At 38.7% G+C, this 144,179-nt stretch overlaps 1 protein-coding gene across 1 annotated transcript; it reads right to left on the minus strand.

Moving 5' to 3' along the window:
* Nucleotides 1–39,361: 39,361 nt before the first annotated feature.
* Nucleotides 39,362–105,266, minus strand: TMEM26 (transmembrane protein 26). Its single transcript, XM_004021390.5, has 6 exons — nucleotides 105,005–105,266; nucleotides 81,356–81,434; nucleotides 75,537–75,650; nucleotides 64,821–65,041; nucleotides 46,694–46,770; nucleotides 39,362–43,690 (listed from the first exon to the last, which is right to left on the minus strand). Exons 1-6 carry the CDS (start codon nucleotides 105,193–105,195, stop codon nucleotides 43,266–43,268), a joined length of 1,107 nt encoding a protein of 368 aa, XP_004021439.1. The 5' UTR covers nucleotides 105,196–105,266; the 3' UTR covers nucleotides 39,362–43,265.
* Between the last annotated feature and the right edge of the window lie 38,913 nt (nucleotides 105,267–144,179).

Here is a 144,179-nt window from a genome sequence, read left to right on the forward strand (position 1 = left end):
CCTCTAGTGTCCAAAAATGAAGAGCTCACTTATTAAAGTCATAATCTCAGTGAAATTCATATTCTTCAGCATGCTTAATGCTTGTTGAATATTCCACTGGGCAGTTAGACATTACTCCTTGCTAACAAGACCCTACTTCTATTGTTATTTTTATTAGGTTGGCCAGAAATTTCATTCGTGGTTTTCCTGTACATCTTCTGGAAAAATTTGAATGAACTTTTTGGCCAATACAATATCATTATTATTATAAAATATACATATCATAAAATTTATCATTTTATCCATTATAGAATTAAGTATCACTCAGTCTATTTACAAGACTGTGAAGCCACTCTAGTTTCTGAAATTTTTTGTCACTCCCAATGGAATCCATGCAATTAATAACCAGTCACTCCCCATTCTGTCCTACCCCCAGCTCCCGACAACCAGCAATGTACCTTCTGTCACTGAATTTGTTTATTCTGTATATTTTGTATGAATGGAAACATACAACATGTGACCTTTTGTGGTGACTCAGACAGTAAAGCATCTGCCTGCAATGCAGGAGACCCAGGTTCAATCCCTGGGTTGGGGAGATCCCCTGGAGAATGAAATGGCAACCCATGCCAGTACTCTTGCCTGGAAAATTCCATGTACTGAGGAGCCTGGTAGGCTATAGTCCATGGGGTTGCAAAAGTTGGACACAACTGAGCAACTTCACTTTCTTTCTTCCTTTCTATTTAACCTAATGTTTTCAAAGTTCATCCATATCTTTTACATTATCAAAACTTCATTCCTTGTTAAAGGCTAAATAATAGTCCATTTTATGGATATATTGCTTTTTGTTTATCCATTCATCTCTTAATGAAAATTTGGGTTCTTTCTACCTTTGGCTATTGTGAATAGAGCTGCTATGAATAAGCAAGTCTATGTTTCTATCTGAAGACTTGGTTTTCATCCTTTCGGGTTTATACCTAGGAATGGAATTGTTCAGTCACATGTTCATTCTGTATTTACCCACCTCTATCTATGTTTGCATGCAGATCTTCTCATTCTCAGTCACTTCCATTCACTTCATTCCTAATGAATGATGTCCACCCATGGTTACCATGCTGGGGGCACTGAAGTTTTCATTACAGAAAGCTTCCTGGAAGACCTGCAAGTTTTCACCTAAACTTTCTGGATAAGGAGAGACACTCAGAAATCTCTGAATCTCTAATGTACCACTTGTGGGCATACAAAGCCAGAAGAACAGCCTGTAGCCCATCCCTCATCTCCCTCCTTCAATGCCATTTTGCCATCCCTGAGCCTTGTTGGATGTGCTGGGAAAATAAAACTTCTACTTGAATATTCTCATGTTCTCCCTCCATTTCTCTGAAGATTCTAACATATTTTTCTTGTCTTACTGCATTCCTATCCACCCTACAAGCAAATACACACACATAACCTGTCTGGTATTTCTGCTCTTCTCATCTGGTAGGTTGTTTCAACTCTGAAGAAGATGTTTCCCTTAGACTTGTTATCCGTCCTTTCCATCTCTTTCTCCTTCTGTAACCGGAGGGATTTCCATTACATCACTTCTTACTCTTTCATGAGGTATTATTTGCCCTTCTTTTTTGGAGCAGAAGGGCTTTGGGGCAATCTGATTTAGGAGAAAATGGAAATATATATGTTTAATAGTTTTAGTATTAGATTATCCTGTTTGCATGTCTAATGGGCTTCCCTTGTAGCTCAGCTGGTAAAGAATCCACCTGCAATATGGGAGACCTGGGTTCAATCCCTGGCTTGGGAATATCTCTGGAGAAGACAAAGGCTACCCGCTCCAGTATTCCGGCCTAGAGAATTCCATGAACTGTATAGTACATGGGGGTCACAAAGAGTTGGGCATTGCAGAGCGGCTTTCACTTTACTTCACTTTATATCTAATAGCAGTCTGTGTAATGCGACTTATATTCCTTAATTAATTGGCTGTTTACATTCACTTGGGGAATTCTTGTACTATAAGAAAATTTGTGTGCATTTTTAGGCATTTCTAGAAAAATGAAGCTCTTTGGGAACATTTCCGCTGTGTCTACCTGGCCTACACTCATGTGCTCCAAGTTGTTTATGCTTCCCATGGCTTCATTCTTAATGACTCCTTCAGTCGCTGTCAGTAACTTTTACTACCAACCATTTGGCTCCATTGAAGCCTGAGCCCCCAGAGTTGTGTTTTAGCTTCTGTGTTATCCAAGGTTTGCAGCCACAAGCCTGTCCTGCGGTAATTCTCTAACTTGGCCTGAGTCCTCAAACGCCTTGTATTACTTTGTTGGTGGATGAAACACCACCAAAAAAAAAAAAAACAAAACACCACCAAAAAGTCCCATCAAGGGAGTAGGGAGCTTAAAGAAGGAAGAAACTGTTAGTAATGTCAAAAACTGAAGAGAGTTCAGGTAAAAAGAGGAAAGAAGTGTGTCTTAATGACTTTCATGAGAGAAATTTCAGCAGAACGGTAGAGCTAGAAGCCCTAAATAAATAGCCAATACTTCTAAAATTTCTGTATTACCCTTCATTTCTTTATAGTATTCATTTCAGCTCTAATTCATTTTGTAAATAATAATTTGATGTGACTTTCCTTCCAAAACTATAAGCCCCATGAGTACAAAGACTATATCTTTCTGTATAATACTTTCATATTTTGTGTCATTGGGACTGAATATAGTTCCTGGCACATAGAAAATGCTGAGCACATAAATGTGGGATGAGTGCAGATTAATGAAAATTTCAAAGACAGCACAACCTCTTGGGTATTGAGGGTGCCAGTGAAAGTTCCAGGTGATGTTAGTTCTAGTCCTGGGCCCTTCATTAGCAACATACATAAACCTGGACATGTCACTGAATTCCTCTGATTCCCAGTTTTTTTCTTCTAATAGACTGATTGGATCTGCGAAAGATTTTTCTGTCATTGGTGCCTTTTTAGTAAATTCAGCCTTGCTTTTCAGGTATGAAATGAAAAGTTTTGACTTTATCTTCTTTAGAGTGACACATTTTACTCATAGCTCCAGGCAATGTATTGCGAGTTGAGCTTTCTAGAATGGAATATTGAGTAGCTCATATTTGCCGTAACATCTTGTCTCATTTTCCAGTTTTGGGGATCCTATCTTTCTTTATTTCTCCACAATTTTATGTTCTTTAGCCTTATTTCCTTCTTATTTTGTCTCTGCTTGCTTTCTTTCCCCCTTCCTGGCAAGAGGAAAAACAAGGAAAATAGGCAAGCTAAATACCTTGGGTAGCAATGTGATACTTACATGGCGATCTTTTTCCAATAGTGATGATTTTCATCTGGGAACCACACTAATGTTTTTTATTTCTGAACTGAATGCGTATTTATACCTTATTAAGAGCTTATTTGCACTAAATGGCTCTTTGTTGAACCTATGTTTGGATTTACTTGTGTGCATGTGTGTGTGTGTGTGTGTGTGTGTGTGTGTGTGTACAAATGTGTGTACCTGTGTTTATGCCACAGTTTCTTAAAGCTTAAGCCCACTTTTTATTTTGAACGCTTTAAACAACATCTAAACTAAACACAGCAATTAAATTTTTAAAAAACTCAGGATTATGCTCCAGAAAGACAGTTTTATTTCGGAGAGAAGTGCTTTATAATGGTTAAGGATGGAGACACAAATTCTTCTTGATTTATATCAAAGCATTCTGTACTATCATCTCCATGTTTCTTAGCTACTAAAGAAATCTAATATCCAACAGGAACCAAACTCAAGAAGCTTTGAAATAGAATAGAATAAGCTTAATATGCAATCCAGTTTTCTAGTCTCCCAAAATTATGATGTAGATTAAATTAGGCTCTGAGAGGACTGAAATGGAAGATTTCAGTTCCTATTAGAAAATCAGGTAATTAGGGAAAAGAGTGGTTTAAGAAAAAAGGAACCTTGAGCTACTGTTAAATTAATTATGTGAATTGAATCAAAGAAGTTTGAGCTAAAATTGTTTTTTACAACTTCAGTCTTCTTTAGCAGAAGAATTAGAAGGTTAGGGAGATCTAGGAAAGAAGATATGGGAAGGGATTCTTCAAGAGATGAGGTAGTCAGTTTCTCCTTATAGTCCCATAACTGTTAATTATTTTAAGTTTTCCTGCTGGGGAGCATTTTTTTCCATTTTAAAAATGCTCCAAACTCTTTCCAATAAAAAGCACCTATATATTATAGTCTATTAAATCAAGACTGATATATGGCAAGTAATTTACAGAGAGATGCATTGAGGCCAGGCCCCAAATGAGATGTTATCATTACATGCAAAAGTGACTCAGGAATAAAATGAGCTCTCAGAAATGTTATCATTTCACTGGCCAACTCCTGTCATCCTACAATCAGGACCTAAAGTTGATGGGCTCAGAGGTGGGAGGTTGCTATTGTAGCTGTATTTTCTAAGTCTAGAAAGTTGCTTCTCTTATATTTTAAATAGTAACAGGATGTTACAGCATATAAACTTTTTCTTTGGAGTATTCACCTGTATCATAGAATTGAAGATATAACTTGTACTGAAATAAAACTGCAACCAGAGGGAATTCTTCCCTTTCAAGACTTATATTCATGAAATAGTAAGAATTCCCCTATTTTTCTAAAATACTATGATGGATGCATTTTGACAAAGTGAAAATTGAATATAAAATGTTATGATGAATTATAAATACAGAAATATTTCATTCTCTCATCTCAATACTTTGCATTAAATATGAGTGTTGTATTTCTTTCAAGTGACTGAGTTAATTTTATTGGAGAAAATAATAAAATGATCATTCATTTCAGAAAGGCCTTTTGGAAAAGTTTGCACTCGTCTCATTTCTGTTTTTGTATACATACATAACCCACTCTTGAAGAGCCAAGAAAATGTTTTGCACATCTCATGAACTCCATCAAGTGGAAAAGAACTTAAAGCAAATATTGACATAGAGTAGTGACTTAACCATATTACCTAGTGGGGAGAAATTTAAATTAGCTTCCTGAGAGATGGATCAGCAAAACCCAATGATAAGTTTAGTCTGTATTGATCTTTGAGAAAGATTGAACTCAAGGATAGACTTTGGAAATTTTAATGAGACTGAAATGGAAAACACAATAAGAAGTAGTTTACAGATTATCCATGATTATTTGAAAGATGTGTGTGTGTGTGTGTGTACAGATGAAAGGAATATAGGGGAGACAGGAGAAGTCCACTGATTATAACTTAATTGTAAGAAATCAATAAAATGAAGTAATCTAACAAAGTAAAATAATACAAATGTAATATAATTGTAAATATGATATCAATAAAACACATTTAGAAAAAATCAGAAAACTAATTCTTCTGATTAAAAAAAGTATTTTTTTGCCTTCCATATAAACTATATATAAATATTTAAATTTTCTCCATGTGGAAGGGTTTGTGGGTCCCATGAAAAGTTCAGAAAGATGTTTCTCCTAGGAAAACTAACCATGACCTCACATTTCCCTGCAGAGAACAGAATAATATATTAAGCTACAGAATAGTGTATTATTTGTGGCTGGAAAAGGAGCTCATTGTCGCTTGTTCTTCTCTGATTCTTCTCTCCTGCTAATCTCTTCATGGATACAGACACAGAAGATAAATGATAAAAAGGACATTTGAAAAATTATTGGATCAGATCTAATCATGCATTTAATAATTTGTAAATTTCCACATTCCAAGAGGGCTTTAAGAAGTGATTCAAGATTAAAATTTAAAATTCAAGAGAGTCCATAGGATTCTCCAGGCAAGAAAACTGGAGTGGATTGCCATTCTCTTCCCCAGGGGATCTTCCCAATCCAGTGATCGAACCCAGGTCTCTCACAGTGTAGCAGGTTCTTTACCATCTGAGCCACCAGGGAAGCTTTAAAATGTAGAAAAAGATAGGGCAACCAGTAATTAATGTTTAAAAATATAAAATTAAACAGAATTTAGGTTATTACTAAAAACTCATTCTATAAGAAACGGACCACAAATTTAGTTTTGAGGTTTCCAAATAATAATGCAAAAGTAAAAATAGACCAGTTAGATGTTAATTCAGAATGTCTGTTATTAATATTTCCTTCAAAGGAAGGAAAACGCAAATATTCCCAGTACTCAGGCCAGGGAGAAATTTCTCTCAAGGCTTAAAGAGTGTATTGTGAAACATAATGACCACAGCCTTCAACCACAGTTCATTTGCTACAATTCCAGTCTCTGAGAGCACTTTGGAGATCATGACGATGTGACTCTGCAGGTGTCTCTTGCTTTGACCAACATACTACTTGGGAAAACCTCACTGGATTTTGTTTATGTAGGAAAGATTTTATATTTACAGTAATGAAGACAGATTAGTAATACGACAAACAAATGCTGTGTAACAAACCCTCTGCTTCAGTTCAGTTCAGTTCAGTCGCTCAGTCCTGTCTGACTCTTTGCAACCCCATGAATCGCAGCACTTCAGGCCTCCCTGTCCATCACCATTTCCCAGAGTTAGCCCAAAATCATGTCCATCGAGTCGGTGATGCCATCCAGCCATCTCATCCTCTGTCGTCCCCTTCTCCTCCTGCCCCCAATCCCTCCCAGCATCAGAGTCTTTTCCAATGAGTCAACTCTTCCCATGAGGTGGCCAAAGTATTGGAGTTTCAGCTTCAAAATCAGTCCTTCCAATGAACACCCAGGACTGATCTCCTTTAGGATGAACTGGTTGGATCTCCTTGCAGTCCAAGGGACTCTCAAGAGTCTTCTCCAACACCACAGTTCAGAAGCATCAATTCTTCGGCACTCAGCTTTCTTCACAGTCCAACTCTCACATCCATACGTGACTACTGGAAAAACCATAGCCTTGGCTAGATGGACTTTGTTGGCAAAGTAATGTCGCTGCTTTTGAATATGCTGTCTAGGTTGGTCATAACTTTCCTTCCAAGGAGTAAGTGTCTTTTAATGTCATGGCTGCAGTCACTATCTGCAGTGATTTTGGAGCCCCCCAAATAAATTCGGACACTGTTTCCACTGTTTCGCCACCTATTTGCCATGAAGTGATGGGACTGGATGCCATGATCTCAGTTTTCTGAATGTTGAGCTTTAAGCCAATTTTTTCACTCTCCTCTTTCACTTTCATCAAGAAGCTTTTTAGTTCCTCTTCACTTTCTGCCATAACAGTGGTGTCATCTGCATATCTGAGGTTATTGATATTTCTCCTGGCAATCTTGATTTCAGCTTGTGCTCGCTGCTTAATTTCATCTTAATTCTCTCCTGTATTTGCATTATATATTCTTTTAAAATGATTTAAAACATAGAGTTGAACTCTTCTCACCCCCACCACCAACGCTTGCCAAATCTCAGTTACCACCCTCTTTCATTTGAAATAACCACTGTTATGATTTTGATATTTGTTATTCCTGTGTATTAAACAACATTCACTCATTAGTTGAACTTTAAATAAATGTAGAAAAGTATATAAGTTGTGCAGTTTAATTTTCATAAAGTAAAAAGGCTCATTCAAACACTGTTTGATTTTAGAAACTAGAACATTATTGGGTCCCAAGGAGCCCCTCCTCACCCAAATTTGTACATTGTAGCAATCACTGTTCCCATACTTTTCTCAAAAAGTAATCAATATTTTTTCCTCTACCACCACAGATCAATTTTTCCTGTTTTTGAACTTGACATATTAGGAATCAAATTGTATATCTCTTTTTACTTGGTTTCTTTTGCTCAAAATGGTGTGTGTGAGATTCATCTTGTTGCATGTGACTTTAATTGTTCATTTTCATTGCTGTATAGTATTCAATTGTATTAATATACCAGAATTGATCAAAGTATTCTATTATTAATACCATTTAGATTGTGCTCCAAATATTAATAAATATTGTTATGGGCATTCTTCAACATAGATTTTTATTGACTATATATCAAATAAGGAAATTATAGAATTAAAGAATGAAACCAAATAGTTTCCCAAGTGATTCTAATGATCACACTGCCACCAGCAGTGTTTGAGAGTTGCCATCACTCTGCATGTTTGCAGTACTTGGCATTATTAGACTTTTAATTTTTAGCCGTTTTGATAAGTATTGATATAAAGTGTTATCTTGTTTTTAATTTTCATTTGCCTGATGACAAAGATTGCTGGGAGAAATATCAATAACCTCAGATATGCAGATGACACTACCCTTATGGCAGAATGTGAAGAAGAACTAAAGAGACAAATGTATTATCTTATAGTGCTAGAGGTCAGAAGTCCGAAAATGGGTCAGCAGGGCTGCACTGCTTTTCAAGGCTCTTTGAGAGAATATGTTTCCTTGCCTTTCTCAGGTTCTAGAGGTTCCACACTCCTTTGTTCATTGCCTTGCATCATGCCAGCTTCTGCTGATTTATTTGGCTGCAACACGTCTTTGTTACAGCGTGTGTAATCTCATGATCTTCGGTCTTCATCGAAGCTTATGGGGTCTTTTTGTTGTTGTTTTTGCAGCATGCAGGATCTTGTAGTTGTAGCATGGGGAAGCTTTTTAGTTGTGGCTTGTGGGCTCTTTAGTTGCAGCATATGAATTCTTTAATTGTGACTTGTGGGACCTAGTTCCCTGACCAGGAATTGAACTCAGGTCCTTGGCACTGGGAGCATGGAGTCTTAGCCTCTGGACCACTGGAGAAGTCCCCAACTTCTATTTTTGTTGTCACATCCATTTCTCTGATACTGACCTTCCTGCCCTGTTTTGTAAGAACTCTTGTAATTACATAGCCCAGTCACAATAATCCAGGATGATAATATAACCATATCAAAATCTTTATTAATTGAAAGTCCCTTTTACAATTTAAGGTGTCATATTCATGTTTTCCAGGAATTAAAGATATGTACATTCAGACTGCCACAAATAATATTATTAAATGAATTTTCTGCATCAGTTGAGATGATCATACTATCTTCTCCTTTATGCTATATATGTGGTGCAGCGGCTGCATGGTGCTGGAACTGTGAGCCTCTGAGAGAAGATACCCCAGGTCCAAGGTTAGGAGTGGGGGCAGTGAGGGGATACCTATGTCTAAGGTGAGGAGCAGGGTTCAGGAGGAAATACCCCAAGTCCAACATCAGAGAAACCCAGTAAGATGGTCAGCGCTGAGATGGCATCAAAAGCCTGACAGACAGAAACCACATCACAGAAAACTAACCAATCTAATCAAATGGACCACAGCCTTGTCTAACTCAATGAAACTATGAGCCATGCCGTGTACGGCAACCAAGACAGGTGGTCATGGTGGAGAGTTCTGACCGAATGTGGTCCACTGGAGAAGGGAATGGCAAACCGCTTCAGTATTCATGCCTTGAGAACCCCATGAACAGTATGAAAAGGCAAAAGGAGAAGACACTGAAAGATGAACTCCCCAGGTCGGTAGGTGCCCAACATGCTACTGGAGATCAGTGGAGAAATAACTCCAGAAAGAATGAAGAGATGGAATTAAAGCAAAAACAACACCCAGTTGTGGATGTGATGGGTGATGGAAGCAAGGTCTGATGTTGTAAAGAGCAATATTGCATAGGAACCTGGAATGTTAGGTCCATGAATCAAGGCAAATTGGAAGTGGTCAAACAGGAGATGGCAAGAGAGATCGTCAACATTTTAGGAATCAGCGAACTAAAATGGACTGAAATGTGTGAATTTACTCAGATGACCATCATATCTACTACTGTGGTCAAGAATCCCTTAGAAGAAATGAAGTTTCCATCATAGTCAACAAAAGAGTCTGAAATGCAGTACTTGGATAAAATCTCAAAAGCGAATAATTGTCTCTGTTCGTTTCCAAGACAAAATATTCAATATCATGGTAATGCATCTATGCCTCAATCAGTAATGCTGAAAAAGCTGAAGTTAAATGATTCTATAAAGGCCTACAAGACCTTTTAGAACTAACACCCCCCCCCAAAAAAAAAGATATCCTTTTCATTATAGGGAACTGGAATAAAAAAGTTGGAAGTCAAGAGAGACTTGGAATAACAGGCAAATTTGGCCATGGAGTACAGAATGAAGCAGGGCAAAGGTTCGTAGAGTTTTGACAGAACACACTGATCATTGCAAACACCCTCTCTCCGAGAAAACAACATAAGACACTACACATGGACATCACCAGATGGTCAACACCGAAATCTGATGGATTATATTCTTTGCAGCCAAAATGGAGAAGCTCTATATAGTCAGCAAAACAAGAACGGTAGCTGACTGTGGCTCAGATCATGAACTCCTTATTGCCAAATTTAGACTTGAAGAAAGTGCAGAAAAACGCTAGAGCATTCAGGTATGACCTAAGTCAAATCCCTTCTGATTATACAGAGGGAAGTGGGAAATAAATTTAAGGGACTACTTCTGATAGACAGAGTGCCCAATGAACTAAGGATGGAGGTTTGTGACATTGTAAAGAAGACAGGGAACAAGACCATCCCAAGGAAAAGAAATGCAAAAAAATCAAAATGGCTGTCTGAGGAGGCCTTACAAGTAGCTTTGAAAAGAAGAGAGCGAAAAGCAAAGGAGAAAAGGAAAAACATAACCATTTGAATGCAGAGTTCCAAAGAATAGCAAGGAGAGATAAGAGGTCATTTCTTTGACCTCAATGATCAGTGCAAAGAAACAAAGGAAAACAATAGAATGGGTAAGACTAGAGATCTCTTCAAGAAAATTAGAGATACCAAGGGAACATTTCATACAAAGATGGGAACAATAAAGGACAGAAATGGTATGGACCGAACAGAAGCAGAAGATACTAAGAAGAGGTGGCAAGAATACACAGAACTGTACAAAAAAGATCTTCACGACCCCGATGGTAGAGCCAGACATCCTGGAATGTGAAGTCAAGTGGGCCTTAGGAAGCATCACTACAAACAAAGCTAGTGGAGGTGATGGAATTCCAGTTGAGGTATTTCAAATCCTAAAAGATGATGCTGTGAAAGTGCTGCACTCAATATGTCAGCAAATTTGGAAAACTCATCAGTGGCCACAGGACTGGAAAAGGTCAGTTTTCATTCCAATCCCAAAGAAGGGCAATGCCAAAGAAGGTTCAAACTATTGCACAATTGCACTCTTCTCACACACTAGTAAAGCAATGCTCAAAATTCTCCAAGCCAGGCTTCAGCGATACGTGAACCGTGAACTTCCAAATGTTCAAGCTGGTTTTAGAAAAGGCAGAGGAACCAGAGATCAAACTGCAAACATCAATTGGATCATGGAAAAAGCAAGAGAGTTCCAGAAAAACATATATTTCTGCCTTATTGACTATGCCAAAATCTTTGACTGTGTGGATCACAAAAAACTGTGGAAAATTCTGAAAGAGATGGGAATACTAGACCACCTGACGTGCCTCTTGAGAAATCTGTATTCAAGTCAGGAAGCAACAGTTAGAACTGGACACAGAACAACAGACTGGTTCCAAATAGGAAAAGGAGTACGTCAAGGCTGTATATTGTCACCCTGCTTATTTAACTTATATGCAGAATACATCATGAGAAAGACGCAGCTGGATGAAGTACAAGCTGGAATCAAGGTTGCTGGGAGAAATATCAATAATCTCAGATATGCAGATGACACCACCCTTATGGCAGAAAGTGAAGAAGACTAAAGAGACTCTTCATGAAAGTAAAAGAGGAGAGTGAAAAAGTAGGCTTAAAATCAACATTCAGAAAATGAAGATCATGGCATCTGGTCCCATCACTTCATGGCAAATAGATGGGGAAACAGTGGCTGACTTTATTTTCTTGGGCTCCAAAATCACTGCAGATGGTGATTGCAGCCATGAAATTAAAAGACACTTACTCCTTGGAAGGAAATTTATGACCAACTGAGACAGCATATTAAAAGACAGAGATGTTACTTTGCCAACAAAGGTCCATCTATTCAAAGCCATGGTTTTTCCAGTAGTCACGTATGGATGTGAGCGTTGGACTATAAAGAAAGCTGAGCACCGAAGAATTGATGCTTTTGAACTGTGGTGTTGGAGAAGACTCTTAAGAGTCCCTTGAATTGCAAGGAGATCCAGCCAGTCTATCCTAAAGGAGATCAGTCCTGGGTGTTCAGTGGAAGGACTGATGTTGAAGCTGAAACTCCAATACTTTAGCCACCTGATGTGAAGAGCTGACTCCTTTGAAAAGACCCTGATGCTGGGAAAGATTGAGGGCAGGAGGAGAAGGGGACTTCAGAGGATGAGATGGTTGGATGGCATCACCGAATCAATGGACATGAGTTTGGGTAAACTCCAGGAGTTGGTAATGGACAGGAAGGGCTGGTGTGTTGCGGTTCATGGGGTTGCAAAGAGTCAGACACAACTAAGTGACTGAACTGAACTGAACTGTGGTGATTTAATTTCTAAGTCCTCTCGTTAAACAAATTTCATTCCTAGAATAACTGAGTCTTTGTGATGAGCTACTCCATTTACAAATCTTTAAATTTTATTTGGAGTTTCCCATGTAACTCCATGTTAGAGTTTGCCTGCAATGCAGGAGACACAGGTTTCACCCCTGGGTCAGAGAGATCCCCTGGAGAAGGAAATGGCAACCTGCTCCAGTATTCTTTCCTGGGAAATCCCATGGACAGAGGATTACATGGGCTACCATCTATACGGTTTCAAAGAGTCAGGCACGACTGAGTGACTAAACAGAAGCAGCAGATTTTATTTGCTGATTTTTTACTCAGCATTTTTGCATCTATCATCTTAAATAAAATGGGCTGTAATTTTTCTTTTGGTTTGTCTCAGTTTTTTTTTTTTTAATCAGTTTTCTTGGCCTCAGATAATGATTTGAAAAGTTTTCCTTTTATCTAGTTTCATTGAAGTTTCTACTTTTGTCTTTGTTATTTTCTTTGGCTGTGCTTTCTGTGAATTTATTTTCCTAAATTCTTGAGATGAGTGCTTAGCCCATGGTTGTTTAGTTTTTCTTCTTTTCTAATAAACATACTTAATATTACAAATATCCTTCTCACATAACTTTAGCTGCAGCCAACAAGTTTTGATATGTAGTCTTCTTATTATCAATTCAAAATGCATTAAAAATTCTACTTTTACTTTGATAATTTTCTTTGACCCACAGCTTCTCAACGGTGTCTTCCAGAATACAGGCAAACATGTCTACAGATTTTCCTTATGAGTGTGTTTATCTAAATTGCTATTCTGCAACTATCAACTCAAGCATTCTCTATGACTATTTTTGACTATTCTATGTATGTATGGATCCATAAATAATATATGATTTTTCTGTGGACTTTCAAATATATATTTGTATATACTGTTTATATTTATATAAGATGTCAGTTAAACATTGATCAAAAGATAACAGGCAGGGAATTATTATTAGTATCAGACAAAACAACACTTAAGGCAATATAGACTGAATATGAACAAAAAATAAAAAAGTAATTCACAAGGAATACATAGAAATCATGTTTATGCACTACTAAAAATGTCATGGTATATCAAGCAAAAACTGACAGATTGTTCACAAACCGTCACTAACAATCATGATGAGATATTTCAACTCATGTCTGTAAGACACTCTGGAAGTCAAACAGCTAAAAGGAAGGTAGTTAAGATACAGATGTTTTGAATGAGACACTTACAAATAAGAGGGCAGGGGCTGAGTGGGTCAACAGACAGAAAGAACTTTATACCAAAGAAATAGCAAGCATACCTTCATTTCAAGTACACAGTAAACATTTATTAAAATTGAGCTCATACATTTAACATTCTCTAATAAAAAATTGAACTAATGATTCAACAATAAATTGATAATGAAAATTAGAAAATTAATACATTTAAGAAGGCTCCTCTAAATTTCTAATAGAAGTTTTAAAATATTTTGAGTTAAAATATAAGTATTAAATAATAAAATGTATCATATCTAAGATTATAACTGGAACAAATTTATAGGCATAAGCATAAATGCCTTTGGTAAAAATAATAGAATATTTGAAAAACAAAAATGAGTTTATCTCTTTCAAATCAAGAAGCTAGAAATGTAACAGAAAATAAACTCTTAATTAGGGAGAAGAACATTTCAAAAGTAAAATAAGAAATTAATGTAAAGTGAGTCAGGGAAACTAAAGACCAACGAAACTAAATATGTTTATTTAGTGAACTAGAAAAATAGTCACACTTCGAATGAGTGATCAAGAAAAACAAAAATATTTTAAAATATTATGAACTAAACAAACACAATCACAGATATATCACTTTATAAAATCATAAGAAAATACTATAGGGAAAAGTTTTAAAATTTGAAAACTTGGATTTATTATAAAAATTTATAGAGAAATGGACTCTAGCTGTACATATCAAGGTTAATAAATGCCAAAAACATAAGGTTAAATTTTTAAAAAGGGTAGAATGATACAATATGGTTTATAGTTTATGAGCTATTCATATTCATATTTTAAATTTCTCAGGGTAGTTTTGTCTTAGATGGATTTTGTTTTTTAGACCTAATTTAATGAATCATGATCTTTTGTTAATTGTTAACTTTGTTATATGTAAATCTATTACATATATTTTATTTTTCATCTGTTTAGTCTTATTCCCATCATCTCATTTTGTGTTTTCTGTTCACATTCTTTTCCTTTGTTCCTTTTTCCTCCTATTTTCTTTTGAATCAATAAAAAGTTTTAATCTATTTTGTTTTTCTTTACAGGCCTAGAAGCTCAGTTATATTATTATTTCACTAGGAATTCTGTAATGTTTTAACACATATAAAGTTAATTTTATTTTCTAGCAAATTCTGTAGCTATGCAACATTTTTTCACTCCTCTCATACATAGTACAAAACCTCTCATATTAAAACTATATACTAATTGTTTTAGTCTGCAATCTCATTATTGTTAGAGTTACATTTCACATTCTAAAATATATGTTGTTTTTGCCATCAATGAATAATTAAATTCATTGACACATTTTATTGACTTCTGAGTTCACCCCTCTGCTTGATGACAGTCTTTTTTTAAGTTGAGAGTGGTGTTAACATTTTAAATATCTATATATTTGAACATCTCATTTTCATTCTTTTAGTTTAACTGGGTATAAAATTCTAGGTCACAGGTATTGACCTCAGCATCTTAAATAACACCACTGTCTTCTGGGATTTCTTATTGCTAAAGAGAAATCTCCTGACAGTTTAAATGTCATTTTCTGCAAATAGTGTTTCACCTCCAGCTTTAGGATTATTTTTAATATCTTCAATGCTTTAGTTCTAACTTTATGGTTTATCTTGCACACTTCTCAGAATTCAGTAATTTGTTATGAACATTTTTGTCTTTCTTCACTTTTAGGAAATTTATAGCTATATCTGTTCAGATATTGTTTCTTCACCATTTCTTCTAGTCTCTGATTCTGGAGCCTCTCAGATCAGTCATCGATATTTCTTTGATGTGTTTCCTTATCCCTTAGAAATTTATTTTGCTCTTTATGATGAATTCTTTGTCAATTCCTCAGTATAGTCATATAATTCATTAATTCTCTCTTTTCTATCATGTTGCTTCATCTTTAGAATTGTTTCACCTAATGGGTGTTTTATTTTTTCTTTCATTTCAATGACTGTATTTTTCACTTACAGCCTGTGATTCAGTCTTTTTCATCTTCCCCTGGGCTTATTTAATCTATGTATGTATTAACATACCTATATTTTATTAACATATTGTATTTATGTTTTGTTTACATTTTGTGGATTCTTTTTTTTTTAAATTTATTTATTTGGCTGCACCAGATATAAGTTGTGGCACACAGGCTCTTTGATCCTCTTGCTGCATGTGGTATCTTTATTTGAGACATGTGGGATCTAGTTTCCTGACCAGGGCTCCAACTCGGGCCTCCTGTATGGGGAGCGCGGATGCTTAGCCACTGGACCACCAGGGAAGTCCCATTTTATAGATTCTTGCTCTTGGTAAATAGAAATTATTCTTTCATTTGAGGCTGTCGTTGCCTTCCCCCATCCCTGCAGTGCCCTAGTTCTAGGTAGCAAGACAGCAGTAGGTTTTTGGGTTTTTTTTTTAGTTCTTTATTTTTTACTTTACAATATTGTATTGGTTTTGCCATACATCAACATGAATCCACCAAGGATGTACACGTGTTCCCAATCATGAACCCGCCTCCCGCCCCACTCCCATACCCCCCAGCTTTATTTTTTCATGAGCAGGAGAACACCTTGTCGCCTGTTTTCAGGCAGTGATTCTAGCTTTGGTCCTAATATCATCTAGTACTCTGAATTTCTCATCAGTAGCTGCTACAGCCTGAATCTGGACTCATGGATTCAGTCTGGCTTACTGTTTTCTATTCTACTTCTCATTTGTCCAACAGTTTATCTTGACTAGCCTCATTGACAGATATAATGCCTAGTATTGTATTTTACCTATTACTGCTGTGATGTGGTAAAAATGTGAACTGTGCTCCATTGTGTGTGTGCTTGTAAATTTGTTATTAGATTGAAAATTATAAATATAATCCTACTGGTATGATGTGTTTTATTCCTCCAGATAAATTAGTAGGAAAAAAATTAAGGCAAGTAACCAAGAATTCTTGGTAACAATGAGACGATCTGGGATGAAAATAAGGAAAGCTTAGTTGCCGCTTACAGTTCTGCATGCAGGAGTCAGGCAACCTTGGAATGATATTTGTGTCCCTCTAGTTATCTGTCAAATGGGATCTGTTATAGGTATATAAAATGAATAAATTTTAAACAACCATGGCCTCCAAAATTCTGATCTCATAGGTATCACTTACAACATTGTGGAATTCCATGGAGTAATACCATATTTTATAAGAAAAACAACCTACCTTGATCAGATAAGCTTAATAATTCTGTTTAAATGAAGGAAAACAGATTTATTTACTGCTAGTATCCCAGAACCTTTAATGTACTCATGACGGGGAGCCTTCCTGAATGAGCCATCCATGCAACAATTTACAAGGTCAAGATGAAACAAGCAGGTTTTGTGTTGGAACCTGCATGGACAGGTTGGACTTGGAGCCTCCCTTCATTTGATTTTTAAGGAATAATTTTTTTTTTTGAGAGTTTGTGTTCTACAAAGCAAATGTTTAAAATTCAGTGTTTGATTTTTTAGTTAGAATGTACTTTCTAGAAGATAACATATTGGTATAAAATACAGCTGATTGTCATCTTAATTTTAATGGAACTAACTGGGTCGAGTATAAACTCAAAGAACAATAATAACAACAAAAATCTGCCTAGGTCTTCAGCCCACTGTTTAACCTTATTAGCATCCTACTCCAACCACTTACAGAATTAAAGGTAAAAGGAACTTTGAATGGGACCTACCACAAATTCAGAGTCAGGATCTTATATTTGGAAAGAGAGAAATCAGCCAGTTAAGGAGAACAATTTCATGGGGCTATACTAATGGGCCCTCAAGTGCTAGCTTCTGTTCTTATGGATGACTACTCTAACCACTTAATTAGGTTAGATGAAGCCAGGACTTCTGTTTCTTAAAAGGGAGCAGATGTCATTTGCCTGTTTTTTTCCAACATGATGATAAGTAACCTGGACTACAAAGAGTTTTCAAATAGCACTGGTCAGCAATTTCAGTAATTATAGGATTTGGGGGATGATTTTTAAAATGAAAGTATACTAGATCTAAAATATATGTATTAGTAGATATATTTTCAGTCATTGAGTCAGGCACATGTCATAAAAAGCAATATTTAGATATAGTTTGTATATTTATATCTATATCCTTATATACCTATAGTAAGCTTAATTTGCTCTATTATTTGAATTAATATTTTTATACATTTTGTATCTTTCTTATAAGGTTCTATCTGGCTAATCTCTTGAGTTCTTATATTGTACTTTCTTGAAATTTGAAATCATTTCTGAGAAACCCTTGGTAAATATCCTCATTGTTTGCAATGAAGTGAGATGTGAGAACTGAGAGAGATTGCAACACAAGCTGAGACTGAGTTCTTAATTCCTTTTTTAGAGCTACTTCCCCTCTGGCAACTCCTCAGACAAGAGCAAAAAAAAGTGAGGTCATAATTTTGGAATTTTAGAATCATTTTAAGGGACCCCAGAGGTCATTGGCTTATTGCTCCTTTCTGATGATAATCTGTAATAATCATTTAAAAGATGCTTATAGCCTGCATCATTATTTCTGATGACTTTTAAATATAGCAAGCAATACCCTAGTTAATTAATTTCCATAATATTTATTTTCTTACCTTTGTCTCATTTATCCCCAGGCATCATAAGAACATAAAATAAAAAACTTCTATAGTTGAATAAAGTCATTTATTTCATTCTTAGTTGCTTAATATGCTCTGCCCATCCTCACCTCCCTTGTCTCCAAAAAGAAGGATTTGAGTTGGCTTAGGGAAGAATGGCTCCCTAGCAAAAGCAGAACTAGGTTGAGACATCAAATGCCCTCATGATCTGACTCTAACTTAGCCCTCCAGTTGCAGCTCTTATGATTCTGTCTCGAAGTTTATATTCTATCAGCACTTAATCTCATGCAACTGACTCATGGTTGAGTCTGATTTCTCCATCTGCAGGAATGGTCTCTCTTCCTACCCATGCCCAGCTTGTCTCTTAGCCTGGTGAACTTCCACTTTTTCTCTAAAGCTCCCTAAGCAAGACTAGGGACTTTCCAGATGGTCCAATGGTTACGGCTCCATGCTTCCACTACAGAAGGCATGGGTTTAACCCCAGGTTGGGGAGCTAAGATCCTACATGCCATGTGGCCAAAAAATAAGTGTACAATAAAAATAAAACTGCCTAAGTGAGGCCTTGCTGAAACTCTTGGGTTGATAAGTGCCCTTTTCTGGACTCCCATAATATCTCATACAGAGGCCTACCTTGGCAAATTCTGTAATGTATTATGCTTATGTGTTTTGTTCCTTCTTGCTTGAAAAGAACAGATACATCTGTGTGTATAGCACAGTAGGTGCCCAGGTCATGTTTACTGGGCTCATGAGTGCCATGTGGTGTAATTGCACAATAAAAAATTTTGGAGTTAGGTAGGTAAACTCCAGTAAAATGCAGATTAAAAAACCAAGCTTTTTAAACAATGAAGACGGTTCAAAAGATTGGAGATAGAAATTTCTGAGGACTTTAGTGGAGGATAATTGCTCTCTTGTATCACTGAGGCATTGATGTGTTCAATATAAATGAATTTATTGTATGTGCCCCAGTGCGTAAGTGACATGCTGAGTAGGATTTAGAAGCTGACTATATCCTGGCCCTGAAATTGGCTCTATTCTTACACCAAACTGCATTGCCTTCATAGTTCTCTGCTGTATTCTACAACTCAAAATAGGTTCTTTTTCTTTGGATGTATTTTCAGAGTACATGGCACAGTGCAATCTCTCTGGCTTACAGACTGGCTTGAAAAGTGGATTTGCTATTGCTGTTGTTGAGTCACTCATTCACGTTTGACCGTTTGCGATCCCTGGACTGCAGCATGCCAGGCTTTGCCGTCTTTCACTATCTCCCTGAGTGCACTCAAATTCATGTCCACTGAGTCAATGATGCCATCCAACAATCTCGTGCTCTGTTGCCCCCTTCCCCTCTTGTCCTCAGTATTTTCCAGCATCTGGATCTTTTCCAGTGAGTTGGCTCTTCACATCAGGTGGCTAAATTATTGGAGCTTCAGCTTCAGCATCAGTCCTTCCAATGAATATTTAGGGTTGATTTCCTTTAGAATTGACTGGTTGGATATCCTTGCAGTCCAAGGGACTCTCAAGAGTCTTCTCCAGCACCACAGTTCAAAAGCATCAATTCTTCAGCACTCAGCCTTCTTTATGGTCCAATTCTCACATCCATATGTGACTACTGGAAAAACCATGGCTTTGACTATTTGGACCGCTCTTGTCAAAGTGATGTCTCTGCTTTTTAATATGCCGTCTAGGTTGGTCATAGTTTTTCTTCCAAGGATTTGCTATAGGATAAGTTAAATTCTGAATATGGTGGTAGAAAAGGACCCAAGAGATTTATCAAATTTGTCATTTGCTGTGAGTTGACCTTGGGATTATATGAAATTTTAGGCTCTCTGCTCTCAGTCCCTGAAGACAGTGACTGAGTTTTATTAGCATTAGCTGTTAGGCTCTTTAGAATAGTTTAGGATGTTCTCAGCAGCATAAAGCCCATGCTTAATAAATGTTCAGTGCCTGATATGCACATCCAACAATTTTTGCATCAAAGAATAATTTGTTAATTATTATTACAGTGATCTCTATATTTATTTTCTGACTCAGACTCCCCAGTGTTTCCCATAAATATAGATATGAGATGTTTTGCTGCTGATAGTGTTTTGTTCAAAGATAAAAGATATGTTGACCTAAATTAACTACAGAAAGCCAAGAACATCAATTGGAGCTTTAAAAAATTATCTTGCTTCCCTTACAGACACTTTGATCTTAAAGTATCATGCTGTCTGTAATCTCCTTACTTCTTAATCCCACTGACTGGAAATATCAATATTCTAGCAGGCTCAAGTGGGATGTTTCTGTGGAGGTGAAAGGGGGTCAGGGGAAGGGGAGGAAAAAGGCAGGAATAGAAACCAGATCTGTCAAAACTTTCAGATACGAATTCTTACTTGACTTTTCTCCTTGGATGTCTCATTGTTGTTTGAAATTTACCGTATCTAAAAATGAAATTTTTCGTTTTCCCCACTTCAGTGACTTCTGATCCTGCCATTTTCCACCATCTCATCAGCGCGAGTTTCATCTTCCTCTCTGACCTCCAATCTTTACTCTTTCTTTACTGCTATCTTCTCTCAAATCCATCTCTAAACCATCTGCAACCTGAGTAGCTTTTGCCTTCACTTTAAATGAGAATCTGAATTTCCTTGTCCCTCTACAGCCACCACTCTAATCTAAGCCACCCAGATCCCTCACCTGGACCACACACTAGCTCACCAACAGACTTGCTTGTTTACCTTTCTCCTGGGTCGCCTATTTTTAATGGCATCTCAATCATCCTTTTCAAGTTTAAGTCAAGTTATGTCTTGTCTCTGCTCAGAAGCCTCCAAGAGCTTCCCGTCTCTTCCAGAGTAAAATTCAAAGTCTGTCCCATAGGAGATCAGCCACTGGAGGATCTCATTTTCTGTGCTGTCTCTCTGGTCTTCCTCAAGCACATCACATCCCCTCCTTTCTCAGGGCTTTTGCCTTGGCCTCCCTCTGCTAGAATGCTGTTCTCCAGGTATCCTCCTATCCCACTCTCTGATCTCCATCCTGTCCAGGTGTTATTGCATTATTGAGGCTTTTTTTTTAACCTGTCTATCTAAAATAATAACCCCCTCACATTCATCACTCCGTGACTCCCTCCATTACACTGCTCTTTTTTCCCTTTATTACCTGTCATACAATATATTTGCTTGCTTTGTTTGTTTTACCTTCTGTTTCTCTTCATTAGAGCATAAATTCCATTTGGTAATAATTTCTTTTCCTCTGTGCTTTGTCCTCACATTTTGAGCACTGGACATAGTGAACACCAAGTAAACATTCATTGACAAAATGAATTTGCTTGAAAAAGATTAACAAAGAATGTCCTTGTCCATTGACTCATTTGCCCCTCACAAGGAACCCATGATAATAATGGGTCAGGAATTCTTACTTCTGTGGTGGAAAATTTTCAAAAAAAGACTTCAAGAGTGTCTTTAGAATTCTTGACAAAGACCCACAAAAATCTAGAAAAACAGTAGACAGCACTCCCAAGTCTATGACATAGGGTGTTTCACAAAACTGGAATGCAGCGACATGTCAATAGGGTCTCAATAGAGGCTGGGGATGGGAACACTGTCAAGGTGATTCTGGCTTCTTCCCTAGGAAGGCGTAAGAATACACGAGACTCAGTCTCCCCTTCCGCTATTGCCTCTTCTCTTCTTTCTACATTATTTTCTCCCTGCACATTAGCTTTTTCTGTTACTTTGTCCATATGACAGAATGACACTTTCCATAGCTTACCTTTTATCAACGCTGTTGGGGGAGAAAATCTGATGAATAAGGTCTAATTTGCTGTGGGTAAGGGGTATGCAGATGAGATGGACATTGCTTCTCAGAAAAATGAGAATCATTTCAAATTGGTCATATGCCCCCAAAAATATCTGTTTAGAAGTGGGAAAAGCATCTCCCCAAAGTAACACATTGAAGGAGGGTAGAGGCTGGACTTGAAGTGGGGTCTTCTCTTCCTAATCTCATGCTTTTCAGACGTATCCATATGTACTCTTTAGTGAGTTACCTGTGAAACTTCTATATGCCTTCAATGACCATTAGCAAGATTGGCTAGTTAAAAAGACAAAATAAAAAGGGCCTAATTTAACATTTAAATTTAAATTAAAATTTAAGGAGAAAAAAATAGCATATAGGAAGGGGAACTTTGATATTCTGAGACCCCAACCCCAATTACCGTGCTGCTGGAAAGTTGGCTGCAGCAGTCAGACCATTTGCTTAGGCTGCTCTTCATATCCAGGGTGCTGGAGAGTGTGGGGGGAGAGAAGTACTTGCTTTTGTGTCTCGAGAGAGTGCCCAGTGGAACATCAAGGGCATTGGTCTGGCATAATTCCAGCACTGGTGAGCATAATCCTGCTCTGTAAAATATTTATTTTATCAAATTTATTTCAACTTCATTCCTTTCTGAGAAAGCAATGGAGGCAGCTCAGTGCTACTATTGCTTTATAAAAAATGTAATTTACTTTCCTTTCTGCCCAGAGTTAATTTAGCCCCATTGTGTCCTTGCCCCAAGTTCATGGGAATGTGACTTCACTAGGGAAGAATCCACATAAAGACTGTACATTATACTTTAATGTCAGAAAGGTGGATGAGTTGACATCTTAGAATGGAGAGTGTATCACCCCTTTACTAAGAGATGTAATAGCAGAAACAGTCTTGACTGTGGAAACTGCCATAATAACTGCTCTGCTCATTTTTTATTGATGATGGATAAAAATTCTCATAATACTGAAGCACAGTAACTTGCTGGAATATAGCTTCAGGCTGCCCCTAGGGCAGACTTTATTTATGCATCCCTACTTTCACTATTTGTAATGATAATGATGATAATAATATTAACAACAATAATAATAAATATAAGTATGTTCTGAATTACAATAGGAATTAGAAGTTTCAGCTATTTTCACCTTGACCTACTCTGCTGTATCTTCTTTTTAAAGCTGTAATGCAAGAAACACCATTATAATCCTCACCATTGTTCTGGTTGCTAATAGACCTGTGCTAGCGATTTGGAACAGAAAGTGAAATCTGCCCACTGTGGGTTTTGCTAGCTTTGCAACTCTTATTGTAGCCTTTTTAAAAATTATTAATTTATAAAGTGCCCTGAGCCTTACGGAATATAAGCAACTGAGCAGGCTGAGGGAATAAAGTTACATAAATCACTATTAAGTTAGTAGCATAAACCATAGTGACCCTACGATGGCTCAATACAGTAGTTTTGGAGAACAGGCACAACCAGAAAGTTTCAAAAATCTAAAAAAGAAGTATATTTTAAAATATGTAAATTTGTATCATAATTTATAAAAACAGGTAAAAATGGGGATTCATGGAGAACCCAAAGAATCAACAAAAACCAATAAAGTCAGGATAATGTTTAAAATTCTTATATAATTTGATATTTTGAGGACTTCAGAAGTGTTATGAGTGATCAAATTGTAATCAGGATAACAAGGACAAATCACAAGTGATAATCATGCTTTCCTTGAATTGGGCTTGCAGCCCACCCAGACTTGTGAAACTCATCACTGCATTTATTTGGTTGGTTGTTTTTATTGGAATATAATTGCTTAACAATATTGTGTTCATTTCTGCTGTACAACAGCATGAATCAGCTATACGTATACATATATCCACCTTGGCCCGCCACCTTCCCCAATCCCACCACGCTAGGTCGTGAGAGAGCTCCAAGCTGAGCTTTCTGTGCTTCGCAGCAGCTTCCCACTAGCTATCCATTTGACACGTGGTAGTATATATATGTCAGTTCTGGTCTCCCCGTTCAGCCCCCCGTCTGCTTCCTCCATGGTGTGTCACATGCTTATTCTCTATGTCTGTGTCTCTATTCCAGCCTTGGAAATAGGTTCGTTTGTACCATTTTTCTAGTTTCTACATGTATGCATTAATAGACAATATTTATTTTTCTCTTTCTGACCCACTTCACTCTGTATGACAGACTCTAGCTCCATCTGCATGCCTACAAGTGACCCATTTGTTTTCCTTTTTATGGCCGATTAATATCCCAGTATCTTTTTGTACCGCGTCTTCTTTATCCATTCATCTGTTGATAGACATTTAGGTTGTTTCCAGGTCCTGGCTGCTGCAAATCGTGCTGCAGTGAACACTGGGATACATGTCTCCTTTTGAATTTCAGTTTTCCCAGGAGTGGGCTTGATGGGTCATATGGTAGTTCTATGTGTAGTTTTTAAGGAACTTCCATAGTGCTCTGTGGAGGCTATATCAATTTACATTCCTACCAACAGTGCACGAAGGTTTGCTTTTCTCCACACCCTCTCCACCATTTATTATTTGTAGATTTTTTTTTTTTTTTTGATGATGGCCATTCTGACTGGTGTGAGGTGATACCTCATTGTAGTTTTCCTGTCCAGAACACTGTGTATAGTATAACTTTGTCAGGTGTAATAGGAAGAATTTCTGTCTAATCTTAGCACCAGCAACAGTAGCACTTCTGAGTAATGGGTTCATTTAGTATTTAATGGTCCACACTAATTGACCACACTTCCCTTTACATACTGGTAATAAGAGAGAAAAATTCTCATTTATAGCCTTCCCAAAGCAGTGTATAGATCCATATAGTAAGTGTCTTCTTGTCATTTCTGAATTCGCTTTATATTCCTGGGGGCAGGAGGAGAAGGGGACGGATGAGATGGCTGGATAGCATCACTGACTCAATGGACGTGGGTCTGAGTGAACTCCAGGAGTTGGTGATGGACAGGGAGGCCTGGCGTGCTGTGATTCATGGGGTTGCAAAGAGTCAGACATGACTGAGCGACTGAACTGAGCTGAACTGAACATGTTTTTATTATGTTTAGTTAGCTTTATACATCTGGTTAACTGCCTTACTTAAATCCTTTCTGGAATGAATGTGGGAGTTAGGGAGGAAGAGAAAAGGGGAGAAATTTGAAAATTTTAGACTTTGACATAAATATAATTTTCTATTACAAATTGAAAAATCTATTTTTTCCTGTATTTACAAAGAGGTAACTAAATTCCCCTTAAGGGATTCATATCCTTAATGCTAAATACCTTTGATAGTAAATATCAGTTTTAGCTTGTATCATGTTCAAGGATGTAACTGTATTAATCCACATTGAATATTACTGTGGGGTTTAATACTGTGGGATAGTTTCTTAATAGGTTTCTTGCCTCTGTTCCAATTTATTCCTCTATAAAATGTCAGTAATTGCATGTACCTTGAAGGCTTGTGAAAGTTAAAGATAATCTCTATGAAAAACAAATCTTAACCTTCTTGTCCCTAAATGTTCTAATCTGTGAAATTGGTATGACATAGTACCTACATCACAAGTAGGTTTGCAAAGATTAAAGAAGGCATAGTAACAAACTTAGGAAAATTCCCAGTACAGTATAACTGATATTTTTATTATTGTTATTATTTCTCATATTTTTATTTTACAAAAATTTTATAAATACCAAAATTAATTTCTCCAACTTAAAAGTTGGAAATAGAGGTTTACTGAAATAATCCATAGTAGGCTTCCTAAATGGTCTTAAAATGGCCAGATTTTAAAAGTCATTTAGTTTACCAATGCCTCCTTGGGCTTCTCTGTTTACATTGATCTTAAATAACACAAGCTCAGTTACTGTGGAACTGTAGTTGTCAGCTGGGTGATTTTGACCCCTCCCCACCCTCTCCCTGCATTGGAGAAGAAAATGGCAACCCACTCCAGTATTCTTGCCTAGAGAATCCCAGGGATGGGGGAGCCTGGTTGGCTGCCGTCTATGGGGTCGCACAGAGTCGGACCCGACTGAAGCGACTTAGCAGCAGTAGCAGCACCCTCTCCCTAATGCTATATAACTTTGATTGTAAATATCAACTTTAATTTGTACCTTGCTCAGGGTACTTTTGTCAATGCCTGGAGTCATTTTTGATTGTCATAGCTGGAGAGGGTATGCTCATGGCATCTAGTGAGTAGGGACCAGAGAGGCAGCTGAACATCCCAGAATACACAGGATTGGCTTGACACCAAAAAGCGATCTAGCCCTGACTGTTGACAGTGCCATGGTTGAAAAATCCTGGTGTAAAATTTTTTTTTTCTTGGCCAAAAGGTGAGTAACAGAAGAAACTGTCAGAAAACTGGTGGAAATCAAAATCTTTCTCATTCAGTTACTGCTGTTTCTGCATTTCCGCCCAGATTTTAGTTTTCAGTTTAGTTTAATCACAAGCTTAACAAATACAGTAAGAAAATTAGGAAACATAGCATGGTATAGTTTAAAAAATTCTGGCAACTGTCATTACCCACTTGCCTCTAAATACACAAACAGTTCTATCTTCAAAAAAGTCACTTAGACCCAAATGAAGAATCTCAGAAAGAGCTGTCAGAGGCTACCTCTAGCACACATCCCACAGGAACTCTAATGCATGTGAGTCCAAGGAGCTATGCAGAACAATATTTTGGTAATGGTGAAAAGTTTCTAAAGGCCCATAAAAGGAAATGAATAGAGAAAATAAATTTAAAAATAAGTGAACTAGATATGTTTCAAAGTGGATAGAGGTCAAACATGATCTGAGTGAAAAAAGCAAGTTATCAAACAGCTTGTTAGAGTACCACCATTTCTATCAGAATCTTCTTTGGTGGTGAGTGAGGGGGGCCATGGAACTTTCCCGACCAGGTATAGAATCCACGCCTCCTGCATCAGAAGTGCAGAGTCTTAGCCACTGGACCACCAGGGAAGTCCAGGAGTCTTAAAAGAAAAAACAAAACAAAAGAACAAATATCAGCAGCTAGGATTGTGTTTGGCTATGTTTGCAGAAATTTAGTGGCAGTGGCTTAACCAAATCAAGGTTTACGATTTTATCTTGTAAGAGTTCAACTGAAGGAGATTCAGATGAAGGTAGCTCCAAGAAGCCATCAGTCGGGTCCCACAAAGTGAAGGGATGGGATGCTTGTATAATTAATCAGGTCTGGTGGTCCAGAAAGGGGACAGGGTATATGATGATCACTTGTAAATATGTTTAGTTAGTCCATTTCTGATGGAGAGCTTGACAGTAGTTTTCTGGGGTCCTCAAACCTGCAACCAGAGTTCCTTCCCTAAAGCTCATTCTATCTTTCTTTTATCTTCAAGATGGTGAGAGCTCCCATGCCCCACAGTACATTCATGCATCAGGTCCACAGAGAGAGGGGGTAGAAGGTGACTCTGAATCTGAATATATGCACTCTTACCAAGAAAATGATGGGGTTTTTTTTCCAGAAGTTTCATCTTCTAAAATTCTGCTTCCAACTTCTTGACCAAAACTAGGTCATATCCTCTCCTCTGCTCCCCTCCCCTCCCCTCTTTAGCTGCACAAGAGCCTGGAGGGGATGATGAATGGCCTTCTTGGACACTGCTTCCTGGGCAAGACCAGGGTCCTGATAGAATGGAAGAGGGGAATGACAGTGATTAGGTGGACAAACAGAATCATCTTCCTCGAGTATGACAAAATGTTTAAAGATGGGTAGTGAAGACATAAAAACATGGGCTGGGAGACTATATCCCAAATTTATGAGAGCGTGTACCTCTAGAGAGGGAGACAGAATCCCACTGAGTAGGCACACAAAGCAGATTTTCCCTTCATTCCTATTTTATTTATGTGTTTAATATGAAAGATTTCTGAAGCAGATATGATAGAATATTAAATTTTAAAAATCTGCATCTTCAATATATGAAATGTATACTCTGTTCTATTATGTAAGTTTTCTAAGTTAAGGAAAAATCTCATAACTTTTGTTAACCTGCAAAGTACTTGGGGTGATGGTATGTATTCTTTTGTCTCAAGAGAAAGACAGACGTGAGTGAATCTACCCAGATAACGAGACAAGTGAGGACTGGGATGAAAAGTGGAGGGAGCAGCCTCCTCACTGGCCACAGAGCTGGACAGTCCTTGAAAGCACCAACCCCCAAACCCATATTGCATACGGCTTCCCCCAGGTGGATACTCTGAAACAATTAACTAGGATTTAAGCAGAACCATGGGGAAAATTTTTTAAGTATTCATGATTCATCTCGTTCTCAGTGAAAGTCAGCATAAAAGCTTGCACGTACAATGTTTCCAAATAGCTGACTGTCCTAACATTTTCTTTCATATGAGGTAGGTCACACGGGATACTCATACAAGAGGTGCTTTTATGAAAGGCACTTTATCCACCCCACCACCACCAAAAAAAAATAAAAAAGTATAATGAATTATTTTCCAAAGCTGATGATTTCGGAGCACTCATTTTCATGAAAGTCAAAGTCACCCCCACTCAGTAATGAATTCCTTTTGGATGCAATTCAGACTTTCCAAGGTTACCAATTCATATTTTACAGAAAAAAAAATTATCACCAGTCTTCAAGAGATATGCATGAGAAGTTGAGGAACAAAAAGTTGAGGAAGCCAAAGTCCCAGGGTGAGGTGACTGGGCATTTCCTGAGCACTTGAAGAGCTTATTTTCATGCCAAGGAAGAAGCCAGTTTAGAATAGGTTTTAATTTCTGTAAATGAAGAAGTCAGAGAAAGAATAAAAAGGAAGACTTAGTGATTTTCTTTCACTTTCACCTGCTGCAGACTCATGGCCCTGTGACCTACAGTGCTTCTACAAAAGAGGAAGAGCTTGGGAGAGAGAAGGAGGGAAAGATTCTGTGTCAGGGAAACTCAAAAGGCCCTCTGTAAAACAATCCCACATCTTCCCTGGCACAGTGTCTTTTATTAATTCGTCTAAGGAAATATGGTAGGAGTTTCAGTATGGGAAGGAAGAAAAATGAGTTTTATTTTTTTTCTAACTCCATTAAATACAGAAAAGGAGACAATAAAAATAAAACACTTTGGCATAATTAATCCCAGGACCGCAGAAACAACAGCAGCAATTTTCTTTGAACAAATGTGGACAACACAAAACTGTCTTTGGGAAGAAGCAGGCAAATTATTCGGTTGTCTAAAAAGCTAATCTGGGTTTTTTCCACAGGATCTTGGCTAAACAAACATTTTGGCCAACCCAATACTTTAATATTCCTGAGGATCGGAGTTCTTGAGAGCAAATCAGTTTAGGGCCCAAAGAACCAAAGTGGTAGTTTTGTCCCATTCTGATGACGCTGACAGGTGTTCTTGTCATCTTGTGGAAGAGGCTTGGACCCACTTCCAGGGACAGCAGGACAATTTTGCTGGTGAAAGCTAAGTTTGGAAAGTTTCAGACCAATGGGAAAAGTGAATCTATTTAGATTGTGAAGTAGGTTTGTGTTCACTGCTGCTCACTGATGGACAGAATCATTTTGTGATGTGTCCCTGCCTGTGGAGCTGAACCTTTGGATTTGAGCTGTCATTCAGACCCAAATATATGACCTTTGCTATCCTTTTGGCCACTCTGAGTGCTCATTTCCTCATTTGTTTAAGAAAACAACAACAAAAAAAACCAAGCCTTGCATCCAGAATGGTTGTGAGGATTAAAATAATTTGTGTGAAAGCTTTGGGTAAACTCTGAAATGTTGAGCAAAGAAGATTGTCTTTAGGGTGTTATAGATGCTATGCTATTAGCAGAAAACTAAACATGTTTAATTTTTTGTTCTGTTGTATGTATTTTGCTTTTGTGCAGAGCTCATTTGATCTTGAATGTGCCATTCATGAGAGTAAACCTAGGATGCCCCTTCCCTTCTTCCAGCTTTCATTTCTTCGCCTTCAAAGAGGTAAGGAGATCTAACATCCCTTCAAGCTCAAAGGCTCCAAAGGTATGTGACTCAAAGTACAAACACAGAGCAGAATCTATCTTGAGTAAAATCCTTGTGTGAGCCAGTCGGAAAGGAAATCAACAGCATGACATGAGTAAGAGAGCATCGTTAAGGCAGTTGAAGCTAAAACGTAGAAACTGGTTGATATTTGCTTTGGCTTCTCCGTGAAATTAGAGAAGTGCTGTATCCTTTGGAAGAGTTTGATTGAAAAGAAGATTTTTATTAAGTTTTAGAAAAGTCATGAGGCAAGGGTGAATTCTCTGATAGCTGCTCAGATAGTTCCTGAACATTCTCCCTTTAAGGGACTGGAGCTTTGATGAATGTGGCTGTCACCCCCAGAGGTGTCATGCACAGGATAACAAATGGCTCAGCACTGGGATGTTCAGTCTTCTATGGAAGAACACAGAACACACAGATTCGAGGGGAAGCTGATTTTGCTTGGTGCTGAGTTTACATCTGGGCTGGGAGGTATGCAGTTTTCAAACATGAATTACCAGGATGCTGTAAATCACTGGCACTCAGGCTATGAAGAGGTGTGTGTGTCCCACAGATCCAGGGATGTCTGAGAGCTCAGTCAGGTCTGACTCAACAACCTCTAGAGTAGAAGCAACAGCAGATCCAGAAATATCAGCCACAGCAGCTCAGGCTGCTAACTCTCAAGCCAAAATAAACCGGGCTGAATGAACTTTTTTGTCATATCTGATTCAGCAGCGTGCAGCTTAATGGACTGCTTCCCCAGAGAGAAGTGGTGGACATCTGCCCTTAAATATGACTGACATTTTCCCCAGCTAGCGTTTTCTCTAAAGCTTTTGTGTCCTAGATTGCTGAAGCTTAATCTTAAACTTTTTGCAGAGTTAATGAAAGAGGTTGTAATCTGCAGGTATAGACCCTGTGTGTCTTCCTTTTCTGAGACTCTTTTTGCTGTGATGGAGATTGCCAGAATGTGATGTGCCTACTAAGTCTTCCTCTCAGCCCACTGAATCTGTAAAAATAAATGTCACTGCTCCCTCACATGCGACAAATGAGCATGTTTTGTCCTGGACATGTACTGAGAACGCACTTCAGATGATTCTGAAGGTCCGAATAGTGCTTTCAAGTCTTCTGTGGTGCTTTCGCATGAGCAGTGTCCCACCACTTTGAGTCTGGAAATATGGCTGAGTTCAGACAAAACCTCTCCAGAATAGCAGCATCCTTTGAAAAGAAGAGAAAAGATTATCTCCAAAATCATTCCAGGTCCACAATGAGCTCTTGCCATGTTTGAGGGGTCCTACAGTGACTGTCCCACAGTGATTAAGAGCCATCACCTACAAAACATATTTTCAAAAAATAAACAACTTTCATTTCTTTTAAATCAGCCCTGTCAGATCTCCTTTCTCTTTTTGCATCCCCTCTTATATTTCCAAGTATATGTTGGGAGCTTGGCTGGAAACTTAGGTCCTACACAAAACCCAGAGAGAATTAAAATGAACCCTTCACAGGCATGAAGACAGGTGGTAGGGCATGAAGTTTTGGCAAGGTATAGTACCATTTGTGTGTGTGTGTGTCTGTGTGTGTGTGTGTGTACAAGCCATAGATATAAATTTCCTCAAAAGCAAGGATGATGACTTATTCATTTGTGTGTCCCTTGCATGGCTGGCAGTGGCTTATATGTGATAGACTTTAAAAGAGATTTGTTGAGGCCATTGATCAGTCATAGGGCAAAATATTATTCTACAGATACCGTAAGAGTCAACATGGAGCATAGACAGATGAAGAAAGCAAGGTCCCAATTCCAGAGTTTCCACAGGGTTAGGTTCCAGGCTTCAAATTCCCCAAAACCCTAAAGCAGGTACTCTTCATTTCTCCACATGAGGTTTTGTAGTCCTTCATAGAGGTAATACTGACAAGATTGAGAGCTGAAGTTGTTCATCATGAAAATATAAATTAACCCACAGTTTTAATAACTCTTTGGTATTTTTTTATCTTTAAAGATTTAATTAGTATATTATCCCATTTATATGAACTCATCTAGCTAGCTAGCTAGCTAGTTGTCATCTATGTCTATCCACCTATCATTTTTCTATCTGAAATAAAATATTCATGAAAGAATGATTATTATTTTTAATGATTAATGATGAACATTGCAGTCAAGTGGGATCCCATGCGACTGTTGCCCTCTTACATTTCTATATGTTTGAAATCATTGCATTGAACATGTATGGCTTGTATAATCAGAGAAAAGCAGCAAAATTATATTCATTATGCAAAAAAGAAATAGGATTCAGCAAATATGTGAATGAGGCGAGTCAAAGATGACAACTAAGACTGAGCCAAAATAACTGGAAGGTTGGTAGTTTTGTTAACAAGCATTGTGGGTTCAAGAAAAGGGCTGATTTCCCTGATGGCTCAGTGGGTTAAGAATCTGCCTGCAATGCAGGAGACACAGGTTCTACCCCTGGATTGGGAAGCTACCCTGGAGGAGGAAATGGCAACCCACTCTAGTATTCTTACCTGAAAATGGACAGAGGAGACTGGCAGGCTGCAGCCCAAGGGGTTACAAAGAGTCAGAATCAACTGAGCATGCATACATTGGGAGAGGACACATTTTGAATCCAGCTGTGCACATGGTGGGCTGGGAGCACCAGGAGATCATTGCCATGGAAACATGAAGAAGATGCTTGGGAAGCAACTGGTGCTGTGGACCTAAGGGGTCACTGATGGGAGTGGGATTGCCAAGGGAGAGATCAGCCAGATGGACGAGCTGGAACTTGCACATTTAGAAAGTGAAGGAGCAGACAGACCCATGGAAAGAAGGAACCAGTAATGAAAAGAGATGAGAAATGGGAGGTGAGGATTCTCACATCACCAGGAGACTGGCCACAAAGAAAAAGAATTCCAGGAACCCAAGGCCCAGTGCTGAGGAGGAGGATGGCTGGAAAAGCCTGTGGTGTTTGGTGAGGAGGTCTCCTTTTTAATTAATTTCATTGGTGTATAGTTGATTTACAATGTTGTGTTAGTTTCAGGAGTACAGTTGAGTGAATCAGTTTTACGTATATCCAGCTTTTTAGATTCTATTCCTATCTGTCATTAGAGAATATTGAGTAGAGTTCCCTGTGTGAAACACAAATATCATATGATATTGCTTATATGTGGAATCTTAAAAAAAAATGGTGATTAGGTCTTTTTCTACATTCATGCAGAAGAGTTTCTTGGCATTATATTATCAAAGAATAACTAACATTAGGAAAAGCCCAAAAATGATAAAGGAACAGAGCAGAGTATATACATAAATATGCTTTATGTAAAAACACATTTTAATTTTATAAAAAACTATAGATGTAAATAAGCACAGAGAAGTAATGTACTCACAAGTAGTTTTTAGCAGCTATTATGTGCCACCCACTGGGGACCCAGAGATGAACAAGATAGGTACTCTTGACCTTTAGGTTTTCATTATAGTTAGGATAGACAATAAACAAATAAATTTATAAAGCAGAGATAATTTCCCCTAGTGATAAAATCTAGGAATACAATAAAGATAGAGGTGATGGAGATTATTCAGAAAGGGAAAACGTGATGGTCTCTCTGAGGACCCTGCACTTCAGCTGGAATCCAAATGAGAAGAAGGAGCCAGCTCTGGGGGAATGGGAGAAGGGGTGGGAGTTGTCCCAGGTAAAAGCACCAACAGAACAAAGACTCCCAGGTAGAAAGGAGCTTGGCGAATTCTGTAAACAGGCAAACTTTCAGTGTGTCTGGAGCAGCGAAGCGGTTATAATGGAGTCTAAGACATGGCCCATGGCCTCAGACAGCTCACAGAGACATAAACAAGTCATTGCATGTATCATGATAACCACTGGGAAAGAGACAAGTGCAAAGTGCTGTCAGTACACAGTAAAGGCGAGGGGCTTGGTCCAGGAAGCAGGCAGATGCGGTCTTTGCACTAAGCCTTCTGAAGCTTTTGTGGGGGTTTCTACCAGAGCTGGAGATCATTGCTGGGTGAGATGTATTGCTAGAAGGGGGACAGTTCATAATCAGCAGGGGAAAATATCACTAAGACAGTTTAAAGAGAAGCTGTAAGATTACAGCTATCTGTAATACAGGAGAAACTGCCTCGTTCAGCCAGATCTGAGAAGAGGGGAAGGCTTCTGGGGATCACTGACCTGTCTCTTCTCCTGCAGATTCTTTTCCATGACCATGACTAGTGACAAAGCCCACAGCTCTCCATCCATGTTGTCTTACCTGACATTTTCATCAGCACTGCTGCTTCAAGGGAAACCCTAGAAACCAGGGAACCAAGGACTGGAGGATGTCTCTGCTTCTAGAAGATGCCTGTGCTCACTTTCTTGGGTGCCCTTAGGATGCAGAATAACCTTTGCTGATGGGGTTGTTCTTCCTCCCCTAAAAATCAACTCTGGCTGGGGAAATAGGCCACCCACAAGAGCTGAGGGGTGAGTAGACAAGGAATTAATAATGGAGTGGTGGCAATAGCATTGTTACACTGAAGAAAAGAAAGAGCAAAGCACGCAAACACATAGCAATGTAAAAAAAGCTCGCTCAGTTGTGTCGGACTCTTTGTGACCCCATGGACTGTAGCCCTCCAGGCTCCTCTGTCCATGGAATTCTCCAGGCAAGAATACTGGAGTGGGTTGCCATGTCTTCCTCCAGGGGATCTTCCTGACCCAGGGATTGAAACTGCAGCTCCTGCTTTGGCAGGTCAATTCACCACCTCTGTACCACCTGCGAGGAGAAGGCAATGGCCCCCCACTCCAGCACACTTGCCTGGAAAATCCCATGGATGGAGGAGCCTGGAGACTGCAGTCCATGGGGTTGCTAAGAGTCGGATACGACTGAGCAACTTCCCTTTCACTTTTCACTTTCATGCATTGGAGAAGGAAATGGCAACCCACTCCAGTGTTCTTGCCTGGAGAATCCCAGGGATGGGGGAGCCTGGTGGGCTGCTGTCTATGGGGTCGCACAGAGTCAGACACGACTGAAGCAACTTAGCAGTAGCAGCCGCAGTACCACCTGAGAAGCCCCAGCTAAGTAAAGGATAATAGCAAATTTAGGAGATCATGAGTAGCATGTTATGGTGGCAGCTGCATGTGTAAGTGTGTGTGTTTGTGTGTGTGTGTGTGAGAGAGAGAGAGAGAAAGAGAGAAAAGAAAAAAACAGTGATAGAAAACAAGATTGAAAAGTCAATTTGGGGCCAACTTGTGATAGGTCTTAAATGATTTCCTTCAGACTTTATGCTTGATCTTGTTGAAAGTGAGACATCGTCAAAGTGTTGAATAGAAGAGACGTGATAAATCGTGCCGTTTAGGATGGTTCTGAATGCAGTTTGGAATGTTTTTATGGGGGATTAGAGCAGGAAGTTGATTGACCGTTTGAGAAATGACTGTGGTCAGCGAGGTAAGAAGTGATGAGACACTAAATTAGGGTGGTAGCAACTGAGCTAGAGAGGCAGGCCATACACTGAAAGGGATGATAATCAATAAAGATGAAAGAATTTGGAGATCACTTACGTAGGAAAGATAAGAAAGAAGAGCCAAGGGTCAAGGGTGTCTCCAGTTTTAGCACGGGTACCTGAGGGGTTAGTGGCTACAGGCCATCAAGTGGAACACAGGGAGGGGATATAATGCAATCTGAGTGAGGTACAATAAGTGTTCTATGTATACTGAGTATATGATGCTTGCAGAATATCTGGGGTTGTGGGAGGAGATGCAAATCTAGGCACAGAGTTCAGGAAAGAGGTTGAAGTTAGAGACTGATAACTAGGTATTGATAGGAGTTAGCTGAAACCAAGAGAGCTGATGAAATAATTACAGCTTTTGACCCAGCTGTTAGCTGTCACTCGGGTCATATGGGAACTCTTGAATACTAGAAAGAACACTCTTTGCCAGAAGGTAGAAACAACCCCCAAGATCCCAGAACCACAACCATCCAAATTCTCCAGCCACTTAACTTGGCAGAAACTGAACGACTGCCTCCACAGAGAAAACATATTTTGTCTCATAAATCCAATTTTTCTTGCTTGAAATATCTTAGTTTAGATACAAAGACTATATGATACCTGACATATGGTTGGTTTAGGGATTTTTGTTTTCCACAGTGATTTGATCAGATTTGCATACAATCCATTTGATCACTTCACCACCATCCATTGTAAATTTAGTTAATATTTAACCAAAATCTTAAGAAGTTTATATAAACAAATTAGATGGGCTATGAATATGAACTTGCAAACAGATGCACAGACTCCTTCTGAAGTTTTCATTTTTAGGATTCCTTTAGTTCATTCTCTCTCCTGGGGAAATCAGCTTGACTTTCTAATTCAATGTGAAATTCCTATATGGTTTGTCTTGCTTGTATAAACTTCAGGGAGTGCGAAAGTGTCAGACTGGCCCTTGCAAAGTGGTCTCTGTGGCGTTCATCAAGACCCAATGAGTGATCTTGGTCAGTTGATTTTTCTGGCTGCTTTTAGATATATTCATTTTTTCATTTCCCAAGGTTTAACACTTCATAAAGCAAGCAGAATCTGACATGTCTTAAACCTTCGATTTATCTAATACATCTAAAATAATCCTTTGTTGGGTGAAAAAGATCAGTGTGCTTTCCCTTTAACTGCAAAATAATATTGGCAGCCGGCGCAGTTGGTGATATTCATTTTTCGTGAATAATAGCCATGAGCATTGGACGCTTGCGCCATCATTTCATCCATGTACTAGCTACCGGTAAATTCATGGATAACATTTATAAAGGGTTTACTCATGGTTTTCTCCCTTACATTTATGCAATAAAATATCTAAGTGATTGTTCCTTATTAGCATTTATGGATCTACTCCATTCTCTTTAAAACCTATATAGTAGTATGTAGTGTGAAAGTAAAAGGGTCACTCCCTCAGTCGTGTCCAACTCTTTGAACTCTACAGTTGCTAAGTATTTGGCATTTATATTTATTTCTATATAGGTATTGTTGTGTGTATATGTGTCGTGTTTGACTCTTTGTGACCCCATGGATTGTAGCCCACCAGATTCCTCAGCTCGTAGGATTTTCCAGGCATGAATACTGCAGTGGGTTGCCATTACCTTCTCCAGGTGATCTTCCCTACCCAGAGATGGAACTCATGTCTCCTGCATTGGCAGATGGATTCTGTACCACTAGTGCCACTTGGGAAGCCCGTTATGTAGTATATGTGTTCCCTGATTTAATAATAACCCTATTAATGGGCACTCCGCTGCTGTTATAGAAAATCCTACTCTGAACAGGCTTATGTATATATTTTTGCACACATTTATCTGCAGGATACATTCTTAGAAGTTGACTTTGCTGGTCAAATGATAAATGTATTTTAAATTCTGATTGATACTGCCAAATGTCTTCCAAAGGAGTTGTACCAATTTGCGTCCTCAACAGCAATGAAAAAGATGCTTCTTCCCTTAATACTTTCTGATAGAGCATTCGAAAATTTTTTTTTTTGGAATCTTCACCAGACTGCTCACTGAAAAATGGTATCTTGCAGTTTAGTTTGCATTTGAAAAATGGTATTTCACTGTGGTTTGATTTGCATTTTATTATTATTTTTTAATTATATGCATTTATTTTTTGGCTGTGCTGACTCTCCATTGTTGCTCAGACTTCTCTCTAGCTGCAGGGAGCGGGGCCTGCTCTCTAGGTGCCGTGTGCAGGCGTCTGGTTGCAGTGACCTCTCTTGCTGCAAAGCACAGGCTTTAGTGCGCGGGCTTCACTAGTTGTGGCGTGTGGGCTCAGTAGTTGCAGCTCGCAGGTTCTAGAGCGCAGACGCAACAGTGGTGGTGCATGGGTTTTGTCGCTCCATGGCCTGTGGGGTCTTCTTGGACCAGGAATCCAACTTACATCTCCTGCATTGGCAGGCAGATTCTTTACCACTGAGCCACCAGGGAAGCCTGATTTGCATTTTCTTAATCATATCTTTTGCGGTGAACCATATACTTAACATCTTTTGTTCATGTTTCCAGTGGTGTTCTTTTTCTTTTGCTTATTTGTGAGAGCTGTTTGCTCATTAAGAAAACTCATGCTTTCTTACATTTGTTGCAAAAATATTTACCCAGTTTTTTGTTCAACCTTTAAACTCACTTATGGTATATTTATGATATAAAATGTTTAGTTTTATAAGTTGAAATATATGTATCACCTATGGTTACTTCGTTTTATATCTTGCTTTGAAAACATCCTCACCATTACAATTGTAGAAACATAGTTCTCTGTTTTTTATTTTTAATGTTTAATTCTTTGATCCATCTGGACATGTTTTAGATATAAGGATTGAGGTAGGAATCCAATTTAATATTATTCAAGCCTTAAACCTCTTGTAATAGTCTATCACTATTTATCTTTTATCAAAGTCCTTGTGTATTTCAGTTTATTTCTTGAACTTGTTCTGTTTCATTTTTCTTGACAGAATCCGATTATCTTGCTTATGGTAGCTCTTTAGTAAGTCTAATGAAAGCACACTAATTTTTTTCTCCCTTTTAGTATTTTCCAGCTACTATCTCATGCTTATTTAATCATCATATTTTAGAATCAATTTGTGTAGTCATTAGAATTAAAATCTTGGTTTATTCCAGAGATTATATTAAAATTTACAGATCAATTTAGGAGAAATTGACACTTTCTAAAATATCAAAACTTCTTACCATTCCCCAATAGAATATATCTTTCTATTTGTTAAATTATTTGTTGAAGGTCCTCAAAGTCATTTCAAAATTTTCTTCACATGAATCTGGTACATTTCCTATTCAGTTTATTCCCATGTAGTTCATGGTTCTAGTTCATATTACAATGGAAATCTCTTCAAATTTATATTCTATGTGACGTTTGTATACAAAAAAGCTATTGATTATTGTATAACTTCAGATTATTTATAATAGTTTCTTAGGTTTTTTTGTGCTTTTCCTGGCTATTCAGGACACAATCATCTATAAGTACATGATCAATTTGGCTCTTCCATTCTGATTTCTCTACCTGTCCTTTCTCTTCTCTGAGTGCACTGATACCCTTCTCCATAAAGGAAGGTATTAGTGATGTATTGGTGATACCTATTGCCATTTAGAAGTTTTAAATCTTTACAATCTGTCATTCTTTTCTTTCATAGCTTCAGGGGTTTCTAACTTGCCTTGGAAGGTATTTCCCACTCCCCAAATGCTAAAGATACATTCCATATTTTCTTCTAATATTTTAGAGTTTTTACTTTTACACTGAGATCTTCAGTCCATCTGGAATTCATTTCTATATATTGCATGAGATAAAAAATTAACTTTATTTTTTCCAGATGGTTTGCAGAATTTCCCAACATCATTTATAAAATTGGTCAATCTTTCCTCACTAGTTTGAAATGCCACTTTCATCACATTCTAAATAAGTCAGTTTTCTTTTTAAGCCAGAGCTTAAAAACTAAATGAAATGAATTACAGTAGAGAACAAAGATAGGAAATGGAGGCATAAAAACAAACATTGATAGAGTTCTACACAAACTATTTAATGTATATAATACAATACAAATGTCATTCATAGCAAATACTATAAACATTCAGAGCAAATATTCTTATAAAATATTCTAGTAAGAAAGATTTAGAGGATGGACACCCATGAAATATAAGTGCGCAAGAGTTATTTAAACATTGCTTACAGTTACTCCCATCATGTGGATTGTTATTTAAAGCCTCAAAACTATAAACCTCCTCAAGCTGCCTAGTTTAACTCCAAATCAGATGTTACTGCGAGAGGATCAGAATGTACATTAAGTAAAAAAACAAAGCCTAAAATTAGAGGAAAAAAAGTAATGCTCTCTTCTGTTTTTAGATTTCTAGATGATTTGGCTTTTCATTGACATATCCAAGGCTCTAGATGTATGTCAGCGTGTATGTCATACATATATGTAGAGTGAAGGGGGAACAGTGGTTCTGTGCAATCCTTTTTCTCTTTTAACAGAAGAGTTAGTTAACAGTCATTGAGATCAACTGCCGAAGATAACAAGAGTCAGTGTGAACTCTGAAACCTTGGTGGAAATCCCCAAGTATGTGCACTAAAATGCACGCCTTCCCAAGGCTTTGAAAGATCTGTGAAATAACAAGTTAACAATTACTATTATGATACTGAACCCTACAGTTCTTGGCCACATCCTTTTCATCTTCAAAAACCTGAAGTGCTCCTACCCTTCACTTTGTTAGTGGAGCTACAACGGAGGTAACTGATGCATTTGTGTAACAATCTGCACTTTGGAAGATTAGAAAGAATATTATTGGCCAACAAAAATTTCCATTTCCTCATGTTATCTGTTCCAGCTTAAATAAAAATTAACAGAGTAGTCAAAAGAGAAAGACAGTTCACTAATCTTGCAGTGGCAAGCCATGTCCTCTAGGAAGTAGACAAAGTCCAGAAGATGATTGTGAGGCATGTTTCTACACAGTGCCACTCTGTCGTCTCACAAATGGAATGGCAGGATTTTAGGAAGGACATTCAACGGAGTTCATCCAGCAATTAAATAGCAACAACAGTAATAACAACAACAGCACCAACCACCACAAATAAACCACTTTGTTCACTGGTGAGGATATGGATGTTCTGTGTCTGTGAGGGGTTGGTAGAGAGGTATGGCCTGTATTGCATTATATGAATGATATAAGTCAGTTATGTTGTGCAGATAAAGCAGAAGCCAGTCCCAGAATGTCAGCCTCTGGGAAGTAACTGCTGTCCAGGGCACTTTACAGCAAATACTATAAATGTTTTAATAGTTCAAAAAATATCCATAATACTATAAATGGATGTTTTCAAACATTACAATATTTAGCAAACTACAATAAAAACATGCAATTAACTAAGTCAAGTTTTAAGTTTTCAGCAAGGGTCCTAGGCATACAACCTGAACTTAGGTTTTATTTTTCAATAAACTAAATGAATATAGATTTTCTTGACTATGAAAAAAGGTCCAAGAGAGTGGCTGTTCTGGCAGTCAGGTTAGCAGATGTTTCCCTTAATAGTCTTTCCTGGAAAATCTTGCAGAACATGTGTCTCTTTTGCCTCCACTACTTGTTGAGACAGCTTGCCAGGTGGCGCTAGTGGTAAGAACCTGCCTGCCAATGCAGGAGACGGGAGATATGGATTCAATCTCTGGGTCAGGAAGATCCCCTGGAGAAGGAAGTGGCAACCCACTCCAGTTTCCTTGCCTGGAGAATCCCACGGACAGAGGAGCCTGACGGGCTCCAGTCTGTAGGGTCTCACAGAGTCGGATGTGACTGAAGTGACTTAGCATGCACGAACTTGCTAAGATTGTCTTGGGTGCTCTCTGCCTTCCTCTGCCTTCCTGGCAGTGGGGTAAATCTAGACTCTGGACTTTCTTTTTCCCAGGCCTTTGGAGGACTGCTAATTACAAAATACTTAAATACTAGAAACTCATTCACTGAGCCAAGCCAAGTCTCACAGTCAAAAGCATTTTTAAAATATCTGCACAACAGCCATACTTCTTCATACTTTATCTATTTTTAGAGGCCCAATATTTGTTTTGGGGAAAAGAAAAATTAAAACATAAAAAGCATGCCCATGAGCAAATCTGCAATAATAAGCAGCACATACATGTTGTAGAGGAAAACATTCAACATAAGACAGTCAACATAAAAACAGATTCAGCTGAGTATCTTTATAAATAGAAGTTATTATTTTGTGTTTAATTGCTAAACATTTTAAATAACATGCCCTTAAAAGTTATCAAGTTCTTTATATAAATACAATTTCCTGATGTTAACTTTTCATAAAATTATTATGGAAAATTCTAAATGTACTCTTATTATTTTCATGTGTAATTTTGCAATCATCATATTGTTAAAATTAGAAACATGAGGAAGAAAAGAAACAGAAACATTATCAAGCACCAAAGAAACTATTAACTGAAAAATATTAATTTTTCTGTATAAAAAGTTTGTCTATGCAAGTATTAAATAATTTGAACAGATATCATGTCACACAGATTTATAGATAAAATTTGTCCCAACTGGGTGTCCCTAGGTCATATCCAATTTAAGTTCACACCCTGCCTTATCTTTAATGTCCCTTTCAATTCCTGAGCATAATAACAGGGTGGAATTATGCTTTGAACCATAAAGGAACAGTTTTGGAGTTGTTTGCCTTATATAATTACTGCTATAAAGCCAGGTAAGTTTTCACACTGTATCTTTAAAAGCAAAAATCATTTTAAAAGGTTCTGAATCACCTCCAACGGGAACATACAGAGGCATATGAAAAGAAAATACAGCTATTTCAGTACTGGGGAAATGCAGTCATAATGCAGGGAAGAAAAGCGAATTTCCTGATTTCTACAATGCTGTGGCATTTTCTGACCCCCGTCACTCATCAAGGGCTGTCGGTGGTGAGGAGGGCTAATGCAAGCCTCCATCACCACCATCTTCCCGAGACCAAAGGCCGGCTCCAGCAGTGGCAGTTCAGAGGCGCTCCCAGGATTGCAGGCGGACACCAGCGATTGTGGTACCACTTAAAGGGCCTGAAATACCTTTATTCACTGCTTCAGTGCTTTCTTGCATCAACCCACATAATTCGACTTGGCAATATAGAAAATGGTAAAGTGGAGTTAAGGGAAATCCTGACGAAGACTGCAAATCATGTTCAGAGTGGAAATTGTGACTCTGTCAGCATTACCAGTGTTTCCTGCCCAACAACCAGTAGATCTGTAACCAAAATGGCTTGCTGTGAATTTTGCAGCACCCAAGCCAAAGCAATAACATTTCCAGAAAAGCATATGCACCATGACAGAAGACCACAGCAGCCCAGAAAAATGATTTTCCTGGGAAGGTCCATGCAGTGATGAATAGGGCTCTTGATGCTATGGCAGCTGGGCAGAGATTTTCACTGTTTCCAGCCCACAGTGAGGTAATTTTAAAGGCACTTTTCCCTCCATTTGTTCTACATTCACTGAATGTACATTTTTTGATGTCAGAGGGACACTGCAGAAAAGATCAGATGAGATAGTCTGACAATAGAGCCAAAGTTCAAAGATGCTCCATTTTCAGGTAACAGCCGCGACAGTTTGTCTGCATTAAATCTCTTGAGGGCATGTCACTCTCACCCGGTCCACAGCTTTTCAAACAGTTCAAAACAAACAAATCACTTAGTCGTTGAACAACTCTAACATCTGATACCATCACACAGAAGTTGTAGCGATAGCCACTAATCAAAGTTCTTTTCATTCCGTTCAAAAGAGAAAATTCCTCAGCTTTGGTTTAAGATCACTTTTTATGTTGTTCTTTTGAAAATTATTATATGCCAAAGCTAAAAAAGAGAGAGAAGATTCTGTCTGAAAGACGAACCAGAAAAGTCAAGCTGTCTAGCTGCACGCTGCTGTCAGAGACTAACTATGGTGTGGGGTGGGAGTCGTCGGAGGTGACTGGCGAGGCCTGTAAAGGAATAGCCAAGGCCTCCATGGAACTGCCTGGCCAGGCCTCAGGTGAGACCCCACGCTCAGCAGGTGCATCCGGGCATCTGTGCTCTCCTTTCAGGCGTTCCGGCTGACTTCGCAAGGAAGCGCGTACATCCAAGGCCAACACCACCAGGCGGTAGAACTGTAACACAACCACCAGGAAATTCTTGGCAGCAAAGAACACTAGCATCTGGTTGATCACTTCGAAATAGGTCATGAGTATGAGCCGCACAACAAGGAAGGGACCATCTTGTATGAAGATACTGATTCCAATGTTCCATAGGTCGGCACTGTATTGGCAGAAGAACCGGCTGGAGAACCCCCTCGTTGTCATGGACACAGGGCACACGACATTCTGTACTGAAAACACAAGACAGGCCAATTAACGCGGGTCTCTGAAATGCATAAAAGAATGGAGTGGGTAAAAGCCATCAAACATTGGGGCGAGGCTAGTTCACGATTGGGAGTGAGCCTGTAATTTCATTCCGCGGGGCAGGGGCATAGAAACAGCTGAAACCACCCTGCCGTTGGACAGCCTTCATCATTTTATATTCAAAATGCATCATCTGTTTTCAGTCCAATCAAACACATGAAAGAAAACCAGCCTCTACTTTCTATCCATGTAAAAAAAAAATCCAGCTCACCTTCAAGTCCTCACACTGGGGAAAGCACCATTAACTAGCTAGATAAAGAACAGAAGAAACCGCCCTGTCTGTCTTTGAAGTCTGCAGCATAGGGAGGCATCAGGGCGGCAGGGTACTCTGGGCCTCAAGTCAGGGAGTCTGGCTGCTGCTCCTGGCTTCCTTACTTTCTAACAGCAAGATGCTGGCCACGTTACTTAGGCTGCCTGGGCCTGCAGTTTCCTCCTTTGAAAACTGCAGAACAATGATACCTTTGAGGAGAGGGCCCCCTCTTCCCTGATTCTTTTTGTTTCCATTAGACTAACACCCTGTGGAGAAGGCAATGGCAACCTGCTCCAGTACTCTTGCCTGGAAAATCCCATGGATGGGAGGAGCCTGGTGGGCTGCAGTCCATGGGGTCGCTAGGAGTCAGACTCGACTGAGAGACTTCACTTTCAGTTTTCACTTTCATGCACTGGAGAAGGAAATGGCAACCCACTCCAGTGTTCTTGCCTGGAGAATCCCAGGGACGGGGGAGCCTGGCGGGCTGCCATCTATGGGGTTGCACAGAGCTGGACACAACTGAAGCAACTTAGCAGCAGCAGCAGCAACACCCTGGCAACTCTCCTTTCTCCCTGTCCATCTTTCCCTTAAGATAACGTATGACTTACCTGGCTGCTAAATTTGGAAGATGAACCGGAGTATACATGGCCAAGATCCTTCTGCATCCTTTCTTTGGTACCTACCTATTTACTGTATAGGCTGACTCACTCAGGCCTCTCTGTAAACTGTGTTGTGAAAATTCAAGTGCTTCTTCAAATTCAAACTTAAGTCATGTTAAACATATTTCTCTAATGGTAGTGGGAAAAAAGCCCAAATAACTGCCGTTGTTACTGTATTTTGTCTAATTCCTTACGGTTTTGTTTCACAGTTTACAAGAAAGACTGGATATAATTACTGATTTTCCAGTTGAACAAAAGGAGGTCCAATCAACAATGGAACCTTATTTGTTTTAATTTTTAAAATGTAAATTTAATTCAGGGTCAAGGGCAGAAAATAATCCTTTTATAATAACACAGCCTTCCACGTGGAGTTTTCAAACAAAGAATGCCTTCGTCTGTTGGAGCCTGCAAATACTATGAAGCCGCTTTGATATGGGTGCACATAATGTACTGTTTGTTGGAAAATACAATAGTGATTTAGTCAGAAGTAACATTTGGTCTTTGTTTTTCAAACAGCTGCATAACATTATCGCCCATGAAAGTTTACAAAATTTCTTTCTTATATAAAAATTTTCTAAGTGAGGCTATAAACCACAAGATATGGGAGGGGGAGGACGAGCAGCGGGAATGACAAAAGAAAAACCAAGATAAGATCAATAATAGTCTTTCCTAAGATGTTGGGGTCAGGAAATGTCTCCCAGAGGATTTCCTGAGGGTATCATTCAACATCTAAACTGATGGTGCCTAATATGCTGGCAGAGGACACCAGCTGATCAATGGGTATAGAGCACGTGTGTGTGTGTGTGTGTGTGTGTGTGTACTTATTTGTATACGTTTGTTTGCAATTATTAACTCGTAATTAGGTTCTGAGCATTTCCAAAAAGCCACAGCCATGCTTTCCATCTATTCTATTGACAGTTTTGTTTTGCAAAAGTGGATGATAAGGTCTAAAATGGCCTCTGAAACCTCTGTGCTTATCAAAGTGGGCCGAAAAGGATGCAGAAAAATTAAATATCTTAGTACAAAAATTCATTCTACCCCTGAGGTCATCAGGTAGGGTTCCATAAGAGAGGAATCAGACTTAAGGAAAATATAACTATTCAATCCAAGAACTTATTCAGAGTGAAATGGCATCCAGGAGAATTGCCACATCAAAATTCTAGGGCTCCTACAATTTATAGGCTCACTCCAGGTCAATGCAGTACAATAAAACCATCGGTATTAATAAAAAAAATACATTCTATATCTGTGTTAACAACACAGCCATGTATGACCACTGAGCAGGCTAGTGTGACTGAGGAACTGAACTTTTAATTTGATTTAATTTTAGTAACTTTAAATTGCCACATGTGGCTAGTGGGTACTGTACTGGATAACGTAGCACTGGATCATCAGTATGAAATGCCTGAGGAACAGTTCACTTCTGGCAAAGGCTTAGGGGGTTTATGTCTTTATTAAAATAAGCCCAGGGGAATATAAGACCCACTACTGAGGGAAAAAATCTAGTTTTCCATGTGGCCCTGAAACTGCTCTTATTCCTTTCGACATTCTAATACAAAGGTCTGACAAAAGAATGAAAATGACCCCTTAAAAATATCAAGAGACAGCATTTATATGCCAGTAACTATGCTAATAAGCACAACTGTTGCAAACTACATCTTATTTTTGTCACCAAAAGAACACTCAACCCTCACTACAACAATTATCAACCTTATTTCATGGATGAAAAACTGAGGCTCCTAACTAATTTTCAGAAGTGATGGAACCACTGTATGAAATGGACATAAGGCTGTGCTCTAATCCTCTCAACTACCTCAGGTTCACCAGGTACCTGAAGGGAACCTTCTTGTGGCTCTCCCCAGCTTCAACCCGCTTTTCTTCTAAACTGAGCTGGAACTAACACTGAGATATCAAAGTGATAAAAAAATGATAGTCCTCTCAAATGAGTCCTTAGCTTCATTACAGTTTCATAATCAAGAGCTGTTATTTTCGGTTTCTCTGAACAAACATCAGATACTTACCTGCCAGGTCAAGTGGAAACTGTAGCATGCTCCAGGTCCATATAACAAGGATGGAATAAACCAAGGCAGGGCTATTCCTGGAATGTAGACAATATTTTAAATTAGCGATGAAAAACATGATCACATGCAGAAAAATATTTCCTCTTTTCTCTCCTTTTTGACTATACTCTAATAAATGAGAGTTGTCAAAATATCTTGGCACCAAGATATTTTGACAGCTCTCATTTATTAGGGTATAATATCTAATATTATAAGATATTATCTTGGTGATCACCAAGATATTTGTGAAAAATCCATGCATGATTAAAATGAAATAATGAAAAAGAAGTTTTTAAAAATATGAAACTTCAAACCCAACTTCCACATGTGGCAACATCTATGTGAATCATGGCAAAACCTCTCGGTCCTGTATTGCTGAATTTCGTTTTACAGAATCACAGATGCATTATAGGACAAAAGTTAAGATATTAACCTGAAAATTCAGAGGGGTTATTTCAAGAAATTTCAAGGACAGAAAGTGAAAATTGTCCCAGGTTCCCAAGACTCTGACTTAAAAATCCCTCTCCAAAGGGTTGGATAAAGCTCAACAATTAAGAGCTTAGCCTGTAAAAGAAACTCCATCCTCAGCTGGAGAAAAAAGTGGGAAGATAAATCCAATAATCAAAGATTTACAGTGGACACTAGGAGGTAAATTATTTCATTCACAATTGAATGTGTTTCAGTTGTGAATCAAGGAATATGATTGTTTCATTCACCGCTGGATTCCCAGTGCCTAAAAGAGTGCCTGGGAAATAACAGTCACTTAGCAAATATTTATGGAAGGAATTGTTGCATGCACAAAAGGATCCCTACCTGGAAAATGTACAGATGTCATAGACCGAGGAGAATGGTCTCAAAGACTAAAGTCAGAAAGAATAGAGGTTACAAAAATATAAAGGATATGAAAGAAGAATCAAAGTCACTCTTTTACAGCAAAAACCCAAAGGAAGTTATCAATTTGAGGTTAGTGGTGTAATAACAGATTTTGTTGCCAACTTCTCTGTCAAGAGGGATTTCCAGAATGGAGAGGGATAGAAAAACATCAGGGAAGAGTAATTGAAACCAAATTCAATGAGGTGATTGTAAGGGATGTTTTTAAATGTTCCAAGTATTGAAGTCCTGAAAAATTAGATCTCAAAACTCTGAGAGAATTTGTAAATGAGATTTCTAAGCCATCATTATCTGTCCTGGCAGTTGATGGTGCAGACAAGGTTGACAAAAAATGAGGTCTTAACTTTCAAAATGAAGCAAAAGTATATCTTGAACTATAAAAGTGCATTTACTATTAATCCCCAGTTAGATTATAAAACTGGTTATTTGAAAGATTTCTGAGAGCCTGTATTGAAGAGAACAGTAATTACTAGGAATCATCATAGGTTTCCTGAGAACAAAAGCACTCATCTAAGATCTTCTCTCTCTCTCTTTCCTTTTCTTTAAAAATAGTTAGGATTACTAAGCAGGTAATGATATATAAATTAATAATAGACATTTGGATTTAAACAAGGCTCATGAAAAAGCCTCCCGTGGTGTTCTTATTAGCAAGATGAAGAAATGTTCTGGGTGTGAGTACAGTTAGGTGGATTCCTAACTGCGTAAATGACTCCCCAAAGGAAGCTCTCTACCGGGTGGCTGCAAGCCCTGCTTTTGATTCTGTTGCACTTCACATTTCATCCCTGAGTTGGTTGCTGATGCTGATGGAAGGCTTCTCCTATGCACATATGACACTGGAGGTTGGATCGGAAACCAATACCCCAGAAGACACAACCAGGATCCCCAGAGATCTTGACAGGGTGTAACTGAATGACCTTTAATAGGATAGAAGAGGTGGCACTTCATAGCAGCCATTCAAAAGGCTCAAGGATTTTCCCGTCCTATTATTTAATTATGAGTCCACAGTGTGACATAATTTTTGATTTTCCAAAATCAAATGCAATCATAGATCACTTCCCAAGAAGTAATAGTCAAGAATTTTAAATCCAAATGCCTGGGGAATGTGATCTATAATTTTCCCTTTGCAGTTTCAATGTCTACATTTAGCAGACCTTCAATAAGTGCCTGGATTTTTAAATAATCTTACCTGCAGTTTCTGAGCTCATACTATGTGCCAGGGAGTTTTCTAAGTATTTAGCTCTGCAGTCACACTTAATCCTCATACCGGCTCAACAAATGGGTACACTTATGATCCCTATTTGGCCAGTGATTTTAGCATCCACCCTTTTAACCTTTACGTGATAGTATTTCCATGAAGAAAATGGAAAGTTTTAGCCCTGCTCTGTTCTACAGTGTTCAGAGTATATCTGAAATATTATGTGCTGCCTTCATGTTTTAGGAGGAACGTTTAAAACGTCTTTGGTCCAAAAGAGAGAGTCTTGGATGGTGAGAGACCTCAGAGCTATGTTAGACGTGGCAGAGTTCATGAAACTAAAAACCAGACAATTCCTTAAAAACTGAAAGTGTTATCATCTGAAAATGAATTAAACTTATATCTTGTGACTTCAGAGAACCAATTCAGGTTCAAAGGATTTTAGCTGCACCTATAAGAATCCAAATTTCATCACAATAGAGGAAAGTACTTTCTTATAATATTAACTCAAAATAGAATGAGTTGCCCCTGGGGTTAGTATATTCTCTATTAGTGAAAATGTTCAAAGAAAGTCTGGACAAAAACTTATTGAGAACATTTTGGAGAGGATTTTGCAAGAGATGTAAAATAGATTTCTCCATAGATGGTCACTTTTGAAGTTTCTTCTCATCTCAGACTTCAATAATTCTACCAAAAACCTCAGGTGCAATTTTGTCTGCAAGGCAGCAGAGAGAAATGGTAAGGCATGAACTCTGGTGCTGGGTTGCCAGAATTCAAACATCAGCTCTAACCCTCACCAGAAAAACAGGGCATGGGCCTCCAATTCCAGACTAATCATTTACCAGCTACATGAATATGAACAAATAATATAATACCTATGTGCTTTAGTTTGGTGGGTTAGTTGCTAAGTCAAGTCATGTCTGACTATTTATGACCCCATGGACTGTAACCTGCCAGGGTCCTCTGTCCTTGGGATTCTCCAGGCCAGAATACTGGAGTAGGTTGCCATTTTCTTCTCCAAGGGATCTTCTCCTGCTTTAGTTCATGCACTTTCAATGACAGTAATAATGGCTACTGGATTTTATTTGATAGTTGTATTACATGTTGTTTAAATATGTTAAACATATAAAATCAGCTCTCAGAACAGCACATGATACAGGCTAAGCGTAGTTGAGTGCTACAAGCTATATGTATATATATTACTAGGTAATCTTGAGACTGTCACAGCTTCTCTTGACTGCCACTGTTAAACTTATAAAATCCTGATACTGATGGTCTCTACTTAATGGTGTTATTGTAAGGACTAAATAACTTATCACAACTAAAACCCTTAAAGCAGTGCTTGGAACACAGCAAGAGATAAATATTACCAACCACTACTATTAGTAGTAGTAATAGTATTTTTATTATGGGAACATTCTTCTTAAACACTTTGTGCTTTAACTTCATTATTATACAAAATAGGGATAAATGATAAACTGACCTTGACCCTAAATAAGATTCTAACTCTATGATACTGAATATATATTTTTTGCAAGTGTTCTCTGAGCACATGCAGTATGGGAGAATGTGGGTATTGACAAATGTATTAGTAAAGTTATCAAACATAAATTTTGAAAGGATGATCAGAAAATCTTTGGAACAAATTTGCATTATGAATTCAGGCAGTAAAATTTACTCAGGAAGGTTAAATGCTGGAATATAATTAAATCACTAAGCTTAAATGGCAAACACTCCAAACTTATGAAGGAGTTTTGGAATGAATTTATCCAACATTGTCTCTATTGTGTAATTGTCTCCCCCACTTGTCTTGCCCCATTTTCTCATGTGTAATCTATCTTCATAAATGTCAGCTGACAAGCATGTAAGCAGACAATGGACTCTATTCATAGAGAGACAAAAGATCTTTTGAAGTATAATTATGGATGTGAGTATCACTTCTCTACTTGGAAAACTTAGGAGGATAAAAGACTGGCATTTGGTAGATCAGTACACCAAAACTATTGAGTGAAAAACTAAAGATAAAGTCATGCACTGCTAGTTGTTTTTAATTTTTAAGTTTATTGATTTATAATATTGTGTTAATTTCTGCTGGACAGCAAAATGACTCAGTTATACATATATATATATATATATATATATATGTTCTTTTTTTTATTCCTTTCCATATGGTTTATCCCAGGACATTGAATATAGTTCCCCATGCTATACCACAGGATCAATTGTCTCTCCATTCTATATGTAAGAGTTTGCATCTACTGACCCCAACTCCAACTTCCATCACTTCTCCACCCCACTTCTTGGCAACGATGTTTGTTCTCTATGTTCGTCAGTCTGTTTCTGCTTTGTAGGTAGGTTCATCTGTGTCATACTTTAGATTCCACATGTAAGTGGTGTCATATGATACGTCTTTTTCTGACTTACTTCATTTAGTATGATAATCTCTAGTTGCATCCATGTTGCTGAAAATGGCATTATTTCATTCATCTTTAATGACTGAGTAATATCCATTGTATACAATAGATATTTATGTCAATAGATATTTAGATCATTTGCCTGTCTTGGCTATTGTAAATAATGCTGCTGTGAACGTAGGAGTGCATTGTATCTTTTTGAATTATAATTTTGTCTGGATATATGCCCAGGAGTGAGATTGCTGGATCATTCTGTGCTGTGCTGTGCTTAGTCACTCGGTCATGTCTGATTCTTTGTGATCCCATGGACTGTAGCCCACAAGGCTCCTCTGTCCATGGAGATTGTCCAGGCAGGAATACTGGGATGGGTTGCCATGCCTTCCTCCAGGTTGCTGGGTCATAGGGCAAGCCTATTTTTAATTTTCTGAGGCTCCTCCATACTGTTTTCCAGAGTGGCTGCACCAATTTACATTCCCAGCACAGTGTAGGAAGGTTCCCTTTTCTCCATGTCCTCTCCAGCATTTGTTATTTTAGACTTTGTAATGATGGCTATTCTGACCACTGAGAGATGATACTTCATTGTAGTTTTGATTTGCATTCTCCAATAATTGGTGATGCTGAGCATTTTTCCATGCACCTATTGGCCGGCTGTATGTCTTCTTTGGAGAAATGTTTGTTTAGGTTCTTCTGCTCATTTATTTATTTATTTATGTTGTGTTGTTGAGTTGTGTGAACCGTTTGTATACTTTGGAAATTAAACCTGATGGGTCACATTGTTTGCAGATATTTTCTCCCATTCCATAGGTTATTTCATTTTGTTTATGGCTTCCTTTGCTATAAAAAAGCTTGTACCCTTGATTAGCTCCCATTTGTTTATCTTTGTCTTTATTTCTATTGCCTTGGGAGATTCACCTAAGAAAACATTGGTATGATTTATGTTGCAGAGCATTTTGCCTATGTTCTCTTCTAGTTTTATTGTGTCTTGTCTAATTGTGTGTTTATGGCATTCTGAGTTCATTTTTTATGCATGTGTAAGGGTGTGTTTTCATGCATTGCTGATTTGCTTAACTCTGTCCTTTTGGAAGTGTAAATTCGTCCATAAATAACAGATAATCAGTGGATAGACTTGCTCTAGCTTTCTAAAAAGCATCTGACAAGCTCTTCAGAGGAGGGGAAAAATTAAGGGGAGAGAGAGAGAAGGAACGAAAGGAAATGAAGTATTAATCTAACCTGGAAGAAATGTTTCACCAAGCAAAGAGAGCTAAATTAAAAGAACACACAGTGTGAACATAGAAAAACTCTCCCTTGTTTGGTCAAATATTTACAGTGAAGTTGCAATAAGGCTACAGGAACATTTTACCAAATGTGTTTTTTCTTTTCAACAGATGATCTATGTTCAAAAAAAGACTGCACAGAGTGATCTCCAAAGGTGTAAAGAACCACTTAACTGTTGCTGGCAACTATATGGAAATTTAGACTTGTTAAAATGCTGGAGGGTGGCTTTAGCAGAATGAAATGGTCCGCAAACCCTATCCGCAGCAAACATACATAACAATGGAAAAAATATCGAAAACAACCACTTCATATCTCTGGAAATAAACCAAAGGCAAATAATACATTGAGTAATTTATTCATGAAAACCTGGTAGAACTTTAGTTAAGAAGAGTGAGTATCTAAGACATTCTTGCCCATGGGATATTCCTTTATCCCTCCAGCTTTGTATGTAAAGGAAAAATTGCATCAGACAATTAAATAAATGAAGACTTCATTGAAGGTCATTGCAGTAAGGGAGAGAGACTGAATTCACCCCCATTGAAACAAAAGGCAGAAGAGTTTTTAAACAGGGGGGTAAACCAGTGGAAAAGTACTAGAGGACATTAAAGTGGAAGTTGGTCAATGTGATTAGGCCATCTGTATTTGCTTATTGGCACTGATCTAAGTTATGTTCCTATCATCCCAAAGAGTCTAGGAGACAGAAGTGCTATCTTTCTTGATGATCAAATTTCAAAGGGATAGCTCTTACATCCTTAAGAAAGATATTCCTGGGTCATATTATAAAACTGGAAAGAGGGTGAGAAAAGACTTGCATCTCAAAGGGACGGAGGAAGAATTTACAACCCCAAGTGTTTTTTTTTTAATAAATGCTTTAAGGAAAGGAAAATCAGAGGCCTATATGCAGGAATAAACCTTTTTAAAGTTTAGTCAACATGAGGGAAATGTTAAAATTGTCTTGGTCAATCGGAGTAGTGGTTTTTACAACAGGGAGAGCTTGACAATGAAAACCAGAAGCTCCTTGTAATCAGAGTATACTGACTTGATGTGGAGTAGAGTGTGAAATCCCATGGTTAAAGGTGTGGTCAGTGAAGGTAACAAATTTGGTTGGAAATGAATGGAGAAGTCAAAAACTTTGCTACTTTGAGGTTGCAATCCCAGTCGGGGTGAGTGGTTGACTAATTTGAAATTTAATGGAGAAACTCCGAAAACAAAAGAGCCAGAGAAAGGCTAGGTAACATCTCCATGTATGCCAGACATATGCAGAGATGATCCAAGAAGGGTCAGTAAAGATTTGAAACTGGATAAATATGAAAACTTTGATGTGCTTCCAGTGTATAAAAAGATCCATTTGTTCATGAAAGGTGGAAATCAAATAGGCTCAAGGCATTTGATCATAATTGCTGCTCAAATCATTTGACTGATCATAAGCTGTGCAGTTATAGGTGTGACTCTAATAGCCACACTAAAGACAAAAATAAGGAATAAAAAGAAACAACAAGATCAAGCAGAGACATCAGTGAATGGAATCCAAGGGAAGATAGAATCCTCAGAATAAATTCAGGCAGTTTATTGAGACAACAAAAACAAGAAGATGCCTGAGGCATATGGGGAAGCCTGAGGATAATATATTGCAACACAATATAAAATGTCTAGTTTTTAGCCAAAAGAGTATGAGACATACAAAGAAACAGGAATGTGTGATTCAGCTCAGGAAAAAACAACAACAACAATCAATCAATCAATCAATCACTAGAAACTAACTCTAATGGGGTCCAATTGTTGGGTTTAGCAGATAAAGATATCAGAGCAACTATAACACATATCCTCAAACAATGAAAGAAAACTCTTCCATAAACCAAAGAAAAGTATGATGACAATGATTCAACAACTAAATAATTGAACTATGAAATATAAACTAAAAAGAGACTTAAATAGAAATTCTGGAGTTGAAGATATGGGAACTGAAATGAAAATTTCACTAGATGAATTCTGCAATTTGACTCTACATATATATTGGAGATGGTAGACAAATCAGTGACCTGAAAGATAAATCAGTGAAAACTAACCAGTCTAAAGACTAGATAGTAAAGCAGGAGAAAAAGAAGAGTCTGAGAGACCTACAGAATGCAATTAAGCATATCTATTTGTGATAGAAGTTCGGATTCATGTTAATGTGTGGCAAAACCAATACAATATTGTAAAGTAAAAATAATAATAAATAAATAAAAAGAAAGTCAAAAAAAGAAGTCTCAGAAAGAAGAGACAATGGAGGAGAAAACGTGAAGAAATTAGAGCTGAAAAGTCCTCTGTATGAGGAAAAATATTAATTTACATATCCTAGATCAACAGATCAGAATAAACTGGAAAATTCTGAAACAGATGGGAATACCAGACCACCTGACCTGATTCTTGAGAAACCTGTATGCAGCTCAGGAAGCAACAGTTAGAACTGGACATGGAACAACAGACTGGTTCCAAATAGGAAAAGGAGTGCCTCAAGGCTGTATATTGTCACCCTGCTTATTTAACTTCTATGCAGAGTACATCAGGAGAAACGCTGGACTGGAAGAAACACAAGCTGGAATCAAGATTGCTGGGAGAAATATCAATAACCGCAGATATGCAGGTGATACCACCCTTATGACAGAAAGTGAAGAGGCACTAAAGAGCCTCTTGATGAAAGTGAAAGAGGAGAGCGAAAAGTTGGCTTGAAGCTCAACATTCAGAAAACGAAGATCATGGCATCTGGTCCCATCACTTCATGGGAAATAGATGGGAAACAGTGGAAACAGTGGCTGACTTTATTTTTGGGGGGCTCCAAAATTACTGCAGATGGTGACTTCAGCCATGAAATTAAAAGACGCTTACTCCTTGGAAGGAAAGTTATGACCAACCTAGACAGCATATTCAAAAGCAGAGACATTACTAAGGTCTGTCTTGTCAAGGCTATGGTTTTTCCAGTAATCATGTATGGATGTGAGAGTTGAACTATAAAGAAAGTTGAGCACAGAAGAATTGACGCTTTTGAACTGTAGTGTTGGAGAAGACTCTTGACAGTCCCTTGGACAGCAAGGAGATCCAACCAGTCTATCCTAAAGGAGATCAGACCTGGGTGTTCACTGGAAGGACTGATGTTGAAGCTGAAACTCCAATACTTTGGCCACTTGTTGCGAACAGCGGATTCATTTCAAAAGACCCTGATGCTGGAAAAGATTGAGGGCAGGAGGAGGAGGGGACGATAGAGGATGAGATGGTTGGATGGCATCACTGAATCAATGGACTTGAGTTTGGGTAAACTCTGGGAGTTGGTGATGGACAGGGAGGCCTGGCGTGCTGCAGTTCATGGGGTTGCAAAGAGATAGACACAACTGAGCGACTGAACTGAACTGAACTGAACTGAGATCAACAGAGTCATGGTAAGAATAAAGACAAAGATATCCAAACCTAGACACATCTCAGTGAAACTTTCAAAAGTCAAAGAGAAAAAGTAACTCTTGAAAACAGCAAAATAATTAAATAAATAAAAGATCATTTGTGCTGGGTAACAACAAAACAATGGCTAACATCTCATTAGAAAATACAAATAATGAAGGTCAGCAGAAAGTGGAATGATACATATAAAATGCTAAAGTAAAAACTATTGACCAAGAAGTCTGTATACAATGAAACTATTTGTCAAACATGAAGAAAAAATACATACATTTCTGCCAAAGATGAGAAGAATTTGTTGCTAACAGATTTGCCTTAGATGAGACAATAAAGGAAGTCTTTCAGGTTGAAAGAAAAATGACACTGAAAGTAACTCAACTCCACAAGAACATCTTCAAATATGTGGGTAAATATAAGTGAGCATATAAATATATAATCATATCTTAATTTCTTAAAAATTAATCTATATAATAGTAATGATAAAAACTGTACTGTTTGGTTTATAACATATAAAGATGTGACTCATATATAACAATAATAGTAAAAAAGAAGGGGAGGAAATGGAACTATTAGAATGTGAAGATTTAAATATATATATTGTCTTCCCTACTTACATCAATAGAAAAATCAATAGAGGAACTAAAATTGTTCACTAAATATATTTTTAAAGCAGTAAATAACATAAGAACAAAAAGGAAATGAGACGTAGAGAAAAGTGAATGCAAAATGGCAGATGTAAATTCAACCACATCAGTAATTACATTAAATATTAATGGATTGAACACCTTTTAAAAACTTAGAAAATGTCCACCCAAATTCGTGTGTTCCTAGACTTCAGAATGTGATCTTACTTGGAGGTAGGGATTTTGCAGATGTAATGAAAATAATATGAGGTCATACTAGATTAGCATGGGTCCTAATCCAATGACTGGTTTCCCCAGAAAAAAGAGGGAAAATTGGAGACACAGACACACTGGAAAGAATGCCATGTGAAGACAGAGGCTAGAAGACAAGTTTCTGTTAGATTAAGCCACTGAGTTTGTGGTATTTTGTTATGGCAGCTCTGGGAAATTAATATACACTCCAATTAAAGGACAAAGATTGTCTAACTGAGAGGAAAATACAAGATTTAAGTATGCTGATGCTGCTGCTAAGTCGCTTTAGTCGTGTCCAACTCTCTGCAACCCCACAGACGGCAGCCCACCAGGCTCCCCCGTCCCTGGGATTCTCCAGGCAAGAATACTGGAGTGGGTTGCCATTTCCTTCTCCAGTACATGAAAGTGAAAAGTGAAAGTGAAGTCGCTCAGTCGTGTCTGACTCTTAGCAACCCCATGGACTGCAGTCTACCAGGCTCCTCCGTCCATGGGATTTACCAGGCAAGAGTACTGGAGTGGGGTGCCATTGCCTTCTCTGAGTATATGTGGTATATAAAGAGTTTGAAAAAAAAAAGTCCATGTCAATAGTCATAAAATAGAGTGCCTAGATTCATGAGAGGCAAAATAGACTTTTAGACAAGAAATATTACTAGAGAAAAAGAGTGACATGTCATTATGAAAAACAATTACTACATCAGGAAGAACTTTTAAAAATTGCACATCTTAAAACAGGACCTCAAAATACATGAAGCAAAATTGACAATACTGAAAAAGAAACAGACAATTCAACAATTAGAGTTGAAGATTTCAGTGCCCCACTCAATAATTCATAGAACAACTAGGCAGAAAATCAGTAAGGATATAGAAGACCTGAAGAAATGTATCAGCCAATTTGACATTCTTTAAATTTATAAAACACTCAATCAAGCAACATGTTCTTTTCAAGCACATATGGAATATTCTCCAGTATAGGCTGTATGTTAGGCAACAAGATAAGTCACAATATCTTAAAAGAGTTAATTTTGTATATTCTCAGACTACAGCAGAATTAAGATAAAAAAAATGCAGGAAGAAATTCAGGCAATCCCCATATAGAAATCAAATAGCTTTGCTTCTAAACAATTCAGAGGTCAAAGAAGAACTCACAGGAGAAACTGGAAAATAATTTGAATTGCATTAAACAAAAAAAGATAACATATCAAAGCTTATGAGATGCAGATAAACCAGTGCTTAGAGGGAAATTTATAACTTTGAATACCATACTAGAAAAGGGGAAAGAGTTCAAATCAATAAACTTCTATATTAAGAAACTAGAAAACAGAACTGCAAATTAAATCCAAAGCAAACAGAAGGAAGAAAAAATTAAATATCAGAACACAAACCAATTAAATAGAAAGCAGAATAACAATATAAAAAAGTCAGTGAAGCCAAAAATTAGTTATTTTAAAAGACTGAGGAAACTGAGAAGTCTAAGGAAAAATAGAGAAGACGCAAGTGACCAACTCAGAATGAAAAGGGCAGGACCATAATAAGTGACTCTACAGGAATTGACACAAGTATAAAGGAATAACAGAATGTTCAGCTTCATACGAAAAATAAACTTAGATAAAATGGAAGAAATCCTAAAATGTAAAATATAATAAAACTTGACCCAAGAGGAAACAGAATAACAGAGTAGCCTTATTAGAAATAATGATATTGAATTGGTAATAAATATCTTCCCACAAAGAAAAACATAGGCTTAGACAGCTTAAGTGAATTCTATAAAATATTTAAAGAGGAAATAACACCAGTCTTGTACAGAGCCTTTCAGAAAATAAAGAAGGAGCGATTCTTGAGATATTCATTGAGGGAGTATTACCCTGATAGCAAAGCCAGGAAAAGTGCCATTTGAAAATATTACTAAAAGACAGTGTGTTTTACGAATATAGATGTAAAATGATTAACAAAGTGTTAGCAAACCAATTCAACAGCATACAGAATAGATTATACACCATAACCAAGCGATATTTATCCTAGGAAGCTAAGGTTGATTTACCGTCTGAAAATTAGTTAATGCAATACACTATATTAATAGAATAAAGAACAGCCACCACATAACGATCATAAGAAAAACAGGAACATATTTGACAAAATTAAATGTCCATAGAAAGAAAGGAGAGAGAAAGAAAGAGAGAGAACAGAAGAAATAAAGAACTCTCTAACCTAGATAGGGATTTCCTCTAACTGATCAAGGGCATCTAATAAAAATATCTGTGCAAAACCTACAGCTAGCAACATCCTTAAGTGAAAGACAGAATGCTTATCCTTTGAGATTTAAAAGTTCACTCATATTTATTCATTTATTTATTTATTTTGACCATGCCTCATGGCATGTGGAATCTTAGTTCCCCAACCAGGGATCAAACCTGCACCCCCTGCAGTGGAAGCATGGAGTCTTAAGAACTGGACCACCAGGGAAGTCCCCACTCATACTTGTGTTCAACACTGCATGAGAAATTTTAGCTGGAGCAATAAGGCAAGAAAAAGAAATAAAAGGCATATAGATTAGCAAGAATCAAAACTATCTTTGCTTTCAAGTGATATTCTCCTATATGTAAAAAGCCCTAAGGAGTCTACAAGTCTACTAAGCATGATCAATGGGTACAAGATTACTACACAGAAGTCAACTGTATTTCTATGTAGTGGTAATAAAAACATGAAAATGATATTAAGAAATTAAGAAAATATTTCTATCAAAAAAATACTTAGGAATAAATTTAGGAAGTGGTGTAAGACCTATATGTTGAAAATTATGAAACATTGCTAAGAGAAATCAAGGAAAATCTGAATAAGTGATGACATAGTTAGGATTCATGGGGTGGAAGACAATATTGTAAAGATGCCTCTTCTTCATAAACTGATAGAAATCACGGTGTTAGCTGCTCTGTCACGTCCAAATCTGTGACACCTTAGACTGTAGCTTATCAGTCTCCTCTCTTCATGGAATTCTCCAGGCAAGAATACTGGAGTAGGTAGCCATTCTGTTCTCCAGGGGATCTTTCCAATCCAGGGATTGAACCTTGGGTCTCTTGTATTGCAGGCAGATTCTTTACTGTTGGAGCTACCAGGGAAGCCAGAGGTTTAGATTTAATACAATCCTTATTAAAACTCCAGCAGTATTTTTTTTTTTTTTAGAATTTGACAAGCTAATAATAAAACTTATATGAAATTGCAAAGCATCTAGAAAAATCAGAACAATTTTTTTGAAAGAATAATGCTAGGGAACTGAAGAATATTAGTTTCAAAACTGATCATAAAATGTCAGTAATCACACTAATGTGGTACTGGCATAAGGACAGACACACAGAGCAGACAGACACACCATAGAAAGTTCTGGAAAACTCCTTACATATGTGGTCACTTGATTTTTGACAAGGAGTGCCAAGTCATTTTAATAGGGAAGGGATAATGTTTTCAACAAATGGTGCTGAGACAGTTGGCCCCAGCTGGGACAAAAATTAGAGCTGGAACAATGCCAAAACACAAAATGAAATAACACAAAATATGAACTTAGACTCTTACCTCAAGATACACAAAAATTAAGTCAAAATATTAGAGAAAAATAGTTCTAATTTTTGGTGAGGAAAATATTTCTTAGAATCTATGATTCCCAAAGCCCTACATAGGAGAAAAAAATGATAAATAGGATTTTATCAAAATTTTAAAAAAAACCTGTTCTTCAAATGACAGCATTAAAAAATAAAAAGTTATATACTGGGAAAAATATTTACATTTATGTATCTAATAACAGACTTGTAACCAGAATATATAGACAACTCAATAAAAATTTAATCCAGTGAAACATGGGCAAAAATTTGAACAGATACTTCACCAAGGAAGATATATAAAAAGCTAGTCAGCACATGAAAGATACTCCACTTCATTAATCATTAAGAAAATGCAAATTAAAAACACAATCCAGTAATACTATGAGCCCACTAGAGCGGTTATAATCATAAACACTGAAAAAAATGTGTTGGTGACGATGTTGAGAAAATGGAACTCTCACACCTTGCTGGTGGGGGTGTTTTTACATAGGTATAGCCACTTTGGGGGGCATCCCTGGTGGCTCAGTGGAAAAGAATCCATCTGCCAATGCAGGAGATGTGAGTCCAATCCCTGGGATTGGGAAGATCCCCTGGAGAAGGAAATGGCAACCCATTCCAGTTTTCTTGCCTGGGAAATCCCATGGACAGAGGAGCCTGGTAGGCTAGTTCCAGGAGATCGCAAAGAGTTGGACACGACTTAGCAACTAAACAACAACAGCAATAACAAATAGCCATTTTGCAAAACAGTTGGGCAGTTTCTTAAAAAGTTAAACATGTACTTAACATAAAATTGAGTCATTCTACTCCTACGTATCTATACAAGAGAAATGAAAACAGATGCATACAAAGGCTTGTAACTGAATGTTCCTAGCAATATCATTTTCAATAGCAAGAAAACTGACTACAGAATGGATAAATAAAACGTGGTATATGCATAGGATACTAGTCAGCTATTAAAACAGAGCTTGACAACCCATACAATGAACAATGGGAATGAATCACTGAAATATTATGCTATGTGAAAGAGCCAGACACAAAGACCATATACTTTATGATCCCATTTACATAAAATTTCTAGAAAAGGAATTTCTGAAGCGATATAAAGCATATCAGTGTTTGCCTAGAGCTGACAGTGGGAGGGAGAATTGACCACAAACAGACACAAGGAATATGGATTCTGGTGACAGTTACACAAATCTATAAATTTCAAAATATCACTGAACCATAGAATTACAATAGATGCATTTGTGTTGTATAAATGAAGTTGTTACCAAAAACTTGCAATATCTTATGAGTCCATGCAAATTCATAAGAATCAGAAAGATGAACTTTGTGTAGGTATATGGAAGGAAACTGATTTAGGTTAAAAAAAAAACAAAACTGGGTTTGAGGTATTACCCAGGATGAAGGAAAGAGAGGCAGACATCACTGTGATACAGACATTATTGCAGGTTTTCTCCTAAACCTGTCAGCTCAAATTACAGAATAAAAAAGAAAAGAAAATGTTGTAATAATAAGTGATGCTAAGTAGGTTATAATGAAGTAACCCTCTTTTCTATATTACATGGAAACATCCTTTACATGTACATTAAATTTATGCTTTATGATTGTCTTTTTGAGGCCAAAAGGGAAAGCTATGCTGCAGTGAGAGAGTTTAAGTCTTTCCTTTGAAAACATGGCAATCTTCAGTGTTTATTCTTACAGTATGGAACCTGAGATGAAGTCAAACTTGGGAGGTGGGCCTTAGGTGGGAATAAAAACTCTCAGTTCTTTCTGGGCCTTGATTTTGGAGGCTTTGGGTTGTGATGGAGATATGCAGGAGTGCAGTGGAAACCACAGACGGTCTCTGACACAATGCAATTACAAATAAAATGATTTCATTTGAGATCATGAACCCCAAAAAGAAACTGAAAAACAATAACCTGAGCAGTGTTGATTCCGTTCTATTCTCAGGACTGGTGTAAGTTTAGAATGAATAAAATGATTTATAAAACACTCAGATGAATGTGCATGTGGGGGAAGAAAATGCTGAATTGAAATTACCTGGGTGAGGACAGGATTGTGTATCCTTTGGTTCATCACTTGCTCCCTATTAGCTCCCCAATCTCCAGTAGCACACTTCTGGCCCACACTACATAATCAGTCAAGAGTTGGTGAATGAATGATCTGCCATGACTTTCAGAGTGTTTTTTTAATTGCCTTGGACGATTGACATTTTAGTCATTAATATATTTAATATTCAACATCTATTGGCAAACTGGTCTATAAAATGCCTCTTGCTGTCACTTGTGGATGGGTCTAAAACATTGAGCATTAAGATAGCCATAAAACCATCTTTAGATGTGAGAAAGATCAGACGAGTCCCTCAAAACGTATTCCTCCCTGAACTCCCCCCTCTTCTACCTCATATCCCTTGGATCTCACTAGATACTTGGCATTTATGTGTTTATTTCTATGTAGGTATAGCTCTGTGTGTGTGTGTGTGTGTGTGCGTGTGCATGCGCTCAGTCATGTCTGACCTCATGGACTGTAGCCCGCCAGGTTCCTCTGTCCATGGGATTTTCCAGGCAGGAATACTGGAGTGGGTTGCCCCTTCCTCCTGCAGGGAATTTTCCCAACCCAGAGACTGAACCTGTGTCTCTTTCATCTCCTGCATTGGCAGGTGGATTCTTTAGCACTGTGCCACCTGGGAAGCCCCATAGGTATAGTCAGTTGTGTGGTGCCTATAGTTATTTATTGTTTTTATATGTTTGGTCATGATTTTTAAATGTTTTTCTTGTAACCTCACTGTATTATAAATATTCTAATATGTCTGAAAATATGTTACACCATGTAAAGCACTGGCTACATGTAAGGTATTAAAGCCACAAAGCTAAAATCAACATTTTCGGGACTTCTTTGGTGGTCCATTGGCTATGACGCCTTGCTCACAATGCAAGGAGCCTGGTTCAATCACTAGTCAGGGAACTAGATCCCATAGGCTGCAACTAGGAGTTTGCATGCTGCAACTAACACCCTGCACAGCAAATTAAGTAAATATTCTTTAAAAAATAAAATTGGCATTTTGAGGACAATGGATCAACTTAGACTAGATTCTTTTTAAAATTCTATATCTACTTAAGATATGAGAAAACAGTATAAATGGAACAGGAAATGATCATATAAAGGTAACCTCTGATAATGATACACTTTGTACTATAATTGGGATATTAAGTTCACTCAGTAGGTTAGTGTATTTTGCTCAGCTTTATGTTTCGTTATTTGAGAAACATAGCATAAAGAAAACGGTAGCATTAAAAGCCAGCCTCATTGCAATTTATTTTTATAGCATAGTGCATAACAACCTGAGCTGAAAGTACATTCAGGCACTGAGACTTAAATCCCTAAAGGTAAGAAAGTGTTCCATAAACAGATGTGATCACGGATTCTGGGTTTATTTGCTTGTGGCAAAAATAAAAGTACCAACTCAATAAGTTTTAATTTATAGGCATCTACACCAGATAGCCTTTGGGCACTTTGAACAAAACTGATTAAAAATAAAATTTAGGAAAATAAAACCTAATCTGCGCCATTCTCCATTCACACCAGGGAATATAAATTCCTCAGTCAGCTAGGGGAGAGAGTCCTCCATGCCTCCTTGAGGTGCTTTCCTGGAATAGTAGCTCTGCTCTGCAAGAGACATTTAAGATTGCCTACATTCCTGGACACTTGAAAATGTGAAAGGGGAGCCAGGGATGGTTTTCAAGTAACCATCGCTTCGTGGTCATGCAAATAGGCAGAGCTTCTCTGTTCTTACCCATGCAAAATATTATCGGCCTTTTTTCTGTAGCAGCAACATCCTTTACGTATTCAGTCAGACACAACTGAGTGACTAACACACACATACAACTTTATTTACATATTCATATACAACTTCTACATATGTACATAGCACATGTATGTGATACATACAATTATATATATATATATGTATATGCATGCGTGCATGCTGGATCCCTTCAGTCATGTGCAACTCTTTACAACCCGATGGACTATAGCCTGCCACGCTCCTCTGTCCATGGGATTCTCCAGGTAAGGAAGACTGGAGTGGATTGCTGTGTCCTTAGCCAGGGGATCTTCCCCAGCAAAGGATCGAAAGGGCATCTGTTATGTCTCCTGCATTGGTATGCGGGTTCTTTACCACTAGAGCCATATAGGAAACCCAGATACGTGTATACATGTATATATGTGTGTGTATGTGTGTGTGTGCACATTGGGGTACTGGTTAATATATACCTGAACAGCAACAAATTCTATGATTCTACCACTGAATATATGATATACTGAAAAAGCTTTATTAATGCAAAATATAAATAATAGAACAAAAAAGCAGGTGTGTGGGCCTGACCTTGAAAAGGTCTTTTCATTGCAGGGCCTACTTACCTCACATTTTCTTCTTCCAGGGTCTCACTTGTGAATTCCAATATGTCAGCAGCTGTCCCCACAAACATAAGGAGAAGTTGAGAGAGTTGATCCCGAGTGATCCCACTTCCAATGGGGAGAAGCCATCTTCCAATTATTAGCATTAGAAGGAATGTCTGATGGAGTCCCAAAGTCCAGACTTTCTCACATACTGTAGATAAGTTATTTACAAAAACTTTGGCCTGTTTAACAGAAATGTTATGCAGACAGAGGAGTTATGAACTAGAACTTTAGAAAGGCCTTTTTCACCATGGTTTTCAATGAAGAGTCAGCTTTTGTGGAAGAGCATTTCCAGAAAATAATTCTTCATTTACTAAAGAAAGTAAAACTCTTTTTAGCTGAACAGTCTTTTAAAAAAGAAAAAATGCTAATGTCTCTTTAAAATGGGGCAGCCTTATAACTGAAAGTAATTTAAATGTTTTACTTACTAGTGAGGTTGTACTTATATTTTAAATGCTAATTTTGTAACTTTTCACAGACAATTTCTCATATTATTTCATCAGTCTCTGTAATAAGTATAACATATCACAACATTTTTTAAATTCCATATTAAAATTTTAAAATTCCTATATTTTTATAGATTTCAAATTTGAATTTACTAATCCGGTAATATTTTCAGCATGGTACAGACCTTCTCCTTTGATTTTTTTTTTTTTTTTTTTTTTTTAGCGTTAGAATTTCTTTCTTTTTTTTTTTTTTTAGTTTTTTATTTTTTAAATTTTCAAAGGAGAAAATATATAATGTTTATTACCTAAAAGAAACAGAAGAATTATAAGGTTATTTTTATTCTGAACATTTATTATTAAATATAAGCAAGCAACCAAATTTCTTCTGCCCTTATTCTTGGACTCTGGAGAAAATTTCCATCCCATTCATGTATTCCAAATACTATCTCTTGCCCACTTAACATCTAGTGTTCAATATCTTATTGGCCTTATAGGTTATGATCTTCTAAGGACTACAGGGGTGTAGCTCTCCAAGTGGATGGACAGTGATTCCAACTGACTTATACAAGTGACTTAACTATATTTCTACAAATTAATTTACCCCTCTTGATCACTTGCTGAGGTCATATGTAAAGGTGACGGGAGAGAAAAATACGTCTGTATGCTAATCTGATTGAAGCCATGCAAGAAGATCAATAATCTTTCACTTGCACATTTCATTATATGTCTTCTACGACTCTTCCCATTGCTGATGTTTAGTCCCTAAGTCATGTCTGACGCCCTTGAGACTCCATGGACTGTCGTCCTCCAGCCTCCTTGGTCCATGGGATTTTCCAGGCAAGAATACTGGAGTGGGTTACCATTTTTTCCTCCAGGGCATCTTCCCTACCCAGAGATCAAACCCATGGCTCCTGTGCTGGCAGGAGGACTCTTTACCACTGCGCCACCAGGGAAACACTCATGAGTCTTTCCAAACATCTTATTTGATTCTTACAGGATGCGTGTTGTAGTAGTTGCTGTTTAGTTGCTAAATCATGTCTGACTCTTTCACAACCCCATGGAATGTAGACCACCAGGTTCCTCTGTCCATGGAATTTCCTAAGCAAGAATACTGGAGTGGTTTGCCATTTCCTTCTCCAGGGGATCTTCCTGACACAGGGATTGAACCTGTGTCTCCTGCTTGGCACTCCTCTTTACCACTGAGCCACCTAGGCTATAGGAATGTATGCTAGCAGGGTAAATATTAATGTTTTCAATTACCAGATGATGAACTGAGAGATGGTGAGATTGATTTGTTCAAAGTGACATGAGTAAGCTGTGATTGAAGGTTGAATTAGAACCCAAAACTAGGTTCTGTTAAGTTCAATAGAATCAATAGCCTATCTTACTATTGAAAACATGGTTCATTGAAAGGGGCCTTGGTCTTGAGTCTCTCATAGGCCATAGTTAGTTTGCCAAATATCAAACATGGGGAGAACAAAGAAGAGATTCTATTTTGGCTGAAAACCTTCCCTATTGTCAATATAAGCACCTAAAAATATAAAGGGCAGAGGAGATCAAGAAGGCAGAGGAGTAAGTGGACAGTACATCTCTCTCCATGGCTATATCACAAATACACTTTCAGACACAGAAGTGCACGCAGAGCACCAGCTGAGAGCGGACAGGAGTGCCTGACAAGAGGAAAAGAATATACAGAACCATGCAAAACTCAGTAGGATGAACGAAGTAGGGGCAGAAACAGGAGTGTTAGTAGGATGGGACCTGCCCTCAGGGGATGGGGGAACTGAAGCAGGGGTCACCCAATCCCCACAGGGGCAACTGTCTGAGTCAGAGGAGAAACATTTAAGGCTGAGAGTGAAACAGCTGATCTGTGGTAGCCTAAATGGAAAGAGAATCAGACAGTCCTTGCTGCAGCCATACATACCCCAGACAGGGATGCTGGTCCGCCCGAATGCGCAGCAGCTGGGAGCTGGAGTTTAGGGATTGTGGAGCAACCCCAGGGCAAGGACTGCTGTTGACTGAGAAAGATGGAGTGAGGGTATGTGAGGGAGGAGATCCTGATGGGAAATGCCAGTAGAGGAAAGCCAGGCAGCCATGTAAGCAAGGCGATGCTGCTGAGTCATGCTTAGCGGGTGGAGCCATCACCGTAGCCTCTCTCTCCCCACAAGCCAGCATTCGCAGCTGAACAGTAGAGATGCTGGCCCATTCTAAAGCCTAGTGCACTGAACTACAGAGTAGGACCCCACGGAGGGTGCTCTTTTAAGTGACTGATGTGCCAGTCTAGAGTAGGACTCCAGCCAGGGGGCCCCTCTCTATGTGCCTGATGCACTGAACTACAGAGGAGGACCCCAGGCAAGGGAGCCTTCTAAGTACCTCAATGGTTGGAGCTACAGAGAAAGACTGGCCAAAGAGGCCTTCTGATCGATCGCCAGCTACAAGAGGCTTGGAAACAGACTCTGATAGGGCCATAACTCCTGTGGCGGAGGCAGTCCATGTTCCTGCACACTTGGCACTGCCAGGGTCCCCACAAGACAAGCAGTGGTGCCACCTTCATGCTCAGCTCTCACTGGGGCAGAGGAGCCACAGGCAAAAAAGAGTCTTGTGTCTATGCACACAGGTTCACTTTGGCTGTCTGACTCTTTGCAACGCTGTAGACTGCGGCCTGCCAGGCTTCTCTGACAGACAGGGGTGTTCTCCAGGCAAGAATACTGGAGCGTATTGGCCAATACTGGTTGCCATACGCTTCTAGAGTACTGTATTTCCTGCTGTCCTACCCTCCAACTCCCCTGAGTACCTGGTGCTGCCAGAACCCCTGCAACCCAAGCAGCTGCCACCTCCACACCTGGCCCTCACAGGGGCAAACCCAAGTCCTCCAGGGCAGGCTCAGGAGCAAACCCCAGTGGACAACCCACATGTAGAGGTGGAAATAAAAACCACAATCGAACCCCAGGGGCAGTGTGGCTAAGGAAGAAGACCCAAAAACCTTCCCACCAGCTGTACAAGTTGCAGATTAAATCCACATAATCAACTAGGCAGACTGTGTGCCTGTGGAATATATAAAAGGTCATTGAGAGCTCCCACAAAAGAAAACTCACTAGTTCTGATAGCCGCAGACATTGGAGGCAAGAATACACAAGAGTAGGACCAGAGCAGAATCTGAGCAGCCCCCACAGCAGGTCCAGAGATCAGCAAGCACGGTGTTGGAGGGCATTCTAGGGAGGTAAGGTGGACTGTGTCTCCCAGTGAGGAAAAGGACTCTGACTGCAGTGACTCAAGGAAAACATTTATTATTCTTATTTATTCTTATTTTTTGACTTGTTCTTTCGATTCTTTTAGATTTTTCCCCCATTTTCCCCCCTCTGTTGTAGTTGTCAATTTTATTGGCACTATGAAATCCAATTAGGCTTCCAGCTTTTTTTTTTTTTTTCTCAGTGACATTTTTTATTGTTGTTATAAACCTCTGCCTTTATGTTGGGCTTTTGCAGTTCTGTGGAGTTTTCCTTTTTTATTTTTTGTTTCTCTTTTTTTAATTTTAATTTTTAGTTTTTAAACAGTATTTTTTCTACATTTATTCTTTTGTTGGCTTTTCCTACTGTTCTTTTCCCCTTGCAGTTAATCTTTAACAAATATAAATCTTCCTTATCTACCTCTGTCTAACTTTGCACATCTATTCTTTCATTCTTTTCTTTCTCTCCTTTCCTCTCAACATATTTGTTAGTTTCATTTTCATTGCTTTATTCCCCAGTTGGCACCTTGCTTTAGTTTTGTTTTCCAGTTTTTGCTTTAGTTAGTTTTGTTCTGGTAGATATAATTTTTGGTTTCCTTAGTTTGCCAGGTCAATATATTGTACTTTATTTTTGCTGAACTATTTTTATTTTTCTTATGGGTGTATATGTATACATGTACATTCAGTCACACTTTTTATTGTTGTTATAAACCTCTGCCTCTACATGGGGCTTTTGCAGTTCTGAGGCGTTTCCTTTTATTTTCTCTGTAATCTTTAATGTAGTAAATCTCCTCCATCCATGTCTATTTAAATTTGCATATCTATTCTTTCTTTTTTTTTCCTTTCATTCCTTTCCTCTCAACATATTTGTTAGTTTTGCTCTCACTGCTTTATTCCCCACTTGGCACCTTGCTTTAATTTTGCTTTCCAGTTTGTGCTTTCCTTAGTTTTGTTCTTAAGTAGTAAATATAATTTTTGATTTCCTTTGTTTGCTGGGTCAATCTACTGTACTTTATTTTTGTTGGACTGTTTTGACTTTTCTCATGGGTGTATATGTATATTCCATTATTTTAATTATTATTTGTCTGATTCTGTAACTACCATTTGTCTGGGGTTCATCTCTGGTTTCTCATTTTTGGATATTTGTTTTAATCTTACTTAATGCCATAACAAACCACTTGTGGAATCTTTGCTCCTGACCAGAGATCAAGCTCTGAGCCTTTGGAGTGGGAACACTGACTCCAAGACCCTAGACTACCAGAGAACTAACCCTAGGGAGTATCAAATAGTGAGAACTCACACAAATGAAATCACTTGAATACCAGACCCAGCATCACCCAACCACCAGTAGCACCCTGTGCAGAATGCCTCATCTAAACAATGAAAAAACAAAAAATACAAACCAAATCATCAGCAGACAGGAGTACCACCTCACTCAGCCTTGCCCATCAGAGGAAAAACAAACAAAAACTCAACACAAATCTCACCCTATATGAAGATTACACAAGCCACTGGACCAATGTTAGGAGAGCAGAAACCAAAAGGAAAATAGAATCCAACTTTCTTCAAGGAAGGAATTCAACTTTTCTTGAAGCCTGGGAAAAGGAGACCTTAAACACAATAAGTTAAAAAATAAATAAATAAATAATGAGAAGGCAGAGAAATACTACACAAATAAAGGAAAAAACTAGAAACACAAAATCCAAATAAATGAAGAGGAAACAGGCAAACTACCTGAAAAAGAATTCAGAATAATGAAACTAAAGATGATAAAAAAACCTTAAAATGGAGAAAATGGAAGAATCAATTAACAAAGACCTAGAAGAATTAAAGAAAAAACATAAGAGACAACACAATAACCAAAATTAAAAATACTCTAGAAGGAATCACTAGCAGCATATCTGAAGCAGAAGAACAAATCAGTGAGCTGGAAGATAAAATGGTGGAAATAACTTCTGAAGAGCAGAGCAAAGTAAAGGGAATGAAAAGAACTGAGGATAGTCTCAGACCTCTGAGACAATACCAAACACACAAACATTCAAATTATAGGGTTTTCAGAAGAAGAAGAGAAAAAGAAAGGATATGAGAAAATTTTTGAAGAGATTATGGTTGAAAATTTCCCCAACATGGAAAAGGAAATAGCCAAGAGGTACAAAGAGTCCCATATAGGATAAACCCAAGGAGAAACACGCCAAGACACATACTAATCAAACTAACAAAGACTAAACACAAAGAAAGAATATTAAAAACAGCAAGGGAGAAGCAACCAGTAACATACAAGGGAAACCCCATATGCTTAACAGCTGATCTTTCAGCAGAAACTCTGCAGGCCAGAAGGGAATGGCAGGATATATTAAAAGCACTGAAAGGGAAAAATCTACAACCAAGATTACTGTACCCAGCAAGGATCTCATTCAAAATTGATGGAGAAATAAAAAGCTTTTCAGATAAGCAAAAGTTGAGAATTCAGTACCAGGAAACCAACTTTACAACAAATGTTAAATGGAATTATATAGTCAAGAAACACAAGAGAAGAAAAAAGATCTACAAAACCAACCCCAAAGAATTAAGAAAATGGCAATAGGAACATATATATCAATAATTACTTTAAATATAAATGGATTAAATGCTCCAAGCAAAAGACACAGACTGGCTGAATGGCTACAAAAACAAGACCCATTTATATTCTGTCTACAAGAAAACCACATCTGACCTAAGGACACATATAGACTGAAAGTGAGAGGATGGAAAAAAATATATATTCCATGCAAATGGGAAGCAAAGGAAAGCTGGAGTAGCAATCCTCATATCAGACAAAATAGACCTTAAAGATTACAAGCTACAAGGAAGGACACTACATAGCGATCAAAGGATCAGTCCAAGAGGAAGACAGAACATTGGTAAATATCTATGCACCCAACATAGGAGCACCTTAATACTAACAGACATAAAAGGAGAAATTGACAGTAACACAATAATAGTAGGAGATTTTAACACCCCTCTCACACCAATGGACAGATCATCAAAACAGAAAATTAATAAGAAAACACAAGTCTTTAACAATACATTAGATGAGATGGATCTCATTGATATCTTCAAGACGTTCCATCAAAATGCAGAATACCTTCTCAAGTGCACATGGAACATTCTCCAGGATAGACCACATCTTGAGTCAAATCAAGATCAAACCTCAGTTATTTAAAAAAATTGAAATCGTATCAAGCATCTTCTCCAACCACAGTGCTATGAAGCTAGATGTCAATTACAAGAAAAAAGCTGTAAGAAACACAAACACATGGAGATTAAACAACACATTAAAAAATAATGAACAGATTACAGAAGAAATCAAAAGGGAAATCAAAAAATTTCTAGAAACAAATAACAATAAATCATGACAACTCAAAACCTATGAAATGCAGGAAAATCAGTTCTAAAGAGGAAGTTTATAGCAACATAATCCTACCTCAAGAAACAAGAAAAACACTGAATAGACAACCTAACTTTACACCTAAAACCACTGGAAAAAGAAGAACAACAACAATCAAAAAACAAAAACCCAAAATTAGTAGAAGGAAAGAAATTATAAAGATCAGAGCAGAAATAATGAAAAAGAAAGAATGAAACACTATTAAAGATTAATAAAACTTAAAGATGTTTCTTTGAGAAGATAAACACAATTGACAAATCTTTAGCCAGACTCATCAAGAAGAAAAGAGAGAAGAATCAAATCAACAAAATTAGAAATGAAAAAGGAGAGGTTACAACAGACAATGCAGAAATACAAAGGATTATAAGAGACGGTTATGAATAACTATATGGCAATAAAATGGATAACCTGGAAGAAATGGATAGAGTGTTATAAAAGTTCAATCTTCCAAGACTGAACCAGGAAGAAATAGAAATTATGAACAACCCAACTGCAAGCATTGAAATGGAAGCTTTGATTAAAAATCTGCCAAAGAAACAAAAGTCCAGGACCAGAGGGCTTCACAGGAGAATTCTATCAAATACTTAGAGAAGAGCTAATGCCTATCCTTCTAAAACTCTTTTAAAAAATTGCAGAGGAAAGAACACTTCCAAACTCATTCTACGAGGCCACCATCACCCTGATACCAAAACCAGATAAAGACAACACAAAAAAAGAAAACTCCAGGCCAATATCACTGATAAAGATAGATGCAAAAATCCTTAACAAAATTTTAGCAAACAGAATTCAGCAACACATCAGAAGGCTCATACACTATGATCAAATTGGGTTTATTTCAGGGATGCAAGGATTCTTCAATATACAGAAGTCAATCAATGTGATACACCATATTAACAAATTGAAAGATAAAAACCATATGATCATCTCAATAGATGCAGAAAAAGCCTTTGACAAAATTCAGCACCCATTTATGATTAAAACTCTTCAAAAAATGGGCATAGAAGGAACCTACCTCAACATAGTAAAGGCCATATATGATAGGCCTATAGCAAACATTATTCTCAGTGGTGAAAAACTGAAAGCATTCCCCCTAAGATCAGGAACAAGACAAGGGTGTACACTTTCGCCACTATTATTCAACATAGTTCTGGGAAGTCCTAGCTACAGCAACCAGATTGGAAAAGAAGTAAAGCTTTCACTGTTTGTAAATGACATGATACTGTACATAGAAAACCCTAAAGATAGTATCAGAAAATTACTAGAGCTAATCAGTGCATTTAGCAAAGTTTCAGGATACAAAATCAATACACAGAAATCACTTGCATATCTATATGCTAACAATGAAAAATCAGAAAGAGAAATTAAGGTATCAATCCCATTCACCACTGCAACAAAAAGAATTAAATATCTAGGAATAAGCTTATCTAAGGAGACAAAAGAATTGTACACAGAAAATTATAAAACACTAATGAAAGATATCAAAAATGACATAAACAGATGGAGAGATACTCCATGGTCTTGGGTAGGAAGAATTAATATTGTGAAAATGACTATACTACCAAATGCAATCTACAGATTCAATGTGATCCTTATCAAATTATCAATGGCATTTTTCACAGAACTAGAACAAAAATTTCACAATTTATATGGAAACATAAAAGACCCCAGATAGCCAAAGCAGTCTTGAGAAAGAATAATGGAGCTGGAGGAATCAACCTTCTTGATTTCAGGTTATACTACAAAGCTACAGTCATCAAGACAGTATGGTCCTGGCACAAAAACAGAAATATAGACCAATGGGACAAGAAAGAAAGCCCATAAATAAACCCATGCACCTATGGATACCTTATTTTTGACCAAGGAGGCAAGAATATACAATGGGGCAAAGACAGCCTCTTCAATAAATGGTGCTGGGAAAACTAGACAGCTGCATGTAAAAGAATGATATTAGAACACTTTCTAACACCATACACAAAGATAAACTTAAAAGGGATTAAAGATCTAAACATGAGACCAGAAACTATAAAGACTCTTAGAGGAAAACATATGCAGAACACTCAACTACATAAATCAAAGCAAGATCCTCTATGACCCACCTCCTAGAGTAACGGAAATAAAAACTGAAGTAGACAAGTGGGACCTGATTAAACTTGAAAGTTTTTGCACAGCTGAGGAAACTAAGCAAGGTAAAAAGACAGCCCTCAGAATGGGAGAAAATAATAGCAAATGAAACTGACAAAGGATTACTTTCCAAAATATACAAGAAGCCCATACAACTCAATCCCAGAAAAACAAACAACCCAAGCATAAAATGGGAAAAAGACCTAAACAGACATTTCTCCAAAGAGGACATACAGATAGCTAACAAACACATGAAAAGATGCTCAACATCCCTCATTATTAGAGAAATGCAAATCAAAACTACAAGGAGATATCACCTCACACTGGTCAGAATGGCCATCATCAAAAAGTCTACAAACAATAAATGCTGGAGAGGGTGTGGAGAAAAGGGAATGCTCTTGCACTGTTGGTGGGAATGTAAATTGATACAGCCACTATGGAAGATGATATGGAGATTCCTTAGAAAACTAGAAATAAAGCCACCATATGACCGAGCAATCTCATTCCTAGGCATATACCCTGAGGAAGCCCAAACTGAAAAAGACGCATGTTCACTGCAGCACTGTTTACAGTAGCTAGAACATGGAAGCAACCAAGATGTCCATGGACAGATGAAGAAGTTGTGGTACATATACACAGTGGAATATTGCTCAGCCACAAAAGAAACACATTTGAGTCAGTTATAATGAGGTGGATGAACTTGGAACCTATTATACAGAGTGAAGTAATTCAGAAAGAGAAAGATAAATATCATATTCTAATGCATATATATAGAATCTAGAAAAATTGTACTGAAGAATTTATTTATAGGACAGCAATGGAGAAACAGATATGGAGAATAGAGTTATGGACATAGGGAGATGGGAGGTGAGGGTGAGATGTATGGAAAGAGTAACATCGAAACTTACATTATCACATGTAAAATAGATAGCCAAGGAGAATTTGCTGTATGGCTCAGGAAACTCAGTCAGGGGCTCTATATCAATCTAGAGGGGTGGGATGGGGAGGAAGATGGGAGGGAGTATATGTATTCCTCTGGCTGATTCATGTTGAGGTTTGATAGAAAACAACAAAATTCTGTAAAGCAATTATCCTTCATTAAAAACTAAATTAATTTAAAAAAAATATATTGGGCAGATCCCAATCTTTTCATTATATCATTCCTTCACAATTGTCTGTATCTCTCTTTGTACATAGGTCATCTGATCTAAGTGTTAAAGGTTCCTTAATACTGCAAGTTAAATATATTTATTAATGCATATAAATATATATGCCCATTAGGCTTGTTAAATATGTTCAATAATAGTTCAAAATACAATTATCTTGTGACTTTCTGAGCCAAACAATTGGCGAATTTCCCTAGGGAAGAATGAGCTGAAAGGTATAGAAAGTGGTATTCTCACCAAGTGAAAAGGTGCTTTGTTAGATCCCTTACCATACAAGGAGAAAGCTCTCACCGTCTCAATGAGATCATCTGCTCTGTTGGTACGTTCAGCTGACAAGAGAGTTTGATTGAAGTCTTCTTTTCTGCTGGTATTCTGTGACAATCCTCCAGATTGGCCACTGCAATACTAAGAAGTATTTTTAAAAAGCAATGTGTCAGAAAATATCACAGTAGGCAGCACTTAAGATGGCTTCAGTGTATCTAACAGAGTATGAGCAAAGATGTGAAGTTTCTGTAGTATGCATAAACATTTTCAAAAATCAGAATATAGCCTTGAGGTAGAAAACACTTTTCAGTTAATATGAGAAAAAAATCAACTATACATGTCTCATTTTCCCACAAGTCTATGAGGCTGTAGATGCTCTAAGTTCACTGTGGAGAGCTGTAGAATTTATGAATTGATCTCTGGGGTCCCTTTCTTAAATCATGGAACAATTATAAAACAAACCAACAACCAATGAAAGCATGTATGATCCTGGTCAAAGCATTCATTCAACGATTTTATTACTTGTTCAGAGCCTCTTTATTTAAAATACCATTTTGCTAATGTAGGTAATTCAGTTACTTTCAATCATGTCTGTTAAGCACTGTAACAACCCCCCAAAAATGATAACATATCTACCCATCAACATATACATTTTACATCACTCTAGAAGCCAATTTAGATTTATAGAAAAGTTAACAACAGACCTAAAATAAATGGCATTTCCCCCTCCTTATTCTTTCAATTTGCATGTAAATTTCTTTATGTTACTATGTGTGATTTTTAATCCAACCAGAAGCTGGGAATCTGAGGTAGAGAAAGAAAAGAGAAAAGTACATAAGAGAGGAAAGGTGAGATACTTCAAAATGTAAGTGTAGCCAATGATTATTTCACAAACTCATTAGAAAAACAGTCTGATTTTTTTAAAAATCTGCAGAGCTAACATACATTTGAAGTGCACACACACACACACACACACACACACACACAAACACAACCACCACTGCACATCCATGATCACACATTTGGATTTAGAGAGATTTTTTTTTTTATGCTATCACTGAGAAGTATATTTTTCTTAATTAATTCTGGATACTTCATTGATCATACTATGAGCTACTTGGAAAAGTAGAAAGGAAAGTCTGTCAAGAAGCTATTTTTTTCCCCTTCCATCAAAACAACTAGTGTTATGGATGGAAAAACAACAGCAACAACAACTAGTATTATGGGTGAAATGACAAGAATAATTAAGAAAAATGGCCATGTGCCATATCTCTAAGAGCAAAAATGTAGTTGTTTGCACACTTTTATTTTTTATATATAGCTAAGGCTCCAAGAAAAGATAATGAAGATAACAAATTAAATCTTTGAACCAAGCAACAAATCCTTATTGTAGGAGCTCTGTGACTCTAAGAACCTAATGTTCAATAGGAAACATATTTGAACACTTCTTGGCAGGCATGAAAGCAGATTGTATATTAAAAGTGGTGACCTTGATATGTTTTTCACTAAAAATCCATAGACATCTTGTTTTTTGTTTTTTTTTTAAAGTCATCTGTACTGCAGCATAAGATAACATGATGGCAAATGGCTTTGTAGCTCATATTATGGTATAAAGACCCAAGTCCCTGTTCATTCTTAGAATTCTGTTTGTTATAAATTGATGCAACTTTATTTTAAGTGGCAGTTGTATTGGATTGCACAGAACAAACTCCTAAGACCTAACCTGAATTATATTGGTTTTATGGTAATACTGTTTACAATCAGCATTATATAAGTGAGTTACATGGATGATCTGGGTGCCAAAAAGTCACTTTTTCATGGGCTATGTCTGAAAACCTTTAAAAGCTTCAAAAACATTCCTTTGGTTCAAACCAGACATCTTCAAGACCAGAATATTTCCATTGCTTTAACTGTGCCAATTCATAAATAGACTTGACTAAGAGTTAAGGTCATAATTGTTGTCACAAACATTTTCTTTCCATTCATGTGTACCCAGTCAGATTCAGAAGTGAAGGTACAGAATTGAGCATCTAAGAGAAATGTTATCATGAAATGGGTCAGGATGTTTTTCGAATGCCAAGTCATAGGTTAGAATGTTTAGGGTGCAGAGTAAATGGAAAATGTGAAAGCAAATTAAATTATCCTTTTCAATCATGAAACATTCAGATGATATTGATGCAAATTCCTATAAAACATAAAACACATTATTGAAAAAGGCAGTGTGATTTAATGAACTAGGGGTTAAGACCCAGGTTCTAAACCCTAGAACTGCTGTTGATTAGCTGTGTGGCCTTGGGAAAATTACTTAACCTTGCTGAGTTTCTGGTTCCTATTCTCTAACATAGAAATCTACATACCATGTCTAACGTAAGGAGTTGCTGGGTATATGAATGAAAAAAGTATCTGAAAATAGTTTGAAATAAAGAACTATATGAAAATGTATGATATGATTATTATCGTAACCAAGATTTCCTACATGAATAGACTAAGAATTTCCGTACCTTCCTTTATTCTGCCATTTTTTATTTCTTTAAATGCAATTCTAATACTTTTTTATCTCTCTCTCTCTTTTTTCTACTTCCAACTCTGCCCACCCTGCCCAATTCACAATCTGGGCATTCATTTTAATTCTCAGTGTCAAAATGAGTCAGATCCATTACTACTAAAGGTCGATTTTTTTTTGTAGTGTGAAAATTAGAGAGGTACTGCCCAGGGCTGAAACATCTTTTTTTTTTTTTAATTTTATTAAAAAGAGAGTTTTTGGTTGCATGCTATTTGTTGTAATGGGATTTGACCTGTATATCAATTAACTGTGCAGAGCTTTCTACTATAAAAGCATTTGGGGAAATGAATTGTTATTGTGGATGATAACCTTGTCATAGAATTGGATGTAAAAAAAGTGATTGAAGTCACCAGAGCTTATTCTCGTACCCCTGAAAGTAGTAAGCAGTAAGGAAATTAAAACAGTCCCTTGATATCCTAAAAGCTGTAGTAACTTGAACCAACCAATCTACTGTGACAAAAATTCTTTTGCTACAAACATAGAGATAGCCTTTGACATTAATATTCTTTAGACAGGAGATTTAGGCAGACAGATGTCTTCTTCATGCCTACCTTATTGGTACATGCTTGTGGAATTCCACAAAACTAGTCCACAGAACTAAACTCCCCTCTGTGTGCCTAAAATGTTGAGCAAGCATTTTCCAGATAAGGTTTGAATATCTGAAACATGTATCAGAGGCTTAACTTTGCTATAAAGTGACCTTCTATAGCAAAGAAATCTGTGACAATCTCACAGATTTTACCAGTAAAGATACAACATTATTACATCATAACTACAGTTCATCTATAAAACATAATCCTGTAACCTGAGCCCTGAAGATGTGAAGTCCAGGCTGCAGTCCAATGGACTGCACTAAGTGCCCCCACTCCAGTGTCACATAGGAGCATTGATGACAATCAGTGGCTGAATCCAGCCTAGATCCTGCTACCTGGGGTTGCCCATATAAGAAGTAATTCACTGAAAAATCAGCACCTCTCTCTAGAGCGGGATGGGGAGAGGCATGGGAGGGAGGTTCAGGAGGGAGAGGATATAAGTCTGCTGCTGCTGCTGCTGCTGCTGCTGCTGCTGCTGCTGCTAAGTCGCTTCAGTCGTGTCCGACTCTGTGTGACCCCATAGACGGCAGCGCACCAGGCTCCCCCGTCCCTGGGATTCTCCAGGCAAGAACACTGGAGTGGGTTGCCATTTCCTTCCCCAATGCATGAAAGTAAAAAGTGAAAGTGCAGTCGCTCAGTCGTGTCCGACCCTCAGTGACCCCCTGGACTGCAGCCTTCCAGGCTCCTCTGTCCATGGGATTTTGCAGGCAAGAGTACTGGAGTGGGGCGCCATTGCCTTCTCTGGATATGTCTACTTATAGTTTATTCATCTTGTTGTACAACATAAACTAGCACAACATTGTCAAGCAATTATCCTCCAATTAAAGAAATTTAAAAAATTAAGTCAGTGCCTCTATTTATAGATTAGGGACTCATATTGGAAGCCACTGTTTCTTTTCTAGGTCAGTGTGGTCTTTATATATATAGCCTACCCTTCCTGATCGTGGGTTCCCTGGTTCCTCTCCTTTACACTTATTTTGGGGCACTTGAATGAAATTCATATTTTACTAAGACAGCTCTTAGGACCTCAGAAGTGAATCTCCTATAACCTGCAAAGCCTGTATTTTAAAACAGACTATTTCAAATAGCCCTTCCGAGTTTGACAGTGTTTGTATAGCAGGGCACAGATGATGGAGTTTTGTTTTTGTTGTTCCTCTGCATGTGTGCTAAGTTGCTTCAGTCGTGTTTGACTCTTTGTGACCCTATGAACTATTGCCCACCTGGCTCCTCTGTCCATGGGATTCTCCAGGCAAGAATACTGCGGTGGATTGTCATACCTTCCTCCAGGGGTCTTCCCAACCCAGGGATCAAACCTATGTCTCCTGCAGCTCCTGCATTGCAGATGGATTCTTTACCCCTGGACCAAAGGGGAAAATGTCATTTTATAGGATGCTAGATGACTGAGCCTTGCCCATTCTTTTTTTTTTTTTAATTTTTATTGGAGTATAGTTGCTTTACAATATGGTATTAGTTTCTACTGTACAGCAAAGTGAATCAGCTATATGTATATATATATATACATACAGCTCTTTTGAATTCCTTTCCCATTTAGGTTACCGAAGGCAATGGTACCCCACCTCAGTACTCTTGCCTAGAAAATCCCATGGACTGAGGAGCCTGGTAGGCTGCAGTCCATTGGGTCACCGAGGGTCGGACATGACTAAGCAACTTCACTTTCACTTTTCACTTTCATGCACTGGAGAAGGAAATGGCAACCCACTCCAGTGTTCTTGCCTGGAAAATCCCAGGGACGGGGGAGCCTGGTGGGCTGCCGTCTATGGGGTTGCACAAAGTCGGACACGACTGAAGCGACTTAGCAGCAGCAGCAGCAGAGCACTGAGTAGGGTTCCCTGAATTATACAGTAAGTTCTCATTAGTGATCCATTAGTTATCTATTTTGTACATAGTAACAATAGTGTATATACAACAATCTCAATTTCCCAGTTCATCCCACCCACCCTCCGTTACCTTGGTATCCACATGTTTGTTCTCTCTGTCTGTGTCTCTATTTCTGCTTTGTAAATAAGATCATCTATACTAATGTTTTTTCCAAATTCCACATATATGCATTAATATATGATATTTTTCCTCTCTTTCTGATTCACTTCACTCTAAGATACTGTCATGGGGCTTCCCAGGTGGCTCAGTGGTAAAGAATCCACCTGTCAGTGCAGGAGATGCAAGAGACATGGGTTCAATCCCTGGGTCCAGAAGATTCCCTGGAGTTGGAAATGGCAACTCACTCCAGTATTCTTGCCTGAAAAATTCCATAGACAGAGGAGCCTGGCAGGCTAGGATCCATGGGGTCACAGAGTGCAGCATGACTGAGCGACTAAGAACAGCAGCCTGTCATACAGAGCCCTGCCCATTCTTAGTGCAGTAACTCACTGAAACTGCAAGGGATAAAACCAAAATTGTATACCCCCATGTAAACTGTAGCATGTTGGAGGGGAAGTGTTAGGAACAAGATCTCTAACCCAGATTATTAATGAATACTCTTAAATCTTAAATGAAAGCGACACTTTTATTAGTTTAGACAGATCATGGATTCATTTCCTTTTTGCTGAAGGGTCTTACTTAGTCAATTCTTGATAACTCCAGTTCCTTAGAAAAGTGCATTTCTGACAGAAATTGGATTATAATAGGAATGTAGTTTGTTGCTGAGTATTCAACTCTCCAAAAGTACATACCTGGGTTTCATGGTGCATTTCAAGAAGCCATAATGATGGAACAATGCTAATCAGATATAAAAATATGGCTGGTGAAAACCTGTGAACGAGGTAAAAAGATAGTTCAGCTTTCATAATTTTTTTTAAAAGAAAGAAAACAAGTGCACATACCCTGACCACACTGAGTCAAACCTTTTAATCTCAAGTGTTTATTTCAAAGGGGAAAAATGCATTATGTGATTCGTGCCATATGGATTATAGAGAAACAAAGCAACTGTAAAAGGCACTAGCAGCTGTCATTCTCACTGAATTTCTAATCCAATTAATTGATGTTAATTTTAATACGGTTTAATGGGACACTGCCAATTAGTCTCAGGCACAAAACTGGATATTTTGTGTTTAATATGAAAGCAAATACGGCAACAGTAAATCTTGGTTTCTGAACACTGTAATTTCGGGAAGGTTGCGTACATTTTTCAACATTAACCTGAAATTCTGAGAGCTCAAAAAATAACATTCTGCTAGAAGACAAAAATCAGATGATAAGGAATAAGACTAAACAGAATCAACTGGCTTTGTGTGTTTCTGCTAAACCTAGGAAAAATAAAAATACAGGCACACCTCATTTTATTGTGCTTTGCTTTATTGAGCTTCATAGATACTGTGTTTTTCTTTACAAATTGAAGGTTGGCAGCAACCTTGCGTGAAGCAAGTTTGCTAGTACCATTTCTCCGACAGCATTTGCTCACTTTGTGTCTTTGTGTCACATATTTCAAATTTTCTTATTATTATTGTGCTCTGTGATCAGTAATCTTGGATGTTACTTCTAAGATTCACTGAAGACTCAGATATAGCTAGCAATTTTTAACAATAAAGCATTGTTTAATTAAGCTTTGTTCATTGTTTTTTCAGACACAATGCACACTCAGTAGACTATGGCCTATTGTAAGTATACTTTTAAATGCACTGGGAAACCAGAAAATTCATGTGACTCTCTGTATTTCAGTGGTATGGAAATGAACGTCCAATATCTCCAAGGTACGCGTATACAAACAAACCACAGATGACGGGTTTGGTATCTCTTTGAAGGCTATCTATAGTAATTATTTTCAGACTCAAATTCAGAGGGCAGTCCATAGAGAGGACTCTCATTTGTACCTGGACACATCAAATTTAAATGTTAGTTTTGCCACTGACCTCCCAGTTTGCTTCCTAATCGACAAAATGGGAACAGTCATGTATTCGTCGGCTCAGGCTGCCATAACAAAACCCATAGACTGGGTGGATTAAACAACAGAAATTTATTTTCTCACAGTTCTGGAGGTTGGAAGTTCACAATCAGGCTTCCAGAATGGTTGGGGTTTAGTAAGAGCTCTCTTCCTGGTTTTTAGAGAGCCACCTCCCACTGTGAACTCACATGGCCTTTCCTGAGCGCACACACATCACAAGAAGAGAAACAGATTTCTCTCTTCTCTTCTTATGAAGCCACCAGTCTTAGTGAATTAGGACCCCATCCTTATGACCTCAAATAACTCTACTGACTTCCTAAGAGCTCTGTCTCTAAATATAGTTACTCTGGGACTTAGGGCTTCAACGTATGAATTTTGAGGCAACAGCAGTCACATTTATCTCACAGGAATTTTTATGATATAGTTGACCCTAGAACAACGTGGAGATTAGGACTCTCTGTGTGGTTGAAAATCCACATATAACTCTGAGATCGACCCTCTATATCCACAGTTCCACATCCACAGATTCAACCAACCATGGTACTGTAGTATGTATTTATTGAAAATAAGATGCATATAAGTGGACTTGCACGGTTCCCACCCATGTTGGAACTTTCTATAAAGCATTGTCTGGCAGAGTTATACATTCTATAACAAGTAGCTGTTACATAATTATGGGATGTCATGCAATGAAAACACATCCTTCAAAATTTGAACTAAGATAAAAATTACATACTTTACAAACTTATTTCTTCCAATTGCATTTTATTTTAGATTGGACTCTTGCTTTATAAATCATCTTAAAACTGTAAGTCAGTGTAATTTTATTAAAATACTTTTAGTACATTCATGTGATGGTTTAAGATGACCTGAAAAATAGAAATGTTAATTGCTCAAAAACAGAATTTGAGATGAAATTCCACTAAAATCATATGGTTATAATCCGGGGGAAGAGAAAGGGAGTGAACAAACCTAAATGGAGGAAAATATTTAGAATGGACTGTTTAAAGGCTATTAACCTTGTCACTAATATCTCCTTTCAACTTCTGGGAAGAGAAAGGGCAAGTGAAAGCAACTCTTAAAAAAATCAGTATTTAAATAGACATTACCCTACCATCAATTTCCTACAGAAATTAATTTGAAACAAAGGGTTATGGGTCATGATATTATTAGAATCTGACTTAGACAATGGTTGGGCTGCAGAAAGATATCCAAGGCTGCCATGTCAAACATGCTTTTAGAAAGAAAAGGAACACTTAATTCTTTGACCTCCCATATCAACGGAAACATCAGGAGAGAATATTTCCTTTGTGAAATTAGGGAAGGATATGAATTCTGGTTGGAGGAACAGTTGGACTCTGTAAATCTTTTTTTGTATATGTCAAATTTGGCTGGGCTGCAATTTTGTTGACTCTCTCAGGATTAATTTTAGGATTAACTCGCCTGGCAATACTGTTAAAATAATAATCTAAGGAAACTATATACTGAACATATCATAGTTCTTGGAAGAGTTCAAGAATAAAATAAACAATCAATCACCCTTAACATCTTCTGTGCATGAAATTTATTCTACAATTGGAAAAAAGACTATCCTGTTTCAACATGTTTCCTCTAATTAGAAATCTAGTTATGTATTTTAAAAATCATTCAAAATCTAGGATTTTCTCTGTTGCCTATTACAAAGATTAAAAATTCCCTAATCAGATACATATTCAAAGCCTTTTCCTTTCCTCATCTTATCTCTACTTCCCTTTCCTCTACCATATCCTATCAAGCTGAGCAACTCAGTAGTTTCAACCTGCTGTGTATTTAAAATGAAACAAAACAAAATGTTTCGGAAAGTTTCCCTTGTTCCATCCCTCTTCGTTGTCAGACCTATTTGACGTTTGTGAAAGGGGGTGGGAATCCCATTAAGTGCCTGAGAATTAATCATATTCAAGTCAAGAGCATGTGAGTCCATTGTCTTCCTCCTCCCCCACCCCTGTTCCTGACCCTCTTAACCTTATACCTAGGAGGATTTGCTGGAATTCCCAAAGGCTTCCAGGTAGAATTACCAAGGAAATGCCTAGTTCACAAAGTGATTAATAGCAATTCGGAATTAGGAACTTCCTCCCCTAGCTCCTCTCTCTCTCCCTCTCCAGTAGCAGGCTATGGTAGTTGTTCAACTGATTTTTTTTTTTTTTTTTGATTATAGAGAAAATAAAAGTCTGTTATCTAGAAAAGCATTGAAAGGTATAGATACATTGCATTTTTACACGAAGGGTACATTTCAGCTATATGTTTTATTGGACCATGGGTCCCTGTTAAGAGCAAAGGGCTCTTTCATCCCTTCAGGTTGGTCCATCTGAGAAGAGCGGTTCTGATGTGGATTTTGGAGCAGATGTCCTTCAAATTATGACTACTTGTTTCAGAAAGCCCTGCTCTTATATCTCTATCAGTACCCTTCCTATATTTGGAAATACAGGAATTCACTGCAGTAATTAATTTTAGCTTGTATTTCTCTTGTGACCCAGCACATTCTCCACTGTTTTCTTGTTGTGTACATTTATAATACAATTCGGCAGATCCTGAGTCTCTAATTTATGTCCTTTCCCTCTTCCATCTCCTTCATCTTTTCCTCTCCTCAGTAGTCCCTGCTGTCTTTTTAAATCTCCATTGTTGTTCAGTCGCTAAGTCATGTCTGACTCTTTGCAAATCCAAGGACTGCAGCACGCCATACTTCCCTGTCCCTCACTATCTCCCAGAGTTTGCCCAAGTTCATGTCCATTGAATCCAGTGATGCTTTCCAACCATCTCATCCTCTGTTGCCCTCTTCTCCTTTTGCCATTAATCTTTCCCAGCATCAGAGTCTTTTGTAATGACTCTGCTCTTAACATCAGGTGGCCAAAGTACTGAAGCTTCAGCTTCAGCATCAGTCCTTCCATTGAATAGTCAGGGTTGATTTTCTTTAGGATTGACTGGTTTGACCTCCTTACTATCCAAGGGACTCTCACGAGTCTTCTCCAGCACCACAGTTCGAAAGCATCAATTTTTCACACTCAGACTTCTTTATGGTCTAACTGTCACATCTGTACATGACTACTGGGAAGACAATAGCTTTAACTATATGCACAATTTGTTAGTAAAGTGAGGTCTTTGCTTTTTAATACGCTGTCTAGGCTTGTCACAGCTTTCCTTCCAAGAAACAAGTGTCTTATAATTTCATGGCTGCAGTCACCCTCCACAGTGAGTTTTGAGCCCAAAGAAGAGAAAATAGGTCACTGCTTCAACTTTTCCCCCTTCTATTTGCCATGAAGTGATGGGACCAGATGCCATGACCTTAGTTTTTTCAATGTTGAATTTTAAGCCAGCTTTTTGCACTCTCCTCTTTCACCTTCATCAAGAGGCTCTTTAGTTCCTCTTTGTTTTCTGTCATTAGAGTGGTGTCATCTGCATATCTGAGGTTGTTGATAATTACCTGGCAATCTTGAATCCAGCTTATAACTCATCCAGCTCAGCATTTTGCATGATATACTCTGCATATAAGTTAAATAAGCAGAATGACAATATACAGCTTGTTGTACTCCTTTCCCAATTTTGAACCAGTCATTTTTTTTCCATGTTAAGTTCTAACTGTTGCTTCTTGACTTGCATACAAGTTTCTCAGGAGACAGATATTCCCATCTCTTAAAGAATTAGTGTTTATTTATGAATGCTTAAAGTTAATACTTATTAAGCAAATGCTTAAATGTTTGAATGACTAAATTTATAAATAAAGGAAAGACTGAGAAAGCTAAACAGGTGACGGCTGCTAGCATCTACAAGGACCTTTTGTTCATATTTCAGCAGGCCTGGTAGCAGGTACAGTTTCTAGGTTGTGTCTCTTGAGGAACTGTTACACTGCAGTAGAAATTTCATGAACTTGAGAGACCCAAATTTGAATCTTGCCTCTCCCATTCATTCATCTTTAGAAATTCATTACTTTTTCTGAGACTCAAGATCCTTGTCTATGAAAGAGGTTATATCAACCTCATAGGATGGTTATGAGGAGTAGAGAAGACAGTGTTATGGGCTTGATATTGTACTAAAAAAAGAGAAAGAAGCTAAGTTGATTTCTAACTCAAACCTTCACATATGTATTTCTCCCCCTTGAAATACCTCTCTCCCTCACTTTTCACCTTATCATCTCCTTTTCAAAGTTCATATCAGCTCTATAGGACTGCACAGAAGAACTTTCCTTGTCTTTCCATGCTTCAGTTGGGCCTCTTTGTGCAACTGGGCCTCCTGCTTATCCTAGAGCACTCTTCACTCTTATTCCATGGGTGTTAAAAGAATTTCAACATTTAAATGTGTGCATACGGGTGTGTGTCTGTGTGTGTGTTTGTGGTCACTTGTCTCCCAGCAATTCTAAGTGATATAAGCAAAGAACTGTACCTGACTGTGTCTATCTGCACATCATGTCCTCAGCTCCTTCCACAGTACCTGGCACGTGATGGTCCATCCCAAGTATTAATAGTGATCTCATAAGGTCATAGTTGATTTACAGTTCTGACTTTCTTGACACTCTGTTGCTGGTCTGACTGGAAATCTCCTTTTGAAATATCATAAATTGATTCTTATCAAAAGTTTTCCTGAAGGAAACATTATTCTGTGCCTGGATGAATTTGATATTTTTTCTACCATGCAGGATTTAATATTTCAAGGTGACATTTAGCCATTACATATTATTTTGAAGGTTTACAATATTCCTGATAGTGCATTGTCAGTGCAGTTCATTTCTGGAACCAAGGAGAATGTGAATCTTAAAAATTAAAAACTAAGCCTGATCCCACCTTTTTCTGTATAATGAACCAAACTGCATACCCTTTCATAGGGGCTTCATATCATTTTACTCTAGTTTTCATGTCTTAATTGTATTGAAAATAAGTAGATGCCAACCATAAGCCCTAATATCAGAGAGGGGTCTAGCCATCTCAGAAATAAGTGAAATCAAGTTTCTTGATGATTGTTTATAAAAAATAGGTTACACCAATCATAGACTGACAAAAACTGATAAATATATGAATAAATGATTAAGATACATCCAAGTGGGATACTTTTAAAACATTGCTATTCAGATCAGTTCAGTCACTCAGTCATGTCCGACTCTTTGTGACCCCATGAATCGCAGCACGCCAGGCCTCCTTGTCCATCACCAACTCCGGGAGTTTACTCAAACTCATGTCCATCAAGTTGGTGATGCCATCCAGCCATCTCATCCTCTGTCGTCCCCTTCTCCTCCTGCCCCCAATCCCTCCCAGCATCAGTCTTTTCCAATGAATCAACTCTTTGCATGAGGTGGCCAAAGTACTGGAGTTTCAGCTTCAGCATCATTCCTTCCAAAGAAATCCCAGGACTGATCTCCTTCAGAATGGACTGGTTGGATCTCCTTGCAGTCCAAGGGACACTCAAGAGTCTTCTCCAACACCACAGTTCAAAAGCATCAATTCTTCAGCACTCAGCCTTCTTCACAGTCCAACTCTCACATCCATACATGACCACTGGAAAAACCATAGCCTTGACTAGATGGACCTTAGTCAGCAAAGTAATGTCTGCTTTTGCATATGCTTCTATCACCAGTCATATCCACAACTGGGTATTGTTTTTGCTTTGGCTCCATCACTTCATTCTTTCTGGAGTTCTTTCTCCACTGATCTCCAGTAGCATATTGGGCACCTACCGACCTGGGGAGTTCCTCTTTCAGTATCCTATCATTTTGCCTTTTCATAGTATTCATGAAGTTCTCAAGGCAAGAATACTAAAGTGGTTTGCCATTCCCTTCTCCAGTGCACCACATTCTGTCAGACCTCTCCAACATGACCCGCCCATCTTGGGTGGCCCCACATGGCTGTGGTCCATGTGATTAGATTGACTAGTTTTCTGTGATTATGGTTTCAATGTGTCTACCCTCTGATGCCCTCTCACAACACCTACCTTCTTACTCGGGTTTCTCTTACCTAGGGCATGGGGTATCTCTTCATGGCTGCTCCAGCAAAGCACAGCCGCTGCTCCTTACCTTGGAGGAGGGGTATCTCCTCACCACCACCCCTCCTGACCTTGAACGTGGAATAGCTCCTCTCAGCCCTCCTGCACCCACACAGCCACTGCTCCTTGGACATTTTGCTATTACCCTAGTAGAGACATTACTTTGCCAACAAAGGTCCGTCTAGTCAAGGCTATGGCTTTTCCAGTAGTCATGTATGCATGTGAAAGTTGGACTGTGAAGACAGCTGAACACCAAAGAATTGATGCTTTTGAACTGTGGTGTTGGAGAAGACTCTTGAGAGTCCCTGGGACTACAAGGAGATCCAACCAGTCCATTCTGAAGGAGATCAGTCCTGGGTGTTCTTTGGAAGGAATGATGCTAAAGCTGAAACTCCAGTACTTTGGCCACCTCATGCGAAGAGTTGACTCATTGGAAAAGACTCTGATGCTGGGACGGGGGCAGGAGGAGAAGGGGACAACAGAGGATGAAATGGCTGGATGGCATCACTGACTTCGATGGACGTGAGTTTGAGTAAACTCCGGGAGTTGGTGATGGACAGGGAGGCCTGGCGTGCTGCAATTCATGGGGTTGCAAAGAATCAGACAAGACTGAGTGACTGAACTGATCTGAACTGAACTGAATGAGCTATCTGCCCTTGGAAACTCAGATTTATTACAGTTCTAATTAGTGTTCCCTTATCACAATACGGAATATGCCCAACATTAAGACTTTAATGCCAAATTGCTTCCCTTTTGGTCAGCTATTTTTTCTAAATTTACCTTCCTAAAGATAATTTTTCTCCACAGAAATTTTCGTTTGTTTGTTTATTCACAGCCCTTAGCCAGTAGGCCAGTTCTCCCTAAATATACAGCAGGCGCATCATCCTTATATTCCTTTATTTATTATATACTTACTTGTTGACTAATATGTTTGTAGGTCTTGCTACATGCTAGACACTACTCTGAGCTCTTAAAGAACTATACTCATTGTTTTATTTTCAGTTCACTTCTTCCAAAAATAAAATATTATTTACCCTACAAAGTTGTCATTTCAACATGACATAATGTTTTTCACAAAATGATCGTGTCATGACATTGAGCAATTTAGCTCTGCAGTGGATTATATTTACTTCAACTCACCATTAGTCTAGAAGTAAAATTCCATTTTCCTCTTCCCCAAAATGATATGTATTATTGTTTTCATATTGAAAAAGTAACATTTGTTCATTTTAGAAATGTATAACAATAGAAATAAGTAAATAGAAGAAAATTAACCATAATATCACCCAATACCCTGCATAGCTTTTCTCTCTGCATACAATGAGGATTCTAATCTTCTAATTATATGCATAAATCTGAAGATAGATAATATTTAAATGAAGCCAAAATAAAGTTCCAAAATTACTCTGAGGTGAACCGTCATTTATTTTGTATTTCACTTCTGAGTATTTCCTACTCTACAAAAGCAGAGTGGAATTGTCAGGATATACTAGACCCAAATTTCAAAATCTCATGTTAAACCACCTCAAGGGTCCTCAAAATTTCTGGAGCACTTTATAATAATAGGTTTATTTTCATGGAAATTAAGAAGCTAGGTCAAGATATCCTTTCATACACCCCTGAATCCTATCTAACAACTTAAGGACTGTCCTCCTTGCATGGAGACTGGTTTCTTGAAGTGGGCCAGGGTTTGCATCTGGGCTGCTCAGGAGGCCTCTCTGTTAGCACAGGGAGAGAGGGCAACTGATAGGATGGCCTCCAGCTACCATCTATCTCTGCCACCCCTCAGAATGCACCGTGTGCTCCTGCAGAGCACACAGCCCCCGGATGCCTAGGAAGCCTCTTATCTGCACCTCCCTCCTAGAATCCTTTGCCTGTGTCTGCCCATGAGAGGAAGGACTTGGCAGAAGGAAGACAGGCCACAACCAAATGGCCATAAGCTGGTGAGAATGCCCAACAAATGGACATCTGAATATGAAATGTGTATGTTTCAACAGGTACCAAGATCACATGATGGGTTTGTTTTGTCCATGATCTTTAGCGGGGAGGTGGCTCAAATGGTCAAAAATCTGCTTGGAATGCGGTAGATGCGGGTTCAATCCCCAGGTCAGGAAGATCCCCTTGGAGAAGGGAATGACAACCCGCTCCAGTTTTCTTGCCTGGAGAATCACATGGACAGAACCTGGTGGGCTACAGTCCATAGGGTTGCAAAGAGACACAACTGAGCAAAAAAAACAACAGACTAATAATGAGAACAAAAAAGACAGGATTTCAAGTTGGTCAGGAATACTTATTGTAACAGCATTTTCAAGCGTTTGAAAAATGCCCACATTTAGGTTTTATAAAAAGGGGAATACTTGTGAAGGTGAATACTAGCACTCTTAATTAGAGCTTTCATGATTTGTTATTGCTGACTTTTTAAATTTGTTTTTAAGTTTGTTTGGGTGTGCTGAGTCTTAGTTGTGGCATGTGAGGTCTTCCATCTTCATTGAGGCATGTGAAATCTTTAGTTGTGGCACACGGGATCTTTAGTTGCACCATGGGAACTCTTAGTTGAGTCACCTGGTATCTAGTTCCTTACCCAGGGATCAAACTCAGCCTCCCTGCATTGGAAGTGAGGAGGCTTAGCCACTGGCCCACCAGGGAAGACCATAAATGTTTTCTTTCATAAGGGAATATTCTCAAACTATAATATCAACCTCCAGCAAAATTAATATTATATATTTCACTTAAAAGTTTCCAAGTGGATATCTAAGGCAAGAACAAACTCTATTAAAATTGAAGTTGCTCACATTCAAAGCTCAGGAAAATGCCTCACAATGACTAAATGAGCTATAGGGACAAAATATGCATCGATTTTATGATCTGCATTACTGTTTTTTCTCATAAAAATTCTGATCCAGAGAACATCATGACCTCTTCCTAAATGAACTGGTTCCAGCTGAAACCCTATCGCCACCGTTCCCTCAACCTGAAAAGCCCTTCTCTCTTTTCTTCTCTGCACTTTTGTAAAACCACCAGCCACTTTAAAGGCCAGGACCTAAAGCACATACCTGAGAAAATTTCCCTGTCTAACAAGCCTATTGCACAGACTGTATTTTTATTCTGCAGCCTTTCTGCTCTTTTGGACTTAATTTGTCAAAAATTATTTGGTACTCAGAGTATTGTTTTGTCTTGTCCTCATATAACTGCATATGTTTTATGCTCCCTCAAGAACACCATCATAGTGCCTAGTATAATAAATGAATGTTTAATGAACAAGTAAACTTAAGTGCTAATGACTACAGGAATTTTAATGGTCTCTCGGGGATTCAATGGATTATGGATGTTATTTATGTATAACTTTAATTTATTTCACTCTATAAAAGACAGTGGTATTTATTTCTGTTCTGTGGAAGAGTTTGGTTGTTCCCTTTAGGATCCATGAAAACAGTCTAGAATTTTTCCCCTTTTCTATCTTCTTTTGCATCTGCTTTGATTTTAAAGGGATGTTCTGAGCTGTGGCTGTGTCTAGTCTAAAATTTTCTTCTTTTTTAAAAAAATACTTATGTATTTATTTGGCTATGTGGGTCTTACTTGTGGCATGCAGGATCTTTTTTCTTTCTTTCTTTCTTAAGTTGCAGCATATGGGATCTTTAGTCAGAGCATGCAAACTCTTCTTAGGAATCTAGTTACCTGACCAGTGATTAAACACAGGCCCCCCTACATTGGGAGCACAGAAGAGTCTTAGCCACTGGACCACCAGGAAAGTCCCTTAAATTTTCTACATTCTCTTCGAAGCAAAACCATTCTAGTGTTCATTTAGTAAATCACCTGGGATTTACCTACCCAATTTTGAAGCAGATAAAATACTTTGACCCTTTCTGTACCAAAGAGAATACTTGACCCCAAAAATGTCTGCAGTTGTACTGTCCACAGCAAACCCAGTTTGGTGGCTGAATGTAGAGTACAGCAACTAGGTGATGGAGCTCAGTCGAGGCATGGGAGTACTTCTCTGAGTTTGGCTTCCTCATTTACAAGCAGGAAATAGCACCAGGGCTTTTGTGAGGAGTGAATGAGGGAATCCATTCAATGCAAAAGTCTGGCTCAGGAAAAGTGAGGGTTCACAGATGCTAGGATTGTTTTTATGATTTATTATTGTTAGTTGTGACCTTTGGTAAGTGATCTAGGCTTGCTATGCAGCAGCATCCTCATCTTAAAATGGTAATAAAGATGAAAATGAATTCATCAGGTCATTGTGAGGATTACATGAGATAATGGATAGAAAGCAGGCTTGGAGCATCATCAGTACTCAGTATCTCAGTAACTGTTACCAACTCCATGATCAGCATCACCATCACTTTCATAGTCATCCTCATCCCCGTTATTAACAGACTATCAGAAAATGGCACAGCCAATTTATTAAGAGGCTTTTCCTAATAATAAAATAGGTGTGTGGAACAGGAAACTGAGTCAAGGAGATAATAAGCAAAGGACCCCTACAAGACCCAACGAGGGCTGGCAAGGGCATGCATCATCGAGAAGACTTCTTTTTTTCCCAAGGTTACTCTTTTTTATTCTAATAAGCATACAACATTAAGTCAGTGTTACACCAGCTACCTCTTGGACAGCCCAAAGATAAAATATAATCCCCTTTCCTGAACAACTATGGGTGGTAAGTTTATATTCAGAGAAAATAAAATCAACTCCACCTTGGCATTTTATATTAATAGTTGTGAATTGTTAATAACCATTATTGTGACTTTGAAAGAAAGTTCATTTTTTTAAAAAACTGCATGTCAAAAACCTATATTAAAAAACACTGATTTTCTTTAGCAAAATGATTTATATACCCCAGGTCTGACACAATAACATCAGTATTTTAGAGGAATTTCTGAAATAGGGAGAGACATTGACATGGGGAAAATAAACCTGGAAGTAAAGGTGAGTCTTCCTTTGATGGAAAAGTGAAGGTATTCAGATGTATCCTGATGCTGTATGGATAATAATGCCGCTGCTATGAGAAGCAGAAATACATGAAATTTAAAATTAGATAGATATTAGATATATATGCGTGTGTTATTCCCTCAGTCAGGTCTGACTCTTTGCAAGCCCGTGGACTGTGCCCTGCCAAGCTCCTCTGTTCATGAAATTTTCCCAGTAAAAATACTGGAGTGGGTTGCCATTTCCTTCTCCAGGGATCTTCTTCATCCAGGGATTAAACTGGGGTCTCCTGCATTGCAGGCAGATTCTTTACTGTTTGAGCCACCAGGGAAGCCCTTAGATATATATCTAATTCTAAATTATATATATATATACACACACACACACACTGACTCATGGGAGCTGCCCATACTAATTTGCACTTTGATTTTCTCCCAAATAAGTACAAGTAATTATAAAGTATTATAACCTTAACTTTCAGCTCTGAATATATCAGGTGAACATAGTATGTGGAGAAAAACATGGGTAGCATTCAGTGGTTCAGCTTCCTAGGAGTCCCATTTTAAATGTAGACAAAATCATTGTTTTGATCCCAAGTCCCAAGTCCTCAGTTTCCCCCTCAGTCAGTCTCTCCTATCAGGAAGTTTCCATAAGTCTCTTATCATTCTCCATCAGGGGGCGGACAGACTGAAAACCACAATCACAGAAAACTAACCAATCTGATCACATGGACCACAGCCTTGCTAACTCAATGAAACTGAGCCATGCTGTGTAGGGCCACCCAAGATGGATGGGTCATGGTGGAGAGTTCTGACAAAACATGGTCCACTGGACAAGGGAATGGCAAACCACTTCAGTATTCTTGCTTGAGAACCCTATGAACAGTATGAAAAGGCAAAAAAATAGGACACTGAAAGATGAACTTCCCAGGTCGGTAGGTGCCCAATATGCTACTGGAGATCAGTGGAGAAATAACTCCAGAAAGAATGAAGGGATGGAGCCAAAGAAACAACAACACCCAGTTGTGGATATGACTGGTGATGGAAGTAAAGTCTGATGCTGTAAACAGCAATATAGCATAGAAACCTGGAAATGTTAGGTCCATGAATCAAGGCAAATTGGAAGTGGTCAACAGGAGATGGCAAGAGTGATCATCGACATTTTAAGAATCAACAAACTAAAATGGACTGGAATGGGTGAATTTAACTCAGATGACCATTATATCTACGAGTGTGGGCAAAAATCCCTTTGAAGAAATGAAGTAGCCATCATAGTCAACAAAAGAATCTGAAATGCAGTTCTTGGATGAAATCTCAAAAATGACAGAATGATCTCTGTTTGTTTCCAAGGCAAACCATTCAATATCACAGTAAGCCAAGACTATGCCCCAACCAGTAATGCTGAAGAAGCTGAAGTTGAGCAATTTATGAAAACCTATAAGACCTGGAACTAACACCCCCAAAATATGTCCTTTTCATTATAGGGGACTGGAATGCAAAAGTAGGAAGTCAAGAAATACCTGGAGTAACAGGCAAATTTGGCCTTCGAGAGCACAGTGAAACAAGGCAAAGGCTAATAGAGTTTTGCCAAGAGAACACACTGGTCATAGCAAACACCGTCTTCCAACAACACAAGACTCTACACATGGACATCACCAGATGGTTAACACCCAAATCAGACTGATTATATTCTTTGCAGCCAAAGATTGAGAAGCTATATACAGTTAGCTAAAGCAAGACTGGGAGTTGACTATGGCTCAGATCACAAACTCCTTATTGCCAAATTCAGACTTAGATTGAAGAAAACAGGGAAAACTGCTAGACCATTCAGGTATGACCTAAAACAAAACTCATGATTATACAGTGGAAGCGACAAATAGATTCAAGGGATTAGATATAATAAACAGAGTGCCTGATGAACTATGGATGGAAGTTCATGACATTGTAGAGGAGGCAGTGACCAAGACCATCCCTAAGAAATAGAAATGCAAAAAGGCAAAATGGCTGTCTGAGGAGGCCTTACAAATAGCTGTGAAAAGAAGAGAAGCAAAAGCAAAGGAGAAAAGGAAAGATATACCTATTTGAATGCAGAGTTCCAAAGAATAGCAAGGAGAGATAAGAAAGCCTTCCTCAGTGATCAGTGCAAAGAAATAGAGAAAAACAATAGAATGGGAAAGACTAGTGATCTCTTCAAGAAAATTAGAGCTACCAAGGGAAGATTTCATGCAAAGATGGGCTCAATATAGGACAGAAATGGTATGGACCTAACAGAAGCAGAAGATATTAAGAAGAGGTGGCAAGAATACACAGTAGAACTATACCAAAAAGATCGTCACTACCCAAATAATCATGATGGTATGATCACTCACCTAGTGTCAGACACCCTGGATTACGAAGTCAAGTGGGCCTATGAACAAAGCTAGTGGAGGTGACGGAATTCCAGTTGAGCTATTTCAAAACTTTAAAGATGATGCTGTGAAAGTACTGCACTCAGTATGGCAGCAAATTTGGAATACTCAGCAGTGGCCACAGGACTGGAAAAATTTCCGTTTTTATTCCAATCCCAAAGAAAGGCAATGCCAAAGAATGCTCAAACTACTGCACAATTGCACTCATCTCACATGCTAGAAAAGTAATGCTCAAAATTCTCCAAGCCAGTCTTCAACTGTACATGAACCATGAACTTCCAGATGTTCAAGCTGCTTTTAGAAAAGGCAGAGGAACCAGAGATTAAATTGCCAACTTCCGTTGGATCATCAAAAAAGCAAGAGAGTTCCAGAAAACATCTACTTCTGCTTATTGACTATGCCAAAGCCTTTGACAGTGTGGATCACACAAACTGTGGAAAATTCTGAAATAGGTGGGAATACAAGATCACCTGACCTGCCTCTTGAGAACCTGTATGCAGCTCAGGAAGCAACAGTTAGAACTGGACATGGAACAAAAGATTGGTTCCAAATAGAGAAAGGAGTATGTCAAGGCTGTGTATTGTCACCCTGCCTGTTTAACTCATATGCAGAGTAAATCATGAGAAGTGCTGGGCTGGGTGAAGCACAAGCTGGAATCAAGATTGCCGGGAGAAATATCAATAACCTCAGATATGCAGATGATACCACCTTTCTGGCAGAAAGTGAAGAAGAACTAGAGCCTCTTGATGAAAGTGAAAGAAGAGAGTGAAAATGTTGGCTTAAAGCTCAACATTCAGAAAATGAAGATCATGGCATCTGGTCCCACCATTCATGGCAAATAGATGGGGAAACAGTGGAAACAGTGGCTGACTTCTTTTATTTGGGGGGCTCCAAAATCACTGGAGATGGTGACTGTAGCCATGAAATTAAAAGACGCTTACTCCTTGGAAGAAAAGTTATGACCAACCATGACAGCATATTAAAAAGCAGAGACATTACTTTGCCAACAAAGGTCTATCTAGGTAAAATTCTAGTTTTTCCAGTAATAATGTATGGATATGAGAGTTGGACTATAAAGAAAGCTGAGCACCAAAGAACAGATGCTTTTGAACTGTGGTGCTGGAGAAGACTCTTGAGAGTCCCTTGGGCTGCAAGGAGATCCAACCAGTCCATCCTAAAGGAAATCAGTCCTGAATATTCATTGGAAGGACTGATGCTGAAGCTGAAACTCCAATACTTTGGCCACGTCATGCGAAGAACTGACTCATTTGAGAAGACCCTGATGCTGGGAAAGATTGAAGGTGGAAGGGGAAGGGGAAGACAGAGGATGAGATGGTTGGATGGCATCACCGACTCAATGGACATGAGTTCGAGTAAACTCTGGGAGTTGGTGATGGACAGGGAGGCCTGGCGCGCTGCAGTCCATGGGGTCACAAAGAGTTGGACATGACTCAGCGACTAAATTGAACTGAACAAGTCCCTCATGAAACAAAATAAGAAAATACGACTTTTTCTTGAAAATAAAGCATAATGCTAACTCAAGATAACATAAGAGTCTTCTTCCTAAACCATGACTCAGATCCCTGAAAACAAAATCATTTACTGGTAGCATTCAGTACATGACTACAAAAATGATGCAATTTTAAGTCACTCTTTTGCACTGGAAAAGACCCTGATGCTGGCAAATGTTGAGAGCAGGAGGCGAAGAGGGTGCCAGAGGATGAGTTGGTTGGTTGGCATCACCTACTCAATGGACGTGAGTTTGAGCAAACTCCAGGTGATGGTGAAGGACAGGCAAGCCTGGCGTTCTGCAGACCATGGGGTTGCAAAGAGTCAGACAGGACTGAGTGATGGAACAACAGCAAGGCTCAGGATAGAAAATGCCTACACACAAACACACATAAACATGAAGATAATGAGTACTGTAAACTATATACACGGCAGGCAGTGCTGATAAATCCAGTGCACAGTGGAAACTGCTAGTATTAGTAACTAAAAAAGTTAAGGGGAGCTATCAGGCAGTCCGTATGAATTTGCTATTTGGGCAGCAAATGTAAGGAAAGAAATAGTTTATCTCCTGGGAGAATTTCTAGTGCTCACGTTGGCCACATGGAAATCATAGGGTCTCCTTCTTTACACCTGCATTTCATCCTCTCTGATACCCCGTAAGATGAGGGGAAGAGTACTTGTATTCCCCAACTTTGTGGCATTTTTGTAAGCACTCTTGGTAGAGGGATATACATACTATCAAAAACTACAGAATTATATCCGACAAAGCTCTTCTCTGCTACTCAGAACTTGTTCATGATCAGACTTCATATGATATCTGTCAAATCTAGGTTTTTCATTTCTTCCTTTGAACCCTCTAAATATTGTACAGTTGAGTAATCAAAACATTTCATTGAGTTTTTTTTACAGAATTGAATTGAATTTGCAATGAAATTAGGATAGAATCTCTTTTGATTCCTAATTTATCTTTCCTGTGTTTAGTTGGAGGCCACCCAGGCATTTTCTAACATATGATGTTTCAAATGAGATATGGTAACAGTTACACACTAGTGTATATAAAATAGATAAACTATAAGGACCTATTATATAGCATAGGGAACTATATTCAGTATCTTGTAATAACCTATACTGGGAAAGAATCTGAAAAGACTACATACAGTCACATATATATATACATATATATGATCCATATATATGTATATATATATAGTCTTTCTGTAGTGATTCAGTTATACATATATATAACTGAATCATGTGTTGTACACCTAAAACATTATAAATCAACTATGCTTCCATTTTCTAAAAAAAATGAGATATGGTAAAATATAAAATTTAGAAGGAATTTTTCACCTAGATGAAGGGGACATGGTGAGAAGAGACAATGAAGAGTCGAAGACAAAGACAGTAGTTCTCTGTCTCCTGGGAGGGTGTCAGAAGTGACCCAGGACATGCTTTGCTCTTCCTTCTCTCAGTCTTGTTTTTTGCCTCCCTGGCTCTTCCCATGCCCGACTCCTCTCTCTAACAGGCTCAGCTCCCCGATCGTCTCCCAGCAAGACATCTCACTTTCCACTCAGTAGAACCTTCCCCAAGTCCTCCATCCATCTATAACCCAGCCCATTTAGCCCTTCACTGTTCTGCTCACTCACTTGTTGACTTGCTTATTGCTATTTATCAGCACATCTGGGTTTTTTTTTCTTCCCATTTCACTAGGTATAATTGACACACAGCACTGTATGAGTTTAAGGTATACAGCATAATTATTTGACTTATATACACCATGAAATAATGACCACATAAGTTTAATGAATATCCATCATCTCATACAGATACAAAATAAAAGCAAAAGGAAAATATATTTTTCCTTATGATGAGAACTCTTTAAGATTTACTCTCAGCCACCATCATCTGGGGCTTCCGAGGTAGTGCTAGTGGCTAAGACCCTGCTCCCAATGCAGGGGCCGTAAGAGACACGAGTTGGAGTTCAATCCCTGAGTCAGGAAGATCCCTTGGAGGAGGGGAGGCCATGGCAACCCACTCCAGTGTTCTTACCTGGAGGATCCCATGGACAGGGGAGCCTGGCAGGCTATAATTCATAGGGGCACACAGAGTCAGACACAAGTGAAGCAGTTATCACTCATGCACAGGAGCTCTCATGCGTGTACTTTCATATCTAACATAGAGCAGTATTAATTGTTTCAATCATGTTGTAAACCACATCCCCCATACTTATTTGTCTCATAACTGAAAGTTTGTATCTTTTGACCTTTCCCCTCAGCACACCTGTTTATTATTTATTTATTTGCTGAGTCCTCTAACTAAAACATGAGTTCTTTTAGGGCACCTCCACTATCTTGGCACTAAAAAGAATATCTAACACATTTGAGATTTTTGCTGAATGAAGAATAATAAGGCTCTGTGCTTCCTCCAGAGAAAAGTGCTCTCTTTCCCACCCTCACTTCCCTCAGGATGTCCATTACCTACCCAGCCTCCACTTCTCTCCCACCCGTTTTTCCTGCTCCCGTTCACACGCTGTAAAGTCCCCTCCCCCTCCCCACACACCATAACCCTCACCCCGCCTCCTTCCCCCACGCCAACCCCACCCCGGCTATCACTCCTCCTCACATCCTATCTCTGGGAAATTGTTAGTGTGTTAATATCCTTGCTCTTCCAATCGCCAACTCAGTGATCTCAAGTAAAATGATTTAACGGCTTTGTGTCTCAGCTTCCTCATCTCAAAATGGGAGAAAACAGAAAATAACTATAGCCGCTGTCAAGATCACGTGGGAAATTCTGTAAAACACTTGAAAGAGCCTGAACATCACTAAATGCTAAATATTCATAATAATCCGTATCCCCACATATTTGAACACATCGTTGAACTGCTACCTTTGATTTTAAAACCGCAAATGTGTTTGCTTTCTGTTTCTTCACATAGTATCTAGAGTGTCATGCCCACTTATTAAGCAAGTGAACAAAAGTGGTTGTCTGATTCAACTTAATAAAGGGAAACAGAAATAATGAAGTAACCAAGTCAGTAAGATATTTTGTTCACTCAAAGATATGTACCTTGTATTCTTGAAATTTTGATGAAGAAAGCTCAGTGCTTAAAATTCTGTACTTTCAGCAATAAATTAAACTTATATTTTTACATATTCTCAGATAATGTCTGCTTGAAAGTGAACAGGCTTCAAATTTGTCAAAGTCTTGGTCACTTTTTTTCTCTCCTGAGCAATGTTTTATCAGTATTAGCTGGAAAGGAACTGGAAATCTTGTCTGCTACTGGACTCTACCTAAATGATAATTCATGGGGCTTCCTAGGTCGCACTCACGATAAAGAACCCACCTGCTAATGCAGGAGATATGAGAGATGCAGTTCGACCCCTGGATCAGGAAGATCCCCTGGAGGAGGGCATGGCAAGTCACTCCAGTATTCTTGCCTGGAGAATCCCATGGACAGAGGAGCCTGGCAGGCTACTGTCCATAGGGCTGCAATGAGTCAGACACCACTAAAGCGACCTAGCACACGGACATGCAAATGGTAATTCACAGATCCTTTTGATTGTTGCCCAGACAATAGAAAATAAATCAAGGAAAAAATTAAGCAGTAATCAAACTGACAGAATGAACTTACGGTTGTGGGGGAGCTGGGGGAAGAATGAGGGGGAAGAAATAGTTCAGGAGTTTGGGATGGACATGCACACACTGCTATATTTAAAATGTATAACCAACACAGGGAACTCTGCTCAGTGTTATGTGGCAGCCTGGATGGGAGGGGAGTTTGGGGGAGAATGGATACATGTATATGTAAGGCTGAGTCCCTTTGCTGTCCACCTGAAGCTGTCACAACATTGTTAATTGGTAATACTACAATATAAAATGAAAAGTTTTTTAAAAATAAAGCAGTGATACTAATTTTTATCTTAAAAGAATATAAGTGAATAGCAGATGAAATTAATAAATACTAGGGCAAAAGAACCAAATTCCACCAGCACACATTTCTTGGACTTCATGAGGAATGTGTCATTGGCTTCCCTTCTTTATCCTATATGATCCCCCAAAATTAAGCTTTTCCAACTGGCAAGTTCTTAGTGCTGATGTAATGTTGCCTGTCCCTGGACAGCTGAGCTCAGCAGCTCTAGTTCCATTTTTCCTTTCCAAAGAATAGCTAAAGAAACATTCTTTGGATAAGTGTAATATGTTTGCTACGTTACAAGAAATTTTGTTCACATTTTCCTCTATAGCTCTGTTTATTGCCCCATTATTTCTATAGATTTGATTAATTTGGGGCCAGGTGCAAATTTTAATAAAAAGAAAAAAGTTCAAACCAGCCCAGAGCAGTCTAAAGGAGGCTTATAGATCTAATGTTCCAGAAAAGACACTTTCATTTCATGTATGCACAGAGTTTAGTCCACCGTTCAGACCTCGATTGATGGGCTGATTTTTAATATGAGAGGGTTTTCCCTCTCTCTCCTCCTCCTTTCTCTTCTCCTTTTTTTCTCCTCTCATTCTCTCCCTCCTCCTCCTGCCAGCTAGCCTCCCCTCCACCTCCCACTTCTTGACTAGTACATAGATAATGTATCCAATTGATACAAAGGATAATTCTTTGATAAGTTTGTTTTTAAAGAAACTGAGGCAATAATATATACAATGCTGTAACTTTATCCTGACAATGTATCATGGACATTCCTCAAAGTCAATACTAAAACCTACCACATTATTTTCAATACCAGCAAAATGTTCTATAGTATGGGTAGTGTACAATTTTTCACAATCTCTAGATGAATGGTCAGGTCGCTTTTAGCTCTATTTTCCACTATCAAGATGAAATTTAGTATTTTTGAATGTATGTCTTTATATACAGGTGCTTTCGGTTCTATAGGGTAGAATAAAAGATGTAAGACAAATGGATTAAAAGGTAACATATATATTTATATAGATCTCTATAGTAACATGTTCACAGAGGTATAGATACTGCCATAACTTTGTCTTTTAAAATATCATTTTAACATTCCATTTTCTGATTTTTTTCCTCAAATTCATGAAAGATCATTGTGTGAGCTTTGTCCATCATGCAAATGATCATATTTATAGACTCAGTTGCAGTTGATAGCATCAGTAGAACAAAGTTTTACTAATTACATTTGTATTTAGATCATTTTACAAAGATTCCTTTGTTCCTGAATTTGTATAATAAACCAAGTCTATCAAGGTTTTTTGTTTGTTTGTTTGTTTGTTTGTTTTGGCATATTCTCAAATATGGTCTAGATATTGAGTCAGCTTTTTTTTTTTTTTTTTTTAGTGCTATATACAAGGTAGCTCAGATTGTAAAGAAACCTCCTGTAATGCAGGAGACCAGGGTTCAATCCTTGGGTTAGGAAGATCTCCTGGAGAAGGAAATGGCAACCCACTCCAGTATTCTTGCCTGGAGGATTCCATGCCCAGAGGAGCCTGGTGGGCTCTAGTCCATGGGGTTGCAAAGAGTTGAACATGACTGAGTGACTAACACTTTCACTTTACACACTTTTGCTATAATATAAACTATACATCATGGTCCTATTCTGAAACAAAGGTGAGAATTGTTTTCTACTTTTTGGCCCTGAACCAGTGGTTTATTGGCTAGCCTCTCAAAGTTTTTTAACTTGAAAATAAGAAAAAGTCTAGGATCTCGGAAAGACCATCTCTTTTGTATTCACTGATCATCAACATGTATCATTTCATCTAATTCATAATAACCTATAAGCTATGTATTTATAGATAAGGAAACTGAGACTGGAAAAGGTTAAGCAACTTGTTCAATGCCTCACAGCAAGTAAGTAGGAAAACCCAGATTTTACTCCATTATCTGTCTGATTTTGAGTCCATACTCTCTACACAAACATGCCCCTAGTTTCCTGTTTAACTTGACACATTGGCCATCACCTGTTTTGGTCCCAGCCTTTTTTCTTTTCTTGGTTTTAAGTTACATGTCCATCTTAGCAGCCAGTGGTCAATGGTGAAGGTGCCATCGACTAGAGTATTTCTACACAACTGGCATGCAATATTGACTTAATGTGAACTGAGCCCTCTTGTCCACTCTTGGAGAAGAAAGAGGACGTTTCAGCGCCAGTTAAGCTCGTCCTTCTTCTGAGGCTGACATTTTTTCCAGAGCCCTGATGGTGGCTGCTGGCAGGACTACTTTCCATGGAACAGATATCAGTCTTCACCCTCCCGTTACTGAAGATCTTTTCTACCCCAGCATGTTAAAGCTACTCAGTAAACACTAAATCAGTCTCATGTGAAATGCTTGCTAGATGAACACTTTTCTCCCTTTTGTTTTTTTAACCCTAAGGCTTATCTGGGGAACTAATACCATTTATCTTTGAGACTTCCAAAAGACACGCTGAAAAGTACCTCAGATCTCTCCTATTTAATAAGCTGTTAATGAGGGGAGGGTTAGTGACGTGGTTCCAGTCCTTATTGTATTAAATTAAGGTTCTACTTGAATAATTTCTTCACTGATAATTCTAGAAATTTTTCAACATTCGAAAATTTAAGGAAGAGTCACATCATTTTAAGAGACAACACATTCTCTCCCTTGGATTGTCGTGAAATACACAGCCTGTTATAGTTTAATATGTAAAATCGTCAAAAGGGTTTTTTTCTTTTTTTACTTAATATGCCATCATGTATATAATTCTTGAATTGGTTAATAGTATTTTCCTCTTTTTCATAGCAGTATGATTTTTTTAAATATGGACATACATGAAAACACAGACTCTTTTAAAAAATAATAATAATAATTCAGGAAGAGGACTAACTCAGATAGTTGGGGTGAAAATCTCCTGGGAGTGGAGCGATAGATAGACGGTCTTGTAAATAGCAGGAAATCTTTCTCTCAATTCTTTGATTGCCATCCAAGTCTTTGGGAAGGAAATAAAGCATCAGGCAGAACCTGTAGTGTGGCACGTTGAGTTTAAGGCTGAACCACTGCCTGCCAATCCCTTCCCCAGCATCGCAACCCCTCTTTGACAAGAGGGACTGACCACTAACCAAGGCTGTGAAGCAACCCCGGATGCTTCACAGGGCTTGATGCCAAGCCAGGGCGCCCTGGGCTGGTACAAGCGAAGCGGCTAAAACCACAGACGTGCTGCGAGTGGCTTCTGGCCCCTGGATGCTGCCCGATGCGCACAAGCTCTCACTCAAGTCTGCCCAGAGAAGAGCATTCCCATAACTGCACGCACCCAGGCTAAACTGTGCACACTCACACCTCAAATTCAGAATGCCGAGGGCCTGACACCCCTGATGCACTCTCCGCAGAGCAAGCAAGCGCTTCCCTTCTTTCTCCCGTCTTCCAAGTTGCCAACCCTGGGACTGGGTGGCACGTGGGTGCGACTCGAGCCTTCCCCGTGTTGCCCTGGGACCCTGGGGGCACTTCGGCGTGCCCAAGAGACGCCCAAGCAACCCGCGCTGCTTCGACGCTCCCAGAGAGGACAAAGGGGGTCCACATCCCAGTAAAGAATCGGCAGCCTGCAAGGAGATGGGCCCCAGGGCCGGCCAAGAGTGCCCCAGGGGAGCGTTCCAGGGACTCGGAGCGCCCTCCCTCTCCCGGGGTGCGCTCACCATTTGTAGCCTCTGCCGCGCTTGAATTTGAGGGTCAGCGCCGTTTCCAGGAAGAGCAAGAGATTAAGCAGCGCCAGCAGCCAGTACCACGGCTCCTTCTTCACCACGGTCACTCGCCAGACTCCAACCAGCGAGTGCAGCACGAAGAGGAGCCGGGTGGCCAGAGCGTTGAGCAGGACCAGTCCCTCCATGCCGCCCGGCGCGCGCGCTGCCCGCGCCCCGCAGACCCGGCCCGCAGCCGGGGGCGGAACGTGACAGCTCTGAGACCTGCGGCGGCTGCAGTCCTCTCACCCTCCCCGAACAGGAGAGAGCCGGCGCCCCTCCCCCAAACTTCCTGAGAACTCTCCAAAGAGAGGAGATGCTAGCCCCAGCTTTCCAGGCTTTCCGGGGAGTATGGGGCTGCCCTGCTCCGGCTCCCAGGCGTTGTTCTCCTGCTTTTGTCCATCTCCCCTCCCAATCCCTGGGGGTCCTCTTTCCATCCCTGCCTTGACCCCCCCACCCCTCAGGCTTCCGCGGGGTCACCGAGAACTTCCCCCATTGGAAAGAGGAGGGAGGTGCACAAAAGGGCTTGGGGCTGCACACCAGGAAAGGGGAGGGGGTGCGCACGGGGAGTGTCACTTACTTTTCCACTGAAGTACTTTCATTCACTCACATGTCGTATAGGAAACGGGTCTCCTGACGACTCTAAGATGGGATGCAGGAAAGCCAGAGAATCTGCTATCCAGGCAGGTTTAGACATACAGATCCAGCCCAATTTGAAGAATTAAAACTTCCCTGGACTAGAGGAAATGAGGCGGGCTAGGTTTTTTCCGCAGAGCTCTCAGTTACCTCACTTAGCAAGATAGGTACCTGAGGTTAGCTCTACTTTTGGGACAGGTATTATTAAAACAAAGGGATATTCTTTATTATGTCTCTCCAACCCTCACCCACTACCCTGACTATTTTTTTCCTAAAGGAAATAGAGTGGCAAAACAGGAAGGCAGGGGGACAGTGCAGAGGAGATACAAGATAAAGCCAGGCTTAGATTGGAAGGAGAAATTGATGGAGCGGAGAACTGTACCCTTGACATCAATGGCTAATGAGGTAAACTGCCTTTCCAGCATCCAAGGCAAAGAGGAAACTGGAGTCAGGGTTTCCCAAAACACCTCCATGATTTTTGTTTCCTTGTTTGGTCTCCTACCATCTGTACCACTATTTACTTAACATTTTTCCTTAAACGAACTCAAATTTTTACTGAAATAATGTTTAAAGGAAACTTTCTATCACTTATAAATGGAAAATCAGTGCAGTAGGCTACAAATGGGAGGTAATTGCAAAAATAAATAAAATGAAGCCAACTTACTGAGATCGTACTAGAGATCAACTATTACCTTCCAAGGCTCTATGCCTCAGCTTCCTTCTTTCTGGGAAAATAAAGACATGCTGCTGCTGCTGCTAAGTGCTGGGAAAGATTGAAGGCAGGAGGAGAAGGGGACGACAGAGGATGAGATGGGTGGATGGCATCACTGACTCAATGGACATGAATTTGAGTAAATTCTGGGAGTTGGCAATGGACAGGGAGGCCTGGCGTGCTGCAGTTCATGGGGTCACAAAGAGTCAGACATGACTGAGTGACTGAACTGAACTCAGTCCTGTTACTACCAAGCAGGAATACTCTCTTGCCCACATTAGTAAAATTAAAAAGTATAACTCAAAGAGAATATTTCTTGGTTAGGTTTATTCAACTGAAAGTCACCCCATACCTTTCTTAAAATTAGGTTGAAATTTCTGAAGTATGTGATTACTGTCTTCATTAGGTGAAAAAAAGATCCAACTGCTTAAAAGAAGTTCACTTATTTCTGGTGATGTGATTAGGGAGATTTCTTTTTTTCCTGTGGAAACCCAGTAGTGATATCCTGGAGCTGTTTCTCGTGTGCCCTTCAGTGTCGGCTGATGGCACTGTGACCAGCGACTGTACAGGAGTGATGCATGAGAGCACATAGAGCATGGAGGGGGAGGTAGCCCAGAGTGCACACCGGAGCCCTAGCCCGGAGTCAGCTGGCTGTCTTGGACTCCTGGCTCAGGCGCTTGCACTATAAACTCTGTACCTCCATTTCCTCACCTATAAATGAGGTACGAAGCCTCTTGACTCATGGGGCCATTGTGGGTATAAAAAGAGTTAATACAGGGGTCCCCAGACTCCAGGATCTAATGCCTGTTGATCTGAGGTTGAGCTGATGTAATAATAATAGAAATAAAGTCCACAACAAATGTTGCGCACCTGAATCATCCTGAAACCACCCTCCCTCCTACCTGGTCTGTGGAAAAATTGCCTGGTCCCTGGTGCTAAAAAGTTTGAGGACCACTGAATTAATTTATATAAAGCACCTGGCACCTCGTAAGGGCCTGGCAACCTTGGGACTTACTGCCTGGATCAGGATCGTTAGTCCAGGGGAACTGCTCTTTGAAGATCTGTGACAAGTAATAATAAACGTGGAGAGAAAAATGTGACATTCCTAAGACCTGTCAAAATCCTCTAGTCCAACACCGCCAGGAACACATCTGTTGCTGAACAAATTGGTTTTATTACTATTTAGGGAGGGAGTACACACTCCATGGAGAACTGTGGGGCATCTCACTAAGAAGTTGTTAGAGAAGTTGGAAAAGACTTACTAGAAAGGATTGGTCTTGTGTTAGGTGATTTTAAAAAGGGCTGAAAAAGGCACGGCTTTACTCTAAATTGGATGCTATCAGGAAGTTGGATTAATATTTCTAAGGTTGGATATCTTAATAAAGCTAAATCAGTGGGGAACGTTTGGTCTTTTTTTTTTTTTTGTGGTTTGAACAATGTTAATGTTTTGGCTGTGTTCAGACACGATTTCAGAGTGATCCACTTTTTGTCTCATCCATCACGCTCACAGAGACCTTGCTTGATATCCTGTGAAATGTTTATGTTCACCAGGAGGACACCAAGGCCTAACTACAGTGTCAGACTAGTTGCCTCCTTTAGGAAGTTGCTTTTCTCTTTCTCAGGCCTCCTAGGTGATGCCATCCAACCATCTCATCCTCTGTCGTCCCCTTCTCCTATTTTCAATCTTTCCCTGTATCAGGGTCTTTTCCAATGAGTCAGTTCTTTGCATCAGGTAGCCAAAGTATTGGAGTTTCAGCTTTAGCATCAGTCCTTCTAATGAATATTCAGCACTGATTTCTTTTAGGATTGACTGGATGAATCTCTTTGCAGTCCAAAAGCATCAATTCTTCAGCACTCAGCTTTCTCACATCCATACATGACTACCAAAAAGACCATAGCTTTGACTAGATGGGACCTTTGTTGGCAAAGTAATATCTCTGCTTTTTAATATGCTATCTAGGTTGGTCACAACTTTTCTTCCAAGGAGCAAGTGTCTTTTAATTTCATGGCTACAATCACCATCTGCAGTGATGTTGGAGCCCCCCAAAATAAAGTCTCTCACTGTTTCCACTGTTTCCCCATCGATTTGCCATGAAATGATGGGACTGGATGCTATGATCTTAATTTTTTGAATGTTGAGTTTTAAACCAACTTTTCATTCTCCTCTTTTCACCTTCATCAAGAGGCTCTTTAGCTCCTCTTCCCTTTCTGCCATAAGGGTGGTATCATCTGCATATCTCAGGTTATTGATATTTTTCCCAGCAATCTTTTTTTTTTTTGTCCCAGCAATCTTGATTCCAGCTTGTGCTTCATCCAGCCAAGCATTTCACATGATGTACTTTGCATATAAGTTAAATAAGCAGGGTGACAATATATAGCCTTGACATAATCCTTTCCCAATCTGGAACCGGTTTAGTTCTTATTTTTTTATCCTTTAAGAAATCATCCTTCTTGCTTCGTTCTGGGCAAGACAGTTTGAACAGGAGATGACGGAGGCATGGCAGGCATATTGACTGACACACCTAGTACCATCTAGCTCTTGGGTTGACCCATACAAACCCTACACCTGCAGTGCTAGAGTTGTCCCTGCCTGATACTATCCAAATATCATGCAATTATGGACCCACTTATGGCCTGTCAGTAGCGATGCAAACCAAAGTCACGTCTACACCCAGAGCCACCAAAGTTGCAGGCTGGTCTCAAAAGTCACAACCTCTTTTTAATATTCATTTCTCCCTTAGCTCCATTTTGATCCTATTCAGACATCACTTTAATGCACACACTCAGTAGCAGTGATGTCAAAGTAAGGAGGGTTCCCCTGAGCCTCTGAGAGCTGGTGCTTAACGTATCTCATTCAGGCCTTGGTAGAGCTGTCTTTACCCCATCTCCCAGCCCTGGTTAATGCAAAGATCCACATCCACTCCCAAGGATGCTCTGATTCTCTTTACATCCTTACTGGGAGTCTCTCTCAGCTGACCCCCATCTCTCTTTAAAGAACATTTCTCAGATTTTAGCTGGAGATCATTGATGACCCTAGGTTAGAAGTAGAGATGGTCCCCAATATAGAAAGTCTGAATATAGTTACTGAATAAATATCTTTACTGAATAAATATCTCATGCATAACTGTACTTTGCACTTGCTGATGTGACTTAAACTTCTTAGGTGTTCTCATAGAAAGAACCATGCTCACCTCTGTTCTCTTAGACTGTTTTCTGTTGCTCTGCTATCTCCATTGACCCCCTCCAACTGTATTCTATCCTGAAACTCCTCAAAATGTCCAGTCCATATTGTTTTCTAGCAGTGTTTTAATTGCATCCTTTCTGGCTTTAAAAATATTTTCTATTATTTCAGAGGTGAAGTCCTAGCTCTTACTTCACGAACTTTAACTAGGAAACTCACCAATTTATTTGCTCTTCTGAAACGTATGGATTAAATAGGAACTTTGCAGCCATTGCACATTATATATAATAGGAGAGGAAACAGAGTTTTACTAAGTTAGCAATAACCATAATAATTACTCTTCTTAAAAAAAGTAAAAGTCACTGGTAATTGTCAATCTTCAGACACTTTAAAAGCTAGCAGGAAAGAAGAATCTGAAGTGTAGGAGAAGGGTCTAGAATGAGGCTGCCTTCAAGTTGCAGTCTTCAAGCCTTGGCACCATCTCTTAAGTGATTGTTGGCAAGTTATCTATTCTCTTTGAGCCTTGTTTTTTCATCTATAAGATAAGAATAATGATGATACCTTCATCTATTAAGAGGGCTAAATTGATTGATATTTCTAACATGCTAAGAAAAATGCCCCAAATATATCAGGCACTCAGTAAATATTTCTTGAATAAATCAATTAAATATGAATGAGGGCTGAATAAACAACACCCCAAAACAGAAACATATTATTCCCCATCTGGTATCATAGCTGAGTCATCTCCTAAGGCCAGCTGGTTGTAAATGATGGGGTAAATACTAAAGTAGTCAGTGTCATCGGTATGAGCTCAATGCTTCATTCTATCACATGAAAGGAGATCAGATCCATGGAAACATGGCATGATTGATGATAAATCAGTCTAAAAATGCTGGTGGTTTTACTACCCTGAATAGTGTGAGACTCATCCTTTAGGATAGCTAAATAATTAAGATTTTGGCTTGGGAGTCATGCAGCTTGGGTTTGAGTCACCATTCCTGTCAGGGGCTGAATTATGTCCTCCCAATATCCATGTTAAAGTCCCAATCCCTAATTGTTGTTCAGTCACTCAGCCATGTCTGTCCCTTTGCAACCCCATGGACTGCAGCATGCCAGTCTTCTCTGTTCTTCACCATCTCCTGGAGTTTGCTCAAACTCATGTCCATTGACTCAGTGATGCCATGCAGCCATCTCATTTTCTGTCATCCCCTTCTTCTCCTGCCTTCAATATTTCCCAGCATCAGGGTCTTTTCTAATGAGTCAGTTCTTCGCATCAAATGGCCAAAGTATTGGAGTTTCAGCTTCAGCATCCATCCTTCCAATGAATATTCAGGATTGATTTCCTTTAGGATTGACTGGTTGGATCTCCTTGCAGTCCAAGGGACTCTCAAGAGTCTTCTCCAACACGACAGTTCAAAAGCATCAGCTCTTCGGTGCTCAGCCTTCCTTATGTTCCAACTCTCACATCCATACAATCCCTTGTACTATAACTCAGAATGTACCTGGATTTCAAGACAAGGTCTTTAAAGCGATGATTAAAATATAGCCATTCAGACGGGTTATAATCCAGTTTGACTGGTGTTCTTATAAAAAGAGGAAATTTAGGTGCACAGAGACAACTGGGATGTGTATGCACAGAGGAAAGGCCATGTGAGAATTCAGTGAGGAGGTGGCCATTTGCAAGACAAGGAGAGAGAGACCTCAGACAGAAACAGACCTGCCAACACTTTGATCTTGAGCCCTCTGTGAACTAGGACTGTGAGAAAGTAAGTATCTGTTCTTGAAGCCACTCATTCTATGGTATTTGACTATGGCAGCCCTAGCAAACTAAATGCTTCAAGAATATGATCTGGGTAAATTTGGGTGTTTCTTTATCTCTCTAAGCCTCAGTTTTCTCATTTGCAAAATGAGAATATTAAGTAGCACTTAAACCATAGATTTTAAGGATAAAGTGAGATTACTGCTTAACAGAGATCTGCCTTACCTTATAAAATGTTACTCACTCAGTTGGGTCTGTCTGTTTGCGACGCCATGGATAGAAGCCCGCCAGTCTCCTCTACCCATGAAATTCTCCAGGCAGGGATACTGTAGTGAGGAATCCCTTCTTGAGGGAATTTTCCAGACCCAGAGATCAAACCCAGGTCTCCTGCATTGCAGGCAGATTATGTACCCTGTAAGTCACCAGGGGATATTAGCTATTATTATTATCACTATTATTATAATATCAATGATTATTATCGGTGTTATTAATGTCCCCAGAGAGACAGTTATCAGGCCCCCTTCCTATCTGATTGAAAAATGAGCAACATTGTTACACATCCAAAATGTTATATCTCTTTGTAAATAACAAGCCTGTTTTACAGGTGAGGAAACAACTTCCTTTTAAGGATTTTTGAGGTCTAATAAAAAGGCTTGAATCTTTAAGAAAATCACATATGACTATTGAACACAAAACCATTAGTTTGAGAAAGGAGAGTTCATTCCAAATGTGAATTTAAATTATGATTGGTTCATGTAGGTTTTTTAATGTTTTTATTTTTGCCTGCACTGGGTCTTGTTGCTTCGCACAGGCCTTTCTCTAGCTGCAGCAAGTGGGGGCTTCTCTATAGTTGTGGAGCGTGGGCTCTAGAGTGCCCGGGCTTCATGTGGTTGTGTCACGTGGGCTTTGTTGCCCTGAGGCAGGTAGAATCTTCCTGGACCAGGGATCAAATCCATGTCCCCTGCACTGGCAGGCAGATTCTTTACCACTAGACCACCACGGAAGTACCATGTAGTTTGTAGTTACTTGATTGGTTGATTGGACCTGTTGATCATTTTGGATTTGTTCAGATAAGCCTTGGATTATAGCTGTAGCCATGAAGATAACATATATCATTTAATCATGAGAATTCTTAACCACAAGAGCACTGAAATGAACATATACTTGAAAGCATTCTAAAACATTGCTTCTTATAAATGCTTCTTTTGAATGTGATTTAGAAGAAGTGGTTGAGGGTTAGGGAGAGATTGATTGAGTACAGTTACAATGCCTTAGTTCTGGCCCCCACTTCAGGGTCTTCCTTTGTAAAATGGGGCTGAGAACGCCAGGCTTGTATACACCATGATCCTTAAAAGAGTCACATGACGTAATGAAGATGAAGTCGCTCCATTAAAGGACTCTGAAGTCAAGGTTAACTTTACAGTTATCAGTCAAGTTGGTGTACATTCCCTTGATATGATGTGATAAGAAGAGCACTTCTCTGTGGTCTTCCTCCCCCAAACCTATACCTGCCATCTATCCATGAGAAAAATATCAGACAAACTTAAATCGATGGACATTCTGCAGGATCCCCTCCCAGTACTTCTCAAAACCATCACAGTCATGAAAAACCAGCAAAGACAAAGGAACTCTCACAGCCCAGAGGAAATTAGGAGACATGGTGACTCAATGTGGTATCCTGGACAGGATCCTAGAACAGAAAAAGGAGATTAGTGGAAAACTAGTGAAGTCCTAATGAGGGCTAAAGTTTGGTTCATAGTAATGTAAGATATTAACAAAATGGAAGCTGGATGAGAGGTATACAGGAGCTCTGAACTATTTTTGGAAACTTTATGTAAAGCTATAATTATTATAAAATTTAAAAGTATTTTTAAAACAGGAAATTGATACACTAATATAAGATTTATTTATTTCATTTTATTTGAAAGCAGCTTATAAATTCAAAAACTCACTTTAGAAATTTCAGGTAAAGGAATTATTGTGTAATAATTTGAAAATACTTTTAGGATAGCAGAGTTAACTATTTTTCTCTATTACTCATGCATAGAGCCTCTGGTTTGTTATCATTGTCATCAAAAAAAATCATCTCGTTACTGAAGAGTCCACTGAGTTTACTAAGTCTTGTCTCCTCATTTTGCAAACGAGGCCCAGAATGGGCAGGTGACTTATTTAAAGTTTATAATAGTATTGATAATGGGAAGCAAAAGATACGTTTATTGCCTAAAAATATGAATAAATATGTAAAGAAATACATACACACATATGTCATATACTGCATTATCTAGAAAGTATTTCTTTTTGATAGAAATGAGATGTGAAAGCACAGGATGGTCTCTATAGTGAGTCTGTTTTTTGTTGTTTTTTTTTTTTTTTTTTTGAGTGTTATTTTTTTGTTTTGTCTAGACTTAAGGAAACACATCCGGCTGAGTTTAGGAAGTAAATTGATAACAAAAAACAATAAATAAAACTGTGTCACTCTTATGTGAAAGGCCTGCACCGGACTGATGATTTAAAAGTGAGCAGTATCAGGTGTCTGACCTTGAGGCCCTCCCAACCTGGTCCAGACAGCAAACACCTAAGCAGTTTATACTAGCATGTCGGAAGCAAAGGGTTAGATGGCTATGCCAAGAAAGCTCTGAGGAGTCACCTGACCCAACGAGGGGCCCAGCCTGATGGAGCCCTCTTAGAATGAATGACCCCCTGAAATGCTTTAAAAGAGGAGTGAGGAGTTGGCCAAATGGAGAGGAAGGAGGAAGGGACTCCAGGCAGGAAAAGGGACTCCGTGTCCTCTGAGGTTGCAGAGAAGGAAGGAAGCATGTGGATTTAGATAAGGCAGAGGATGAAAGGAGACAGGAAGATGACAGAGATCAGGCCTGAGGACTTCAGCCTTCACAGTGAAGTAGTGTATGAGCCCAAGCGCTGACAGTGAGGGGTGGGTGCTGGCTGGAGGTCTGGATGAACATGGTAAAGCCTTGGGCCCATATCTGAGGGCAAAGAGAGTAGGCTGTAAGCAGAGGCAAGCAAAGGGTGCATGACAAATTCTGAGCGAGTATTAGCACCAGTGTAGAGGAACATGAAGTTTCCTCTGCAGTCTCCAATGGTCCAGCTATAGAGAGAGCATAGAGCAAGTGGGATGTAGCATTCATCTTGGGCTCAGTTTTCCCAGACAGGGTGAACAGAGTGTAGGAGCCCAAGAGAACCAAGGATGGTGACTATATGCTGTTCAGACCTCAGTTGTAAATGTCATGGCGGGGCAGAAAAGGAAAGTGGGGATGTAAGCTGACTGGAAGAAAACAAAGACAGTGTGAAAGCTGATGTTCCTGTAAGGATAAAGGAAAGTCAAAGTCTCTCTCTCTCTTTTTTTTTTTTTTTAATTAATTTTGATTGGCATATAGTTGCTTTACAATGTTGTGTTAATTTCTACTATACAGCAAAATGAATTAGCTATAAACTCAGTCGCTCAGCTGTGTCCAACTCTTTGCAATTCCATGAACATAGCCTGCCAGGCTTCTCTGACTGTGGAATTCTCCAGGTAAGAATACTGGAGGGGGTAGCCATTCCCTTCTCCAGGGGATCTTCCCAACCCAAGGATCAAACTCTTGTCTTGAGTGGAGGCGGTCTGTTCAGCCCAGTGACCCAGCTGCTGTCCCCCCTTGTGTCTCATTGAGTGACTGCTGACAACACTGCAGCTCCTGGGAAAGCCAAGATGCCTTCCTGGGGAAGATGAGTGAACCTCCATAGCTGATGGCAGGCCCCGCCCCCTCTCAAAGACTGGAGTCTCTGCTTCAGTTTCCCCATCTGGACAGCAGAGGGCTCTGCCTGTCCCCGATTAATATAATTACAGAACCCCAGCTGGGATCCCCTATTCAGTGCTGAGCGCCCCCCACACACATACACAGCAGCTGCTCCTCCAACCACACCTCTCCTCCTGCTCCCCCATCCACAGCCCTTGAACCTGGCCAGCTTCCCCCTAACCAGGTCACCAGATGGGCTCCTGAGACCCTCCCCCTGGCAAAAGGCTGCCTGCATGCAGCTCGTTCCACTGGGGGTGGAGACCAAGAGTGTGTGCACTTGACCTTGGGCTAGCAAATAGAGGCCTGGAGTGGGGGGGTCAATGCGCCTCAGATTCCTTCCCAACAACACTGAATTTTTATAATATCTAAAAATTGAGGGGGCTTCCCTGGTGGCTCAGCTGGTAAAGAATCCTCCTGCAATGCAGGAAATGTGGGTTTGATCCCTGGGTCAGGAGGATCCCCCGGAGAAGGAAATGGCAACCCATTCCAGTACTCTTGCTTGGAGAATCCCTTGGACAGAGGCGCCTGGCGGCTTACAGTCCGTGGAGTTGCAGAGTCAGACACAGCTGAGCTATTGATACACACACACTGCATTGCAGGCAGATTTTTTACTGTCTGAGACACCAGGGAAGCCCCCTGGTATGTATGTATGTGTATGTATGTATGTATGTATATATATATATATATATATATATATATATATATATCCCTTCTTTTTTGGATTTCCTTCTCATTTAGGTCACCACAGAGTACAGAGTAGATTTCCTTGTGCTATATAATGGTGGTGGTGGTTTAGTCGCTAAGTCAAGTCTGACTATTGTGACCTCATGGACTGTAGCCTGCCAAGCTCCTCTGTCCATGGGATTTCCCAGGCAAGAATACTGGAGAGGGTTGCCATTTCCTTCTCCAGGGGATCTTCCCAACCCAAGCATTGAACCCACATCTCTTACCTTGCAGGTGGACTCCTGCACTGCAGGCGGATCTTTACCAACTGAGCTATAAGGGAAGCCCGTGCTGTAGAGTAGGTTCTCATTAGTTTCCTGTTTTGTACGTAGTATTGATAGTGTATATATGTCCATCCTAATCTCCCAGTTCATCCCACCCCTTCCCCTGCTTGGTATCCATATATTTATTCTCATATCTGTCTCTATTTCTGTTTGCAAATAAGATCACCTGAACCATTTTTCTAGATTTCACATGTATGCATTAATATATGATATTTGTTTTTCTCTTTTTGACTTATTTCACTCTGTTTGATACCCTCTAGGTCCAACCATGTCTCTTAAAACTAAATATGTTAGAAAAGGAAACTAATCCATGTGTCTAGCTTCTGAGTAAATAAAAGGAAGTATATGGGGTTTAAGAGAAGCAGAAGATGTTAAACCCAGGTGCCATTGCCTTCAACACTTATAAGGAGGGCAAAGCTCTCTAGGGTGTCAGGAGAATGTATCTGGGGTGTTGAGATTGTTGGGGATACAGAATTGAAGAACAGTAAGGTGCCACTAGCGGTGAAGAACCCACATATCAATGCAGGAAAAGAAAGAGATGTGGGTTTGATCTCTGGGTCTGGAAGATCCCCTGGAGGAGGGTGTGGTAACCCACTCCAGTATTCTTGCCTGGAGATCCCATGAACAGAGGAGCCTAGTGGGCCACAGTCCATGGGGTCACACAGAGTCAGACACGACTAAAGGGACTTAGAACACACAAGGGATAAAAACACAGCAAAGAAAGGAGAGGGAGTGCTAGGAGATGGAGTGGACCAAGGATTAGAGCAAACGGGAGGAATGATCAGAAGAGATGCTCCTAATGTAACTGGGAAAGAAACAGCTCATGGTGAAGGGCTTAGGTACCAAGTGACCACAACTATGTAATGACAGGCAAGTACATTCATCTAAGCCGCTCTTCCCTCATTGTAAGAGTTCTGCTCTAACAGGCTGTTGTGGCACTGAAGAGAATAATGCACCCGGACCACAGTAAATGGTACCTACTAAAGAAGAGCCAACTTTGGCGCTATGGCTGAGAATCCCGGGTGGTCTGGCTAGTCTATGTAAGCCCTGCATACAGAGAGGTGGTGATGCCTAGGCACCAGGCAGGTAGAGCAGCAGTTGGGGGTCTAATATGACCAAGAGCTTAGATTAGCATGCATGCTAAGTTGCTCAGTCATGTCTGACTCTTTGTGACCCTGTGGACTATAGCCCACCAGGCTCCTCTGTCCATGGGATTCTCCAGGCAACAACACTGGAATGGGTTGCCTTGCCCTCCTCCAGGTTGAAAACCCTAGCAAGAGTTTAATATTGAAGCCTACTTTGAAATTTTTTTAAAAAAATGGTGGAGATTGATATCCAAAATCATTACTGCAGATATGTGTTTTATATATTTTTTTTAAATTTACAATTAAAATTTGTTTTTTGTTTTTTTTAATTTATTTTTTATAGTTTTTTATTTTTTAAATTTTAAAATCTTTAATTCTTACATGCATTCCCAAACATGAACCCCCCTCCCACCTCCCTCCCCATAAAATCAGTTCTCTGTTTGGACCTGATGGCACCCCAGAAGGCTTATTTGCTTGTAGATGAAGAGGAGGCATACCCATGGCAGAAAGTAGAGGGAAAGAGTGTGGAATTTAATAAGGAACACAAACAAAGAGACAAAGGAAAATCTTTATGGAGGCAACACTGTCAAGTGAACTCAACCGAATTCTGAATTCCGTGGCTCTGGGCGCAGGTTCTGTGTGTTCATGAGGAAGAGCCATTCATGAGATCCAGAGGGTCTTTTGCACTCATTATTTCTAACAAGTTGGTTATGTTTATAAAATAGAATCATAACTACATCTGGAACTTTTACACAGAAATTAAGGTTGACGTATATGCCAGAATGATTTATATTCCCTGATAAGATGGTAAAGTAAAGATTTATTTTACTTTGCACTCTCACAGCTTGGATTATTATTCATACTTTATTTTGCAAATTGGTGGTAACCCAACTGCAGCCAAATCAAGAGTTCACATGCCAAGTTTTAGTCTGGAAAAGTTTTGCATCCAATATAGACTTGGCCACAAAAATGAGGAGATCGAATAATAGAAGAGAAAAGAAAGTGTTTTATGTACTCGGGAGGTCAAAAACAGATGTGAATAGGGTTCTCACGGAGTATGGCTAGCTAACATCTGGTAATCCCTAATGCCTTTCACTGTCCATTTGTAAGTTTTCCCCCAATGTTTAATATCAACAGCTATTCAGGAACGTAGTGACTTGCACAAAAAATAAAATAAAATTTATAGATATGAAAGACAAAGCCAGAAAATTACCCTGTTCTTGGCTTTCATCCTTTCTGGGCAAGCACTTCGTATTTTCTTTCTGTCGATGCTATGTTTAATAAGGCTATATGATTGGTTAGATTTCGATGGGGCTGAATGTGTGTTGTCTTGTTTCTTTTGTATGACTCAGTAAAAAAAATAGAAACATAAAACCTTATGCTGATTTTAATCAGAGAACTCTGGATTTTTTTTTTTTCTGTGTAACCTGAAGAAAAAAATGAGAAAATAGTCCCTGAAGGACAAGTTGTGCCTATAGCAGGGGAGGAAGGCAAGAAGGATGGTTGAGGAAGGTGGATAAATTAGCCCATCTTGTTTTCTTGGCACAGTCTCTCTGATTTCTTGTTCCCTTTCAAACAACTCCCTTCTACAAAGACCACGCCCACAAACTGCAGAATTTGTCAAGTAATTTAGAGGAGGGCAGACATGTCTGTATTTCCAGCCACAAAGGTTACAAAGGCTGAGGGACACAACTGCAAAGCTGATGGCTGCTAAATGCAGCATGAAAGGTTGGCCATATGTTCCTCACTTGTCCATAGATCCATCTTGTATTATATACATTAGAAGAAGTCTAGACATTCCTTTGGCAGATTAGTCAGGCCCACAAAATTGATTAATTAATAACTGATTCAGAAATGATAACAAGGTAACAACTTGTATGCCTACTCAGGTCCTCTGGTAGTAGCTGCCAGGAATACAAAGCATTAGAAGAATGCTAAAGCTCTTCCCAAGCTCAGTGGGAAAGTGCATTCCTGGTAGACTTTGGATGTTGGCCAGGGCAGTGGGCAGGGAGGGTAGCAGCCCATGAGCCACTTAGTAACCATCCTTGCTTTAACCTATGGTGTTTGTCATGATAAGATCTGTTTCCTAAGGTTTGGGAATTTTTATTCAAATTAAACCCACAGTCACACATGCACGTGAGTGTCATGCAGTAATAGTAATTCATTAGATCATTTGATGACACTCTGTATCTTTAGAAGAGCTTTTTTAAGTCACCTGATGAGATTCTAAAGTGATCTTATAACACAGAATGCAGATGTGTTTCTATCCCCCTCTCTGAATGAAGAACTAGATTTCAGAGCAGATAACTCATCCTAAGTCATGCTACCAGTAAGTAGAGAATTTAGGAAATACTTTGTAGTCGTTTTAATGTTTTGTAATCCCTCAGATTTCTGACTCAAATTAGGAGTCATAGAATTGAGAATTCTGACTATGATTTCCTGTTTCCTAAATTTTGCAGCAACAAGAACTAAACATGAAATGTTTACAATAAATGTGTATACACATGATTAAGTGACAACTAGTGGAAGACAGCTGGCCTTTGAAATGCATGACTAGTTGTCTGAGTTGTCCAGGAAAAAAGAATGTATTTATGTATGTAATTGTTTATTATAAAGACTGAGTCATGTGCTTATGGAGGTTGGCAAGTCCAAAATCTGCAGAGCCGTGTCCCAGTTGGAGTCTAAAGAACGGCAGCTTCTCATGGAATCAGAAAGAACAGATGTCCCCTTTTGAAGGCAGGAGAGAGAATTCTCACTTGTTTGTAGAAATCTGAGTTTTGTTCTATGCAGGCCTTCATCTGATTACTGGAGGCTCATCCACATTGTGGAGGGCAATCTGCTGTACTCAGTCTGCCAGTTTAAATGTTAACCCAATCCCCAACACCCTCACAGAAAAATCCAGAATAATGTTTGACCAAATATCTAAATACCTCATGGCTCAGTCAAGTTGACACATAAAATGAATCATCACAAGTTCACCCCGTGTCAACTTGTCATCCATATACTTCTTCGTAAGCCATATTTAGTCTCCAGATAAAGAAAATGACAGGTTCTCCTTATACCTAACATGATACAACCATCCTGTGTACAACCAAAGCGCTCCAAGCTTTCTTCCAGAAGAAGATGAAAAACCCTTGAGCAATATTTCCTCTTCTCGTTTATATGTCATGGCTTAAGTACTATGAGGGTAGAATGTTACAGACTGAACTGTGTTGCCTTAAAATTCATATATTGAAGCCCTAAAGTCAGATGTAACCATGTTTGCAAATAAGGGTTTTAAGGAGGTAATTAGGGTGAAACAAGGTCATAAAGCTAGGGGCTTAACAGTATAGAACAGGTGTCCTTACAAGAAAAGGAAGAGACACCAGAAATCTCTCTCTCTCTCTTACTCTGTGCGTGCACAGAGGAAAGCCCATGTGAGGATACAGCAAGAGGGTGTCCATCTACAAACCAGAAAGAGAGGTGTCACTAGAAGCCAATTCTGCAGACACCTGGATCGTAGACTTGCAGCCTTTAAAACTATGGGAGAATCAGTGGCTGTTGTTTAAGCCACCCGGTATGTGATGTCCTGTCCTGAGCTGACTAATGACCACAGCCTTACCTGAGAACATTTATTGCTATCACACAAGAGGGACGTTAAAGTGCATCAGCCCAAATGATACAAATGAACTTGTTAACAAAACATAAACAGATCCACAGACTTAAGAGAACAAATTTATGGTTACCAAGGGGGAAGGGTGAGATGGAGGGATAGTTAGGGAGTTCGGGATTGACATGTATACACTTCTATATTTAAAACCTATAACCTACAAGGAACTGCTGTATAGCACACGGAACTCTACTCAGTGTTATTTGGCAGCTTGGATGGGAGGGGAGTTTGGGGGAGAATGGATACAGGTATGTGTGTGGTTGAGCTTCTGCTGTCCACTTGAAACTCTCACAACATTGTTAATTGGCTATACTCCAATGTAAAATAAAAAGTTTAAGAAAAAATAAAGTCTATAAGTCCAGTAATTGTCTGCATGTGCTAATTCATTCTATTAAACTACTAGGCTGGGCATAGACCCAAAATACCCTTCCTGGTATTTCAAGGGCTGGATTATCAATTATAAACTGCTGAATCTTCCTGTTGTTTCAAAGGCAGCATGGCAAAGTTGCTAAGAGTAGGAGGATGATTGGGAAAGAGAGGAGTCGTCAATCAGGTTTATGGAAAGCTTACCATATGCTGAGCCTTTGTGACACAGTGGGGAAAAATGCAGGCAGTATTCTGGAGAGTGACCTGGGTTCTAGGCTGGGGGCAGAGTATTTTTCCCTCTGAATATTTAGGGTTGTAAAAAATTTGACCAAAAAATGACCCCCAAAATTGATTTTAAAAAGTTTATTTGGAGGTTGTAGCAGAAACCCAACTATTCATATAGGCTTACCTGAAAGTTACTCTTCCATGACTGGGGAGAGTGTACACTTTTTCTCTAATCATCTTTGGCTGTTGGCTAGGCTGCTGATGCTGTGACCTGGTTATACTGATACTTAACATTATACTTAACATTGTGCTGCCTCTGGATTATAGAAGACTTGATTTAGGTTTAAGGAGTTTGCAATCAAGGCGTGCCAAGATGAAAAACTAAACTTAATCATAGTGTGCGCTGTGTGTGTGTGTTTAATCCATAACTTTTAGGGTCCTAATTTGTTGCAAGGCCCCTGTTTTAAAAATTAAATTTATTTATTTTTAATTAAAGGATAATTGCTTTATAGTATTCTGTTGGTTTCTGCCAAACATCAACATGAATCAGCCATAGGTATACCTATGTCCCCTCCCTCTTAAAACTTCCTCCCATCTCTCTCCTATCCCACCTGTCTAGATTGTTACAGAGCCCTGGTTTGAGTTTCCTGAGTCATACAGCAAATTTCCACTGGCTATTTTACATAGGGTGATGTATGTTTCCATGTTGCTCTCTCCAGCCCCGTGTCCCTAGGTTTGTTCTCTATGTCTGTGTCTCCATTGCTGCTCTGCAAATAAGTCCATCAGTACCATCTTTCTAGATTCCATATATATGTGTTAGTGTACAATATTTGTTTTTCTCTTTCTGACTTAGTTCCTATATAATAGGCTCTAGGTTCACCCACCTCATTAGAACTGACTCAGATGCGTTCCTTTTTTATGAAGATCCCCATGTTTGTAAGGAATTAGTTTTCATTCTTTGTACAAAACTATTTTTTGACAAAGTTGAAGAGAGCTCTTGAAAAGACAATTTCAGTGTTGCTATCACACGTTTATGCTGTAAGTTCTAAAGAAAAGCCAAGCAGAGCGTGGCCTCCAGCAGCACACACTGTTTCAGCCTCTCACTGTACTGCAGTCACAGATTTTGGAGATGACCTACGAAGCTGTAAATAAAAGCGGTACAATTTCTCTCTCAAACTATTTCTAAATTCTCCAATAGGCACAATGATAGATTCACTTAATAGATTGGTACAGACTTTCTGTGGGGGAAACCTAAAGGGTTTTATTTATTTATTTTTACCTGAGTCAAAAGTTGATAATGCAGAAAAATTGCACAAATACCACTGACTACAGCGTCTTTTCTTTTTATTGGACAGCAGTTGTGGTTTGGAAAGTAACTGTCTTTGGAAAGTTTTAAGGACTTCAGAGCAATGGCTGAAGCTATGGAGACTCTCCAAATTACCTAATGGAATAGGTAAGTTTTATGCCTTTAAAATGGGCCATATGTACATTTTTTTGAAGCCTCCAGAGCTTTCTGGTTCATAAGGTTTTGTTCTGAGCATGAAATTGACTGCAATTCTTACTGTTGCCTTTTTTTTTTTTTAAGTCCCCAATGTAGGAAAAAATGGAATTTTTAATTTTTTTATTGTGATAAAAGTCCCATAATATAAAACATACTATTTAACCATATTTAACTGAACAGGTCAGTGGCACTAAGCACATTCACATTTTTGTAAAAAATATAGAATTTTTAACAAGCCCATGATTCAAAGAGTATACCAATGTTGTCTTTGTTTCCCATAGACCCTTAAGAAAAATCACTTCTCAACACAGCTTCTGCTAAGTCACTAACTTCTATCAAATGTATGCTTCTAACAACAACAAATTCCCCAAGATGTGATGGTATGATGCATGATGAATAATGAAAGGAAACAGTAGGGAGTAGGTTAATAGACAGTGGCACTTCTTACAAGAAACTCAAGAAACTTCAAAAATAGCCTCTTATGAATCAGTCCAATTCAATTTTGAGTCAAGGACATTCAAGACAATTTTTACCATTTTCTGAAACTATTAAGAGCTGAAAATTTAGTCACAGATGAAAATATTCTTAATCAAATAAGCTAACAACTGATTACAAGGAATGAAACCCTGATGTGTCTGACCACAGAAACCTATCAAAGAATATTGAGGGCAGAGGAATATTGAGCCTTAGACTTGCTAGCATGGAAGATAGATGATCTCAAACTGCCTCTCTACCCCACTGCCTCTCCTCCTCACACCCCAGCCCCACTCCGTATGGAACTACTGAAATTTTCTCTCCTAACTTGAGAGAGAAAGAAGCTGTTTATTCTTCCCTTTCCACCATCACCCCCAACTGTGACCATTTCAGACTCGTAGACCTAGCCATGCCCCAGGTTTCTGTAGGACCCATAAGTCTCTAAGAACTTGAATTTCATCTGGAGCAGGGAACTGGCCTGATGCAGGGTGGGGTGGTGAATGGGAGACGAAATACAGGAGGACCCCCTGAGAGAAATTACTTACCAAGCTGCATGAAGGACTCTGGCTCTGTGAGTCAGTCTGAGGTGAGCCGCCCGATAGGGGAGGAAGGAAAGGTCCTATGTGCCGAGTGAGGCTGCTCTATAACTCCTCCAGCCCTGAGTCACCTGTATGCTTTGGGTGAGAGTTACAACCAACTATCACTGGGGAACCAGGCCACTCCACCATGCACGTCCCCTGTGAGCACTGAGGTGAGAAAGGAAAGGTGTCTGCCTACTATCTTAAAGAAGAGAACCAAAGAGTCCAAGGCAAGTAATACCAAAGCTCCACATGCAGCCTTGGCACCTTTGGAGATCATCCTCTGTCTCAAGGGCACTGATCTTCAAACAGGACGGAGGTAGCATTAGTCATGCATGCCAGCCATCCGCCCTCACAGACTTGAGAAAAGACCCTTTTGGGGACTTTGTCGTAAGCTGGACAGACCTGGGAACATTTGAGTTACATGTAACTTAAACCACATTCGGTCGAGACTAATTCATGATTACAAAGCAAACCAAAGCTAGTGTTAAGCACGTAATTAAGACGTTCGTTGCTAGCTTGATGGACCACCTGCTCCCTTTATCTTTTCTGTGTTCGTTTTTGTTTGGGTTGCTTCAAAAGTGAGTCTATTTAATTTTTTATTAATTATTTTAATGTCTTTGCTCACCCTCAGTTCAGTTCATTTTAGTCACTCAGTCATGTCCAACTCTTTGCGACCCCATGGACTGCAGCATGCCAGGCCTCCCTGTTCATCATCAACTCCCGGAGTCTACCCAAACTCATGTTCATTGAGTCACTTATGCCATCCAACCATCTCATCCTCGTTTTTTTAATTTTTACTTATTTATTTTAGGCTGCGCTGGATCTTCACTGCTACACAGCTTTTACTCTACTTGCGATAAGTGGGAGAGACTATAGTTGTGTTGCATGGGCATCTCATTAAGGTGTCTTCTTGTCGCACAGCACACAGGCTTCAGTAGTTGCAGCTCCTGGGCTGTAGACCACAGGCTCAGTGGTTGTGGCACATGGGCTTAGCTGCTCCGCGGCATATGGGATCTTCCCCGATCAGAGATCGAACCTGTGTCCCCTGCATTGGCAGGCAGATTCTTTATCAGTGAGCCACCAGGGAAGCCCAGGTCTATTTAATTTTTAATTCTACACCTTTTCATAGCAAAAGAGAGTCTTCATTTTAAATTCTGCACTCCTAATCAAATACTGTTCCTATGAATTATAACTTGCCTTGAGGTCTGAACCCACAATAGCATAAAGGCAATAGTTGAATTCTGAAAGTAGAACATAAGGAGAAGGAGTTGAGGGTTGAGGACTCAGCCTTTGGGGATTTTCACTGTTAAGCACTGGGGGAACCCTAGGAGAAGCAAGAGTTCAAAGTCACTTGCCCCAGGTAAAGATCAACCAGCCCAGATATCCATAGTACCTAGTACAGACATTGAGTCTTATGGTCTCTTTAAATATAGGACAAAGTTGACTTATTCATACATATAGTGTAGTGTTAGCCACTCAGTCATGTCTGAATCTTTGTGACTCCATGGACTGCCGTGTTCCTCTGCCATGTTCCTCATGAACTTCTCCAGGCAAGAACACTGGGATGGGTAGCCATTCCATTCTCCAGGAGATCTGCTTGACCCAGGGATGGAACCCGAGTCTCCTGCATTAACAGGCAGATTCCTTATCATCTGTGCCACCAGGGAAACCCATACTTGTATAAATATATATGAATGAGGAATTTCTCTATGTATTTATATGGATAAAAGATCTGTATCTCCAAATAGATAGATGTGTATATTTCATAGATGTATATATCTGAAGTAGCAGCAGAAGACAGGAGAAAAGAAAAACAGAATGTATTTCTTCTGACTCCTTCCTGTCTAATCTTTTTACTTCCAGTTACTGCCTTGGAATTACTATTTCAATCAGATGGACCCTGTTCCATGGCTCAAAGCTTTCTCTGATCTCTCTACCCTTGTCCCTACATGTAGGACAGCTTCCCAGTGTTACCAATCCCTGGCTGTTTCAGCATCCTATTGACTCCACTAATTCTACCCACACCTCTATAAATTATTTCTCATGAAACATGTCACCTTAAACAAAAGTTAATCTTTGAGAATGCCAGATAACCATAATGAAATCTGGATTGCAACAGGAGCTGAGTTCATGTTGATCTTCCTATTAGGCATCCAAGTGAAGACAGAGGTAGGCAAATAAAAGTGAGTCTGGAAACACCTTAAGGCTGGAAAAGTCTGGGCTGGAGAAAATAGCATTTAGTCTTCAGCCTTTAGATGCAGAAGGGAATAGTTATGACCTTTTTCTCTCCAGAAAAGCAAGCATCTCCTCTTGCTAACCTGCCCACAGTCTTGGATTACCATCTTGTTGGATTCAAGGCAATCCCACACTGCCCCATCCTTACAATGAGAAAGCCTGACATCTAGGGTTAAAACCTGAGCTTATTACTCTCCTTCTTCTAAGTGTCTGTCAAGACCAGGCTCCCCATGCCTCCCATCATTGCTTACGAACAGAAGCCCAAACTTCCCAGGCATCTACTTTTACCAGAATTCTCATCTCTTTACTGCTTTGTACCACCCAGTAATAGGAACTAATTCTTCTGTCCCTCTCAAAAATCTCTCCCTTTAAGCAATTTTAGATTCTTAATCATATATGATTTAGTCTATGACATAATAAAAAAAAGTCCTAAGATTTGTCCAAGAAGTGCACAAAATAAATTGACTTAAGCTATTTGTTCACAATCACAGTGGACTCAATACACTTCATCACTGAGCAAACTCCAAGATAAGCATTTGGCCATAAAGACAATGAGCCAAATTATACAGATTTTTTTTTCTTTTTGCTATTTTGGGTTTGCACTGACATACATGGCCATAGACAGTTAATTGGATCTATAAATACTCTCAGTTAAGTTTAATTAGTTCTTGGTGCAGAATCTTAGGTTATGTTAACTGTGGTGATAATTTGGGATAATTTTTTTTTTAATTCTACAGAAGTTAGTTTTGCAAAATTGACCTATAATATGCTCTGAGATAAAAGGTAAAAAGAAATTGGATAAAGGAGTGAGAAATAAGACTATGAAAGGATTAGTTACTCTGTAAAAAAGCCAATATGATTGTAGAAGTATTAAAATCCCTGTAGGAGATTTACAGAGGAAGTCTGCCCTGGATTAGAATTTGATATCAAATAACTTAACTAAAGTCATACAATTTCTGTGCCATTTGTAGTTGAGTTAATAGCATATGTTCCTAGAGGATTACAGCCAATGATTAAGGAAATTAGGTTTTGTTTGAATTTAATTTAGTTATATAAAGCTGCTACTATAATTTACAGCTTTGATATTTAATATTTAATAACCCAGATCTTAGAAGAATACTAGATATAGCCATGTCATTATGCCTTGAAATATTATTCCCATAAGTCATTTATATTTGCTGGCTGATAAGGATGTTCATCAAGTAGATGGACTCAACATGAGTCCACTGATAAGGCCAATGCAGTTTTACCGTTTGCTCAGTCCTTGTACTTTTCCACTCCATTTCCCGCACCTGTAACCTACTGAATCATAATTTATCTGGCCAGTCAATTGTCATAATAAAGAAACATAACAGCCTTTCCTTCAGAAGCCAGCTGTGGGAATGAGTCAGCTCTGCCTTTCTCTCACATTTCATGTATCTGTGACTTTTAGTCATTAAAAATCACAGGGATGTCTTTGGAAATACTGGACCCTGAGTATTTTTCTTTCACTGCTTTGCTGCATTTTCCCCCATCCATCTCCTTGACTTTTTCTTCCTTTTTTCCTTCATTTTTGCTGAAGCTCTCTACTAATGATTCCAATTTTTTGCTGAATATACCTATAGCTCTTTATCAGAATTTAACTTTTCTTTTTTCTCCAATTTACAAAAATGAGTCCTAAATTTCTAATCCCGAGGCTAGTTTTTATTTCCTAACATTCCCATTATTTTCTCCCTGTGTGTTAGTCGCTCAGTCATGTCCGACTCTTTGTGACCCCATGGACTGTAGCCCGCTGGGCTCCTCTGTCCATGGACTTTTCCAGGCAAGAATACTGGAGTGGGTTGCCCTTTCCCTCTCCATATTTTCTCCCTAGATAATAATATTTGTATTAAATAAACTATCTTTTCCTTTAGTCCTTGTGGAACCTCTTATCTCTTGTATGCATGAGCTGTCAATGTCCTTAGAGCTACTGAGACCCCTCCCCATCACTACTCTAGTTAGCTTTGTCCCTCTCCCTTGCTTTTACTTTCTGGTTTGTGCTTCCTTCAAAGACAGGTCAGATCAGCCTTTCTGAAAATTCACAAGGTACAGTCTCTAGATTCAAAGATTTTAGAGGTCTAAACAGAGGACTTATGCAAGAATATCTACTGTAAGTGAAAGTGAAAGTCGCTCAGTCGTTTCCAACTCTTCACGACCTCATGGAGTTCTCCAGGCCAAAGTACTGGAGTGGGTAGCCTTTCCCTTCTCCAGGGGATCTTCTGAACCCAGGGATCGAACCCAGGTCTCCCACATTATAGGAGGATTCTTTACCAGCTGAGACACACACACACACACACACCCTTTAGGTAGGAAGCAAAGTGTAGAAATTAATAAAAATGAAATATTTGAAGTAGGCTAATGCATAAGCATGCAAGCTGAAACAACAGGAGTTTGTTGGAAGGGAATGAAAAATGCATTAATATATTCTAAGAAACAAGTTTATTTTGTGCTTTCCTGCCAGACCTCTTAAAATTCCAACTTCGTGAATACCTTTAATGGTAATAATTAAAATGTATGGAAGCATAATGATTAAGCATGTGGTTTTCTGGAGCTAGAATGGCAGAGGGGCAATCTTGGCTTCACCATTTATAGCTCTGTGACTTTGGACAATCACTTACTCTTTCTATGCCTCAGTTTTCAAATATATAAAATAAGGATACCAGTAGTACTCTGTTGACAAAGTTTTGGTGTTATTACATGTGAAATGCTTAGAACTATGCCTTGTTTATAGTAAACTCTCATTAACTATTAGAGTGGTTTACTATTATTTTTGTTATTGCCATTGTAAAATAAAGCACCAATTAGTAGAAAACAGCAGATCAGAGTGAACATTAAGAAACAAACAAGCCACAATGCAGTTATTGTAAAGTCATTTACTAAATCTGTATCTTTTTTTTCCCCTTGCTTCATTTCTGGAGTTAAAAATTTTAGGTATTCTTCAGAGTCACTTCCAAATAACACATATCAAATTCACCAGTAGAGTATAATAATCACTCTTCTTAGCTCAAAAGTAACCCCTGTAAGGAGGTGAAGGAACCTCTGCATCAAGCATATTTGAGATGGGAAGTCTTTTTTTTTTTTTTTTCCTACCCCAAGATAGTGAGCTACTTCAAATCCTGCAAAGTTTGAAGCTCTGGTGACTTAAACATTCCAGCTTAAGAACTAGAGAAATAGTATGTTTGCACTAAAATAAAAAACATAAAGCACCAACCAGAACTAGATCAAAAGATCCCACAACTCAGATTAGCCTTGCCTACTTGATTGAAGAGAATTCACTGAGTGCTAGCTGTACAGAAGTACTTACCTCCACCCAGGAAGGAAGTTAAGAACAAGAGGGTAACTAGAACAGCAGTTCTAATCCTTCATATCTGATACAAAGGAAAGAAAGGTGAGAGTTCATTATGTTCCAACTAATCAGGTGAAAATTGGAGGCTCCCCAGACAGTTGTCAGCTCAGTCATGAAGTAAACCAGATCATTCAGTGAAAAAAAAGAAAATTCACATTGATCAAGGAGAGAAACAATGTGAAAGAAAATTCACATTAATCAAGAAAGAGAAACTTTCTCTAGCTATGTTTTTGTTTATTTGAGAGGTGGACCCTATAGAATACTGGGCAAGGGTAATAATCTTGGTAGTGACTAATACCAAGTAAAGCATCTTCAGGTGTAGGGGGAGACAGACAGAAAGTGTCAGACATAAAAATATAGCAGCAGAGGCTATAAGAAATGTAGTTTTAAGTTATCAAGGGAAGAAAGAAAGAGGGTGGCTAATGATGGGCATTCCTAGGAACAAGATTCCTGGTAATAAGAAACAACCACAGTCAAATCCAGGTCTATTACAAAATTATATTTAATTACATAAGAGTTTTAAATAGCCTCACATTTACAGAGTTTTGGGGCTTCCCCAATGGCTCAGTAGGTAAAGAATCCGCATGCAATGCAGGAGACATGAGTTCAATCCCTGGGTTGGGAAGATCCCCCTGGAGGAGGAAATGGCAACCCACTCCAGAATTCTTCCCTGGAGAATCCCTTTGAAAGAGGAGCCTGGTGGGATACAGACCATGATGTTGCAAAAAGTTGGACATGACTGAGCACATGGCACATTTTTAAAGTTTTAGAAATTGCCACTTTTTGACTCAGGAAATCTGAGAGTGAGTTATGTCTATACCATTTATTAAAAACCTATGATGTGAGCAGTCATAAAGCTTGCTGACCCTCATTCTTTCCATAAGGAAAACAGATGTAATAGTATCTACACAGTGCCACCTTAAAGGGTTTTAAGAGTAGTCAAGTAAAATTATGCTTTGAAACATAAAGCACTATTGGAATGTAAATTGTTAATATCACTCAGCTTTTGACTGATTTTTTATTGGTGAGGATATTACTGTTTTATCATATTATTATGGCTAGTTCTAATTGTTAAAGGGAAATGATTGTTCAATATATGAAAGATATATATATATGTGTATATATATATATATATATATATATATATATAGATTCCACACTCATTCTAGCTATATCTCCTGGTCCATCAGAATTAAATTTAATCTACTATCCAGTGGTATTTCTTCAATAATGATAGCTATCACAACACTCTGTTAGTTTTCTTTTCTGTATATTACAGAGAAAAGTTCAAGGGTTGGTTAATACAGTTGTTTAATGATATCGACCTAACAGAAGCAGAGATATTAAGAAGAGGTGCAAGAATACACAGAAGAACTGCACAAAAAAGATCTTCAAGACCCAGATAATCACAATGGTGTGATCACTCACCTAGAGCCAGACATTCTGGAATGTGAAGTCAAGTGAGCCTTAGGAAGCATCACTATGAGCAAAGCTAGTGGAGGTGATGGAATCCCAGTTGAGCTATTTCAAATCCTGAAAGATGATGCTGTGAAAGTGCTGCACTCAATATGTCAGCAAATTTAGAAAACTCAGCAGTGGCCACAGGACTGGAAAAGGTCAGTTTTCATTCCAATCACAAAGAAAGGCAATGCCAAAGAATGCTCAAACTACCGCACAATTGCACTCATCTCACATGCTAGTAAAGTAATGCTCAAAATTCTCCAAGCCAGGCTTCAGCAATACATGAACCATGAACTTCCAGATGTTCAAGCTGGATTTAGAAAAGGCAGAGGAACCAGAGATCAAATTGCCAGCATTTGCTGGATCATGGAAACAGCAAGAGAGTTCCAGAAAAACATCTGTTTATGCTTTATTGACTATGCCAAAGCCTTTGACTGTGTGGATCACAATAAACTGTGGAAAATCCTGAAAGAGATGGGAGGCACCTGACCTGCCTCTTGAGAAACCTGTATGCAGGTCAGGAAGCAACAGTTAGAACTGGACATGGAACAACAGACTGGTTCCAAATACGGAAAGGAGTAGGGCAAGGCTGTATATTGTTACCCTGCTTATTAACTGATATGCAGAGTACATCTTGAGAAACGCTGGGCTGGAGGAAGCACAAGCTGGAATCAAGATTGCCAGGAGAAATATCAATAACCTCAGATATGCAGATGACACCACCCTTATAGCAGAAAGTGAAGAAGAACTAAAGAGCCTTTTGATGCAATTGAAAGAGGAGAGTGAAAAAGTTGGCTGAAAGCTCAACATTCAGAAAACTAAGATCATGACATCTGGTCCTATCACTTCATGGGAAATAGATGGGGAAACAGTGGAAACAATGTCAGACTTTTTTTTTTGGATCTCCAAAATCACTGCAGATGGTGATTGCAGCCATGAAATTAAGAGACACTTACTCCTTGGAAGGAAAGTTATGACCAACCTAGACAGCATATTAAAAAGCAGAGACATTACTTTACCAACAAAGGTCCAACTAGTCAAGGCTATGGTTTTTCCAGTAGTCATGTATGGATGTGAGAGTTGGACTATAAAGAAAGCTGAGTACCAAAGAATTGATGCTTTTGAACTGTAGTGTTGGAGAAGAGTCTTGAGAATCCCTTGGACTGCAAGGAGATCCAACCAGTCCATCCTAAAGGAGATCAGTCCTGGGTGTTCATTGGAAGGACTGATGCTGAAGCTGAAGCTCCGATATTTTGGACACCTGATGTGAAGAGCTGACTCATTGGAAAACACCCCAATGCTGGGCAAAATTGAAGGCAGGAGGAGAAGGGGTCAATAGAGGATGAGATGGTTGGATGGCATCACTGACTCAATGACATGAATTTGAGCAAACTCTGGGAGATAGTGAAGGGCAGGGGAGCCTGGGTTGCCACAGTCCATAGAGCCACAAGGAGTCAGACACTAAGCCCTATTTAGCACCATCTTTTAAAGCTCCTGATCATCCCTTTTGCCCACCTGAGATGATCAGCTGGTTGCCAGCAAACTGATGGTTTTCCACCTCGGGTTTCTTGAATTTCCTCTCTTCCCAAAGATCCAATGCCACGTGAGGTAGCAAGAGGAATATATATCCTTCCCTCTAAGCTTCTGTCAATAGGGAACAGGATTCAGTGGAGCTAGGGGATTAAGTCCCTATGCATTCTGGTGGGTCATTTCTGAAATGCATTCCACACAGTGTCTCAGAGGGCTCCAACAGAGTCCAAGTTGCCTGCAGCAGAAACCCACTTATTAACTCACCTTTTGCTGACTTGTCTTCCCTTCTGGTCTCACTTTTTCTTACCCCACAAATTAGCTTTCCTTGACTTTGGGATCACCTTCTAAAGAAATCACATGTGCCTAAGGCCTTTTCTAGGATGTGTTTTCAAGGAATCCAAATGAAGACTCGTTTGGTATTCTGTTACTTGCAGCTGAAAGCTTTCTGGTGCAAATATGCTGGAGCAGTGCTCTCCAACAGAACTTTCTTTGATGGTGCAAATGTCCCATAGCTGTGCAGTCCAATCGCCACTAGGCACATGTGGCTGATGCACCCACAGAATTTAATGTTGCATCTAATTTTTTTTAAATGGCCACGTGTTGCTTGTGCTGTAGATGCAGTTCAGAGAGGGCCACGTGAGTGAAAGAATTGCATCTCTGTTGTTTTGTTTTATTTCGTTTTAATATTTATTCACTTGGCCGTGCTGGGTCTTAGTTGTGGCACTTGGAATCTTCAATCTTTGTTGCTGCATGCAGGACCTTTAGTTGCAGCACCATGTGGGATCTAGTTCCCTGCCTAGGGATTGAACCTGGACCCCCGGCATTGGGAGCACAGAGTCTTAGACACTGAACCAACAGGACAATCCCTCCCTATTGTATTAAACATCAGAATTATATTCCATATCTATATATTTTGCACAATGAAGATTTATACTAGACTAGGCTTTGTGAAGAACACAAAGATGAATAAACAGCTTCTGCCTTCTAGAACTCAATCTAGGCAGGAAAATACAAGTAAAATATACCTATATGTGTAAATATATATAAATAAAGCAGGATAGATTTTACAAGAGTAGCATAAACAAAGCACAATGGAAAATAAAGGGATTCACAATTAATTTCTGCTGTGGAAATCCAATAATATGTTACTGAGGTAGCTGAATCTTGAACACAAAAACGGTGAGGTTGAGAGTACACAAAGCTTTGAATCTCATATTAACACACTTCGATTCTATTGCTCTATAAATGACAGAATCATCAAAGTGTCTGAGCTGGATGACAAGGATGGTGGTGTTGGTGACATAATTGGTTACAGATTACACTTCATGCCAAATAGGTAGGGAAATGATGGAAGCAGTGAGAGACTTTATTTTGGGGGCTCCAAAATCACTGAAGATGGTGATGCAGCCATGAAATTAAAATACGCTTGCTCCTTGGAAGAAAAGTTATGACAAACCTAGACAGCATATTAAAAAGCAGAGACATTACTTTGCCTTAAGCTCTGGTTTTTCTAGTAGTCATGTATGGGTGTGAGAGTTGCACTATAAAGAAAGCTGAGTGCCGAGAAACTGATGCTTTTGAACTGTGGTGCTGGATTCTTGAGAGTCCCTTGGATAGCAAGGAGATCCAACCAGTCCATCCTAAAGGAAATCAGTCCTGGGTGTTCATTGGAAGGACTGATGCTGAAGCTGAAACTCCAATACTTTGGCCACCTGATGCGAAGAGCTGACTTACTTGAAAAGACCCTGATGCTGGGAAAGACTGAAGGCAGGAGTAGAAGGGGAAGACAAAGGATGAGATGGTTGGATGGCATCACCGACTCAATGGATATGAGTTTGAGTAAACTCTGGGAGTTGGTGATGGACAGGAAAGCCTGGTGTACTGCAGTCTACGGGGTCACAGAGTTGGACACGACTGAGCAACTGAACTGAACCAGCCAGAGACGTAGAAATTAAGTAGAAATTTATAACATTAGTCCATGTAACAAATGATATTAATGTGAACTTTGTCCATATCACTGAGAGTAAGAACAAGAGGCAGGTTCAAACATATTGCTCAGGTAGACGTGGTAAGTCCCCACCATAAACTGAAAGTCGGTCATGGGAGAGAATAGTTAGAGATGGCCCCTATGTTTTATAAGGGAGAACCAGGTTTTAGGGAGAAAGATAATGAATATATTGGGATGAAAGAGATGTTCAGCCGATGCTTACACAGGCCAATTCTGAGTATTTGTCATCAGCTATGTCAAAAGAAGCAGACTTTGAGCAGGAAAAAGTAAGACAGGAGGCTCTTTGTAGTCCGAAGAGGATGCAAAGAGTTTGGAAAAACTAAGCAAATCAAAGGAAATAATTGGTTTTTTTTTAATGACCACCTTAAGTACTTTAAGATAAAATTGAGTAAAAGATGGTCATTCATTCATATTAAGTTCACTTATTGATTCTGGTACATCATTCCAGTCTACTGAGTTTATGTTTTCACTAGCAGTCATTGCATAGAAACATTGCTCAGTTTTTCCAATTGTATTCTTTTGTATATTTAGCCTCAAAAAGTTATTTAAGGCATAAAAATATTGAATACAACAGAAAGCTAATCATTTTCCTGAGAAATCAAGCAATATTGTAAAAACTGTGTAGTGGACACTGTGGCACACCACCCGTGTCTGCATTCAGGATCAGCACTTATTTCCAGAGGTTGAGTGTTGACTACTCACAACTCATAGCTGAGTCCTTCCCTAAAAACGGCCTTGACCTTGCCTGTTAGACCTCCCTCAGCTGTGTCTGTTGACTCACTGAAGTAACCCCTCTTTCTTTCAATTCTGGTCAATAGAAGAATCATCCTAGCTCTGTAGCCTCTGATGGGATCAACTGATGCCTCTGTTGCAACTACATCATAGTTGGACTTCTCTGCAGCCTTCACTCTCTCATAGGTTTATTCTTGCAGGGATTCTAAAGCCACCTACAAACAAATCTCCATCGTAATGTCTATATCCCCAAGGAACCCTACCTAAGATGAATTTCAAATCAAAATCTTAGTCGGTATTTTCTGACTTGACAGAACCATTTTAGACATCATTTAGACTATCAGGATCCTTTATACATTTGAAAAAGAAGATTAATGAGGATGACTGCTTTTAAGTTATGTTATTAATTTAATCCACGTGGCACTGGTATAACAATAAAGAGGGAAATGAATACAGCAGAATAGATATCTCAAACAGATTCTACTCCATACAAGAATTTATTCTATTATAAAGGCCAGTGACATCACAAAGCTATGATCAAGATTAATGACAGAACAAATCGAAGAGGAAGGGAGAAATTACTCAATAAATGGTGCTGGGACAAGAGGATCAGAAAAATAAATGAATTCTTTTATCATGCATTAAACTAAATCCAAGACGGATTAAAAATGTTCAACTTTACTAATAATCAAGGAAGCAAATTTAAACATCAGTGAGATACTATCTTTTGCTTGGCATATTGGTATGGAGTTTATTGGTGAGGGCATGGTGATAAAAGAGTACCTTCATAATACTTGTGGAAATTTAAATTGTTATAGCTTTTGAAGGACAATCTGATATTTATTGTAAAAATTTTAATTGTGTCTTTAATTTAATTTACTAAACTTTTTAATTGGAGAATAGTATAAAATATTAAGAACAGCATATGTGTATATGATAAACTTCAGAGATCTTAAAGTTTGTACAAATTTATATGTTTTGCCACATGTAAAAATAAATATATACAATCATATAACCACCACCTAAATCAAGATATGAGATGTTTTCAGCACTTCAGAAGTTTACCTGGTATTCTTTCCTGAATAATTATTTCCATTCCAATAAATGACTAGGACAGAGCATGTTCTCTTATGGAGCTTATGGCTTACTGGCAGAAGTGAATATTAAGTAAAAATATACACAAATGAGTATTAATACTTGCTATCAATATTATATGAAAAAAGTGTGAAAGAGAAATACTATTTAAACTGCAGAAATTGATGGAAGACAAATCAGAAGAAGTGATATTTAACATGAAGAATGAGTAGGAGTTAGCCAGGCAAAGAGAGTAGGAAGGGAAGAGCATCGCAAGGAGGGAAAACAGTACATGGCTTGAATTGAAAAAGAGCTTCAGGGACCTAAAAAATAAAAACAGTGTTGGAAGAGGCAAGAAAAGAGGAAATTCTAAGCAGAAAAGAGGCAATTCTGGAGACCGGAGAAACAGGCAGGAGCCAATCCCAGCAGGGCTTTTTAAGCTGGTTAAAGATATATATTTTAAACTTATTGTAATAGAAAACCAATAGATGGCTTTAAAGGAAAGTACATTTTAAATGATAACTGTGGGCCACTCTGACCTTAATAGATTGTTGGGAAGATAGAGTGGAAGTTGGGAGATGACTTATAAGGCTATTACAAGAGAGGATAGTGACTTGGACCAGAAAGCAAAACAAAAAGAAATGGAGAATTTAAAACGTATTTGGAAAGTTGCATCTACTGAGCTCAGCAGGGGATGAGAAGGATGAGGGCAAAGGATATTGTAAGTTTATGTAAAAGAAAAGCTTTGAAGGATAAATGTCAGACTTCTGGCAGTTTTCTCTGCTTTGGGATTGGATGAGGAGGGAGAAAGATTTTCACTTTTAAAAAAAATTAATTATTTTTTTTATTGAAGAATAATTGTTTTACAGAATTTTGGTGTTTTCTGTCAAACCTCAACATGAATCAGCCATAGGGATTCTTGTATCCCCTCCCTTTTGAAACTCCCTCCCATATTGCTCCCCATCCCACTCCTCTAGGTTGATACACGGTCCCTGTTTGAGTTTCCTGAGCCATACAGCAAACTCCCGTTGGCTATCTATTTTACATATGGTAGTGTATGTTTTCATGTTACTCTTTCCATACATGTCACCCTCTCCTCCCCCTCCCCTTGTCCATAAGTCTATTTTCTATGTCTGTTCCTCCATTGCAACCCTGAAGATAAATTCTTCAGTACCATTTTTCTAGATTCCGTATATATGTGTTAGAATATGGTATTTATCTTTCTCTTTCTGACTCACTTCACTCGGTATAATAGGTTCTAGGTTCATCCATCTCATTAGAATGGACTCAAATGTGTTCCTTTTTTATGGCCGAGTAATATTCCATTGTATATATATACCACAACTTCTTTATCCATTCATCTGTTGATGGACATCTAGGTTGCTTCCATGTTCTGCTGCTGCTGCTGCTGCTAAGTCACTTCAGTCATGTCCGACTCTGTGCAACCCCATAGACCGCAGCCCACCAGGCTCCCTCTCCCTCCTCCCTGGGATTCTCCAGGCAAGAACACTGTTGTGGGTTGCCATTTCCTTCTCCAATGCATGAAAGTGAAAAGTGAAAGTCAAGTCGTTCAGTCGTATCCGACTCTTCACGACCCCATGGACTGCAGCCTACCAGGCTCCTCCTCCCATGGGGCTTCCATGTTCTAGCTATTGAAAATTGTGCTGCAGTGAACACTGACATACATGTGCCTCTTTCAGTTTTGGTTTCCTCAGGGTATATGCCTAGAAATGGGATTGCTGGGTGATATGGTGGTTTTATTCCTAGTTTTTTAAGGAATCTCCATACCGTCTTCCATAGCGGCTGTATCAGTTTACAATCCCAACAACAGAGCAAGAGTGTTCCCTTTTATCCACATCCTTTCCAGCATTTATTGTTTATAGACTTTGTGATGATGGCCATTCTGACTGGTATGAGGTGATATCTCGTAGTTTTGATTTGCATTTCTCTAATAATGAGCGACATTGAGAATTTTTTGTTTGTTAGCCATCTGTATTATGTCTTTGGAGAAATGTCTGTTTATGTCTTTTTCCCACTTTTTGATTGGATTGTTTATTTTTCTGGGATTGAGTTGTATGAACTTCTTGTGTATTTTGGAAATTAATCCTTTGTCAGTTGTTTCAGTTGCTATTATTTTCTCTCATTCTGAGGGTTGTCTGTTCACGTTGCTTATAGTTTCCTTTGCTATGCAAAAGCTTTTAAGTTTAATCAGGTCCCACATGTTTACTTCTGTTTTTATTTCTATTACTCTAGGAGGTGGGTCGTAGAAGATTTTGCTTTGATTTATGTCATCAAGGGTTCTGCCTGTGTTTTCCTTTAAGAGTTTTATAGTTTCTGGTCTTACATTTAGATCTTTAATCCATTTTGAGTTTATCTTTGTATGTAGTGTTAGGAAGTGTTCTAATTTCATTCTTCTACATGTAGCTATCCAGTTTTCCCAGCACCATTTATTGAAGAGGCTGTCTTTGCCCCATTGTATATTCTTGCATCTGTTGTCAAATATAAGGTAACTATAAGTGCATGGGTTTATTTCTGGGCTTTCAATCTAGTCCCATTGGTCTATATGTCTGTTTTTGTGTCAGTACCATACTGTCTTGATGACTGTATCTTTGTAGTATAACCTGAAGTCAGGAAGATTGATTCATCCAGCTCCATTCTTCTTTCTTAAGACTGCTTTGGCTATTCAGGATCTTCCATATGAATTTGTGTTTCATATGTGTTTCCATATGAATTGTGAAATTTTTTTCTAATTCTGTGAAAAATGCCTTTGGTAATTTGATAGGGGTTGCATTAAATCTGTAGATTGCATTTAGTGGTATAGTCATTTTCAATAATATTGATTCTTCCTACCCAAGACCATGGAGTATCTCTCCATCTGTTTATGTCATCTTTGATATCTTTCATTAATGTTTTATAATTTCCTGTGTACAGTTCTTTTGTCTCCTTAGATAAGTTTATTCCTAGATATTTAATTCTTTTTGTTGCAGTGGTGAATGTGATTGATACATTAATTTCTCTTTCTGAATTTTCGTTGTTAGCATATAGAAATGCAAGTGATTTCTGTGTATTGATTTTGTATTCAAAGTTTTTGAAACTTTGCTAAATACACTGATTAGCTCTAGTAATTTTCTGTTACTATCTTTAGGGTTTTCTATGTACAGTATCATGTCATTTACAAACAGTGAGCACTTTACTTTTCCAATCTGGATTCATTTCTTTTTCTTCTCTGATTGTTGTAGCTAGGACTTCCACAACTCTGTTGAATAATAGTGGTGAAAGTGGACACCCTTGTCTTATTCCTAATCTTATGGGGAATGCTTTCAGTTTTTCACTATTGAGAATAAAGTTTACCATAGGCTTATCATATATGGTCTTTACTATGTTGAGGTAGGTTACTTCTATGCCATTTTTTTTAAAGAGTTTTAATCATAAATAGGTGCTGAATTTTGTCAGAGGCTTTTTCTGCATCTATTGAGATGATTATATTGTTTTTATCTTTCAAATTGTTAATATGGTGTATCACATTGATTGATTTCTGTATATTGAAGAATTTTTGCATCCCTGTCCCTGGAATAAACCTGACTTGATCACTGTGTATGAGCTTTCTGATGTGTTGCTGAATTCTGTTTGCTAAACTTTCGTTGAGGATTTTTGCATCTACATTCACCAGTGATATTGGCCTGTAGTTTTCTTTTTTTGTGTTGTCTTTATCTGGTTTTGTTATCAGGGTGATGGTGGCCTCGTAGAGTGTGTTTGGAAGTATTCCTTCCTCTGCAATGTTTTGAAAGAGTATTAGAAGGATAGACATTAGCTCTTCTCTAAATGTTTGATAGAATTCTCCTGTGAAGCCATGTGGTTCTGGGCCTTTGTTTTTGGGGAGTTGTTTTGTTTTGTTTTTTTTTATCACAGCTTCCATTTCAGTGCTTGCAACTGGGTTTTTCATAACTTCTATTTCTTCCCGGTTCAGTCTCAGAAGATTGAACTTTTCTAAGAATCTGTCCATTTCTTCCAGGTTATCCATTATATTGCCGTATAGTTGTTCACAATAGTCTCTTATAATCCTTTGTATTTCTGCATTGTCTGTTGTAACCTCTTCTTTTTCATTTCTAATTTCGTTGATTTGATTCATCTCTGTTTTTTTCTTGATGAGTCTGGCTAAAGGTTTGTCAATTTTGCTTATCTTTTCAAATAACCAGGTTTTAGTTTTATTAATCTTTACTATTGTTTCTTTCATTTCTTTTTCACTTATTTCTGCTTGGATCTTTATGATTTTTTCCTTCTACTATTTTTTTTTCCTTCTTGTAAAGTTAGTCTGTCTATTCAATGTTTTTCTTGTTTCTTGTGATAGGATTATATTGCTCTAAACTTCTCTTCTAGAACTGCTTTTGCAGCATCCCATAGATTTTGAGTTGTCATGTTTTCATTGTCATTTGTTTCCAGAAATCTTTTGATTTCTTCAGTTACCTGTTGGTTATTTAGAAACATATTGTTTAATCTCCATGTATTTGTGTTTCTTATAGTATTTTTCTTGTAATTGATATCTAGTCTCATAGCATTGTGGTTGGAGAAGATGCTTAATACAATTTCAATTTTCTTAAATTTACTGAAGTGTGACTTGTGACCCAAGATGTGGTCTATCCTGGAGAATGTCCCATGTGCACTTGAGAAGAAGGTGGTTTCTTCTGCATTTGGATGGAATGTCCTGAGGATGTCAGTGAGATCCATCTCATCTAGTGTATCATTTAAGACTTGTGTTTCCTTATTAATTTTCTGTTTTAATGATCTGTCCATTGGTGTGAGTGGGGTGTTAAAGTTACTACTATTAATTATTGTGTTGCTGTCTATTTCTCCTTTTATATCTGTTAGTGTTTGTCTTATGTATTGAGGTGCTCCTATGTTGGGTGCATAGATATTTATAATTGTTATGTCTTCCTCTTTGATTGATCCCTTGATCATTATGTAGTGTCCTTCCTTATCTCTTGTAACCTTTTTTATTTTAAGGTCTATTTTTTCTATTATAAGGATTGTTATTCTAGCTTTCTTTTGGTTCCCATTTGCATGGAATATATTTTTCCATCCTCTCACTTTCAGTCTATATGTGTCTTAAGGTCTGAAGTGGGTTTCTTCAGACCTTATATAGACAGAATACACATGGGTCTTGTTTTTGTATCCATTCAGCCAGTCTGTGTCTTTTGGATAGAGCATTTAATCCATTTACATTTAAAGTAATTATTAATATATATGTTGCTGAACTGAACTGATGTTGCTATTGTCATTTTCTAATTGTTTGGGTTAGATTTTGTAGATATTTTTTCTTCTCTTGTATTTCTTGACTATATAAGTCTATTTAACATTTGTTGTAAAGCTGGTTTGGTGGTACTGAGTTCTGTTAACTTTTGCTTGTCTGAAAAGCTTTTTATTTCTCCATCAATTTTAAATGAGTTCCTGGCCAGGTACAGTAATCTTGGTTATAGATTGTTCCCTTCCAGTACTTTAAATATACCCTGCCATTCCCTTCTGGCCTGCAGAGTTTCTGCTGAAAGATCAGCTGTTAAGCATATGGGGTTTCCCTTGTATGCTACTTGTTGCTTCTCCCTTGCTGCTTTTAATATTCTTTCTTTGTGTTTAGTCTTTGTTAGTTTGATTAGTTTGTGTCTTGGCATGTTTCTCCTTGGGTTTATCCTTGGGTTATGGGACTCTTTGTGCCTCTTGGACTTGATTGGCTATTTCCTTTTCCATGTTGAGGAAATTTTCAACTATAATCTCTTCAAAATTTTCTCATACCCTTTCTTTTTCTCTTCTCCTCTGGGGTACCTATAATTTGAATGTTCATGCTTTTGATATAGCCCCAGAGGTCTTTAAGACTGTCCTCAGCTTTTTTTTCCTTCTTTTTACTTTATTCTGATCTTCAGAATTTATTCCCACCATTTTATCTTCCAGCTCACTGATTCGTTCTTCTGCTTCATATAGTCTGCTATTGATTCCTTCTAGAGTATTTTTAATTTCAATAATTGTGTTGTTTGTCTCTGAATGCTTTTTCTTTCATTCTTCTAGGTCTTTGTTAATTGATTCTTGCATTTTCTCCATTTTGTTTTCAAGGATTTTGACCATCTTTACTATCATTATTCTGAATTCTTTTTCAGGTTGTTTGCCTATTTCCTCTTCATTTATTTTGACTTCTGTGTTTCTAGTTTGTTCCTTTCTTCATGCAGTCTTTTCATTTTCTTTCCTTTCATGTTTTTAAGTTATTGTGTTTGGGGTCTCCTTTTCCAAGGCTTCAAGGAAAGTTGAATTCTCTCCTTGAAGAAGGTTGGATTCTGTCTTCCTTTTGATTTCTGCCCTCCTAAGGTTGGTCCAGTGGTTTGTGTGACCTTTGTATAGGGTGAGATTTGTGCTGAGTTTTTGTTTGTTTGTTTGTTTTTCCTCTGATAGGCAAGGCTGAGTTAGGTGGTAATCCTGTCTTCTGATGATTCGGTTTGTATTTTCGTTTGTTTGCTATTTAGATGAAGCATCCTGCACAGAGAGCTTGTGGTTGGGTGATTCTGGGCCTTTTTATTCAAGTGGATTTTTTTTGTGTGTGAGTTCTTACTATTTGATACTCCCTATGCTGGGAGGGATTGGGGGCAGGAGGAGAAGGGGACGACAGAGGATGAGATGGCTGGATGGCATCACTGACTCGATAGACGTGAGTCTGAGTGAACTCCGGGAGTTGGTGATGGACAGGGAGGCCTGGCATGCTGCAATTCATGGGGTCACAAAGAGTCGGACAAGACTGAGCGATTGAACTGAACTGATTGTTAGTTCTCTGGTCGTCTAGGGTCTTGGAGTCAATGATCCCACTCCAAAGGCTGAGGGTTTGATCTCTGGTCAGGAAAGAAGATTCCACAAGTGGTTTGTTATGGCATTAAGGGAGAGTAAAACACATATCCAAAATCACTGCAGATGGTGATTTCAGCCATGAAATTAAAAGATGCTTACTCCTTGGAAGAAAAGTTTTGACCAACCTAGATAGCATATTCAAAAGCAGAGACATTACTTTGCTGACTAAGGTCCATCTAGTCAAGGCTATGGTTTTTCCTGTGGTCATGTATGGATGTGAGAGTTGGACTGTGAAAAAGGCTGAGTGCCGAAGAATTGATGCTTTTGAACTGTGGTGTTGGAGAAGACTCTTGAGAGTCCCTTGGACTGCAAGGAGATCAAACCAATCCATTCTGAAGGAGATCAGCCCTGGGATTTCTTTGGAAGGAATGATGCTAAAGCTGAAAGTCCAGTACTTTGGCCACCTCATGCGAAGAGTTGACTCATTGGAAAAGACTCTGATGCTGGGAGGGATTGGGGTCAGGAGGAGAAGGGGACGACAGAGGATGAGATGGCAGGATGGCATCACTGACTCGATGGCCATGAATCTGAGTGAACTCCGGGAGTTGGTGATGGACAGGGAGGCCTGGCGTGCTGCGATTCATGGGGTCGCAAAGAGTCGGACACGACTGGGCAACTGAACTGAACTAAACTGAAAACACATATCCAAAAATGAGAAACCAAAGGTGAACTCCAGATAAATGGCAGTTACAAAATCAGGCAAATAATAATTAAAATAATGGAATATCAGTTCAGTTCAGTTCAGTCACTCAGTTGTGTCCAACTCTTTGCAACCCCATGAACTTCAGCACGCCATACTTCCCTCTCCATCACCAACTCTTAGAGCTTGCTCAAACTCATGTCCATCGAGTTGGTGATGCCATCAAACCATCTCATCCTC

This window comes from Ovis aries, chromosome 25 (assembly GCF_016772045.2).
Source record: "Ovis aries strain OAR_USU_Benz2616 breed Rambouillet chromosome 25, ARS-UI_Ramb_v3.0, whole genome shotgun sequence".
Classification (NCBI taxonomy): domain Eukaryota; kingdom Metazoa; phylum Chordata; class Mammalia; order Artiodactyla; family Bovidae; genus Ovis; species Ovis aries.

Bases quoted from the DNA above. Each gene is read 5' to 3' on its own strand.
- TMEM26 (XM_004021390.5), bottom strand. From the start codon at position 105,195: ATGGAGGGACTGGTCCTGCTCAACGCTCTGGCCACCCGGCTCCTCTTC. The intron at 65,042-75,536 runs GTGAGAGCTTTC...TCTGTTAAACAG, and splicing joins CAGATGATCTCATTGAGACG to GCCAAAGTTTTTGTAAATAA. The intron at 46,771-64,820 runs GTAAGTAGGCCC...TCTACATTCCAG, and splicing joins CTGGAAGAAGAAAATGTGAG to GAATAGCCCTGCCTTGGTTT.